Below are 143,140 nucleotides of genomic sequence, written 5' to 3' on the forward strand. Positions count from 1 at the left end.
TTCTCATCTAGAGACCCTCTGGTTTACTTTGTCCTGAGAATAAACTTTTCGTTTTACACAATGTTTAGACGGGAGAATAGGAGCAGGTATTTGGGGTGTCTAATTTCGTCTTAAATTTTCAAACGATTCTCTTGTCACCGCTCATTCTGGTGGCACCAATTCCTAAGCCTTTGGTGATCCCATGTAGGAAATCTAGTTGCCTTTCGCTTCTCCTCCTGCCGATTTTAGGGTTCAGCTGTCTAGAACCTACCAAGTTTGTTGCCGCTCTTTACTTCCCCAGCTTCCAAAGTTGAGTAGTTGTGCTGCCAGCTCCATTCCCATTCCTAATGCCTAACTCTTCCTACATATTCATGGCCCTCCTGGCGTCTCAACTGAAAGACCCCTCAGGTCTTTGCCAAGGTCTGTCGGCTGTGGCCGGGGCCAGACTCCAACCCTCCCGGCACTGGACCGCCTCAAAGCTCCACTCAGCTGTTCTCTGCTCCGGCCCCAAGTCTGGTGCTGTGGGTGGGTGGTTTACGGGTCAGCCAAGCCTCAAGGGGGATTCTGAAATAAAAGCTCTGCTGGTTTAAAATACAGTAGATTGATTTACTTACAATGACATTCACTAATTTTAAGAGGACCGCTTTTTTTAAGAGTACCAATTTGACAAATGTAAACGGGTCTGTAACCTTCATCACAACCAAAATATAGAACATTTCCATCCTCTCAGAAAACATGTGCCCTCAAGGGGGATTTTAATATAGATTTGGGGGGGCTCCTTCTCTGCATTTCCTCCCCACCCTGGGTAGCCTTGCGCCCTGATCTGCTTTCCCCACCGAGTGAAATGGCCACTGTCTCCTTGGACACTATTTCCCGCAGGTTAGGAGACCTTGTCAAGGTGAACGCTGAGGTAAAGTTTCTCCTTATGATCACAGCCCCACACTTGACGTCTCGGGTAAGCAAAGAGTTGTTTTAACGTACTTCGTCCAGCCTCTACGGCTGCTCACATCGGGGTCAGGGAAGGATAAATGTGATTCCAACTATTCCATCACACCTGGAACCAGAAGTATAAGATATCTTCCTAAACACACATTTTATACCCTGCCTTTTTCTTCCTGACTAACTCAGAGAACATGAAGAAAACATCCCTGCAAAATCTTCCTTACGGCAATCAGGCAGGGAGGGCTTGTGTCTGGAGCCTTTCTGGACCTCAAAGGGCATCCGGGGATCCTGAGAGAATGGATCCAGTCAGGGGATCCAGGGTTGTACTCTCTGCTACGTGCTCACTGGGTGGCCTCTGGCCACTTGAGGGGAGGCGGGTGTTGTTATGGGTCCATCAGCCACTCAGGAAGCCTGGTGACTTTAGAGTCAGAGGGAGCTGGGTTTGCTGGGTGGCAGTGTTCCCCAGGAGAGTGATAGAACCACCCTGGCCCTCGGTTTTCTCATTTACAGAAACAGGGAGCGTATGCCAACCTCAGAGGGTCATTTGAAGAGTTAATGACAGCATTTAATATGTTCAGGGGGTTCTTGCTACATAACCCAATAAACCAAGCCCCATAAGTAAAACTTGCTCAACGGTGGCTGTTGATTGTGATTTCATGGACACGAAGATGCTTTATACTCGTTAAGTACCTGGTGGGCCTCATCTTTTGGACACCCCAGCATCTAAATCTCTCCCTCCTCCATTGATTGAAGGCCTTTTCTTGCAGCCCATTGCCCAGGACAGGAATGACAGATCCTTACTCTCCCTGCCCTTGGTCTCTGGTGGCCCGTGTGGTCAGCCGGAAGCCCTGCAAAGAGAGAATGGAGCCTTATTTTGGGAGCAGGGGCTAAGGCAGCGCCAGGCCCGCTAGCACGGTGTCCCAGGTCACTCAGGCTCTCTGCTGCTATTTGCCCTTGGGTTTGGTCTTTCTTCTCATTGGGAGGCCCCTCACCACCTTTCCAGCCTCCGTAATGACTCTGCGAGCTGCCCGATAGGTTTCCAAAGACAAACAAAACAAAACTTGTGCGCACCCTTAGCTGGATTTGGTTTCTGTTGCTTGTCACTAGGAATTCTGGCTGAAGACTAGCGAATTATCAGAAACAGGGCAACAACGCTTGACGTGCCAGGGAGACCAGAAAGTAAAGGGGGCACGCTTGCGCTCCTGCTTGCTCTTGCAGCGTTAAGAGAAGGCCGTTGGTGAACCCGAACACCAATAGTCAACAAAAAGTCGACCCTTAGGAGAAAACAAACACAGATGAAAGAGATAGCATTTTCTCCTATCACATTAACAAATAGGACCCATGAATATGTGTGCGTGTAATTAGATTAAAATAGCTGGTATGAACACAACCCTTATGTTAACTATACTGAAATTAAAATAAAAACACAATAAACAACAGAATAGCTGGTGTGGCAGGGAGCCTCACTTTCCAGGCACATTCCAAACAGGGTGTCAGCCTCCGAGGGTCCCCAGGGGCCCAAACATGTGTCTCCACCTCACAAGTGGAGAAGCCCTTGAAAGACCACTTCCCACTGCCCTGAGCAGCTTTCCTACAGGGCAAGAGAGGCAACCGTAACGACTCCCATGTGCATGGATTTCTTGAAAGGTATGACATGGCTGTGCCTTTAAAAAAAATATTGGGGTAAAATATACATAACATAACATCGATTGTTTTAACCACATTTAAGTGGACAGTTTAGTGGCATTCAGTACAACTCCCATTGTTGTAGGACCGTCCACAGCATCCATCTCCAGAACTTTCTCATCTTGTGAAACTGCAACTCTGTCCCCATTAAACAACAACTCGCCATTCCCTGCTCCCTTCCACCCCGGGTGCCCACCGTTCTGCTTTCTGTCTCTATGGATTTGACCACTCTCGGCCACTCATGTAAGTGACATCATACAGTCTTTGTCCTTTTTTAAATATTTATTTATTCAGGAGAGAGGGAGAGGGTGGAGGGGCAGAGGGAGAAAATCTTCAAGCAGACCCCCTGCTGAGCATGGAGTCCGCTGTGGGGCTCAATCCCACGACCCTGAGATCATGATCCGAGCTGAAAACCAAGAGTTGGACGCCCAACCTACTGAGCCACTCACGTGCCCCAGTGTCTGTCTTTTCTGTGATGGGCTTATTCCACTCAGCATGATGTCCTCAAGGTTCATGCATGTTGTCACCTGTGTCAGAATTTCTCTCCTTTGTAAGGCCGAATAACATTCCATCGTGTGTATGCACCACATTGTGTTTATCCAGTCGCCCGTCAGGGGCACTGGGACTGATTCCACCTTTTAGCTGTTGTGAAGGAAGCTGCTATGAATGCAGGCATCCGGGTATCTGCTCCTCTGTAGTCCGGCTGTTAGCTCAGTTCTTTCTTTGAGACTTAAACGACATTGGCTTAAGTACACCCTCGACCTGACCACCCCCCACCCCGAGCAAAAACGATCGGGAATCTTCTTTAGAAGACACTGTCACAGTATCTAGGAATCCTGTCCCACCTTCTGGAGACCACAGTGATACGATTTCTGGGGTGCTAGGTGCTGTGCTAGGTACTCCGCAAATCCTACCTGTTTTAGTCCTGGCGGTAGGCCCATGAAGTGGCTGAGGGCCACTGCTGGCCCCCTGGGGCCTTTGTATGCATTAAAAGATACTCATTTTAAGGGGCGCCTGAGTGGCTCATTCAGGCCACTGGAAAAAAAAAGGTAACTGGAGTCTGGGCTTTTAGTTGGTTTGCGTATGAAAAGTGCACTCACAGAAGAATCCTATATTATCTCCAGTGTCTGCCTTCGGCTCAGGTCATGATCTCAGGGTCCAGGCATCGAGGCCCGCATCAGGCTTCTTGCTCAACGGGGAGCCTGCTTCTCCCTCTCCCTCTACAGCTTCCCCTGCTTGTGCTGTCAAATAAATAAATAAAATCTTTAAAAAAAAAAAAAGGTGCTCGCTTTTCCTGACACATCTATAGCTTGAAAGGCAGAGCAGGGGCTGGATGGGACTGCCCACTCGGGCCCTTGGCGCACAGCCCTCTTGTGCAAGCCACGACAGATTACAAATACAATACTTGGGGGGGGGGCTCCTGGCCGGCTCAGTCGGTGGAGCATGGCACTCTGGATCTCGGGGCTGTGGGTTCGAGCCCCACCTTGGGCGTAGAGATTACTTAAAATCTTTAAATAATAAACAAATAAGCTGATAACCCGGGTTTATGGATGAAGAAAAGGAAGCACGGAGGTGGAGGAGTCCGCCTGAGGTCCCCGGGGAGCCAAGGCAAACTTAGAGCAGAATGGAGCGAGCCTTCAACCCTTGTTTGTCCTGACGTATGGTGAGGCCAACAGATCCGGAGACTATTGTCATTGGAAAGGTAGTATGCACACAGCATGGTGACTGTCGTCCGAATTACTGTATTGCAGATTTGAAAGTCGCTAAGAGAGTAGATCTTAAAAGTTTTCATCCTAAGTAAAAAAAAAAAAAAAAATTGTAACTCTGCATGGTGACAGATGTTAGCTAGACTTCCTGTGGTGATGATTTTGCATATATACAAATACTGAAACATTATGTTGTATACTCAAACTACGATAATGGCATATGTCAATCACACCTCAATAAAAAGAAAAGAGAGCATGCTACTCACAGTTCCCAAGAGGAGGGGCCACGCTGGGAAGCACCAGAAGGCAGATGTGGATGGAGAAACACAGGCAGGAGGCTTTACTGTGGTTTCTGCAGGAAGGGTGGGTTTCTGAAGGGAGGGCTGGTGAGGTTGAATAATTTCAGTGGGCTCTGGGGTGTAGGGCTGTCCCTCATTGTCTAGTACCTGGCCCTGGGGTGAATAGGGCAGGGGAATCGTGGCCGAGTGTAAGGGCTTAATAATCAGGTGATTTGGGCACCTGGCTGGCTCAGTCAGTGGAGCCTAGGACTCTTGATCTTGGGGTCAGAAGTTCAAGCCCCACCCCGGGTGTAGAGATTACTTTAAAAAGAAAAAAAAAAGGTAACTGGAGTCTGGGCTTTTAGTTGGTTTGCGTATGAAAAGTGCACTCATAGAAGAATCCTATATTATCTCCAGGATTTGGGTAGTCCTGGGAGGGGCAGTCTCTCTGGGTCCACAGGGTCTGCGAATGTCAAAGCGTCAGGATAAAGAGACCTGCTTCCTGCAAGGCCAGTGCGTCGGTTCTCAATCACTTTGCCATCCCTTCTTAACGCTTTCTCTGGTCCGTGGCTTTCAGACTTTTACTTCTCTTTCCTTTTGACAGTGGATCCCCTTCTCCAAGTGAAATCTGGAGCCACCCCATTGGTTAAAGAATCCTTACTTCTCTTTCCTTTTGACAGTGGATCCCCCTCTCCCAAGTGAAATCTGGAGCCACCCCATTGGTTAAAGAATGCTGCTCTGAGGGCCCTGGGCAGAGGGCATGAGATGAAGCCCCCAACACTTGGCGTCCACTCATTTCGGAAGCAGCCGGAGAGGCCCTGCTGACCCCCCTTAAGAGAGTAGAAGGTGTGCGAGGAGGCTGGCCAGGAGCTGAGACCTGAGAGCAGTCACTAGTGGTTGTGAGACCTTGGGTTAGTGCTTTCCCTCTCGCCTTTGGTTTAAACAGCTTTACTGAGCTATTATCCACATAGCAGACAATGTACCCACTTAAAGTGTACAACTTTGTGGCTTTTAGAATATTCAGTCAAGCATCTGTGACCACCATGTATTGGAGAACATTTCCATCACTCCCAGAGTAACTCCACCCCCATTGGCCGTCACCACCCAATCTTCCTACCTTCTCAGATCCCCCTGTTCTGGACGTTTCAAAGGTGCAGTCATTTAATATGTGGTTCTGGGTGGTCCTGGGTGAGGGGCCTCTTTCACTTAGCATGACGTTTTCAAGGATCATCCACGCTACCGCATGTGTCAATGCCTCCTTCCTTTTCACGGCCAAATAGTACACTCCTTTATGTGGGTGTGCCACGTTTTGTTCATCCACTGAGGGACATTTGGGTTGTTTCCACTTCTTGGCTATTTCGAAAGTAGAATGCCGCTGTGAACATTCACGTCCAATTTTTTGTATTAACGGATAGTTTGAACTCTCTTGGGGATCTACTGAGGCGTAGAAGTGCTGGGCCATGTGGTAACTCTATATTTAACCTCCTGGGCAACTGCCAGGCTGTTTTCTAGAGATATGTTATGGACTGAATGTTTGTGCCCCCCCCCCACTAAATTCATAAGTTGAAGCCATAACCCCCGAGGTGATGCTATTAGCAGGTGAGGCCTTTGGGAGGTACTTCGGTGTAGATGAGGTCATGGGGTGGAGCCCCGTGATGGGATTAGCGCTACAATGAGAAGAGGGAGCACAGCCGAGCTTTTTCTCTCTAGCATGTGAGGGTATGGCAAGCAGGTGGCCGTCAGCACATGGGCCCTCATGAAGAACTGAGTATGCTGGCGCTTTGCTCTTGGACTTCCCAGTGTCCAGAACCGTGAGAAATAAACGTCTGTTGTTCAGATGCCCCCGTGAGTGGGATTTGGTCGTAGCAGCCCTGGCTAAGGCACAGCTGAAGCACTGTAGAGCTGGTGTATGGAACTTCCAATTTCCCCGCATCTTTGCAGCCACTCGTCCTTGTTTGTTTGTTGTTTGTTTCCATTTAGCCATCCTAACGGGTGTCATGGCTTTGGTCTGCATCTCCCTGGTGGCTCCCCTTCCCTCTCTTGGGCCACACCCTCCTCCTCTGCTCAGACAGAATCCAGAGCTTCTTCAAAGGTCCCTCTGGTTTGATGCTCTGAGTGAAGTGTTTCCTTTAGAGCCCTGAAGATGCGCTGCTGTGGCCAGGGATTGGGAGAGTGGATGAGGCAAAGGAAGAGGAAGAGAAGGGGTGTGATGCTAGTGCTGAGATCCCTCCGAAGAGCCCCGATCACAGAGCTAGCGGGACTTTTGCTTTCATCCAGTCCAAACCGCCAAACTGTTACAGGGGAGGAAACAGGTTCAGAGGTGTGAGAGTCACGAAACGGTGCTCAGTGTGCCAGCGGCAGATCAGAGGACTCCGACTTGTGCAGGGGGCGCTAGAGAGCCCTGGGTTTGATTCCCATTCACCCAAGGGCCACTTTCTGAATCACAGTTTTACCATCGGTGTAGTGGGTTAATATCTACCTAATGGAATCGTTTTGAGGATATAAATATTTAATGTAGTAAATGCTCTGTAAATAATTTGAATTTTGGAATACGTGATATTCGCATACCTACGATAAAAGAAGTCCGGTAGTACACAAAGGAGCATGCATGAAAAATAAGTCTCTCTCCTTCACCCCCTTCTTGGGGGCCACCACTGTTTCTAGTTTCCTGTCTTTCCCTTTGGATAGATTCTGTGCATGTGGTAGAAGTTATTTATCACACGGGACCCTAGGCTTGGCGGAGATCATTAACTTGCCTCCCTTTCCAGGCTGGTCTTTCCTACCCTGCCCTTTCACCCCCTCCCCCTGCCGGTCCACAGAACCGTGAGGCTCCCTCATTTGTCCGGCTCCCCCTTCCCAAGCCCCATCCACCTGGTAATGATTTCCTAGAGAGTCTCCCAGGGGTCTCCATGGGGACGTTTCCTGCTCCAATCTCCACGGCAACTCTTCAGGTTGCCATAGTGACACTTAAGTGATTATTTGGAGACCCTTAAATAAATCACCCATGGTGGTATATGCTGGAAGCGTTTGGCTCTGATTCTTAGGTTTGGGGCCAGAGTTGGGGCCCAGGCCTTGCAGGCAGGAATGGGAGGCGGCGGGGAGGTGCTCATCCACCCGTTGCCCCTCGTTCTAGCGCTGCGAGGGGCCCTCTCTGGGCAAAGGTGGAACTGAGCCTTTGGGGAAGTGGGGCAACGAAGAGCAGTCAGGCTTGAATAGAGATTCTGTGGCAGGGAGAGCGCCCTTAACGGGACTGCAAGGGGCGGCATTGAGGAAGCCGGAAAGTGACTGAGCAGGGACTTAAATCCAGGCTGCTGGGCTCCAAGGGCCTCACTCCTTGATGCTAACTACTAAGAAGGAATTCAAGATTGAATCCAGTTTTTCATTGACTCAACCCACTACACCCCAGGCACTGTGCTAAGCCTGGAGGATACAGCAGTGATTGAAACGAACAGAACTACCCATCCTCCTGGAGCTTACATTTTACTGGGGGAGGGGGAGAGACACAATCAGCAACATAATTAAAATGCACTGGCCAGACGGTGGTTTACGGAATGGGAAAGTCAGAGTGAGAGCTGAAGGAGTGACCGCCTGCCCGGCAAGGTTTCAGCAACTCCCTGAATGCACACGTACCCCAAGCGTGGTCTAGCAGTGAGATGAGGCTTCATCAGTGGCTTGAGCACCTGGGAGGCTGGAGTAGTCTATCCAGGGAGTCTGGTTTTTATTCCTGGTGCCAAACTTGTGTGGTTATGATACGCTCCCAACTTGTCCGTGCTGAATTGCTCAGGCCCGTTCTTGGACGCTGGAGCCGACTGAAAGGTGCAGGGGCAGGAACCTTCTCACGCCGGCTTCCCCTGGACACGAATCCCTCCTCCAGGAGAGCAGTTTGGAAGCACAGGCTCCAGGCATACAATGTACACAGAGTGTACTCTGTACCAAAAAGCTTCTGGAGCCCGTGAGACTCCATCTTTCTCCATTAGGTTCCCTTGGCCTTTCCAGAGTGTGGATCCACCACCTTCTAATAGGCCTGGGATGTGGGGCCAAGTGAAGAGGCCACAGAAAATGCCTTCTGGACAGTTCAAGCCCCAAGAGGTGTTCACCAGAAAGTTTCCTTGGACCGTGAGTGGGGGAGGCGAGTGGCCAGCCTTGGGAGGTGCAGGAGGCCAGCACACTCCCTGGGCCTGGGCCTAGCTCAGATACCAGTCTGAAGTTTCTGGAGAGGATGTGATTGGTCTCCTGCTGGTGGCCCTCAGCCCTCAAAGGGGCCAGGCGCTCCTGCCACAGGGGCTCCCTGTGCTCCAGTCCCTCTGCCCAGAGCCCCCTTACTCTTCCCATCCTTCACGTGTCCCCTCCTCTGAGGCCTGCTCCCGCCACCGACAGCAGGCCTCTACGTTCTTCACCACTGTGGCTCTTAGCATGGGGTGCAATTGCATACTGGTCACACGCTCTTTCACTAACCCATGCTTTCCAATCTCAGTAATAGCCACCAGCCACACATGACTATTGTGCACGTGCAACCTGAGACGTGCTGTGAAGTCTAAAACGTACGCTGGATTTTGAAAACTCAGTGTGAAGCACGTTAACACATCTCATTCATAATTTTTATAGTGATTACACACTGAAATGGTATTTTGGATGTGAATAAAATACATTCACATGAAGCCTACCATTTTTTTAAATGTATGGGTGCTAGAAAACTTACCATTAGACACATTTCTCGTGGACACTGCTGTGACTAGATTCAGTGCACTAGGTAAGGGGCCACGGAAATGTTGCCCACACTTTATACGCAAAACCTGGTGGTAGGGGAGCAATAATCAGGGTTATTTATTGAATGCGTGTTTGACAGTTTTATTTTCGATCAGCCCAGAAACGTTTTGAACAGCCTGCTAAGGGAATGTGTAATTTAAATGTCAGTTTATTAAAAAACAAACAAAAAACCAAGCCAAAAACACAAAAACGAGAAACCAACCACCAAGCCAAAACAAAAACCCTCCGGCATAAAATCTGCCAGAAGGGGAAAAAAGTGGGAATGAAGGGGTCAGGGTCTCAGCCTGTTTTTTCTGAGGGGTTCAGGGGGATAGTCAGACCTTCGTCAATCAAAACAACAACAAAAGAACAAAAAGAAACCTCAAAAGTCCTGATACACCAGAGGCAGAGACATGATTGCTTCCCACTTCCTGTTCGTCCTGTTTTCTTTGCTAACAGAAGCCCCTACTTTTAGCGAGGCACAGGGCTACCCAGAACCCAAGTGGCATTTGCTAGCTTCCCTTGGAGCCAGGTTTGGTTAGTTCTGGCTGAAGGGATGGAAACAGAAACGTCCCTCAACTTTTGGGAACTTTCCTTAAAGGAAAGTGCTACACCTTTCTTTGCCTTTGTCTTCTGGCTAGAATGCGGGGAAATGGAGCAGTGGCCTTGGACCATGAAGGGTGAGGACAGAGCCGGAACTAGAGCTGGTGGAGGGGGAGGCTGGCAGTCCCTGGGTCCAACAGCTTTGTGAAGGTGCCATTTCAGCCCTGTAATGCCCACTACGGTCTTCTTACATCAGAAGAGAAAATCTTGGAGATGTAAGGTCATGTCCACTAGAGATTTTGTGGTCACCTTCTCCCAGGAACAATGTCCTCCCTGCATATCTGGCGCTTCCTGGCTCTGTCTGTGTAACCGGAAGAGACCACGCCACTCCTTTCAGAATGGAGCACTTGAGCACTCTCCGGAACGAAGCCTGCTGCAAGATGACTTGGTTTCTTTACCATCAGATATTGGCAATACCTTCAGAAGGAACGAAATTAGAAAGGCACAACAGAACATAGTGTGAAAAATACCTCTGTCCTTTAGTCATTGTTTCTATTGCCAGAGGCAACCATTATTACATTTGTGGAAGACTTTTAAATGGTAACCTCTCTTTTAAAGAGAAAAATTCTCACATCCTGGGACACGCTGATATGTATGTATGTATGTGTGTGTGTATACACACACGCACACAGATCAATCAATCAATCCATATCCATCTCTATAATAGCTCTGAGCTACTGCCCACAACTCTTACAATGAGGTCACATTTACTTTATAGCCCAAGTTAAAATGTTCAAGCCCTCAGCCACCTGACTGCCAAACGTCAGTCCCCTTCCCTAGCCTTTTCTCCCTGGTATGAAATACTTCCCAGATCTAATGATTGAGCAGACTGTGGGGCAGAAGTTGTGACGCAGGAGGCTGGATCCCCAAGGCCACAAAGGACAGCTCCAACCAGGTGACTTAAAAGGGTAAGTTACAGATGCCTGCGTGGCTCAGTCCGTTAAGTGGCCGACTCTTAATTTCGGCTCAGGTCACGATCTCAGGGTCATGCTGAGTGTGGAGCCTGCTTAACACTGTCTCTCCCTCTGTCCCTCCCCTACTATGAGCACGCATGCATGTGCTCTCAAAAAAAAAAAAAAGAAAAGAAAAGAAAAGGTCGGTTTGGGTTTTAGTTCTGAATTCTCAGACCATGTTTTCCAGTAAAAATACTGGTCACCATAATTGTAAACACACTTCATGCGTGTGTCCTTTGTGCCAGACACTGTACTTGGATCTTACATGCAAAATCATATCGAATCTTCCCAATGACCCTAGCTAGGAATTAGGTACACTAAACAGCATTCCTATCTTGTAAATGAGGCAGAGAGCTTAAATTATCCCAAGGTCACCAGATAGAAAGGGAAATTGGGATTTGCATTCTCATAGTCTGCTCATAGAAACCGGGCTCTTAACCACAAGCTGACCCTGAGCAGATGGTAAGCCCCATGCACGCAGGGATTTTCTCCGAGGCCCGCATACCACCTGGCACAGAGCAGAAGCTTAGCAAGTCTTCATGGACTTAAACGTCCACTTATGAACACCGTGCAGGGAATGTGCGCTAATGTATGGGAGCATCCTTTCCCAGGGACTGGAGGCTTTTTTCTTCTGCTCAGGGTCCACCCTCTAGGACCCCAGTCCAAGGGATGGAGGCCAATCAGCAGTGTGAAGGGCGCTGCAGAGGGGCTGGAACCAGGGGACTGTGCTGGCCAAGGGACCAATCTTTATTCCAGTGAGTTGAAGGGGCCAGACCTCCCACGGGACCCTCAGTTCTGCAGCTTGACGCTAGACAGTGCTGGACACATTTCTGCAGGCTTGATCCTCCACCTCTTTGGCTCTGTCCCCTCCGCTGAAGAATTGTTTTTAGATGCACTGGTATCTGATTTATCGGGTTTTTTTTTTTTGTTTTTTTGTTTTTTTTTACTGCTGCTCTTTCAGCACCTAGAACATAGTAGGTCTTTATTAGCTGAATGAACTTCAGAACAGGCACTTGACCCCAGCTAGGTGGCACTTCCCGAAAACACTGCATCATGTCCCATTGTGGCTGAATTAGCTACATGATGGGGGGCGGGGAGGGGCACAGTGCTCAGCACTGCTCAGCTCAGCCCTCCAGCCCCCGAGGGGTGGGCTTGTGGCAGGGGACGTTAATTATTATAGGAGTTGGAGCCCATATGTATCCCAGTCACCCTGTTGGACAACCTACAGGGATGAACTGCTACCATTATTATCTAGAGTTAAGTTTTCCTCTTGTTTTCCTAAAACAGTAGAGTTCTGTCAGGAGGCGGCCACAATTCAAGAAAAATAATCATCATACGCTATCAGGTTCAATCAGACATACACATGGATAAACCTGACACAGAAACACAGCACCATGATTTGACTCCAACAGACACTGTGAGACTCCAGGATGTCTCTCCCACCCTCAAAGCGCTGAACAAGCAGGGGGCGGTAACCAAGTTAACTGCTATTTTAATCCCCTCGCACAAAAGATATAAAAAGGGCCGAGGATTGGACAGATCACTAGTCAGAAATATGAATTTGTTAATGGATGAGACCATTTAAATGTATTTTTATTTCTTCCCCAACAGGCCTAGAGTAAAATCCCAACCTTCTACGGGGCTTACTCATAAGACGACACTGCTCTCTGCATGTGGTGTCTGAGTTCTGCGCTTGCATAAAGCCCAACGCCAGGGCAGCAGGTCATCCCATCAGGGAGAATTTGCACACCCACCTATGGCACATGCAGCAGGGAGCACGGAGTAGGGCCCACCAGCCAGTGCCGCCTATGCCAGGGTTCCCAGCGGGGCTGCTAGGGCTACGAGGATGCTCACCGGTAGGACACATGGTCTCGGATTGGGTGGTGCGCTCCTTCACGTAACTCTTCCGTCCCTGCAATGCCACATGCTGATGACACCTGCCCCCTGCCTGCGTGCAGCACAGTCCACACACCTCTCACCTGGGCTCCTCAGCACCCAGAGTCCTCGCTTAAGCAGGATGAGGCTCCTGGTGGGGCCGTCTTTATCACTCACAGCAGCGCACACCAGCTCCCCTCCCCACTTCGGGTACGAGTCACACAGAGGAAAGCGGGCGCTGGTGCTCCCTCCCACTCTGCGAGTCCACCCTCCCACGGCCCTCGTGCGTCTTCTCGCAGTTTGGGATCTGAGCGGGCCCGAGGCTTACTCCCCAGGCAGGTTTTCAGGAAGGCAGCTGTGGCACCCTGTGGTTCTCTGCAGGTTGTACGAGAGAAGTGAGGCCCGTGGTGAGGTTTCAGGTGGCACCTCTGAGTAAGTCTGCTAATAGGCTTAATCCGTGTTACGAACCGGGCTAGCTCACTTCACAGATACGGGGGTGGAACATGTGAAATGACACTTTTTCACCTTAAGAGTACTTCTTAAATCAACCTCATGGGTACAGGGAGACCACAGGGCCAAACTAATTTTAACAGAATTCTAAACCAGAGAATGGCCAAAGATTCAGGTCAAGAATTCTGAATTCAGAATCCCGTCAGGATGGCAGAGAAAGCATTCACTCTAACACAGGCCCCACAGCCGATAGTAACATGAAGCATCTTAGCAGCGTTAACTCAGAACTTTGGAAATCAGCTAGAGGATGTCTGAAGAAGCAAAGTGTGATTATATGTAATACGACTTGAATTCTGAGTGCCTGCCCTACTCCCCCCCCCCCACATCCACCTCTTTAATCAGCCAAGCCATCTTCCTCAACAATTAACTCACATCTCTTCAGGTTGGGCTGCTGTTTCTTCCAGGGGCTGGAAATGATGAGAGAAATTAGTGACGTCGCTTCAGAAGGAGAGCTTCCCAGGTGCATGGAGCCAGAAGGTAGGGCCGCAGCCCCACTTCCACTACTGTCTCATTCCCAGCTAAGCAGCCTTGGTTTTCCAAGGCCCCCTGGCAAGGAAGGGTCAGAGCAGTGGGACTTGGCTCCGGATAGGGAAGGGAAGGATGTTCATGGAACAGTCTCCAGAGGGAGCAGAGAGCGGCAGCCATACCACTTCTCCGTGACCCTGGCCCAATCTTACGGAGCAAATTCGGTACACAGAATCACGGTCTCTGGCAGCAAAAGCCTTCTGCTAAGATAAGCTATGCACATTCCTTTCCTCTGTTGCACAAAACCCCATCACAAGCCTTGTGGGGTCTTCCTGGGGTACCCTGCCAGCTCTCCTCCCAGCCTGACAGGCACTTTTGATTGTTATAGATTTACTCTTTCAGTAGCCTGCTACTGCCAAATGGGGCACACCGCCAGGTCTAGCTCCCTCTCCACCCCCACGTGGGCCTCCTCCCTTCCTGTCTGGGTGGCCCTTTCACCCCTGCCTGTATCCGGAAAGGCCCTACCTGACCTCTGCCGCCAGGGTACTTTTTAGGCCATAACTCCACACCTGCCCTGCTTGTTCTGAGGACGTGGGAGGCAGGGCACCTGTACAGATACCTCTGGGGGCGGAGAGTGTGGGCACCACCCAGGCTGCCAACCTCACCCATCAGCTCCACGCACACTGACAGTCCCCACCGCAGAGGGCTCCAAACTCCAGCAAGGCTTCTATCAGCCGTGAAAAATGGGTTCTGCTCGTCACAAGGCAGGGTGCCCCCCATGGAGGTCAGAAGTAGACAAAAACAATGGGGTGGCCAGAGGTGACTGTAAAAGATGTTTCAGAGCAGCTCGGGCCTCATGACAGTTCTAGCTTGGTTACAAATCCTAGGAGGTCTATCTGCTTAACCAGTTTTTCCGGTGACACTTTAATGCTGGCTTTCTTGGTTTCTATAGACTCTTGCTTTCAAATTTCAAAAGTAAAGCCAAAATAATAAGAACAACTCCAAATTCTTCAAACCGAACAAATAAATAGTGATAATATTTACATGACTAGGCCACATTGAGGGACTTGAGTACAACCAAGGAACAGAAAAACCAGAACAGGCCCTGGTGTTGGGGCTTACAGCTGGCTCTGGGTCATGGTGTGATACTCCTGAAAGCGGATGGTTGGAAGGGTGAGGTGAGAATGAGCAAAGATGCCTGGCTGGGGCCTCCTGGTGAGGCTAGGATTTCAAACGGACAGACAAACCTCAGTTCTCCCAACCAGGCACTGTGGTGTGATCAGGGTCCCGGGCGAGCTGCTCCCAGGGACGCAGAGGACTTCTCTGCATCAGGACCTGCCCCAGGGAGCACAAGGTCTCTGGGTCGGCTGCCAGTCTCGACCTCTTTCCAGACAGGACAAGAAGCCGAGGTCAGGAACGGTCCCCTCCTCCCTTGACTATGTGACAAGGGGGATGTGGAATTCGCTTGTGTCGAAGATCAGGGGTCTCCTGGGAGGGCTTGGGTCCCTGTCGGCCTTGTGCAGCAGCTTGAAGAGCCCAGTTCCAATGTTCATGGGGATCCCCATAATGATGCATTCGGACACCCCTGAAACCAACCAGACAGGGCATTAGACGGCTTTTCAACACATGGGTGGGCTCCCAGCCCAGCAGCTCTCCTCTCGGTCCAAGCCACAGCTGCTCTGTAGGCTTGCCTTCCAGAGCACTAAACGCAGCCAGCAGGGATACTGAATGATGCTCGGGGAACCCTGACTTTGCCACTCAGTGTTTCCGCAATTTAGGGCCTAGAAGAAAAGCAAACAGGCTGATGGTAGACACCAGTCCCCTTGGAAACAGCAGTAGAAACTTGTTCCCTATGCTCAGGGGTCAAGGCTGGGTCAGGCTTAACAGCATGCCTGTGCCTTGGAAACCCACAGCCCTAATGGGAGACACTTGGAAGACAAGGCCCCTGTACAGAGACAGGAGGAAGGCCATGGAGCAGACTGTTTCTCCAAACTCCACTCCAGACTTCTGGTTCCAAAACAAGCGAGTGCTTGTCAACTATATTCCGGGGTGTGTGCTATCAGGAGACCAGAGAGACAAACCACCAAGCTACAGACCAACACGTACTGAGGGCTAACGCTGAGTTAACAGCACTGTAAAGAACGAGGAAGGAGAAGATTTCACAGTGGGGGTGGGGTGACCACGCCAGGCCCTGAGGAGGTCGGTGGTGGGCAGAGATGGCCGTGCGAGGGGCTGCAGGGCTGGCTGTGAGTCCCCCTGTCAGGCACACTCACTCTTACTTTTGCCTTGGCCTGTTCTCCTGCCCCAATCTCTGCTCCCTTTTTCTTTCCTCTAACCTTTCATTATCTTAAAAATGATACAGTAATTTCTCTTTTCCTTTTTCTGCAACCTGTGTCTCTTTTGAAAGGAGAAAGAGTTAATCTTAGGAACAAAGCAGAGGCATGTGCCCTGACCGGGGCCCCACCCCACACCACCACCTGTTTGGCAAATCCACGCTGGGAGACGAGACAGGAAATGACCACTAGGAAGTGGAGCTCTGGTGCTGGGGACGGTGGCCAGGCTGGGAATCCCTGCTTGGGCCGGAGGAGTATGTGACCTTGGCCTGGCTACTGAGCCCCCCCCGCGGACTCCTGCCTGGGGCCTGCAGGGTCTTGCATGGGAAAGGACAGAGGACCGAGGGCGGTTGGTGTGGGAGCCAGGGAAGAGGCAGCCGAGCAGCAGGCACAGTTGTGACGGCTCCGCCACAGCTCTCGTCTCCCAGGCCACCATCAGAGATGCGCCGTGTGGTGTGGGGAGGCGGCTGGTGCAGGGCCAGACCCCTCAGCCAGCAGGCTAAGTCCCCGTTCTACTTGCGTACGGGTTTAATACCTGTCCCTTGCACACATGCTGAGGTCAGTGCATGTAAGGTGCTGGGCCCGGTAGCTCTCTTCCCCGGGGGCCACGACAGCAGGGGCACTGGACGCTGCCCCCTCCTGTCAGCCCTGTCACCACACGGTGGGGGCCCGATCAGACTGGCTGACTACAACTCCAAGGGCCAGAAAAATTCCTTGGTGCCTAGGGTTAATCTTTTCTTCTTGGCCCCAAAGCTGTCTGTACCGACAGAGAAGCCTCTAACAGATGAGGCAGGGTGCGGGGGGGTGGGGGTGCAGGGAGCCACGGCCAAGCTTTGGAGATAAAAAATCAATCATTTCCAATTCCATGATCTGTGACTTTATTCTAAAAAATAAAAGCTCTGCCTACTCAGTCTCCTCACCTCCTGGGAAGTCCTAGCCACAGTCTCAGCTATAAATCACAAGGCCCTCTGGGGAAGGTTCTAGAAACACCAAACCTACCACACACGGAGTCCTTCTGCCCAAAGTAGGCAGCATCAAAGAGATGGTCAGCCGTCTTCTCAAAGGAGGCCAGCATCAGCACGCTCTCCTTCATCTTGGCCAGGCCAAACCTCGTAATGCCCAGGACTTCACCCTGCATTGGAGGGAGGGGGGAAGGAGTCAGGGTGGTACTCACACCACATATGAAAGTCCAGAACAAACCACACCGCCTGCCTCCTCTCAACAGAGTCAGCACAAATCGGCAAGTACCCGTTCGAGTCAGTCTCGGGTCCTGACAGGACCCTAACAACACTCTGTCCCGCCGGTGTCCCCCTGGGGCTACCAGTCACTGAAAACACGGATCCCTACACTCCCAACAACATGCCGTTGGAAGAAAGAATCACGAACTGAGAGCTAGAATTAAAAACCAAACTTTTAAAAAAGAGAATCCTTCTGAAGATGTTCATTATAGCTCAAAGAATTCCAAACTCAAATAATTCAAAAGCCTAACAGCAGGGAAACAGTTAAGTAAATTAAGGTGCTCTCACTCAAGCAAACACTGCACCATCATTAAAAAAGTATGTTTATAAAAACCACGTGACATGGAAAATACTCATAAAGTTAAATGAATCAGGATAAAACCTGCAAGCCCACTACTCACCGCAACTATGTAACATGATGCGTGCGGAGAGAGTAAGACCAGGGGGCAAGACTTAAAAGCGACAGCCTTTCACTACGGGGCAGAGTTTCCTCTAAACGGGTCATTTGCCCACCCAGTTCTGACCGCTCTGTCATCAGGGACAGGTTCCTATGGGGAGGCACCGTGAAAACTTTACGGCACTACTACGGGGCATGTGTACTACTACAGGGAACGGATTCGTTTTGTAGGAAGAGAAAGAAAATGACCAACTTCATTTCCCACCTAGATCACGGTAACTTATCCTTGATCTGGAAATGGCTAGAGAAATGCAAGGAATGGGTTCAGCAGGAAATAAACACCTGGTTTGCCATGGAAACCTCTGGGCTTTTGGCAATGGCCAGTTTTACTATAGAATGACATTTCTAATAAGGACAAAAATAATAATGCCCCACCTCCTGCCATGAGATTGCAAGTTTCATCCTGGAGTTTTACCAGAACACCCAGCCCAACCCCATGCTTTGGTTTTTGAGTGATGGTGACATCCTATTTTCCTTCCGTGGTGGTCACCACAGCTGTGTTCTCCAGGCAGCTGCGAGACGGCCCGGCACGCCGCACCGCACCGCACCCACGAACCTTGTAGGTCATCAGGTCCGACAGCAGCATCACGTGCCTCCTGTCGATGCTCATGCCGTGGTTGACCATCGTGTACTGGATTTCGTTGATGATCGTTGTCCGGGCAGCTTCGATGCCCAGAGTTTTCTCCACCTACGGAGAGCCAGGGTGAGTGGAAGCAGCCTCTTCCGGCACACTGGCCCAAGTCCTCCCCACGTCCTCCTCTGCCTGGCAGCTTCCCAGCACGCTCCAGGCCCTCTGCCAGAAACGGGCCGCTGGGCAATCTTTTGCGTAGACCCAGAGCAAACGGCAGCATCCAAGAAGTGTGCCGGGACAACCGTGAGGTGACCCTGGGCATGACGGTACCTCATAGGTGTTATTGGAGGTGGTGCGGGTGCCCTTCACACCGTGGGTGGCCATGACGGCCCGCAGGTTATCACCCTCTACCAGGAGCTTGTACTTCTCCTTTCCGCTCTGCTCGTCGATGTGGATGACAGCTCTGGAAACCTCCGGGATGCCCTGCACCACCACCTGGACTCAGAGACACAGAAGGCTCAAGGCCCAGCGGTGCCCATGGCCCCCCCCCCCCCCCCGATAGCCTCAGAAACCACACAGGCTGTGAGAACTGAGAACGTCATGCCTGGGTTGTCACCTTGACCAGCCCCGTTTCTCAGTGGGGTTTATCGGGAACATACCAAACCTAAAAGTGCCCATGTGTGGTTAGGGGTGAGGGAGGAAGTACAAGGTCAGGGGGCCGTGCCACAGTCTGCATCAGTTTTCCCAGAGAACAGACAGGAATCTAACAGGCAGAGTTGGTGTGGCAGGGCAAAGATGGGAAAAACCTGACTGATTCCAGAGGGGTGTGGTAAAAAAGAAGAAACGGGCCCCCCCCATAGTCTCCGTAGTGACATAGTCCTTAGGTTGCCTGACACCTGGATATTCGGGCTAGAGGTAAACGTGGTCTCTCCCTCTACGACTCTCCAGGCATTAGGCTGGCCGGGGCGCCCACGAGGGGACTTTTGTCTCACCTTGGGGAGATCCTCTTTCAGGAACTGCAGCACATAGTACATGGAGCTCTTGCTGTTCTCTCTGGGGGTGACACACACCACAGCCTCGCCATGAACGGCCACGTCGCCAGGCTTCACGCGGAGCTTGGACATGCAGATGGAGTAGCGCACCGTCTCAGCGTTCACCTGCGAGGTGGCCAGACACGGGCCACGCAGCCAGGGCATTACTGACAGGGATGGAGGCTTCCATTTCACTGTTTCTTGACCTTTTTCCATGACTGCCCCCGACAAGCCTCATTTTTCCCCAATCTCATTCCTCACTATAAAATTTACTATGAGACACACTGCATGTTTGCTTATGTACCGTATACGTACATCTACTTTACTTATAAACAGAGGAGACTTGCTTCACAACCTCCCCTCACCCCAAACCAACCTCTGCCCCCAATAAAAATGCATGCTCCATTCACAGCAACACACATAGGCTCCGAGGCAGTTCCAGGAGGTGGGGGGCTGGAGAGCAGAACAATTTGTCAGTGAAGCCTCCCCTTCACCTGACCTCACCACAACCGCTCACGGGCCACATGCCTGGATGCAACCCAGTCCTTCTGGTACAAGAGCCACAAGGCAGGCGGCCAGAGCTAGGCTAGAGAAGCCCGCAGCCTGGACACGTGGCTGCTGCTCAATTCTGGAATCATAGTCTATGGGCAACACCAACTTGGTACTTAAGACAACGGGCTGACTGGGTGCTAACTGCCTGAGAGGAAGAGAAAGGTGCCAGAAAGTTACTCAGTTTGCACCCCTGCCTCAGCTACTCTGTGAGAAAGGCTGATAATCTCTCATCTTTACCTGTCTGTGAACACCAGTAATACTAAGCCAGACTAGTCCACCAGCCAAAAACATTTGCTGAGCCAGCCAGGCGTCATGCTGGGAGCCTACAGATGAGTAAGACACAAGTGGCCCTATGCTCCTGCCAGACCCTCTAATACTATCTCATAGCAAATGGCTATCGTGGCTCACAGAATTTCAACAAACTTCCTGTCTTTAGACGGGAACGTGTGTGTCAGGGTCAGATTGAGAGAGAGAGAATGGGAAGATAGGATGGACCCTTACAGAACAGAAACCCAACAAAGCCTCGGCCATGCTTCTCATGCCTGACTTAGCTCCTGCCCCAGGCTATGAGCACCCATCTTGGGACTCACAGAGGATGACCTCCTGCCCACAATTAATGACGTGACTCACTTCTAGTCTCAGAAGTCTGATCCGTTCCAGGGAGAGCTTGACGAGGATAAAGCAGTCATCCGGAAGAAACACTTCTTCAATATACTCTGAAATCTGTCGTGTCAGAATGTTACACAGTCACTCTCCCCTTTCCAAAGAACATATGCTGCTCGTTTTGGAAGACATGGGACAGCGTGGCCATAGCGACCGGGAAGCCCACCACAACGGGTGTTTATGCGCCTGTGTCGGCCACACTGCTGCTCCAGTGCTCTTGTCACCAAGAGGGATTTCTTCTTACCTCTCCCAAGAGGGTTTTCTCAATTCTGCCCTTCACAAGGCGAGCGTAGTCCGCGTCGTCATCCTTATCCAGCTGTGCCGTGATGATTGGGGTGCTGAGAGAAGGCAGGGGCAGTGGTTACAGCTTGGGAAAGCCCTCTGGGAGGCCGCTGCTGCGTGAGGCCCAGGCACTCCTGCAATGCTAGTGCTAAAAGCAACTGTGATTTCTGGAGCACTCACTGGGGGCTTCACAGACGTTCTTATCCAGGCTTTCTATTTTTAGAACTCACACGGCAACCCACTCTATCAGTGACTAAGACGATTTTCGGAACATTCTTCCTGACCAAGTGAACCCACCTCTTCCTCTCTGGTCCTAGAGGGGGGTTATTTCAATTCTGTACTGACCCTTCACACTCGTGTATTAGAGCTTCCTCCACTCCTCCACCCGCCCGCATCACCCCTGCTCCAGGACACCTCCAACTCAGCCAATCACCTGCCACCAGCTCCTGCCCTCCCTGTCCTGGCTGGCATCCCCTAATCTCACTCCTCACCATAAAATTTTAATATGGTCAGACACACTGAAACAGTCTTTCCTGTCATTTCTTATGTTTCTCTCTTTAACGTAACTTGTGGCCACAAAGAACCACTGCCTCCTTTGTGACTGTACCCGGTTTCGACTCCTCTTTTTCTTAAGCGGGTTATTTAAAAACCCAGATCTGCTGAAGACAAGCATGCCGCCAGAGTTGACAGTACTGACCACCAGAGTACCACACATGGTAAGAGAATCACATGACAAGCAGCACGAGAACAGAAGGGAGACGGAGGCAGGCACCTGATGGCCTTGGAAGCGTTGATGATCTCTTTGATCCGGGGCACCCCCAGGGTGATGTTCATGGAGGCCACGCCCGCAAAGTGGAAAGTCTTCAGGGTCATCTGGGTGCCTGGCTCACCAATGCTCTGGGCACACAGTGCGCCCACCGCAGAACCTGGCTCCATCTGTGCCCTAGAAGGTAAGGGTATGGAAGAATAGTCCTGCAAAACTGCTGGGAAGAGGCTTCTGGTTATCTCCTTTCAACAGAAAAAAATGCAGGTGTCATCAGGGTCAGGAGGGAATATGCTATGAGCCAGGCTGTGCTTGTGATAGGAAGAACCTGGCACAGACCAGCCAGAGGTGCAGATGGGGGTGGGGTGCGTGTGCAACAGTCAGAGGGGCCCAATAATGGAAGTGAATAGCGTGGCAACTTGTGGTCTGTAGTGACTGGGCCCCAACATCGACTGCCTGGAGAAGATCCAAGAGCCCTGCTAACAAATGGTGCTGACAGCTGGCACCCGCCAAGCGTACTGGGAGTCACTCCACGGAGGGAAGACACCCCAAAATGTCTGCACGATTACTTCTACATCTTGGAGATCCAGCCTGCCTCCCCACCGGAGGCCCTAAGAGAAGAAGTGACAGAGCCCGCCTGAACACTGGCAGTGGATAAGCTGAGCGGGTGCAGGACCTCGCTCTGGTGGGGAAACAGGAAGGACAGGAGCCCCACGCGCCTGCCCAGCAGTCCAGGAAAGTCAGCATCTATACCTCATGTACTTGTCCCGACAGGTCTCCAGGAACTTTTCGATTTGGGTGGGGGTGATCCGGTCCAACTGGTACAACACACGGGGCTGGAAGGACAGAAACCAAGTGTGGGGTCAGGCTGCGGGACCTGAGCCCACGGGGGCACCCGAGCCCATCGGGGAAGCTGAGTGCTACCTCTGTTGTGCCGTTGTCGTTGATGCCATATTTATCTCTGGTCTTCTTGATCTTCTCAGAAACGCCCTTGACGAAATTTTTTATTTCCTGAAAGATTACACAGCAAACATCAGTTATATATTTCTTGGGGATCTGGATGGCAGTTTGTTTTACAAACTTCGGTAATGTGATGACCCCGCCAGTTTCGCGATGGCTAGTGATGCCCTCTCTGCTAGTTCCACGGGGCTCCCCGGAGCAGCCAGCGGGAGCGACCGTAGGAGAGCCTGATGCGGCCGCTTTCTCCTCTGCTCTCCGGGCATGCCTGTCGCCTGCATCCACCCAACTCAGAACAGCTAGAACTGTGCCATTTATAAACTCGCAGTCTCTAAATGGGCTATTTTTGAGGCTTTCATCTGAAGTTATGATCAACTGAAATACCAGTTAAAGCATAGCTTTGTACACGCTATGTACATTTCAAACACATGGTTTCAGCTTGCCTTCATTTCAGAGATGACACTCCCAAATCCCTGCTTCTCTTTCTCTCTCTGACCCTCACCTCTGCATCACCCCCACCCCCAGTCTCACTTGCCCTTCCCAACAATCAGGACTTCGTAAGGATTCCTGGAAACCAGGCTGGGAACGAAACCTCAGGGTGTCTGCGGTCCTGTCTTGCAGAGTTAAGAACCGGATGGGGACTACATGGAGCATGGAAGGTGACAAGAACATCATGTGGAGGAAGCACAGGGCAGGGCTAGAGGCCACAGACCTACGTTTTCTGGTAATCGCTCAGTGGGGGAAAACCTACCTGTTTTACAATTTGTGGTGTATCTCTGACACAAACCAGCCCTGCGATCACCCCTGGAACCAGGATTGGCCAGCACAGAAGGAGGACTTACGGAAGGGGTGATGGGCTTTAGTGAGCTACACCTTTTAGTGAGCTCGCCCTTTAGTGAGCTACCCCTTGCTCCCAGGGGCTCATACTGACTCTAAGAACACTTTCCAGGTGAGTGGATGGCACATGCCGCGCACGCAGTGACAGTAATCCTTCAGAGGCCGCTGTGACAGAGGCCTGGGGGCTGTTGATCAGCTGCTCTCGTTCGATCCAGGAGTGTTTCTGAGAATATGGGAAAGAGTGGCTAGACTGCACTTCGCCTCAGCAGCCCTCCTGGAAAGATAATTTCCCTCACTGATTTTGGACAAATAAGAGCGGCCGTGAACTTAACCGTCCCTCTTGAATGTCAGTGCAGGCACCCAGCTGCTCCGTGTGCCTGGCTGAGGGCAGATTCACACACGCGGACAGCCCAAGGGTGGAGGGCATACTGTGGTGGCTGCAAAGTTTTAGGAAGTCCTGTCTCTCAGTTCCAAAGCAGGCTGAGGGACCCCAAGGAGAAGACCAACATGCCCCCTACCCGAGTCTACTCCGTCTATATCACGTAGCTGAAAACGTCTGTTTTGTCTGAAAGAAGTATTTTAAGGCAGATGGAACCAGCAGCCTACTCTTGCAAAAACAAAATCTTACGAGCACCCACAGAGGGCTTAAAACTTACTAGAGCCCAGTTCTCCCTTAACCTTGCGACAATAAGTCTCTTTAGCCTCCCACACACCATCTAGCAATTTCCAGTTACTATGCTTTCTGAATGCAAAAAACTCTAACACTTAATGTTCTTATTTTAAATAGCTCTAGCTTATTATATCCAAATGGTCTATGGCTCAAGGGCCTTTCCCAGTCAGCTTCTGCCCGGTGGGGTGAGACCTCCCTGTGAGGTGGCATGGCATCAACCCCACCACTCTCGAGCAGAGGGCACTGAGGGGCTCAGGGAGGTCATGGGCTTGGCCAAGGGGACAGGCCTCTCTATGAAGTTGGATGCTTTCTCTGAAGACTGCTCTTGGGCAGGGGGTTTTGCAATGTCATCTCTGCCCATTGGTGATTTCTGTCTCCTTGGAGCCCAGCTAACCAAGGGGCTGCTTGAGATCCATCACACTCTGGCTAGCCCTTGTTCATGAACGTGGCTCTCTCCTGATGACTGCTCTTATGGGCCAACTCTCTTCCTTCTCCTCGAGAAAGTATGGAATACGTGAGGGGTACTGTGTCCTTCAGTCATCATCCTACACAGAAAGGATTTTTATTAATTTATAAGCTCTTAAAAGTTTTCAAGAAACTCTTCTTAAAGGGAAGCTCTCCGGGTTTACTTACTGATTGTGAGATGGAGACCACCCTTTAAGGTAGTCAGTGACTGCTAACCAGAGGTGGGACTCAGACTGCGGCGGGCAGTGGGACAATCTCTCCTGGCACGGCTCGGCTCAACAGAGGCCCTCACACCTGCTGCTGCCTCATCTCCCCTCTGTGTCATTCAGTGCAGAGAGCCTCTTTCACATGGGTGACTTCCTCCCCCAGCCTACTCGCCTCACTGTGGTTGTGTTCTTCAGGGCAAGCTACTGATTGCCAGCTGTTCAAGGCTGCCCCACTGCTGGTGCAGTGAAACTGCAGGGAGAGCCGAAGGCTGAGCAGACCCAGGGGATTTTCATCTGAGCAACTCTGCACGCACGAGTCAAAGAACACGCACCTAAAACCATTCCCCAGCTTAGGCACTGGAAATGAGGTGTTTTAGCTACCACCCAAATGGACATACTTCCAGTGGCTTTGCTGAAAGGAACGATTTTCCTTACCCAAAAGTTAGGGTGGATTTTCTGAAAGTTAGGTCAAAAAAAAAAAAAAAAAGCTCACTCTGTAGAAATGAAAACTGAGATAAGCTACTAAGAGTTCAGCTGAATCAACCCATGCATACTTAAAACGAACTCACAACATGGCAGGCAATTAATCACACGGTTAACCAGCAGTTATGTTCTTACACTCACTGCACAGCACAGCTGCAAGCACGGGCAGCGGCCTCTGGTGGGCCTCAGCTCTGGCACAGGCTGGGGCTGGAGAACCCAGGATGGGCTCAGACACATCTGTCCTGGCCAGTGGATTTTGGACCTGAGTTCATCAGATTGTGAGCCCCTGGAGGGCATGGACACAGTTAGTAATCTCTGAGGCGTGTGACACGTATTGAGGGCTAGAAGGAGTGCTCCCTGAGGAAGCACACACTGCGGGTCAGGGGGGCACCCGTTAGACCCTGTCAAAGGCAAGAAAGGAGCCAGAGTGCTGAACAGAGAAGCCACGTGTGCCAGTGGTGGGGTGGAAGCCTGCCGAGTCCACGGCTGGCCAAGAGCCGGACTGCTGCAGACTTCACCCGTTATGCTCAGCATTCCCAGCATGCTCAGTGTGGTACCTCGTTATATTTCTCATAGCCTGTCTCAGTTAAGGTCTTGGAGGATAAACAAAAAAGCAAATAAAGTGAACATAATCATGTATAAAAACCAAATCACAATTCTAATGTGTTAAAAAAAAAGGAATAAAATTTATTAAAAAAAAACAAAACAAAACACAGGCACTCAAAGCCCAGCCATACTCTGGATTTTAAACTTATTAAAATCTGGAAGAGTCTCTTTTTCCCCTTTCACACCTCAACATATGAAAAGAGTCAAGAGCTTCTAAAACATTCTTATTTAAGTTTCGCTTTACTGCTGTCATTTCTGATATACTGAAAGGGACAGATTCCTGACAATTCAGTGCTGCATTTGAGTCACTGATCGGTACACAAAGGGAACCATTTATTGGTTTCTGTATCCCTCTGCTTTTGATCATAGCCATGATTATAAACAGGAAGGAGCTGCTTGAGCAGATCAGTGAAATTAAAAAAACAAACAAACAAAAAACCCAACAAACTGAAAAACCTTAAGAGGATATCAAGGTAACAGCTCCCTGGAAGAAGGAGGCTGGCTGACTGAATGAACTTCGGACCCACTATGGTTAAGAGGAAGAGCAATTTAAAACACCACCACTAGGGGGCGCCTGGCTGACTCAGTCAGTAGAGCAGGTGACTCTTCATCTCCAGGTTATGGGTTCCAGCCAGGAATTGGTGGAGAGATTACTTACAAATAAAATCTTTAAAAAACAAAAATAAAAATAAAACACCACCATTAGGAAAAATCGCTAGGATTCACAATGATTGTGGGAAGAGCTCATCCCTCAAGATGGGGAAGTGTGTAAAGGGGTTGATAGGGAGAAGGTTAAAAAAATAATCAGTTCTCTAAAGGAAGTATTTTTCTTCTAGCAGGGAAACACTCAGGTGAGAGACATACACTAAGAAAGACATGACATAAATTCCTCATGTTGGCTGGTGAAATTCTGCCTGGGCCAGTCCTGAAATTTTTAACAAAGGAACACTCTTAACACCCCCCAAGCTGGGTACGCCCCCCCAGCAGCAGAACTCACCTGCAGGAAGCTGTCCTGGCAGCAGAGGAACTCAGTCTTCTTCATGATCGACTCAGTGGTCAGGACCAGTTCATTTTTACTTAGCGCAGGCTCACTCTGACACGGGAAGACTGCCTCGAGTATCGAAAGGAGACAGTGTGATGTGTATGGGGGTGACCAACGGTGGGGGGCAATATTAAGTGAAAGAATTTATAAGAGACAAAATTACTTTTCTCGGCACAAGCTTTTACACCAAGCTGTGATTTTTTTTTTCTTTCAAAACATATTTTACATTCCACGTTTAGTATGAAGGTGAATACAGGATAACCCCACTCCACCTCCTACAAAGACTTGTGGAATAGTGGGTATTGTTCCATTACTCCTCAACCTTCACCCCACCCCAGATTAGCATTAAAAATATATATTGTTGTTTTAAAAAAACCCAAACATTTCAGGAGTGAAAATCCCATCCCCAAGCTCATGGGATTTCCCCAAAGTTTAAAGGGCCGCATATTACCCTAATATATGGGCAAGTCACTATGTATTTGATCTATACTTTACCGATGGTTTGCCTTTGCTATAAACGATGCTGGAAAAATACTCTTGGCACATTTAGATCATTTTTGTAAGGCCAATTTCTATAAGTGGAACTACTGGGCCAAAAGACACCCACATTTAAATTCCGATCAGTACTGTCAAACTACCTTCCGAAAAGGTTGTTCTAAAATTATATACCCAGTTAAAGTATGTGCTTTAGTAAAAGTTTAAAGTAAAGCTTGCTTCTCAACACCCACGACTTTTAACACTGGCCCATAATACGCTTCACTAGACAGGGAGAAACTCAAAGCCCTCTTCTGCGGATTCAATCACTACCAATGCTAGACCCTGAAACTGAAAAAGTATTTTCCCTTAATATTTGGGAAAATTATGCAGAGTAACACAAGAAGAAAAATACTAACCCAGCAGCTGGGGAGATATAACTGAGGCATGAACTGCGTGTGAAACTCCAGAGGACACCTCCATTCTAAACATACATCCTCAGAAACACTCTAACCCCAGATATAATGCTAAATCTTACTTTGATGTTGTCCAGAACTCTTTTGAACTCTAATGGTTCATCTTTTCCCTCCATAGCTGCAGGATCCAAGCCATCTCCTCCGTAAATGAACTGGATAATATCACCCGTAGAGCTTCGGACTGTCAGATCATACTGGGAGCAAAGATCTTCAAGGGATTTGACAAGCCTTCTCTAAAGGAAAAGAAGAAGAGGAACCAAACGCTCAGCTGCTTTGAGAAGAATAGTCACGTGTGCAGAGGATGGGATCTGCAACACTAAGTTTCAAGGTTACTAGTACTTTCATCAGTTAAAACGTTTTAAAATACAAATCTTAAAAAAAAAAAAAAAGAGTCCTTGGACACTCAGAACAACAAGCTCCAAGTGGCCCGACAGCCGGTGCAGGGGTTTTAAAATATGCTCCAGGGGCGCCTGGGTGGCGCAGTCGTTAAGCGTCTGCCTTCGGCTCGGGGCGTGATCCCAGCGTTCTGGGATTGAGCCCCACATCAGGCTCCTCCGCTATGAGCCTGCTTCTTCCTCTCCCACTCCTCCTGCTTGTGTTCCCTCTCTCCCTGGCTGTCTCTCTCTGTCGAATAAATAAATAAAATCTTTAAAATAAAATAAAATAAAATAAAATAAAATAAAATAAAATATGCTCCAACCTCACGCACTCTAGTGTATTTTTGAATACATGCAGTTGTAGCCTCATCACCCCCAAAGGACTCTGCAAACACTAGCTACTTTCCTAGGCTGTTCTGCCTTCCCTCTCTTTCTCCCTAAGGTATAAATTAATGCAATAGCTTTGCATTTCTAAACACAACTTAATCCAGGACCCCCATGGACTTCAATATGAATTACAGAGGACCAGGTGCAGGCCCTCTTCTGGGACATGGGGGCAAGAAAAGAGAACAGGGGCAGCATTGTGTCTGAGCCAGCGGGCTGCAGCCATTTCTCAAATATGCTTAGGGAGAACCTTCCACCAGCAGAACACTCCAGCTAGCAATGTGATGGTGGCTCAGTGAATTAAAGAGAGCGAAATCTTCCTCCAGGCAACTTCAAAGCAAAAATGCCCTCATGCCAAAACAAATTTGTTCTAGGTTAACACACTGCTCTGGGAAAGTCATACTCCCTACTTCAAAAAGGTAAAGTCAAAAAGTAAAGTCAAAAGACATTCTGGCAAGAGTGGTGAAAAGCATTTCACAGTCCATTGGGGTTCTGACAAAAGCAGCACACTCCCAAACTGAACGGCAATGTCCCATCCAAAGATAATTAAAAGGGAAGTATCGATAAGGATACACACATACAGGAGACGTTATGGACATAGCTGTCTACTGACTTGAGTCTGTTCCCACCCGCATCAACCTTGTTTATTCCGGCTCCCTCAGCCACATCCCTGCTTTATCAGTCCTGCTCTCCCACCCTGCAAAGGGCTGTGCTTCTCAAACTGGGGTTCACAGGGGGAGACAGTGTACACAAAGCCACAGTGAGCACATGGCCCAGCAACTGGGAGATTTAACTTTATCTGGTATTAGGAGACAAAAACATTGAAAAAATGTAAAAGCAAACACAGATCATAGAGGACAGAGTAGAAAATGATAATTAGAGAATGAAAAGAAATCCTGTACTTGTGGTCTTATGGAAAAACAAAGTTGGGATGTGTTCTCGCTCCTCTGCCATCCGGGGTATTTTTACGGCAGTTGGAAGCATAGGCATTGGGAAACCCTCTAGTTTCGTTCTGGCCTTGAGCCTATTATTCTGGAACTGTGCAAACCATGGAGAAAGAGCCATCCCTCCAAGTGGCCAAGCACTCTGCCGGCACTGGAGTAAGTTCCTGGCGTCAGTTAAAATTCTCCTAATAATGGGTTACACAAATAGTTCCCACGTGAGAAGCAGAGTCCTCTCGACAATCGGGAGGTACCATCATCCCCGTTTTCATGTATCAGGACACAGAGGCCCTGTGAGGCTCAATGATGTGTCCCCGGATGCACTTCCAGTCCACGTTCTCAGCAAAGCTTTGGTGTGTGCGGCTCTGGCCTGATCTGAATGGCTGGAGGCACACGGGATGAAGCGAACACATTACCTTTTCAGGCTGTTTATTTCTAGGGCATCTGCGTTTCTCATTTTCTCCTTTTAAATACTTAGACCCGATACATTACAGCTCACGTACAAAATACGTAAACACTCAGCAGTCAAAATTCTCAGAACCCTGTCCTGCTCTGCCGTAAACGGCCTACATCTCTTCAAATTACCTGCATGTACCCCGTTTCAGCGGTCTTCACAGCTGTGTCGACGAGACCTTCCCGGCCAGCCATTGTGTGGAAGAAAAACTCCGTTGGTGTCAAACCAGAATAAAAGCTATTAGCCACAAAGCCTTTGGCAGCTGGAAGCTAAAGAGAGGCAGGGGAAAAAAGAAAAATCAGACAAAAACCCTGCAAGTTCCACAACTTCAAAACCCATTCAAATCACAAAATGCCCCACCTTCAGACTATAAATACCTGGTCAGTGCACTCTCACGAAGGGGCAGACTTTCTAAGCCCTTCTTAAAGAAGGAATAACTTGGCATAAACTATCCTTCCCAGAGACAAGCGAGGGTGAGGTCCCCGTCAGGGCTGGTGCTCGTGCCAGTGGCAGGCAAGTGGACCAAGAAGTTCTGGATGCCTCTAGCCTCTCCTTTGAACTCGTCAGGCTCCCTTAGAACTCTGAGCCTGTCATGCATGGCAGGCATCATTCCAATGACCACTTGGCTGCCTGACTTTCTAGTGAATTTTGATCTTGGACAGAGACCCTAAAATGTTCCTGGAGCTGTCTGGATATAGACAGTACTATACACTCTCAGGACAGCAATCCTGTCTCCCCAGGAGGGGCTGGACAGAAATCCCGCAGGCCCATGGGACAGGAGCAGCTGGGACATCCGTGCTTCAATGGGAGTAAGAGCTGACTCCAAATCCAGAATCTGAGTGACCAAACCTGCTCTAAGTTCCTCAACTAGATTGAATAGTTGTCTGCCCCTGAGTTCCAGAAAAAGCCCAGCACAGATTTGTCTATCCTTGTCTATCTCTGCTTTTATTAGCGCTCAAACCACCAAGGCCAATGAAATGCAGAAGTCATTTAAAAACTGAGTTCGAGGAGCACCTGGGTGGCTCAGATGTTAGGCGTCTGCCTTGGGCTTGGGTCAGGATCGGGACTGAGCCCCGCGTTGGGCTCCCTGCTCAGTGGGGAGCCTGCTTCTCCCTCTGCCTGCTGCTCCCCCTACTTGTGCTCGCTCTCTGTCAAATAAAAAAAATCTTAAAAAACCAAAACAAAACACCAAAAAACAAAACTGAGTTTGAAGGGCACCTGGGTGGCTCAGTCAGTTAAGTGTCTGCCTTTTGATTTTGGCTCAGGTCATGATCTTGGCTCAGGTCGTGATCGCAGGGCTGTGAGACCAAGCCGCGCGTCAGGCTCTGTGCTAGGTGCGCAGGCTGCTTAGGACTCTCTCTCCGTCTGCCCCTCCCCCACTCACAAGCACAAGCATGTACTCTCTACCTAAACCAACCAACCAACCAACCAACCAACCAACCAACCAACCAAAAAACTGAGTTTGAGAAGTCGAGAGGAGAATCTGGAGAATCTTGGTTGTTTTAATGTGGTTCCTATCATCACAATTTTAAAATCATCACAGTTTGAAGTCAGTATCCCCAAAATAAGCATACAGATTGATCACGCATGAGGTAACCTTACAGTCTGATTACTGAACGTAAGCTGGATAAGACCCTGAACTCCTCCTTCTTGGAGAGAAAACAAAGAAGTGGGCGTTGATCCGGTTTTATAGCTGTGGGTCTAACAAGGCTCCTACATGACTGAGTCGGGGATGAAGAGGGAAGACCTCCTCTGGGAGCAGCCTGGTTGGGGCACGTGCTCCGGTTCCTCTCCTGTGCCGTTGGCCGCCCTTCAAAGTTTTGCCTGAGCCACTACACTTACCTTCGAGTGTTTTTCAAAGTGAGGCAAGGACCTGTTTTCAAAGCCATCTGGAACTCGAGAGCCACTGATGGCCTGCTGTCCCACACAGGCAATCATCTGTGATATGTTAATGAAAGAACCTGGGGAAACAGGTCAGAAATATAACATTCGTTTACCAAAATAACATTAAATGAAGTAAGAGCAGATCGGTGGGATAAAACAGGACTACGACATAGCAGGCTCCCAGTCTAGGGACAGTAAGAGCCAGAAAGAGAATGACACAGGGTAGAGGCCTCAGACAAAGGCAGGAAGAGAGCAGGCTGCGCTCAGAAGGACCCTACTATTTGGACATGAAAAGGGACGAGGGGAGGAATTCCAAAGTTAAGTGGAAGAGTGGGAAGGAAAGACACAGGCATGGGAACATGGGGGTGTGTATATATACCAGGAGCAGGAAGGAGAAAACTGGGGGGAAAGGCAGCAAAGCCAGACTTTATTCTGCTACAAAAGTTGACAGAAATAGAAGCACGGAGGTTTTGAATCAGAGTGCAGTACCACGAAACCTAATGCTTTCAGGTTCTAAATAACTATGAAATGAAAGCATTTTGCCACATCATGAAATATATTAATTCAGAAAATTAAAAAAAAAATAAGATCAAGTTTGCCTGAAGCACCCCTGAGCTCTGAAATCCACACGTGTACAAGTTCCTCCACAGCAGGTAAATCACTACAATGCAAATAATTCAGTCTCTTTCCGTACACATGATTTAAAAAGTGATCCCCTCATAAATGAACGGTCTGAAGTTACGACGTGTACACTTCCTGGCACAACACCTAGCAGCCCATATAGAGAACATGATGACAGCGGCAGCTGGAGGCACACTCACCTTTGGAGCCGCAAAGAGCCATGGTTAGTGGGCTGTTGCTCTTATCCAGTTCCCGGAGGCAGGCGCTGCCGGCGTGGTCTCGGATCACAGACAGCTCCTTCAGGATCAGAGCCTGGCAGGGGGCGGAGAGAGGTGCATGGGGGCTCTGCCAATTACCAACGTTTGATCTGACATTTCATGAAATTCGAAAAAATTTAAGCCAGATGTCAGATTTCCAATTAAGGTTTTCGAACCTCTGAAGACCAAAATGCCTTAACTATAAAGGTCCACATGTTGGGGCACCTGGGTGGCTCAGTCAGTTAAGCGTCTGCCTTTGGCTCAGGTCATGATCACAGGGTCCTGGGACCGAGCCCCACATCAGGCTCCCTGCTCCCTCTGCTGTTTCCCCCCACTTGTACTCTCTGGCTCTCTGTCAAATAAATAAATAAAATCTTAAAAAAAAAAAAAGACCCACATCTTCCACAAGGTTCTAAAATCAGTGCTTAAGGTAAAACTGATTAGTAACAAAACCCCGAAAAATCTTTATTTATTTTAAAAATCCTTTAAGTGGCCCATAAGGTAGAACTTGAATGGCTTTGTGTACAGCAAGCACCCTATAGCACTGTATGTTTGTACGTATGCTACTGCAGACATACACGTCTGCTTAAATAAACGTAGGAAGTATAAGGCAACGTGTAGTATACAGTAAAGGAGAACTGCTGGTACTATTTATAAACTTTACCTCTTGGTTTTTACTTTCCAAGCACACATGTGAATTCCCACAAATTAAGAGTGTGGGAGGAGGTGACTCTACAAGAATATTCTAGTCTGTGAGCCCTTCCACAGGTTGTCCTTCCTCAACTCAAAATTTAGGGTGCTGAATCAGTGACAAGCAGTTTCCACGAAAACCAAAGTGCTGCCGCTGAAAGCCCCAAGTAACCTTCCAGGTAAGTCTGTTTCTCTCTTAAGACTCAGCGAGATTACGAATGAGCTAATGATGAATAGTGCCTACAACTCTGCTTTCTTCCTAGCTCACAAAAAATTCCTTCCATCAGAAAATTTCTTACTGCTTATCTATTCTTCCACGCTTAGGTGAGTTAAAGCCCTGAGCCAGGGGCTGTATACAGGGGAGACCGGAGGGAGCCAGGCAAAATCCTGGTGCAGTCAGACTGCTGACGCAGGCTGTCTGAGAGAGAACGTAGGGCTCGCAGTGGCTGGTGGCCGTTCCGATTCTGACCCTTGCTGGTCAAGTTCTCAGCTAACCTAGTTTCAAATGCGACAGGGGCAGCAGATAGATATGTGACTCTCAGACATGAATCTTCCCTCTTCTGGAGGGACGAAGACCGTCTGTTGATTTTTATTTTATTTTTAAAAGATTTTTATTTTTAAGTAATCTCTATACCTAGCGTGGGGCTCGAACCTACAACCCTGAGATTGAGAGTCACACGCTCTACCGACTGAGCCAAGCAGCGACCCCATCAAAGACCACCCATTTAAAGAGCTGTGGTTGCCAGTCTCTACCGGAGACATGCTAGAAATAGAAAGGGCAGAAGCACGAGCACCAGTTACAGCAGGGGCCTAGGCGTGATGCTGGAACAAGAGCAGCCCCGTGTGGTTGAGCAAGCAGACGGCCATGTTTTCACCACCTAGGAATGTGAGAGCTGCTAGGGATATACAGGATCTGACTGAAGGTCGCCCTCCCCTGGTTAAAGGAACGCGCGCACGCCCAAGCAGCGCCGAGCTGACGTGGGGCTGAAGCCACTGTGTTGACACCTCCCCCCTACCTCCAGAGTCTCCTCAGCGGTGCAGCCAGGCTGCTGCTGCAGCTTGCCTGTGTTCAGGGCTTCGATGTACTCGTCACACTTTTTGTAGCCAGCGTTCAGCAACTCGTACTTCGCCTTCAGCAGTCCCTGACCAGGTGTGACGTCACCAATCCCAATGGAGAATCCCCGGTTTGCTGCAGAACAGTTGGCAGGTGGAGCAGAAAGAGAGAGCTGTGAATGATGGTCAGCCTACCACACGGAAACAAGTTTACACCTTCAAAGAACACGTCACGATCCAATGAAACAAAAACGCATCTCAGCAGTCCCTAGCGAGTTATGTGACAATGACCATGACTCACTGAATTCTGTCAGAGACCTCACAACCCAGCGGGGGGCAAGTCATGTCCCCAACTAACTATAACATAAAGCAGACCAATATTAAAACACTAAAAAGCAGCCGGAGAAAGCCAGCAATGGAAAGTGAGCCACCTGACTTTTTGTTCTAAGACACCATCTTAGAGATGTCTTTCTGCCCACGCCCCCTTCCTTCTTCAGAAATCATTCCAAAACACAGCAAAACCCCACCATTGAGGGAACTACGCCCCACCAACTATCCTAACCCTAACGTATGTAGAAATGGGTGGACAAGAGGCACTTGGCCTAGTAGGGTGGGGAAGGGATGCTTAAGAGTGGCTACGGAAATGAGGACCCACAAGTCTGGAAAGGCTTAGAAACTGTACCACCAGCTTCTGCAGATGCTGGGGATAACATATGTGTTGGAAATAAGGAAACCTGGGGGAAAATCAGTATTTTCCTGAGGGAGACGGGAGTTCAGTAATGGAATTAGAAAGCTCTGGACTCTTGACAGATGAGGACGACTGGAAAGCAGGGCACAAGGGACACTATATTCCATGGCTGTGATCCCTTGGCCCCTTTTCCTGTCCAGCTCCCAGAAGCCTGGCAAGCAAGTCTCAGCCAGTGGTGGGGGGACGGGGGGACTGAGACTGGAAGATATGTCCCTGGAGAAACCAAGCCTCCCTAGAGAAAAGCATTACTGATAGGGATATTTGGCAGTTCCTCAATAAAAATGTTGGCTTGCAGCTCAATCAAGGAACAAAGAAGCCCATCAACCAACAGGCTCCATTTATTTTTTAAAGATTTTATTTATTTATTTGACAGAGAGAGAGGCAGCGAGAGAAGGAACACAAGCAGGGGGAGTGGGAGAGGGAGAAGCAGACTTCCCGCTGAGCAGGGGGCCTGATGCGGGGCTCTATCCCAGAATGCTAGGATCATGACCTGAGCCAAAGGCAGACGCTTAACAACTGAGCCACCTAGGCGCCCCCAACAGGCTCCATTTCTTTTCTTTCTTTTTTTTTTTTTTTTTAAAGATTTTATTTATTTATTTGACAGAGATAGACACAGCCAGCGAGAGAGGGAACAAAAGCAGGGGGAGTAGGAGAGGAAGAAGCAGGCTCATAGCAGAGGAGCCTGATGTGGGGCTCGATCCCATAACACCGGGATCATGCCCTGAGCCGAAGGCAGATGCTTAACTGCTGTGCCACCCAGGCGCCCCAACAGGCTCCATTTCTAATCAGTGTTTGGTGTCTCACTCCTAAAAGTAAGAATGGATAGCTATGGACTACCAGATATTTGAGGAATGTCTTTGATGTGAAAGACTAAAGACAACAAATGCACAGAAAAATGAAACTAATGAGAAAATTCAGGGAGCAAATAAAGCTATGAAAAATACTGTGTCTGACAGAGAAGATGTATCTGGAGATCAAGAACAGGGAGCCTTAAAAAAAAAACAACCTGAAAAGCAAAAAACTACACCTACAAATAAGCACAATGGAAAATAAATAAATGATAGTTAAAATTAAAAAAAAAAAAGCAGAACTAATCACTTTAAAAGATAAAAGGAGTGATGCCTGGGTGGCTCAGATGGTTAAGCGTCTGCTTTCAGCTCAGGTTATGATCCCAGGGTCCTGGGATCGAGCCTCACCTCAGGCTCCTTGCTCAGTGGGGAGTCCGCTTCTCCCTCTCCATTTGCCTCTCCCTCAGCTCACATGCACATATGCACACGCGTGCTCTCTTTCTCAAATGAATAAATAAAATCTTAAAAAAAAAAGACAAAAGGAATCCAGAAACAAGGAGATGGACACCAGGGAAAAAAGAAGATACGGCAATCAGAGAGCCAACTAGAAGCTCTACTTATGCAATGAACAGGAATTCCAAAAAGAAAGAACAGAGGTAATTAAGGTGAGAAAATTAGCAGTAACAACAACAACAACAACACAAAAACCAAACCAAACACGAGAAAATTTCCACAACTGAAGGACACATGGTGGCAGATTAAGAGAGCTCACAGAGCGCCCAGCACAATGGAGAGACCCATACCAAGGGTCTACCACTGTGAACTTCCAGAACACCAAAAACAGAGGATTCTCAAAGCTTCCGGAATGAAAAGGCAGATACAACAATGTGAAAACAGGAATAGAAATCCACTTTAACAGCAGCTCCGAGGGCCAGAGTAGAGCAGACCTTCAAAATTCCGAGGAAAGATAGAAATCAATCCACAGTTCTATACACCCAGCCGGAGAATCGATCAAGTGTAGGATGTGAATAAAAATGCTTTTGGGCATGTAAAAATCTGGACNGCTCCGAGGGCCAGAGTAGAGCAGACCTTCAAAATTCCGAGGAAAGATAGAAATCAATCCACAGTTCTATACCCAGCCGGAGAATCGATCAAGTGTAGGATGTGAATAAAAATGCTTTTGGGCATGTAAAAATCTGGATCTAGGGCCTGCTCAAAGCCCGAGGAAACAAAAGAAACAGAATAGTGCAAGGAGAGAAGGAAAAGACTGAGGCCCTAGCAGAGCCGAGTCACAAGGGCCCAGAGGGCTGTGGTCAGAGCTCAGGCACCTGGGAAGCAGCCCATGAAGGCCCTTGGTCTAACGACGCTGTCTGACAGGCAACAGAGAGCTACTACTGCACATGTGGGACAAGAACTCAAGAGCAAATTCAAATCTGAACCAAACTGGTCAGTACTGAGCTAATCTCATGAAGTGAAGGCACAAATGATTTAGCCGGGAGTAAGTCTCCTTTCCTGTGTGCAGGTACGTGTGTGCTGTGTGGGGGTGGGGGAGTTAAAGGTAAAGGAAGGAAACCGCACAGAGCCCCTAACACCTCAGCAAGTACTGCAATAGAACGAGGATGCTGAGATACTCACAGAGGTAGACAGGAGCCAGCCTGGCAAGCCGCGACATCGCATCGGCTGCTTCGCTCTGCCCCCAGTCTCGCAGCAAAATGTAGAAAATGTTGTTCTTGGATCCGGAGCCCAGCGTTCCCTTGTCCATGCTGCCGCTCATCAACTCGCTGTTCTGGATAGTCACATCTGCAAGGGGAAGGATGAACATGCGTGTAGACAAACCATTACTACTTAGCCGCCTTCCAAAACGAACAGGAGGCAGTTGAAAAAAAAGTTCCCATATTGAAAATTAAAGCAGAGAAAATAAAAATTCTCCTAAGAATGTTTGAGGAGTAAAGAGAGAAATCTAGGGACTTTTGAAAAGCCATAAAAAGCCTAGTTAGTTACCTTACAATCCTAACTCCGAAATGTACTACTTGACCCTCATTTCCAACTGTGAACTGAGAATGACAGTATTGATCCCTTGTCATCTTTATGTCACAGGGATATTTTGAGCATCTGATGAAAGAAATCATGTGCAACGAAGTACTCTATAAACGGTAAAGCACGTTGTTATTCACACAAGAGAATGAAAACTAATGGCACCTGGAAGAGCCTATACAACAGAATGAAATTCACATCTAGGAAGAAACAAAGCACAAACTAAAACAAGGAGCCAAAACACCTAAAACACCAGAGAGTGTATTTTCAAAGTAAATTTTCAAAGTAAAAAGTAAAAAAGAAAAAGTAACAGTTATAAACCTGAGAAAAATTGGAGCCCTTCAAAACATCTACTCTTCATGACCAAACAGTAGAAATCTTGACCTTCAGAGACTCCGCAGTTCAGTTCTTCAGTGCAGAGTCCTGGAGATCCATTTCTTGTCACAAGGCCTTGCTAGCAAAGCCCATTCAAAGTCAATGCCATTCAGAGTAGTCTGCTGGGGAATAGCTTTTTAGCAGTCTGTGGGGGAGGCAAAGGAGCTTGTGCCAAAAACCAAATGCTGGCCGAATGGCATTGGTCTGTGGACTGTACTTTGGGTTGAATTAGTCTGGATGACTTGGACGGTTTAACATTAAATCCTCTCATGGTTACACCTGACCTTCATGTTATAAAAAACTTACTGACCAGGAGGCAGGAAAAAAACAGTCCTATTAGTTATACTTTTAGACAATGAACACATTTTTGGATGTAAAATGATAAATTATATGCCTTAAATAATGAGACCCTTGCTGATGGCAAACAAACAAACAAAAAAACCAAAGGGTAGGGACAGAATAAAAGAAATTGCATGGATTTACAGAAACTAGTCACCTAAAACACATGTGGAGCTCTGGAGAAGAACATTCTAATCACTGGATCATGTATCAATGATTTTTTAGAGAAATGGGGAGTCAAAGCTGAGAGGAGAAACACCAACTACATTTCCCCGAAGAATAAACTTCCTGCCTAAGAGAAACCTCGGGTTTCCTTGCTCCGTGAAGGCAGTCATTGGCCACCTGCTTTCCGCCCCCTTCCACCCTGCTGCCTGCACTCACAGGAGTCATTGACACAGAGATCCTCTCCTTTGCCGCAGTACTGCTTGCCCTTGGTTCGGAGGTTGGCCCTCACTGGGTTGTCATCGCTTGGTCTGAGGATGACACTGAAGATCTGCTTTCCCGTCCACAGGGTGACAGGCTGCAGGAGGAAGGAAGCCACAGCATCAGTCGGCTGAGCCTGGTCTCGACGGCAGAGTGCTCGCGGGCTAACCTGCCACCGGCACCCCCAGCGTCCGCACAAACCTTTAGTATTGTCGGGGGTGGGAGGTGAACTTTAATTTTCTCATCCTTGCCAACCAATATTGAAGCAATGATTTGGCAAGCCTTGGCGCGGTCAAAGAAAGTGTCCTTAAGGGTAAGGAGATAGGCACCTACGAATGTTGGAAACAACACAACACAAAGAAACGGAATGAAATTGTGAGAAAAATCACAAGGTTTCAATTTTAAAATGAATTGGGGCTATTACCAAAGGAGTGAATTAAAACATACAGCTGCTTGCTGGCTCTCTCTTCCCACTGGAATCGAAGCTCCTCGAGAAGAGGGACTTTGACTCACTGCCCTATCTCCAACACTCAGAAAAATGTCTAGTGCACCTTAGATCAACAAATGCTGATTCCATGCATAACCAACCAATACAAAATCTCTCAAGTCGATTCACAATCACACTTAGTAAACAAACAACAGAACAGAACACAGGAAATTACACAGCTTTTTAAGTTGTTACGTGATTCGCTGTGAATGAAAATCCTGGTGTTCCAGTCCCCCTTCAAGCGAATTCACAAACACACCTGTTAGAAAATCCTGAATAGCAGCAATTAGTGGTTCTCCATTCCTTGGTGTTACCAGATTTGCTTTAGTCTGAAGGGAAAACAAACACTATGTTAGCCATTCCACCCATACATTCTTTGGATTGCATGACGCAGGCCACGGAACTGCACCACAAAGCCTCCGAACTGCTGTAAATAAATACAGACTAGTCGGGGAGCAGGAAAAAGAGGCTGAGACATGGAAGCCAGGGGTCCCAATCCCAGCTGTTACCAGCTCCTCTTTCCTTTACCTGCCAAGGCGAGACAAGAAATAGGCCTCAGATGTTCTTACCAACACTAAAATCAATACGGAGTGAAGTTGTTTTGGATTCCTCTAAGAACTCCACATGTGTGTAAGACTTCACAGTTATTAATCAATGCACTTCTTCAAAGAAAATTCACTTCTATGAATGATGAGCAGCACTGTTAACTCTGAGGTCTATCAATTTCATACCTCTCCATGATGACGGCACAACTGCTGAACTTCTCTTGGTTAAGACACTGGGTTCTAACAATAATTAACAACAGGATTTAATTAAAATTTAATGAGTGCCTACACTGAGCAAAAAGGGGTGCTAGTTGTTCAGGGCGTAATTAACAAGTCAAAGAATTCTCTATGCATCAGAATGCATCTGCTCAATTTTTGCTGTTGTTGAGATAGAACTCACGGATAAATTTCCTCAGATCTTGATGTGGAGATGCTCGTGTTACTTGTGGGTTGTCTGGGCAACCTCACCTGGAGTAAAAGGCCCTCCAAGGGGCCTCCTTGTGAATGCTGCACAGAACAGTGATCCTCCAACTAGGGCTGGAAGACGGTTGTTCATGCCTGCTTTCAAGAGTCTCTCTGGAGTGGGAGAGGGAGGTGGTCTGGGGCCTGAGCGCATGCAGCTGGGATCTGCATATTTTGCAATTGTCCTGGGTAACTTGGGACTACACTCAGGCTAGAGCCATACCCACTCCACTGAGTAGGAATTGCTGAGTCAATATAGTAGATAATTTTCTTACATGTAATTGAGGGGATTTGTCCCGATGGTAACTAAAGATTCTTCCATCCCAATATCCTTGGAACCTGTGTTTAACTGTTGTCATTTTTAACCAAAGAAATATGTTCTTGTAACGAAATAGATCCCCAGTAGCAAAGTCAATGCTAAAGCCCAACTGGTTGGCGGCATGCCGTTATCACTAGAAACCAGTTACACAGCTGATATCACTGGCAACATTCTACACATTACTTTTTATTACAAAAATAGTTCTTTATAGAAAAAATCTAAAATAGAAACATGTAAAAAAGGTAAAAAAAATAAAAAATCCAAAAAAACATCTCCCTATGGAACTCCCAAACCAAAGAACTGCTGTTATAAGATTTTGGTATATAACCCTTCCAACTTCTGGCTATAAACTTTTTTTTTTTTTTAAAGATTTTATTTATTTATTCGACAGAGAGAGAGAGACAGCCAGCGAGAGAGGGAACACAAGCAGGAGGAGTGGGAGAGGAAGAAGCAGGCTCCCAGCAGAGGAGCCCTGATGTGGGGCTCGATCCCAGAACGCCGGGATCACGCCCTGAGCTGAAGGCAGACGCTTAACGACTGCACCACCCAGGCGCCCTCGGCTATAAACGTTTTTATAAACATAGAAGCAGAGATTTACCAAATAAAATAGGATCATGTCATACACACAGCCTGCTTTTTTAAATAAAAAACAAATCATAAGTAGCTTTCATGCCAATAACTATATAAACTATATCATCATTTTCAAGAGCCGCACAGATTTTGTGGTATGAATGAGACATAATTTAATCTTACCAATTCTTTATTGGTAAGATTGCCTGTTTCTAATATTTTACTATCACAGTTTTGCAACTCTGATTATGTCCTCTGGAGAGCTTATTAGAAAAGAGAGTGCAAGGTCAGAAGGAATGATCAACATGCCATCTGACTGTAGGAGCGCAGAACTCATTCATGGCCGCCCACCCTCCATCATCTCTCGCTGTCCACCAACACCGAACACGGCACTCATCACAACTGCTACAAATACTGAGGCTCATGAGGAAACAGGCTAGCCTCTTGTCATGCCAGTTATGATCATACTACAGGGTCTTTGCACCAGCTGCTCCTCTGCTTGGACTGCTCTTATGCTGACAGTCACGATGCTCATTCTCCCACTTCTTTCAGAAGTTGGCTCAAGTGTCATCATTCCAATGGGCCTCCCTGACCATCCACCATGGAACAGGACCCTCTCATTTTCTTTCCTCCTTGCTGTGCTTTGTTCTTTTCTTCTCAGTACTTACCACCACCTGACCTATTTTATATTTGTTTATACTCCACTTCTCCCTATTTGAATAACGGATGAGAACAAGGACTTTGACTTTCTTATTCTGTGCTGTGTTCCTAGAAGAGTACTGGGCACAGTTGGTGCTCAACGAGCATCAACCAAGTCATTTTAAAAGACTGAGGAGTCTGAAGGAATAATTCAGAAGAAGACAGACTCCAAATGCACAAAGATGGCTACTGAGGGATTCATCCTCATAGCAGAAGAGGGAAAACACCCTAAATTCTCAAGAGAAGGTAAATGAACCTTGGTGTGTTAACCTGGGGAGATACTGTGAAGCCATTATAGTTGTAATTATGAAGACTTTACAACAAAAGGGGGCATTTATCTTTAAATTTATATTTATTAACTTTTTTAAAGGAGGGGAGGGGCTGAGGAAAAAAGGAGAGAGAGAGAGAATCTAAAGCAGGTTCCATGCCCAGTGTAGAGCCCAACGCAGGGCTCGAACTCACAATCCTGAAATCATGACCCAAGCCAAAACCAAGAGTCTGACGCTAAACCAACTGAGCCACCCAGGTGCGCAAATGGGGGCATTTATAGTACAGTAAGCAGTAAAAAGGAAAATAGAGGCTATTACAAACCATGACCAAAACAAGTATCTAAATTCACGGATAAGGAACAAACAGATAAAAAGAGGTGGAAATAAAGAACACAGAGCAGTTGTGACATGTAAAAATCTGACCTTATTTAAGTAACTCCATTATGCCGGAACGTTTGAATAAATAAGAATCATGCTTTAAAAACTGAAGACCACAGTGTATTTTAGCCACATGAATTTCTTAGTAAAGTGTATACACACTTTACCAGAAAAACTATATCAACTTCAGGCGCAAAGAACCCAGGCAGGAGCCAAGAATGCAGCCCCTCCTCCCTGTCCCCACCGAATCGTCCTGTAGTTTAATAGATACACTTGCAGAACTTAATTGTCTTTACTTTAGAATCATACTAACACCCTAAGCTAAAAGATTAAAAAAGCACTGAATCAGAAATGGTGAGAAGCGTTCTGGAGGTAGGAGCACTGACAGCCACAGACAAATCAGCCCATGACACGGAAAACCAGAGTACTGGAACACAGAAAACCTAACCCCTACAGAATGACTTTGTTCAGTGTGTGCTCTAGACAACAAGCAAGCATGTAATATACAGTTGGAAGATTTTTGTTCAGACTGTTCAGTAAAATGTATTAGTACTTAAAGAATTTTCAGCTACGAAAAAATCCACTTATGTAGAATGTCTTATGCTTTTCCCATGATACCCAACAGTCAACATATTGTTATATCCTTGTCTTTTTTACTTTTTAAACATGAACTGGTTTATTCATCCAACACTCTCCAGCAATAAAAAGCAACAAACTGCAACAAATGTACAACTATAGATGATTTTCAAAAGCATGCTGAGTGAAAGGAGAGGTACACAAAAAGACATATATGTATGATTCCACTCACGTGGAGTTTTAGAAAAGACACACCAGATACAAAGCAGGGAAAACATCAGGACGGTATTGCCGCCAGCAGGTGAGGGCATGGTTATAATGGAAAGGCACAAGAAGACACTTCGGGGGTTATAGTAAGGCTCTCTATCTTGACGATAGTCTAATTAATATACATAGCTCTATGCACTTGCCAATGCATACAACAGAATGGTACACTTCACCTTAAAAAGGAAAAATAAGGGGAAAAAACAAACCACTTAAATCTAACTACATGTAGACTGAGGTATTTAGGGAATATACTAAATGTCTGTCACTTACCATTAAATGCTTCCAGATATAAGATGGATTACGGATAGATACAAGGATAGATAGAGGGAACGATATGTGATAAAGCCTAAGAGTGAAACGTAAACTAAAAGATCCAGGGCTTCCACTTGTCTCATCTTTTCACAGCTGGTGCTCGCACAGGTACTTTCCCTTAGAGATGCACATTATAGGCCAGAAGATACTCCTCGACTCCCCACTTGTCACAGACACTCCCTTACACACTATAACGTGCTTTCAAACAGGACCCACTGCCCTTCCCCTCTTTTCAAGCTGTTATACAGAGGCAGGACTGCCACTCTACGTACCCCCATCAGAACAAGGGCCTCTGCTTTAGCTTCCTCCGTTTGAGGAAGATGAAGGTTCATTTCATCACCATCGAAATCCGCATTGTAGGGTGTACAGACACACTCGTTAAATCTGAAGGTCCGGTGCGGCTTGACTTTGGCCTGTGGAATACACACACACACAAAACAAAACAGGAGAGGGACTTAGTCATTTATCCAAAACTTCATGGTTTCAAAACATTAATAAATGGTTTCCTGGAGAACGGGATACTTTAGATTATTAAATTTCTAGTATGTCCTGTCAAGTGAAAACATGTCACTTACGGACTTATTCAAGTAGCTTTATTAGATTAAAACAATGCAATGAGTTTAACACAAGGCAAATACCAACCTAAGAGCCATAAGAAAGGGCTCCCTTGGCCAATGATATCACAGTTTGATATCAAATAGATTCATGGCAGAAGCTGATTAGAACACACTCACTAAATAAAAACCCATGAGTTTATAATGACACTGAAAAAAAGGAAAGCAAAACCACACACAAAACCCAAACCAACCTAGTTGGAAGAAACTGAACATCAAATTTCTCCTCCCCAAACTGATAGTAAAGGAAAAAGAATCAGGCATTTGTGCTGCCTTTCCTTTAGGAATTGTATTTTTGGGTAAGCAAATAGCCCTAGTTTAATAAGACAAAAGTCTTCATTATACAAATGGTAGGTATGAAATGTGAAAGTAATGATACATTAGCAAATCTTCATTTTGCATGAAATAATGTTGGCAACAATCATAAATGGAGGAAACCTTTAGAAAAAAGGTCGACAAGGAACTTTCAAGGGAAGCACCAGGCTGAAGAATCTGATGCCCTAACCTTCTAGCGTATCTAAGAGTGGAGCAGCCAGACAACACGTGTCTTCTGAAATAAGGCAAGAGGAAGTAGCCAGCACCACCTAGGAGCTACTCTTGCCGGAAGTTGAACATGAATATGATCCTGCCTTGAGAACTATTGTCCCGTTTGCTGCAATAAAAGAATGAAGAAACAATGCCATGCATATTAGAGAACACGGGACATTTCACCAGGACAAATGACCTGGCTTTTTCAGCAACAGTAAAATTAAAAGGGGGGGGGGCGCTGTTCCAGATCAAGAGAGATTGAAGACATGTTATCCACGAAATGTCATCTGCAGACTTTGCGTCCAGATTTGGACAAACAAGCTGCGAAAAGACCGTTGAGACGCCTGGGGAAATGTGAACACGCACTGGGTGCTGGACAATACCAAGGAGGGAGTGTTCATTCTGTGTGGTGTGGTAAGGCACTGTGGTTACGTGAGTCTTACAGAAGTAAACTGAACACACACGGAGAAAAGACATGGCATCTGGGGGGCGCCTGGGTGGCTCAGTTGGTTAAGTGACTGCCTTCGGCACAGGTCATGATCCTGGAGTCCCGGGATCAAGTCCCGCACTGGGCTCCCTGCTCAGCAGGGAGTCTGCTTCTCCCTCTGACCCTCCCCCATCTCATGCTCTTCCTCAAATAAATAAAGTCTTAAAAAAAAAAAAGGCCTGGCATCTGGGGCCATCAAAGGAAAAAGGGAAAGAAAACAGGTGTGGCAAAATCTTGAAAATTATTAAATAAAGAGAATGAGAATATAGGAGTTCTTCATAGGATTCTTTCTACTTTTGTATATATTTGAAATTTTTCAAACAAAAACATTTTTATTTTAAGAATGCCCCAAAGCCAAGCAAAAGTTTCTGGAAAGGGAAGGCTTTTGTTCCCCTCCCTAGATCCCCATAATTGTAATCCCAATAATCATAAATTGCTTCTTTGGTATTTCCACACTTAAGTAAAAAAACTGATGAAATGTGTTCATGAAGTGAAAAACTAAATCTAGAAAGACACTACCCGAAGAACCTGTTTAAACACTGTTTGCAAATGCTCATGGATTTAACGGCTTTGGAGATAGGAGAATTTATGAATATTTAGTGAATTAAAGTCCTTCTAATTTCCATTTTAAATCTCCAGAAAAAGGAACTGCTGCTGTTGTAAAACTAAATCACCGAAGAAAATATGCTTTAGGTCTTTGCTGGAGGGCCACTGCAACGAAAAATCTCTTAAGCAGTTTAGTTCCGTAGTTAATATGCTAAGTTAAACTCGAAACTGACTTTCTGCCATATCTATTTTACAGAAGTCAGCGCACACACATGTATGTATGTATTTTTGTTTGCAAGTGGAATCACGCCAGTCACTTTCATGCTAATTTTCAATTAGTTCCTTTCTGTTTCACTGCTGTGTGTGGATTTTATAAATAAGAAAAACACTGAAGGGAAGCTTGAAATGATAAGTTTCACTCAAACTAAAAAGTGAGAGTAGAGAAAAATCAGAAGTCCTAAAAATTTGAGATCACCGGCAATCTGAATTTTAGGGGTCTGGAATTTAGCATCGCACACCCAGCCAATTCCCACCTGACAGAAGATAGAAACAGAAGCGTCATGCTCACCAGATGCGCCATAATGCTCAGTTTGTGCAGCGAGGGCTGCCGGTTGAACAGCACCACGTCTCCGTCTATGAGGTGTCTCTCCACGATGTCCCCGTACTTGAGCTCCTGAGCCATCTTCTCCCTATTTCCGTACTTCAAAAACCTACATGTATGATAAGAAACATGATCTGTGAGAATAAAGCCTCCTCGCCAAGTTGCTCCCCCTTCACGTCAGGACTCAGTCTTGAAAACGCTCACATTTCCCTGCATCTAAGGTGCCTCCACGAGCCCTTCATTTCATAATGTTAAAATAGGAGAAGAGTTATGTCTTAGAATCACAGAAATGCAGTAATAAGTCACCTTCTCCCACAGCGCCCTGTTGATAGGTTTTTGTGTTACGTTTATCTCAAGAGATCAGAAGGCAGCAGTGATTAGTGGAAAGCCACAGCGGGCAAGGCAAGGTTGTAAGTACACTGAAGTAAACCCAGACAGCCCGTGTGATAGAGAAAATGACTGGCTTTCCTAACTCCATGTGTTCTGTCTACCTAGACCCAACAATAAATGCTAGGGAACAAACGGGCATTTGCATATATGCGATGCGCAAACATGGCACATGGTGGACCTGCGCTCACTGCAATTTAAACAGTATTTTCCACATGCTAAAATGTCACAAACGTTGTATTTTGGACTGTATTCTGTGGCTGAGTATGGCGACCTTGGGCACGAGGACGTTGCTAAATATGGCTGGATTGGGCCAGAATTACCTTTTCATCTGTGTGTGTCTCTGCTGAATGAAATTGGCTCCTGGGTGAACTTCAGGGCCATTTCGAACCAGTTTCCTCAAAAAATTGATGTTTGCTTTGTTCACCTGCACAACCACAATAAAAGACACAAGGAGACACCACTGAGTTTCTGTAAACTCGCGCATGATACTGAACTGCATCTCAATCCTTCCTTTCGTTGGGTGATTCCAGGAGAAAGGCAACCACAGGCATCCTGCTGCCTTGGGTCTTGAGTTTAACGACAACGGCGGATTGGCACATGGGAGCCCGGGTTCCAATCTGAACTCACCACTGGCAGGGTGAAACAGCCAAGTCCTTTATTGGCCTTTGGTTTTTCTCTATTAGTAAAATCAGTGGGCTGGATTGAGCTGTAGGGACCTTCCGGCACCTTCTGCGATCCTAAGAACAGTTGGTAACTTCACTAGCTATGATTTACCATGGGCTCCTGAGGTTTAAAGGCTGTGACTCCAGCACCACTAGGCCCTGCTCGGCATTGTCATGGCCTGTAACTTCTCAGACAACAGTCTGAGGAACACTACCTCAAAGAAGGAATCTCTGGATCAGATACATAAAGTATCTGAGGCTACTTTATACAAGCTTTACCAGAAGCTTCCATGATCTGGGCTAATTATGAATCTCAAAAGCAAAGCCAAAGCCCATATCCTCCTATTATCAGGACTTACAGTCAGGACTTAGTTTTCTATACCTCAATTACTATGATTCCCATTTTACACTCATGATAAGTGAGAGTTAAGAGTAAAGTGTCAAGTTTTTCTGGCTATGCATTAACAGCCTTAAAACAGTCAAAGTATTTGACTCAGTGATTATAAAATTTTAAACATAATAATCCATCCCAAGGAGATTAACTGGGTGTGGTGTTTATCATTTAGTTACTTTAAAAACATGAGGTTGGGACACCTGAGTGGCTCAGTTGGTTAAGCATCTGCCTTCAGCTCAGGTCATGATTGCGGGGTCCTGGGATGGAGCCCCATGTTGGGCTCCCTGCTCAGTGGGGAGTCTGCTTCTCCCTCTGCCTGCTACTCCCTCTGCTTGGGCTCCCTCTCCCTCTTCCTCTCAAATAAATAAAATCTTACCAAAAAAAAAATGAGGTAAGAATGAACTAAGAGGTCAGAGACCATATCACTTGGAAAAACAAGCTGTAGATTACGTGTAACGTATCTGTGAGTGTATACATAGAAACCCAGACACATCTAAGGTTGTACCGTTGTAGATATTATATGCAGTGGGAGACGTATGAAACCGGAAGATAGCACTCACACATACCAAACTGTGGGTTGTGTGCATTACCTGGGATTTTCCAACTGTCTATTGTTTGGAATCTCAAAATAAAAGACAAGATTCAAAACACAGAATTGAGTGGCTGAATGGTACTTACCTTCTCAGGAAAAGTAAGAATTTTGGCCACATGAACTGGCACAGCTACCTCATCAATCCTGAGATTGGGGTCAGGTGAGATGACTGTTCTGCCAGAAAAATCCACTCTCTTTCCTGACAGATTGCCTCTAAATCGACCTAAATCAATAAAAACAGGTCATAGGTCTCCATGGAACAACTGTGTGCTGTTTCGGAATAATATGACCACAGAGAACTAGGAAAGTCTGTGATTTCCAATTAGATAAGCAAGACATACACTCCAGAAAAAGGTAACAAAGGCAGTAGACTGTCTCCTGCACATTTTGTTGGAAACATACCCTGTTTTCCCTTTAGGCGCTGGACGAAACCTCTGGTCCACTTCTTGGGCGCCATGTTGAGGGGAATGCCCGAGAGTTCACTGTTAATATAGAGGGCACACTGCAGTTGCAGGAAATCCCAGTCTTCCATGATCATCTGGGTCTTTGCTCCTGATATCCGATGCTAAAAATGAGCAGAGAATGAAGAAAACATGATCCTGGGTCAACGTAACTTTCTTGATGAGACATGTTTCCATAGATATGCTGTTTGCATAAGTGTTTGCATAGTACTGACCTTTTTAATGACGTCGTTTAGGAAAATGATTTCTGTCAATTTCATTGTCAGATCATCTTCATTGGTGCCAGATTTCAAATCGCTCACGACGGAGGGTCTGATACACAAAGGGGGCACTAAAAGTCGTGTGAGAATCAAATCAGAGGGCTTTCCAGCTTCTGGGTTCATCAGAAGTAGAGGAACATCTTCAGCTGGGATTCGTTTAAATAAATTCAGAACTACTAAGGGATTCAAGTTTTCCTATGGAGAGGAGAAAAGGAGAATGGAGAGACATGGTAACTTTCCACAGTCTGGGCAAGGGTTTACTTCTCCATGCTCTCCACCCCACCCACCACTTAACTCAGAGTTAACTATATGCACTGACAGAAATTTCTGTTGGTAACATGCTATGGTGGCAGAGCCCACGTACGTGCTTTTTATCCAATTATTTAGGCCAGTAATTCCACTTCTAATTATTGCAAAGGTAATGACTTTAGAAATCAACATAAAGATTCAACTACAGGGATGTTCCCTAAAGTGGTTGACAGTGAAGACCTGGAAATAGCCCGACAGGTTGCTGGCTAGATAAAATCATAGTATATCCATACACGAGCAACCACGAAGCTATTAAAAAAAAAAGACACTACAGAAATGTAGCTACTGCCATGAAAGCTGTTCATAAAATATTGATAAATGGAAGAAGCATGTGTATGATATGATCTCATTTTGGGGGAAAATGTACATCTGTACAGAAAAGAGGAAATAGACGTTTAGCAAGGTGTTAACAGTACTGTCTGCAGGTGAGTGTAATTATAATCTTTTTGCTTCTTTGTTCACATTTAAATTTTCTGCAGTGGGGCGCCTGGATGGCTCAGTAGGTTAAGCGGCTGCCTTCAGCTCAGGTCATGATCCCAGGGTTCTGGGATTGAGCTCTGCATCGGGCTCCCTGCTTGGTGGGGAACCTGTTTCTCCCTCTCCCTCTGCCTGCTACTCCCTCTGCTTGTGCACACTCTGATAAATAAAATCTTAAAAAAAAAAAGTGTTAAAAAATAAATTTTCTGTAGTGGACTTATATTGCCTTCGTATTTTTCTTAAATATTGCCTCTGTATCAACTTCATTTTATAGAAATGCTATGCTATAACAACTTACTCATAATATAAGAACTATGCCCATGATCAGATACTCAAAGATGAAAGGTGAGAATGGTCAGCTTGAGTCTTGTTGCCAAAAATTACATTTTCCTGGGATCAAAGACTGTGTGACAAAGAATACATGTTACATGCAGAACTCACTATGCACAACTTAATGAGATAGGGAACAAAGTTAAGAAGAAGTGCTTGAAAAGCCACTGCCCTTAGGACAGTCGCAAGAGGAGGTTTCTGTGGGCCTCCCCTGGAGATGGCAGTGGGCTTGGGGAGAAAGAAGGAACCCTGCCTGAAGTTCTGTGGTCCGGGTCCCTGCCCACAGAATTCCCTTCCTCAGCTTCCCTGCCTCCCAGCCACGAGCACCTCATGGCCACGTGAGGCAGTCGGAGGAAATCTACACTAAGAGTTCTAGGAACAGGATGAAGGCCAGACGTCATGTACCAGGGTCAGTGCTAGACAAGAACATCACGGAACTGAAGGCTGTTGCAGGAGGGCAGGAGGACTAACAAGAGTCTGCCGACCAGTTCCTGGCCAGGCTGCTACTCAGGAGTGACATCACACCTGCCTCCCAAAGGGCACAGGAAGAGGACCCTGACTGATGGTTATGTACTAGGAAACAGAAGTTAGGGACGGCTGGAGAGACGAAAGAAGGGCTGTTTGGTCCAAGGCACAATATCCAAACAGCCAGGGCTCCCTGGTGGAGTGTGGGCTGCCCTGGATGGCAGAGAGAACCTTGGCCTGCTGCTCAGTCTGCTGAGGACGCTGCAGAAGGCATTTCTACCTGGTGGGGAGGCAAGACTGATGCTATCTATGGAAAGACTCTTTTTTTCCTTTTTTTAAAGTAGGCTCCACGCCCAGTGTTGAGCCCAGTGCAGGGCTTGAACTCACAACCTTGAGATCAAGACCTGAGATGAGATCAAGAGTCAGACACCCAACTGACTGAGCCACCCAGGTGCCCCTCTATGGAGAGACTCTTAACTGCAGGTTCACCAACTCCTGGATTTGCATTAAAACGGGGAGTAGATATACAGTAGTCTTCTGGAGATAGAATCCAGAGTTTCTGTTCAATTCCTAAAGAGATCTGTGACCCAGAAAAGGTCAAGAACCACTGTGCTAGGGTCTCCTCTGACTCAAGGATGCTGTGCTGCCCCATAAAGACACATGAAGTTCCAAGTTCCTGGAAATTAAATGGATAGGTAAACACGTCCGGATGTGGACCATCCTGAGATTAGTGAGCTTCAGGGCAATACACCCACCTGTGTGAGCGACACCCCTCTCCACAAAAGGTAAAAGTGATTCACTAATGCTTTGTTCACTTCGGTGGCTAAAGGGTCCTCTCTGAGGAAGGGCCATTCAGAATCAGGCAATGGTGAATTCCTGTTTTGCCCCCTCCCTCCTACAGCTGGTAGAAGAACCAGGATGAGCTGATGGACTCTGGTAACTTTGGAGGCCCCACCACTGCTCCAAGCACTGTAAAGGCCTCAAACGGGACTGCAGAAAAACGGATTTTTTTACAGACCACACTTAAGGAGAAACTAACAGAAATACAAGACAGAACACACGTGTTATAAGAGGCACAGACAATGGACACTGAGTCCCAGCATACATGCAGAGAGGGGAGGAAACTTGACCTGTCTTTACCATGACTGTCATTACTTATTTTATAATTTGGTTGTAAATTAAATCATACAGTTGCACTAGAGACGTTTGTTTTTATTTGTTTTTAAAGGTTATTTATTTTGAAGTAATCTCTACACCCAATGTGGGGCTCGAACTCACTACCCCAAGATCAAGAGTCCCACGCTCTTCTGACTATTATTAAGGCTTTTTTTTTTTTTTAAGATTTTATTTATTTATGTGACAGAGACAGCCAGCAAGAGAGCGAACACAAGCAGGGGGAGTGGGAGAGGAAGAAGCAGGCTCCCACAGAGGAGCCCAATGTGGGACTCGATCCCGGAATGCTGGGATCACACCCTGAGCCAAACGCAGACGCTTAATGACTGTGCTACCCAGGTGCCCCCTTTCTTTTTTTCAAGAGAGGGGGAGAGAGAATCTTAAGCAGCCTCCAAGCCTGGTGCAGAGCCTGACACGGGGCTCCGTCTCACAACCCTGACCTCATGACCTGAGCCAAAATCAAGAGTCAGACGCTTAACTGACGGAGCCACTCAGGGGCCTCATCCTGTCATTATTCTCATGATGCTGTCAGGAGTAGTGTTAGCTCCTGTGACTGGGTAATGCGCTCTAAGCACTTGCTCTGCACCAGGCACTGTGCTAAGCACTTTATCTGGAATTCATCTCTTAATCCTTACAATAGCCTGAAAGCAGATACTCTTGTAATCCCTGTTGATAGCTGAGGAAACTCCAGTCAAGGCTGGGTCACAAGTCTAAACTCACAGAATAAATAAGCAGCAGAGCTGGGCTCTCATCTCCCATCTGACCCCAAAGTCAAAGCTCTTCACTACCCTAAACCACCTCTAGGCTATCGAACTGGGTAGAGTGCGGTGGGGTCCACAGGGAGGTCGTGGCCGTGGGGGAATGACCTGAGAGCCAAGCTGGATGCTCTAGACTAGTGACTCTTAAACAGGAGGGGGTAACCTCCAGGGCTGAGTCATTCGGGAGACTGCGCCCAAACAAGGTGCCTCCCAGGCCATATGGGAGTATCGCGCTACTGTGGAGAGTGCGTGGGGCAGGGAGAGTGGCTGCTGGTCCTGGGCAGAGAGCTGGCTGGGGCACGTGGTGGTGGGGTGTCAGGGAGGCTGATCTGGGAGCAGAAGACTGTGTGCAGGGGGATGGCAAGTAAGGCTGCTCCCAAGAAAGCCCAGGCACCCCTCAGGCTCACAGACCAAGGCTGCTCCCCAGGCTTCTGACAGCTTTCTGCACTCGAGAGCCTGCAAAGTGCCTCTCTCACAGCTGTCCAAGGGCAAGACTTCTTCAGCTCACACCCTTACTTTCTCTGCAGTAGCTTCGCCCTAACTGCCTTGAAGACACTTCCGCTTGAATCAATCGCTGACACCCAGTCTCCCCATTTCCAGGAGTGCTTCCATTTTCCAGAAGTCTGTGCACATGCTCACTGACCTCTGACCACTCCCTCTCCCACCCAACTCCCTGGTGGTTGATCATCAACTCCTATCCACTCTTAACCGCGCTCAGTGACTCTGGCCTCTGACTCCTTTATGGCCACCTAGGCTCAGGGTCTGTTTTCCTTGTAAACCACCCCCCGCACCCCATTGAGGCATAATTCACATATAGTAAATTGCACAAATCCTAAAGAAATTGATGCATTTTTACACATATACACCACATATTAGTGTAAAGAACAAGATATAGAATATTTGGGGCACCTGGGTGGCACAGCGGTTAAGCGTCTGCCTTCGGCTCAGGGCGTGATCCCGGCGTTATGGGATCAAGCCCCACAATCGGGCTCCTCCGCTATGAGCCTGCTTCTTCCTCTCCCACTCCCCCTGCTTGTGTTCCCTCTCTCGCTGGCTGTCTCATCTCTGTTGAATAAATAAATAAAATCTTAAAAAAAAAAAAGAATATTTGCATCTCTCCATAAAAAGACGCTGATACCTCTCTCGAGTCAGTACCAAGCCCTCACCCCAGGGGTAACTGCTCTCCTGACATCTGTCACCACACAGCTGTCTGGCCTGTTCTTGGACTTGATCTACATGGAATCATACGCCATGTAACCTCTTGTACAGTGTTCCTTGTTCTCAGCAGGATGCTGACATTTGGCCAGGTTGTGCATGTCCAGAGCTCACTTCTTTCTCTGCAGGATAGCGTTCATCGTGCAGATCTATGACAATTTGTTTACTCTCCTGTTGACAATCATCTGGACCATTTCCAATTGTGGCTTTTACTAATAAAACTGTGACGAACATTCTTGTACAAATATTTCTGTGGACACAGGCACTCAGTTCTCTTGGGTATGTACCGAAGAGTAAAACTTCTAGGTTGTATGGTAAGCACAGATGTCACTTTACAAGAAATTGTGGAACGGTTATTCAGAGTGGTGATACCTTCCACATTGCCACTGTCGACGTATGAGTGTCAGTCACTTCACATCCTTGCCAGCACATGGTTTTCAGTTTTTTTACATTTTAATTTTTCTAAGTCTGTGTGTGTGTATAGTTTTAACTAGCATTTCCCTGATGACTAATAACATCAAGCAATTTTTCATTTATTTATGAGCCATTTACGTATATCCTTTTGTGAAGTGCTAATTCAAGTATTACTCCCACTGCTTAAAATCAGGTTGTATTTTTCTTACTGATTTTGAAGGACTGTTTCCTGTATTCTGGATATGAGAGTCCTTTGTCAGATACACGAACGCTGACTGCTTTCTCCCAGCCCATGGCCTGTCTTTTCGTTCTCGTAACGGGGTGTCTAGGAGAGCAGCCAGGCTCTTCTGCAATTCCATCATTTAGTCACTATGCACTTTCCTGCTCAACGCCTTCCCTGGCTCTGTGCTCCTTGGAGCTGGATGGGCTCTACACTGAGCTCTCTCTTGTCTGGTCTCCAACACTCCAGTTCCCTTGGCTACAGTCGTCTGGGTCATCTCGGGCAAGGCTGTCTCAAGGGCTACTGGGGATTAAACAGGAGGCAATCTGTGTGAAGAGCTCGGACAGCGCCCAACTCTAACAGCAGTTGTGGAAGGCAGGGTGCTTTTATTAGCACTGCCTGCTCTTTCAGAGCCTCCGCTTCAGAATCAGCCTAGACACTGTCACCTGGACATTCTGAGCTCACTGCCCTTGACTCGGTAAACCCGACTCAGATCACACCACGTCTTTCCTCAGGCTTCCCTAACGAAGTCCAAAGTGCCATCTTCCTCCTGATTTCCCACTGAGCCACTCGTGTGATGGTCAACGCCCTGCCCTAGGATATCAGTTATTCTTTTCACAGACTAATTGCTTGTGACACATCTCAACTGTGGGACCAGTGACAGGAGACCCACTATTTCGCAGTTCCTGATTCTCTCCATAAGTTTGATAGAACTTGGTACTCAGTAGCCACATAACTTAATCTGTTAGTCTTGTATACTACCAATTCTAATTGGTACTGTGGGAATTAAACACTAATCGAAATCAGAGCAAGGCAGTACAGGGTACCTCATAAAATTCTACTAGTTAACTCTGTGCCAAGTAAAATAATGGGAGTTTCCTACAATTTCTCAGTACCCATGTGAGAAATGGCATCGCTCAGTTTATGTTCTATACAGCCAGTATCTCTTACAAAAAAACACATGACCTATACAATTAAAACGTGTTAGTTACAAGGCCAGTGTACGTTAAACATAGTGTAACATAAGCACTTGGCATGAAGTGTCCCTAGAGATCTAACTTAATCAGATTTCTCAGTTTGAGAGAGGTGTCTATCAGAGAGCTGGAGGGGGCGAGAATGGGTGTGTGTGACGCACAGGGAGGCAGGCGGAGGGCAGGCATGGGTTTTCAGGCTCACCTGCGCCCTTCCCAGCAGTGGTTCCACTTCTTTGTTATGCTCGATGGCTGTTTCAAAAGACTGAAGGAAATTTGATACGATAGGATCCACCACTTTTTTATTGGTCTTGTACTTCTCATGAATTATCTTCAGTAATCCGCATTTCTTTACGGTACCTGTTAAGAGTGAATTTTATTTTACCAAGGTTTATTTACCAAATTTTATTTACCAAGGTTGGACTAATGAGGTACTTGGGTCAGGCTGCCCTTGAGGTTATAGTCTGGTTAATGAGATCGCTGAAAATGCATTTGCTAACAGGGCATCAGTTGCTAGACTCTAAAGCTTAGCTTGCGAGGAAAAAAACCTGACTTCCCAACACTGCATAAGACTAATAAGCTAAGTGGACCAGCGTGAGTGGAAAGGGCTTTGCTCAGCCTTTTATGTGCTCTGCTCACCATTAAAAGCGCCACAGTAATGGCAGATGTTCTTCTTTCGGCACTTATCAGAGATTTTCTTCTTCAGTCCACGTTTCTGGAGGTAGGTCAGGCCAGGCCTCTTCAGATAATCCAGAAACTGCTTCTTTTCCTCGTGGGACAGCATGATGTGGCAGCAGGTTTTACAGATCATCTTTTAAAAATTAAGACAGATAAAAGGTTGAGAGATGAAAAAGTCTTTTCTTTTAAAAATGTCACCCCTACCTCAAAAAAAAAAAAATCGTCACCCCCTACCTCTTGCCTAGGACACGGAAACTGAGCGACACGCCCAGAGATATGCACAGAGGGCTGATGTTCACCAGAACGGTAGCTGTGGTCATAGCTGGCTGGCAGGATTTCTGCTAATTGATTTTTTAACTTTGTGCTGTTCTGTACTGCTGGATTTATGGTTATTTTTCACAGCGTCTATCTACGACCTATCATCTACTCAAGAAAAAATCAAATAAAGAATCCTTACGCAATTTAATTTACTGCAAGATGCAATATTATGTGTGTCATGTAAAAATTCTCCCTAGATGTATCTTATTTCTAAGCTCACTCCAATGTCCCTGAGCAGTAATTCCTAAGTTTACGCCTTATATGAAACACATCTGCAAATACCTGTAAGATGCCAATAACTGCTCTGAAGTAGCCGACGTGAAAGCATGGCAACTCCAAGTCAATGTACCCGTAGTGGCCCAGACAGTCAGCCAAGTTCTTCCCACAGGTTTCACAAGGGCGGTCCTTCTCACTTGTACCCTTTGGATAAAAGCACGCCCAATTACTAATGAAGACCACTGAACGGGAAAGCGGGACCAGGTGACTCTGAGTCAGAATCACCTGGGAAGGCACAGCGTATTCACATCCCATTGACCAAAGGCTGGAGTCCCTGAGATGGTGCAGGAGGAAGAAGGGAGATGGAAAAAAGCTCTTGCTTCTTCTGACCTGGCAAGTCATCAGTTTTATCAGCATGTCAAAACACATGGAGTGGGAGGGGTGGGGCCTTACTTACCATCCTATGGTCAAGCACACCATACAGCAAGGGGGCATGGTTGTTGTCCTGGCTGTACAGGTTCTTACTCACAACCTGGATATGGGCCTGCTGGCGCATCTCCTCAGGGGACTTCATTCCAAAACAGATGTGGCTTCTGGAATTAAAAAAAAACCAGGGGAGTTGGGGGCGCCTGGCTGGCTCTGACAGTAGAGCATGTGACTCTTGATTTCGGGGTTGTGAGTTCAAATCCCATGTTGGGCATAGAACTTACTTAATTGAAAACAACAACAACAAACAGGGGAGCAATTACGTCAAAACGACTTACCAAAAACAGTGATTGCACAGTGACCCACCATAACAAACCTTACTCTTCCACTGTTTACAGGCTCTGCTCCATTATTAAATATATTCAGATCTCTCCCATTTTTCCTTGGTAAACACCCCTTCACTCCCCTGAAATCATTTCTATTCTTACGGTCAAATGAATGGTATTTACCAAGGTCACTGAGCCCACCTGCTTGCTAGATCCTGGTAAGAATGTTCTCATCCTCCTGCTCTGCAGTGCTGGATGTTAACTCCCCCTCCCCCCTTATCTTGAAATATTTTCTTCTTACAGCCTTGGGGATACCACATACTCACTGAGTGCCCCCGCCCCATGCCAGCTGCTCCTTCTTTTGTGGTTGCTTCTTCTATGCCATCCCTTAAATATTCTGATCTCTCCTCACCTAGGGATGCAACCCTCAACCCTTTCTTTTCATTCTAGATGTCCCTCCTGAGTGACTGTGTCACTCAGGTACATGCTAACATCCGTCGAATCTCCATCTGTAGGCCAGCTACTGCTACTAGCGGGAGACCGTACAGACACCTGTTCTGCACAGCTGCACAGGCACCTCAAACACGACACAGCTAGAACAGAACCCAACACTTTCATTTCCCAAATCTGCTCCTTCAATCACCTGACCAACAAACTGGAGATTTACCGTGTGCCAGGCACCAAACTGGGGAGCTCAGGATACAGATTAGATGAGACAGACAAGGTCCCTGCCAACATGGGACTCACAGTTCAGGATGGGCAAGACAGACAATAATATAGGGTTTTCCCTATGCGGCAAAACCCACTTGTGCCCACCAGGGGACCAGTTCTGTGTACGTAACCAGATGGCTGTTTCTTCCCAAGCCACTATCTTCCACTGACCAGACTCAACTCCCAACACCAGACCAGGGCAGAGGGTGAGCCTTGACTCCTTCCCAGGGTGACACAGGGACAGATGCTTACTACGAGAGCCGATGCTCTTCCCGCCCCCTCCCTGCCTCCTCCTTGGACCCTGCGGGCAACACATCTTCCTTTGGCCCCTGATTTTGGAAAAATTCATATTCCTGACCTATGTTTAGTTTTTTTCCTACCATTTCTATATCATACATTCTTATACATTTAACTTATAAAGTAGGTTGTGATATTATTATTACATAACGAATTAAAACATATGAATTAAAAAAAAACCCAGTCAGTATAATAGAGCGCAGAAAGCTAACGGTACAAGATGGAATCAGTGTGATGTATGGGGTTAGGTCATGCTGGGCTTGGGAACATTGGTAGAGAATTTACATGTTAGTGCAATGGAAAGCAGTGGGAAGGTTTTAAACTTAAGAGTCAGAAATCTAATTTGCATCTTAACACGGTCTCTTGGGCTGCTTTGTGAGAACAAATTACGTCTCAATATGGGTGGGGTTTGGGGTGGGAGTGAGGGGCTGGGATGAATATGGAAAGACCACTTGCAAGGATTCCTCCAACTAAGACACTTGTTCCCCATGAATGGAAACCATCTAAACAGCTGCCCAAGCAAGAGATTTTGTGTGTCAATCTCCCTTCTCTTGTTTCTACTCCTGTCAATTTTATACCCTAAACCCCTCTGAAATCCATCTCTCCACTGACTCCACCACCCTCATGCAGGACATCATCATTCCCTCCTGGACCCCTGCAGTGGCATCCAAGGTCTCCCTCTTATTCTGTCCCCCAAGAATCAAGAGATCTTCCAGAAGGAGAACTCTTTTATCAGGATATTCCCCTGCTTAAAACGCTCCACAGGTTCCTTACTGCCTGCAAGATGATTCTGGAACACAGCCTCAGATCTGCTTCCTTCTCATCACCCCCTTTCTCCCTCCAGTATGCTCCTTAAAGACTGTTTAGTCTGCATTCTTCTGCTTGAACCTCTTTCTCATTAGGTGCTCTTAGAACACCTATACCTACACTTGTCCTTGCACTTGCCGACACTGACTTGTCTACCTTCTCCAACTAGAAGGGGAAGTAAGGTCTTATTTATGTCCTGATCCTACTGCTTATGGACCTTCCTCAGTCAAGCATCTGTTCCAAGAATGATTGGTTCATTTTTCCCGTGGAAGCTCTAAGGGGAGGCCATGATCTGATAAATAAACTCTGAAGGAGAAGGCCCAGAAGAGCAGCCTAGTTTCTGAGACTGCTACACATCGCCCAGTGGTACAGCTTTCTAACTGGAAACTCTATCCTTTCGGTCAGCAAATATTGCCTGTGTTACATGCTCTGCAGCAAAACCAGAATTAGACACAGTCCCCGCCCCTGATTGCTCCCCACCCTGCAGTGGCAAAAGATTCGCTGGAAGAGGTCATCGTTTGACCTCGGGAGGACTCGTGCGTAGGCCCACGGTGCGCGCATCGCCACGGCTCACATCATATTCTCAAGCCCAGGGACCACCCCCGGCCTGCAGTCCCCCAGGTGCAGGAACGCTCTCTGCCTGGCCAATTTTCTTTGACCTACCTTGATATTCCTGAGCCTCGCCCACACCTTCCGCTGACTCCTGGCCCTCCCCTTCCAACTGAACCTAAACTCTGACTCTTTGAGACCCGGGACCCCTGACCTCGCACCCCCTGCCCTTCATTTCTCCACCCTTTCGCCATTCTTGTTCCTCCTTACATTTTCTTGGCCACATCCGTCTCTCGAAACTGTTCCTTCACCATGGTGACGGCTGCCGGGGTACCCTCCTCGATACTCGCGGAGCTACACTACATAAACGTAGCTCGCCGCACCTCCCGAGGCTGCTTCTAGCCGCGTTGCTAACTTCTCCGAGGCATCCTGTCGGCCACCGTAGAACGCCCCACGTGGTCGCTTCCTCTTCCGCTACTCGCCGGCGCGACTGTCAGTCAAGAGCGGGTTTCGGACAGGCCACTTTCTGCCTTCTCCCTACACTGCCATCTTGCGGCACCTCTTTGAAACTGCACCGGGGCCGGCTCTGTAATTTCAAAAGCCCTTTTGCGGTTCGTTGTCGCCCGTGCAGAGAAATTGCAACGCCTTGCCTCTTACTGTTTAGGCAATCAGAAAGACAAAAACTGCATGAAATGGAAAATCGTCATTATCAACATCAATACCATCTTAATTAAGATCCTCTGGTTTTTAAAGTAAAGGTGGAGGCTAAAATGAACTTGCCCAGGGAACAGAGGCACCAACTTGGAGACCACCAAAGGAAATAAGCGGGTCAGAAAACACAGCCATGTGTGCAGTTTACAAAGTTACTTTAAAAAAGAAATGAATTAAACTTATATTATTGATTACAAAAACAGAAGCTATAAATCTGCGAAAAGTAAGTCATGGTGTGCAAGGGAAACAAGATGAGGGGAGAATAGGAATCGAAGATCATTAATGTATCGAGGAAATAAACTGCTTGCCCACAGTCTGTGACAGCCTGTGGGAGGTGATCCTAGTGTGACATCTCAGCACATGAGACTACCAAGGAAACCACACCACCATGGGATGTAGTGCTACAGAACCAGAAACTTCTTTACTGTTTGTGAGAAACTCTAGACAGAACCCAATCAAGTCGTTTGACACCTTTGAGTTTTAAGAAAGGATGCTATTCAGACTCCGTGGATCCTCATGAGTAAAACACAAATGTAACAGACAAAAAACAAAGCAAATCAGACTTTACTTATTTCAGCAGTTAATCACTTAAAATCCCTTTGGAATTATGGAGACAATACCATACTGACAAGATTTGACAAGTGGTTTTTATCACAGAGAGGTTAGAAGCAAAGGTTCTGGAACTGCAGTGCCTTCCTGGGTACCACCACCTAAAGTTGTGTGACTTTGAGAAAGTTATTTAGTCTCATTGCGTCTTAGTTTCTCCATCTTATAAAGGGGTAATAGGTACCCTACTTCTTAGAGTTAGTGGAAGGTCAAATGGCAAAATGAATGTGAAAGTAATTAGAATGTAACAGGCACATAGCAGTCAATGAGTATTAACTACTGTTAATAATAATAATATAATAATAAATGTATATATATAACTGTTATTCTGAAAAATGTAGATCTATCCTCAAAGCCTGCACCTTTATCTCCTCTTCCACGCTAAACTTTGAAGGTCCTAATGTCTCTTTTTGAACATGCACGTATGTTCTTTGTTTTTTGCATGACCATGTCACTTTAAACAACTAACAAATTTATGGATCAAACATTGATAAAAGCTTTTTTTTTTTTTGTAAGGACTAAGATTTTCGGAAAAACACAAATTAAAGAAAGTATTATATTTTTAATTCAGAAAATTCCCAGAGAATCTCAAAAAAAGCAATACTTAGCAATACACTAAAACGGTCAGTTCTGCGTAGTTAAAATAACAAAGGTTTTGAGTCCGTTTCTGCAGTTTCCCTCGCTATAAAATGAAGAGGCTGGTCGACAGGATCTCCTAAGATGTTTTCCAGCTTTACGAACCTTCAACTCGCATTGAGACAATTTAAGCTATAATTCGGCTTACCGCAATTTTAAGTACGGGAAATTCAAGACATTGAATTGAACCGAAATTGAACATATGCTTGCGTAAATATAGCCCATGGAAGAGCCGTGGGGGTGGGCCTGGGCACTTTCAATCCGGCATTGGTGCGGCCGCCCTCCCGGGCCTGGCCACGCCCCCACGCCGGCGTCGCTCGGGGTCCTTCCGTGCGCATTGATATGATTGGCCGGCGAATAGTGATTCTCTTTTCCTCTCCGGCTGCGTGAAGCTCGGCTTTCATCATGGTGAGTCTCTGCAGATCCATGGAGTTATCCGGCACGTATCTGAGCCATCCTTCGTCCCCGGGTCCTGCCGTTTGTGCTACGGCCGCCCGAAGTTCCGTCGCTCTTTTTTTGGCTGTGTTTGACGGAGGCTGGTTGCCGAGAGTCCCGGAGCCGTCGGCGGGGAGGCCGGGCTGAGCCGCCGACCCGGACACGCCGGGCTTCAGAGTCCAGGGCCTGGGGACCGCGAGGCCCCTGCTGCGTTTGTCGGCTTCGTGGAGCCTGGTGGATTGGGCGGGGTGGGTTGAGACTCCTTTCACCTGCGTTCCCAGTTGGGATAGGCGGCTTGCGGGTGATGGCAGCCCAAGAGATGAAGCCTTTGCTGGCGGCACCCGGGCGAGTTGTGGCGGCGAGCGAAGCTGTTAGCATGTGTAAGCTAAAACATTGTCAGCCGGATGGAACCTCTTGTATTTTGTGGAAACCGAGGCCCTAGAAAGGGAGACAGAAAGCTTGCTTTTAAGTACATGACGAGTGAGCTCTGTCAGTTAAGATTTAGCACCCATTTCTAATCTGTAAGTTCCTTTCTTCAGTCTTTTCAAGAGTGAGGACTGTTCAAGTGAACTTACTTTGGTGTGGTTTTTCAAACTGAAATTGAAATCTAGCAACCAGTTGTTGCCACGAAAGCCTTTCCTTTAACTCCTTTTTGGGTAAAATTTCTTTTTAGGGTAAGCATGCTATATGCCAACATTCCTAGGTGGTTACTTGTGTAAAAGCTGTTGGGCCATTTAGAAGGGAGTAGGTTTTCTTGTGGGGTGTAAAGTTGGCCATGCAAGATGGGTAGTTTACATGCAGGTAGTGGCAGCCTTTGTGTTAAATTTGTGAGGCTGTTATGAATGTAGTTGAGACTATAAGGTTTTGTACAAGTCGAAGTAGTTTTACTCCACAGAAAGGGTTCTTACACAAGGGTTTTTTTTTTTTTTCCATTGCCCCTAAGGGGACAGTGCAAAATCTGGAGACATTCTTGATGAAAACTGGAGAGTTTGGGGGTGCTACTGGCCCCTAGTGGTTAGAGAGCAAGGGTGCTACTAAATATTCTAAAATGTACAGGACCGTCCCCACAGATAAGTAGTGGGACCAAAATAGTAGTGTTGAGTTTGAGAAATCCGGCTCCAGAGTAATTCCCATAACAAAGTGAAGATACCAGAGAGCTGTGGAGTGCGTTCTCTAGATACTGAGCGTATGTGTGTTAGATGTGTCTTAGGAGTTAGGCTCAGGGGAGGTTTGTGGTTTTTCCCTTTTCATTCAAACATTCCCGCCACTAGCTCGTGTGGCTCTTGAACGTTTGAAATGTGGTGCCTACCCCTGCAGAATTGCATTTTAAATGTGACTTCGTGTTTATAAATCATCCACATATGGCTCGTGGGTACCCATTGGCAGTTCTAGATCCCAGAAAATCTCAGCTGGTTTAAGAAAAGGTTGAGTGGGTTGTTAACTAGTGCATTATGTATGTTTTTAGAATGACACCGTAACTATCCGGACCAGGAAGTTCATGACCAACCGACTACTTCAGCGGAAACAGATGGTAAGGAAGGGCACATCAAAGTTTTATTTTTTTCTTTTGCTTTAAAAGACACATTTCGTAATAATAAGCACTAAAACCTGTTACTCCTTTTTAGGTCATTGATGTCCTTCACCCCGGAAAGGCAACAGTACCTAAGACAGAAATTCGGGAAAAACTAGCCAAAATGTACAAGACCACACCAGATGTCATATTTGTATTTGGATTCAGAACCCATTTTGGTGGTGGCAAGACAACTGGCTTTGGCATGATTTATGATTCCTTGGATTATGCGAAGAAAAATGAACCCAAACATAGACTCGCAAGAGTAGGTGTTCTCATTTGTTCAACAGCTGCTGAAGACTTGAGTTTTTCAACAGCACTGTGTTGGTGTTGTGGGTGCAGTGGAATGAGCAAGAGCAAGCAGTCGGGGGCGGGGTGGGGGGAGGGACAACCCTCAGACCTAAGAGAGAAGGTTCTTTAAAAATATACAGGTAGAGTACAGGGCTTTAGTAATGGGGTCTTCAGCTTTTGAGCAGGTGGCATTTGAGCTGAGTCTAGAAGGGCAAGTAATGTACTTGTGGAGATAGGAGCTGGAAATAGGGGGATGGGTCTGGAAAGGTTGGCACCAAATTGAGCTCCTTAATTCTAAAAGTCTGAGTTTGGACTTCACCCTCCTAGGTAGCCAGGAATCGTGAAAGGCTTTTGATCATTTCCTGAGTGAGAGGCACTACAGTGAACTAGAGCCAGTGAGCTGAGCAAGCTCCCTTAGATTCTAGATCGTAAACTGCAGATTGTTATTTTGAAGTACTACTTGTGTTTTTCTCTCTTTATTGCCATCAGATAAGTCTTCCAATAGAACAACTATGAGGGAAATCATGATGGTGGGGTAGATAGATGCTGCATTCTTTAGTTGGGTGGTCTGGGAGGCCTTGCTGAGGAGGTGACCTTTAAGCTGAGATCTGTGTGAAGATTTGGAAGCCACCTGGGCAGCAGGAACAGCAAGTGCAAAAATGGGCAGAGTGAAGATGAGTAGATTGGAACACTGAGAGCACATCTGATTATTGTGCCACTGATTGGAATACTGTGTCTCAATTGGATTACCTTTTCTGTTGTAGTACAAACGAGTATTGTTAAATGTACTTGAAACAGTTTTGATTTGGGAAGCTGCATTTCTTGAGCTGCCTGACTTGGTTATGGTTCTTACCAGGTTACTTAATGCTGAGTTGATGTTTGCAAGTCACTTACAAGGTACTCCTTTTTCCTTTAGCATGGCCTGTATGAGAAGAAAAAGACGTCAAGAAAACAGCGAAAGGAACGCAAGAACAGAATGAAAAAAGTCAGGGGGACTGCAAAAGCCAATGTTGGTGCTGGCAAAAAGGTATCGTTCATCAAGGAGAATACAGAAATGTCAGTTGCAGGTCTTTAGTTTCTAGAAAGGAGGGATTTGTTTCCTTAATAACCTTTTTTTAATGTTTTTTCTTTTCCCACTTCTTCTGGATTACAGAAGGTAACGTGTTTTGAGACGCTACATGATGTAGTATCTTAACACCTCACTAGAGTAGCTTTGCCCACCCTTGTCAGCTCACAGATCAGCACAACAGGGGCCACATCGGTTCAGTGATCCTAGTGGGCACCTTGCAAGCCCTGTCAGGAAAAGTTTCCATTTTACTGCTAATTGGTTTGGACTGTTAAAAGGGAAGATTAAACTTACTTGTTTAAAACGGATAACTGGTTAAGAAGCCGTTGAATCGATGTGGCCCATGATTTCCTGGCATGCTGGAGAGGCAGCTGAGCTCTCACGTGCTGTCCTCTCCAGTTACCTAGGACTTAAGTGATTTTAATGATGAGCAGCTTTTTACCAGCTTTGCTAGCTAACTGTAAATAATAGTTGAATGGAATTAAGGTATTGGGTTGTTAAATTAACAAATAATCAAGTGTTCTGTGAACTTTTTTTTTTTTTTGCCTTTTCCCTCTACTTTCTTGGATTTCTTGTTCATCAGAAATGAAGTGTCTAGCAGGTACTGAGATTGTGAGCGCGGTGTGGGGATGCATCACCTTCACAGAGTTTGCTTTGATGCTTTGCATGTTGGCTTTTGGACAACAAGAGTTTTATGTAGTATGATCTCTTATAATTTAAATGCTATGTTCTAAAATGGTGTATTATGAGGAAGGGAGAGAAACTTTTAATCGTGTTTATTTTGGAAACTCAAAAATGCATGTTATGTTGCAAAGTGACCTGGTGGAGGAAGGTGGGTACTCTACTAAGTAGGCATCTTTTAACTTGTACTTCGGAAATGCTGTGTCCCAGAGAGTTACGTACCCAGAAAATGGCTTTAGTTAACACAGGGCTTGGGAAGGGGCCTCTCATTTTGTCATCAACAGTCTTTCCCTTGGGGACCCCTGGGGACTGATCGATTTCTTTGGCAGCTCTGGTAATAAACTAGTCTAGGAAATCTGGCAAAGCCTCTGCCCAGGAAGTGTTCACTCAAAGCTGCCTTCTACCATTCTATTGCTTTTATTGATCTCTATTTTTTTTATCTGATGTCCATTTTTCTTTTAATTGAAAAAATTCCAAGGTAATTGTATATTAACACTAAAGCCTTTGATAAATACGCTTTTTCCATAAGTTTTTGGTCAGAATGGTCCACTACCCCACGTTAAATACATTTTTCCACATTTGAGCAGCCTAAATCAGCATGTAAAGCGGGCTTAGAGGGGTTGGGGGTAGTAGGGTTTTGAAACACTGGTAGTCACTGCCCCTGTGTGCCGCTTCTAACAATGACTCCATGACTCCCCGCCAGGCAGTAAATCTGGTATGCCTGCCCAGGCCTCTAATCACATTGTCTCTCCAGCCATGGAGTTCTAGTAATGGATGAACTGCCAGAGGAACTGCTTGCTGCTTAGAACTGGTCCCTGTTTGTGAGGCTTATATCTATCAACGGAAGTTGCAGAGGTTGCAGAAAGATTCAGTCAGTGGACTGATCTAGAACCAAAGGACATTTAACCCATTCTTGTCTTCATGCAGCCTTTGAGCTCCGTGTGTTAGTCCTCGTTAGTGTTTGCCGGTGATGTGTGGAGGGGGGCTTCCTGTGGGGACCTGAGCCATCACTATTCCTGCTTCAGGTTGCACTGGTGCATTTCACTAGCATAGCTCTGGAAAACTGGCTGGGAAAGGAATGCGTAAATGAGGACATGTATTCTTTGGCTCAAAATAGCCGGGCTTACTAATGTTACTTTTAATTGTTCTTGTTTGGATGTTGGAATTGGTAGTTGCTCTTACCTTTTGGGTACAATAGAGTTGTTTTAAATTAAGGAGTAAAGAGTCTCTTGTTTGAAGAGCATTTGAAGCATTTTCATTTCAGCCCAGTTCTGCCTTTTTAAAAACTAATTTGCACTACTTTTTGGTGGCTGTGAATAGTAGCTTTTAAAATATTGAGCTGAGACAGGTCTTAAAAGACTGGCTTGATCATTTAGAATGCTCTCTCTTTGAGGTTAGACTAGTGTGGGATGATTCTTGGGTCTTTTGATGGTGCTTGTGTGCCCAGCGTGATGTTGCTGAGCAGAGCAGGAGGGCTGAGGGTCAGGTATGTGTATTTCATGTATACATAGGCAGTGGCAGCCTGGATTGGCACTGCTGTTGGCATGATGATCTCTTCATTGTGAAATCATCATGCCACTTTGTTTACATAAGAACCGTAGTAATCACATGAGGTGTTCTCAAAATTGGGAAGAATAAAAACGAAGTGTGTCTTAAGGAGCGCTCTGTATACAATTAAAAATATTTTTAAGGTATCTGATTGCATGCATATAAATGCAGATTATTTTGGAGTTTGAAAAGGGACTATTAATGAAATGTTTCTTTTCCTTCTTCCCTCCTTTCTCCCTTCCCCGCCACTGATTCAGTGAGCTGGAGATTGGACAACAGGTATAATTCAAGCTTTTCATGTGGATCGTTAGGCTTTACTGATAACAGTAATTTGAAGACTAGAGCATGTGAAATTGTTTTGTTTTGTATGTGTGTGTGTGTTTTTTTTTTTTTTCTTTTGCATGTGAAATAGTTTTAGAAGTTGATTTACGAATGCTTTCAAGAATCATAGCTTTTTAAATACTGGTAGTGACATGGTTTTGTTTTTAAAACTAATATTTCTTTGTTTCATTTCTAATGTGAATGCAGGTTTTATTTTTTGATACTCTCGTGGTATGATCACAAACTAAACATTTTAGGTCACTAATACTTGTTTTGCATGAATGTCATTAATTTTGGAGTTTGCTGAAGATTTTGAACTTTAATTTTTAAGAATTTTAAAGGCGGTTAACTAACTAAATTTTTCCTTTTCTTTGTTTCACAGAAGGAGTAAAGGTGCTGCGGTTGCTTTATCTGTGGTGGTTGTGCAGATTCTTCAAGAGAGAATGAATAAACTAAGAATGTTAATGTGTCTGGTTGTTTGAAATGTATTTGAAGTTTACTGGGAGTGTTATGAAATTACTGTGCTGTTAGAGCACATTTCAATTGCTGCCGAAGTTCATATGTTCCAGTATGCTTTTAGTGAAAACTTGGTATGATTGTCGTTCTTTTCAGTAGCACAAAATGTGGGTGTAGGGTATCAGCAGCATGAAAGCATATAGGGCCAGTCTGGTGTGCTCATTGTTAATACTTGCCATCAGTTTAGTTGGTCAGTATCTGAAAGACACACTTGAAATGTGAATTCCTTTTGGTCTTCTTAGAACCTGACATCGTTCTTATTACTGTAAAATTATTTTACAGTAAATAAATGGCCTCAGTAGAAAATTACTAGTTCCACATTTTCATCATTTATCATGACGTAAATAGGATCTGCCCAGATCATCTGTGCATTGTAGGTTTGTGCTTATGGGATAAGTGAATGGTGTATTATGAGTGGGGAATTTGAAAGAGGTTAATATAATGAATATTAGAATGTAGTGTGTAGTTGCTTGGTAAATCTGTACATGCTTTTAGTGAAACATGGAGGGTTATGTAGTGTCACTTGTTGGATGCCAGTTATGAGTTTGGTTTTTTCAGGCATCAGGGTTGAGGACTTCAGCTATGGGTTATTGGTCAATTGTTCGGCTTTGAGAGTTTTTTCTTTTTTTTTTTTTTTTAAGATTTTATTTGAGAGAGAACAGCACAGGGAGCAGCAGAAGGACGGGGAGAAGCAGTCTCTCCGTGGAGCAGGGAGCCCGATACAGGGCTCCATCCCAGGACCCTGGGATCATGACCTGAGCCAAAGGCAGATGCTTAACCGATTGAGCCATCCAGGCGCCCTGGCTTTGAGAAGCAGTAGTTTTAGGGTTACTGTGAGGGTTGTGGTGCCTTTTGATGAGTGGGTAGAAAGTGTAGGAGTTGGAGAGCTTGGTATTTCGGATGGGGTGAAGAGGCATTAATGGCTTAAGAGTTTTGGATGCCATTTTTTCCTGAAGTTGGTGTAGTACTACTGGTTTGTACCTTACATGGGTCCATCTGGGAGTCAAGTTTATAAATACTATTAGGAACCAGGTAAGTGGATGAAAAGCACCAGAGAAACCTCAGGAAGTGGTAAAGGAGTGAAAGACTTGCTTGTTTGGGTAGATGGGGGATTAAGGAAGAAGCAAGAATTGTGATAGCAGAAGGCATCAAACCAAAGGGTGCTAGAAGGAATGGTTGCATGTTTTGGAGAAGGTGGTGAGAGGCCTTGACTGAAGAAGGACCTGCTGGCCGAGGCCTGCTGATGGTGGGTTGTAGCTAATCTCAGGCTGTACTTTTGGGTTTGTGGAACCCTTGGCCCTGTGGGTTCCCTTTCTAGGGCCAGGAGTGGAGGTGTGGGAGGGTTCAGGACTGCTAGTGTCAGTTTTCACCAAAATGGCTAACAGGTGATGTGGAGTGGGGGATTTTTCATCTAGCAGTGCAAGGCCATTCGTGCCTGGTGGCAAATGTTGCAGAAGGAAATGGGGTTCCTGTGGCAGCGAGGGTAAGGAAGCAGAGGACTGGTGAGCAGTGTGCTGCAGGGGTGAGGAGCTGAAGAGAAGGGAGAGCTGGGAGAAGTGACACCTGGGCTGGCCTGGGATAGGGCACCAGAATAATTGGAGCTGGGGGGAGGAGTTGGAAAGTTTAGGAGCAGAGCTAATGGAAGCAAAATTAAGGGTAGGAGGTAGGTTTGAGAGTGGGGTACTAAGGGACTCATGATAGAGGGCACAGCTCTGGTGAGCCTGAGTGGAGGTGAAGGTTGATAGCAGTCACAAGATGAAGAAGCTTTTCTGTTGGGATGTGCTCAGGGAGGGCAGAGTTGGCAGTCATTCAGCCAGTGTAGCCCCTTTGGGGATGGGAGTTACGATTAATTCTGGTTGAGCTTGGTTTTCCAGGGGAGCTGCCTAGGCTGGGCTATTAATAGAAGTTACTAACCGGTAGTCTTGTCTGCAAACTCTGCTGCACAGGCACATTTTGAAAACTGTACAGATTATACAATAAAAGATCCAGATTTCCAGCCTCTTGAAATACCAGGCACCAACAGCACCTCACCTTCCTGCATGATGGTAGTCGGCAAGGTTAGGTGCTTGGGCGCCTGCCTCGGGATAGGTGTTGTGCAGTCCACGATGGCCTCCAATATGGCCTTGGCTCCTACGGCTAGCTAGCACCCTCTATCTGCACTCTGGTTTTGTGTCCCTTCTGCAGGATTCTTCCATTTAGTCCAGCTGGGTGTCTGGGCAAGTCACTTGGTCAACTGATTGGAGTGGCTTTTTTTTAAGATTTTATTTTACAGAACAAGCAGGGGGAGCGGCAGGCAGAGGGAGAGGGACAGGCAGGCTCCCTGCCGAGCGAGAAGCTGGATGCTGGGCTCCATATATCAGGATCGTGACCTGAGCCAAAGGCAGACGCCCAACCCACTGAGCCACCCAGGTGCCTCTGGGTTAGCTTTAAGATTTATTTTAGAGAGCTTGTGAGTGCGCATGTGCAGAGGGAGGTTTTGGGGGAGGGGCAAAGGGAGGAGAGGATCGCAAGCTGACTCTCTGCTGAGTGGAGACCCCCCTCCCCGCCGCACTCCGTGTCACGACCCTGAGATCATGACTTGAGCCAAAACCAAGAGTCCACCCAACTGACTGAGCTACCCAGGTGCCCATGGGTTAACTTTTCTTTAAATTGGGGTACCCAAGGGTACCTGCTCTGCTGACCAGACTGAAGAGGCTATTTCGAGGCTTAAATGATGGAGCATCTGTGAGAACAGTTTGGAAACTGCAGTTCTAAGCAATATGTGATAGGAAGGAAGGACTCATAGGAACTCACTTGTAAATTGTGGACAGCCTGTGCTGTTGAACTTGAGGATTCTTAGAGATAAGCGTTGTTGGCCCTGACAGTAACCAGACCGTGCTCTGCTGTCAGCAGTCTTTCAAAGAGCCTTTGTAAAAATGCAAAGTTGACTTTGCTAAGCAGAGTCAACAGTTAGGGAGAGCACCTTCCTTTCCTCAATTTGGCACTGGTGGGAGGTTGTGGCTTCATGAGAGGTAGCAGGGATCTTTGAAGAGTGGTGAAAAGCAAGAGGTGACTTTGAAGGGGTTGGTTTTACAGTCTCCAGTGAATACTGGGGGTGCTTCTTGGCCTCTTGCCTTATCACTGCTCCCAAGTTGCATTTGTGGCTAGCTGCATGTGCCCAACCAGTCAGGCAGCTTTTAGCAGTGCTCTGCTCTTCNTCTTGCCTTATCACTGCTCCCAAGTTGCATTTGTGGCTAGCTGCATGTGCCCAACCAGTCAGGCAGCTTTTAACAGTGCTCTGCTNGCCCAACCAGTCAGGCAGCTTTTAGCAGTGCTCTGCTCTTCCTTTGTTCCCTGGCAACTTATTTTGGGTTCTTAAAGACAGCATCTTAATAGGTCATACTCTTGGGGCCAAGGCAAGTGCCATTCTAAATTCTGTAATCTGCGCAGTAATCCTAAGAGATCTCACTGGACTCACATAGGAGAGTTTAGAGCAGTTAAGAACTTCTGCAAGTAGTGGGGCTGGGAGTAGGGCACAGTTGTCTGACTCCAGAGTCTTTATCACTGCCTTAATTCAGTCAAATATGAATTGAGCACCTGTTGTCTGCAGGGCACGTAAAGGTTAAGGGTGAACAAGACTCATGATTCGTATACCCACTGTGTGCTCAACAGGGTGCCCATTGCTATGGGATAATTGAAGTGGTAGATGGCCAACTGAATTTCCTGTTGACCGAGGTGCTATGCACCCTGGTCCCTGTGAGGGACCTGGAGAGATGAATGAACTATCCGTTCCCTCGAAGGTCGGGGGGTTAAACAACTCACAGCAGTCTCATGGCCTGGTTTCTCACTGTGAAGCAGCAGACAGTGCATGATTGTGTAAATTACATGATAGGAATCCAGAGGCAAGAGAATCTGCAGGTTGACTGGGTCTTGGAAGGCTTACGAGGAATACCACTAACGGACAATCTGACCCAGATGCCCAGGAGCAGGGTTTTCTGATGTAGGGTGCTGAAAGCTAGAAGAGTACGCAGGGAGGTGGGAACAAGTAGCTGTGAGGTGAAGTGAGCCCAGTCATTTTCGGGGTACAGGTGGGGATGAGTTGGGGAGGGTGGGAGCAGAGTCCTTGTAGATGAGATGGAAGATCCTCTGGTAACTTCGGTGGCTTCCAGCAGGTTTGCACAATGCATCCTGGCACCAGAAACTCCATTTCAAAAGTAGACTTCAGCTTGGCTCTAAGGGCACAGGTATGATGCTTGATTGACTTGTGCTGGCTAAGTAGAGGCTTTCCTGAGTTCTGGAGCTCTGCAGTCAGTGTAGGTCCGGGGAGCGAACACCTCCACAATTTCATTTGTCCTTCCCCATCCACTACCCCTTGAACTTCGGTAGGCCAGAGATTGTGGAAGCGAGACCCCCCAGAATAACTATCCACAGTCTGGGGGTTAGGGTACAAGTAAGGTCCTGAGGGAAATGAGACTAGAGATGCCAGCAGGGAGCAAGTTATAGAGGATCTTGTACGCCAGGCTAAGGGTTTTTCTTGTTCAATATTTTGGTTGAATAAAAACTGGTTTGAGTGTCCTTGTCACATGCTGAATTCCTCTGAATGGGGGATACTTAAGCTGTTGGAATGTTCGTCGTCCATGCTGGAGCAGGGATTTGTGCCAGAGGCTAGGGGTCGAAGAGATGGCATTCATGCCATCTGGCTTGATGGAAAAGGACTAGATTAGAATCCGGAGACCTGGTTTCTGATCCTTGCTTAGCCTCTAACCACTTGGGGCTATAGATGGCAAGGGACTTTTCTGAGCCTCCATTTCCCTGTGTCTAGATGAGGTACTGAGCTGATTGCGTTAGTTCCCAAACTTGGCACCTGGGAGCTTGTTGAGAATACAAATGCCCAGACCTCCTGCCCCAATTCCCCAAGTGAGTTCTGGGTGGCACACAGACATCTGAGGTGGTGACAACTTTTAGGTGCTGTTCCTGGTGAACTACGTTAGGGGTATTTTGGACTCATGGGTTCCTGAGGTCCCTTCTACCTCTGAGAATTGTTGAGTAGGAGAAATGGTCCCTTGTCCTCAAGAAGCTGGCAGATAAACAGTACTATTGCTACTGCTAATAACAATGGCAGAAGAGCTGACATTTATTTTTTATGTGACAGGAAGCCTGTTGCAGGGGTTTTCTCAGCTATTTGAAAGTGGAGTGATCCTGTGAAACCTTTCAGAACCTGAAAAGGTGTAAAGTGAAGAACTAAATTATCATGAATTTATATGGGAAAATTTTGGAGTGTTCTCAGACCCAGAAGATAACCTCTCAGGCTTAGGATGCATCTTAGGAAACATCTTGGTAATGGATGCCCAAAGTACATCAAGATAAAGCACAGGTGCTCACAACACCATTCACAGCTATGTCTTAATGCTGAGATGCTGAGTGTATTTCGGGGCCAGGGGCTTGTGGTGCCTCTTGCTGCTCAGGGAGCACCGCAAAACAAACGAAATGCTATTTTTGCTTTTTTTTTTTTTTTCCCCTGCAAAAGTGAAAATATTTGGATTTCTTTTGGTTAGTAGAAACAGGTGTTAATGTAGGTTTTTTGAGGGGGATACCTATATCTCATTTCTCTTTATAACTACTCTGAGGGAGCTACTAATATCCACATTTTACAGATGAGACTGAGTCTCAAAGAGCTTAAGGAACTTGATCAAAGTTACATAGCTCTGACATTGTATGATAAGCCTGGGGACATTTGTGGAACACCTCAAAGACCTAGAATTTGTGCTGAGCCTAGATGGGTGCAGAGAGATTGGCAAAGCCAGTGGGTCTGAACAGGCTGTGTCAGCATCACCTGAGAGCTTGTTAGAAATGCGAAATCTTGGGCCCCACCCCAGAACTACTGAATCAGAAACTGGGTGGGCCCCCAGCAACCTGTGTTTTAACAAGTCCTCCAGGCCATTCTGATGCAGGCTGAAGTTTGAGAACCACTCACTGAATTAGGGGAAGGGGAGGACATTCCAGAAGGGATGGCTGTGGACACAAGGAAGGGTGGTGCTATGGACTGCTCCAATCACTGCCCTTTCCTTTGGTGGCATGAAGAGGTCTGATGAGTTACATAGACTCCCACGAGGGGGCACTGTGGTCACAGGCTTGGATGTTGCATGCTTTGTTATCCTGGCTGCTGTCCTTGTGGAAGCATGAATAAAGCCTGGTGCCACATCAACTGGAGAGGTCACTCTTTCTTCTCAGAGAAGGTCTAATGGGGGTGGTAATCTTGTTTATACGATTCGGCCCTCATAGGGAAGCTGAACCTGCAGGGCTTTCTGCTGTTCACATGCGCATGGCGATGTCTACCCATCCGTGCTGCAACGTCTCTGCAGATCCAGTGCAAACCACATTCCTCCTTTGTAAGCTGCCTCAGCCAAGGGGCTTGCAGTTTATTTGGGAGAAAGAACACTCGAACCCTAGTGGTCCGATTCTGGTTCAGTGTTTTCCCTATGGTGTGATGCCTCCATCCAGTTCTTGAATGGTTGGGTGGGGTGCCAGAGTGCTGGGTCATGAGACATGTCTTCAAGCCTTAGCTCTGTTTCAGCCATACTTCCTGACCTCAGGCAAGTCCCTTTTCTTCTCTGGGCCTCAGTTCCCTACTCTTTGGGATGAGGGATTGGCGCTGAGAGTGGTGGCTTTCAGCACCTTTCATAAAATTTTGCCCTGGGGAACCGAGGAGACAGACTTGAACTTGGATTGCAGGGCAGCTGTAAGCCCTGGTGTAAGACATCCATCTCCTCTATCCATTTAAGTAAGCCTTGCCAGGGACTTGGTGCAAGGCAGTAAGGTGGAACTTATCAAATTGGATTTTTAAAAAAGTACAGATCTCTAGACATTAAGGATTTGCTATAGATTTCTATTCTGCATTTCTTGGAAGAAGGAAAGATTTATACCCTGTTCTCAGCTGCAGTATGTATTCCGAATATACATTGCCTTGGAGGGAGGGACTGTGACAGTGGAGGGGGTTTTAGCATTCACCTCAATCCGGGGACTGGCATATTATAGCTCACTGTGCTGAGCCGCTGTGCCTGGGCAGTTAGTCTCTGGAATTGTGTTTTCAGAGGATTGTAGACCTTCATGTCACAGAGCCATGGGGGTGTCAAGGGAGGCTCTGGGTCTAGCCCTGTCCTGGCTTCCATCCTCTACAGTGAGACAGTTTGGTTAGAAATTGTCCAACTTCCAGGCAAACGCTATTGAACTGCATCTCTTGGTGGTGGAGGAAAGGTCTTAAACAAGATGCATCTTTCTAGCAGGCCTCCTTGGAGAAAGAAAGTTCTTTAGTTGATCTGGCACCTCCATTTTGTAGGCAGGTAGCGCTTCATTTTCTTCTGTTTGAATGAGGCCATGGAGGCACAGAGTGACTTTCCCCAAGTCTCACAGCTCATCAGTGGTGGGCAGAGGACTGAGCTTTGGGCCTTTTCACCTTGAGCTCACTTCCCTCCCAAGAGCAGAATGAGCCCTTTGCTACTCATGAGTCATTTCTTCCTCTTCCTTAAAAAAAAAAAAATCCATCCTTAGGTGGTTCCTACTTGCTCATTTTATCGAGATAATACTGACATCTAACAGGATTAGTTTAAGGTGTCCTGCACAATATTTGATATATGTACATATTGTGAAATGATCACTACGGTAAGTTGAGCTAAAATCCTTCACCTCTAGTTGTAAGTTTTCTTTCTCTTGTGAAGAGAACTTTTAAGACCCCTCTTGCAACTTTGAAATACACAATATATTATTGTTAATTACAGTCACCATGCGTCCATGACATCCCCAGGGCGTATTTGTCTTATAACTGGAAGTTTGTACCTTTTGACCACCTTCACCAGTTTTCCTCTACTCCCTACCCCCTGCCTCTGGCAACCACCAATCTGTTTTGTTTCTGTGAATTTGGGTTTTTTTTAGATTCCACATCTAAGTGAGGTCATATAGTATTTTCTTGCTCTAATGTCTCTTATCATAATGCCCTCAAGCTCCATCCCAGTTGTCACAAATGGCAAGATTTCCTCCATTTTAATGGCTGAATAATATTCCACTGTGTGTGTATTGTGTCTTCCACTTTCTTTATTCATTCATCTGTTCATGGGCACTTAGGTTGTTCCTATGTCTTAGCTACTGTAAATAATGCTTCAGCGAACATGGGAGTGGAGATACTGCTTCAGGAAAGTTATTTCATTTCCTTTGGATGCATACCCTCGAATGGGATTGCGGATCATAGGGTACTTCTGTTTTTAGTTTTTTAAGGAATCTCCATACTTTTTTGCAGAGTGGCTGTACCAGTTTGCATTCCCACCAACGGTGCAGAGAGTTACCTTTTTTCTACATCCTTGGCAACACTTACCTCTTGTCCTTTTTTTTTTTTAAGACTTTATTTATTCATTAGAGAGAGCACAAGCAGGGGGAGAGGCAGAGGGAGAGAGAGAAGCAGACTCCCCACTGAGCTGGGAGCCTGACGTGGGGCTCGATCACAGGACTTGGAGATCATGACTGGAGCCGAAGGCAGACGCTCAACCATCTGAGCCACCCACGTGCCCCAACCTCTTGTCTTTTTGATGATAGCCGATTCTGTGAGGTGATGTGTCATTGTGGTTTGGTTTTGATCTGCATTTCCTTGATGATTAGTGAGTTGAACACCTTTTCACGTACTGACCATTTGTATGTCTTCTTTTGGAAGAAAGTCTATGCAGTTCCTTTGTCCATTTTTAAATCGGATTGTTTTTTTGCTGCCGAGTTGTATGAGTTCTTTATATATTGGATATTAACCTCTTATCCAATATATGGTTTGCAAATATGTTCTCCCATTCCATAGGTTGCCTTTTCATTTTGTTGGTTTCCATTGCTGTGCAGAGCTTTTTAATTTAATGTGGTTCCACTTGTTTATTTTTGCTTTTGTTGCTTTTGCTTTTGGTGTCAAGTCCAAAAAATGATTGCCAAGACCAATATCGAGGAGCTTACCCCCTAGGTTTTCTTCTAGGAGTTTTATGGTTTCAGGTCTTACCATCAAATCTTTAATTCACTTTGAGTTGATTTTTGTCTAAGTGCAAAGTGTAAGAAAGGGGTCTAGTTTTATTCTTTTGCAAGTGGCTGTCCAGTTTTCTCAATACCATTTTCCTTCTATTTTTAAGGTTACAAAGCACTGCAGTATTGTCTGGGGCACTTTTCTATGCTGATCATCTCATTGCCCTCTGCTGTCTTGCAGAGTATCACTGGTACACAAGTGTTCCCTGAGAAGCTAAGAGTTGAGGTATCTACTATGGCTGCTTCCTGAGCTGGCTTTGTCATTGGTTTAGATGGTATATTAGGTAAGAGGCCTTCAGCTGCATAACACCGAGAGCTCCACTTAAACTGCCTTGAATGGTGAGGACATTTATTTGCTTACATAAGAAGCCATCTAGATGCAGAGAGGTGTTCAGGGTTGATTCACAGTGTTGGCTCCATTCTGTAAATGGTTGCCAATTACGGTGGGGGTATTCCAGGTCAGTCGGAAGCTCTCCTCTGCAGGTGGTGAGTCAGGAACCCGGGCTCCTCCTATTTTGTGCCTTTGTCATCTTTAGGGCCTTATGGTCACCTGCATCTGCCTGGCAGAATGGGGAAAAGGTGGAGGAGAGGCACCCATTCTCCATGAAGACCTGACCAGAAGTCACCCACATCATTCCTGTTCCTGTCGCATTGGCTGGGACTCAGTCTTCTGGCATACCTAATTGCAAGAGGGCTGGGAAATGTAGGCTAGCTCAAGCTGGGGGAAAGGTGGGGAGAATGGTTTTGGGGGACAACTACCATTCTCTGCAGTGGCAGGAAGAAGAAAATGGATGCTTCGTGGGGACTCTTTGAACAGGAGCCTCTCAAGCAAAAGGAATTTACTGGAAAGCTGAGAGGTGTTTAACAAGGTATAGGTAGTGCTGACGGGCTCCCTGTGATCGGGACTGGGAAAGTATTCCAGTACAAATCAGCCCTTCCCTCCTTCCTTCCTCTTCTTTGAGTCCACTCCCACTCTCTCTTTGCAGACAGCTTTTTAGGCTCTACTTTCTTTCTCACAGCTGGCCTTCGCATTGCCTCCCCTTCCAGGCATCCAGCACCATTAATTAGACCCTGCATCCTACTTATCACTTCCCAGGAATGTGACACTGACTGGCCCACTCAGGACAGGGGTCCCTCCCTGGTCCTGCCAGCTTATGGAGCCCAGTCTCCACTTAACTGGGGGTGAGAGGGGATGAGGAGAGAGGGCTGCTGATGTGTCTACAGCAGCTGACCCTCATGTTGCTAAGACTTCTGCCTTTTCTCTGCATCACTCCCAGACCACCCCATGTTGCTACTTAAAAAAAAAGAACAAAACAACTTTCTTTTTAAAAACTGCTTTGTTCATAATTCATATACCATAATAGCCATCCTTTTAAAGTGTATAATTCAGTGGGCTTCAGTATATTCACAGAATCTAGCATCTAACCACCACCACCTAGTTTCTGAGCGCTTTCATCATGCCGGAAAGAAACCCTGTGCTCCTTAGCAGTCACTCGCTGTTTCCTCCAGCCCCTACTCCCCAGCCCTGGGTAACTACTAGTCTATTTCCTCTCTCTCTCTTTTTAAAAGATTTTATTTATTTATTTGTCAGAGTGAGAGTGCTCACACAGGGGGAGCAGCAGAGGGAGAGGGAGAAGCAGGCTCCCTGATGAGCAAGGAGCCCAACTCGGGGCACTGGGATCATGACCTGAGCGGAAGGCAGACCCTTAACTGACTGAGCCGCCCAGGCGCCCCTACTGTCTCTCTATGGATTTGCCTCTTCTGGACGTTTTCATTTCCTGTAAATGGAATTATATAATATGTGATCTTTTGTGACTGGTTCTTTCAATTAACATGTTTCCAGGCTTCGTATGGTAGCACATGTCAATACTTCATTCCTTTTTAGAAATACAGCTTTATTAAGATAATTTACATGCCATAAAATTCACCTTATAAAGTGTATAACTCAGTTATTTTTAGTATATTCACAGAGAACATTATCATCACTCCGAAAAAGAAACCTCTTACCCATTAGCAGTCTCTCCCCATTCTCCCTCTCTCAGCCCCTGCCAACCACTCATCTGCTTTAAAGTCTCTGTGGAGGAGCGTCTTCTGGACATTTTATGTAAATGGAGTCATATCACGTGCATGATTTTGTGACTGGCTTCTCTCACTGAGTGTGATGTTCTCAAGTTCATCCATATGGTAGCGTATAGCAGTACTTCATTCCTTTTCGTTGTCAAATATGATTCCATTGTGTCGTTGTACTATACTTTGTTCTTCAGCTGAAGGACATTTGAATTGTTTCTACTTTTTGGCTGTTATGAATAATTCTGGTGCTCTGAACATTCAAGTTTTGTGTGGACACACATTTTCATTTCTCTGGATATATACCTAGGAGTGTAATTGCTGGGTCATATAGTAACTCCGTGTTTAACATTGGAGGTACTCCCCAACTATTTTCCACAGAGGCAGCACCATTTTATATTCCTGCCAGCAGTGTATCTTCTAACTTCTCTACATCCTTGGCAACACTTACTATTATCTGTACCTTTGATTTTAGCCATGCAGGGAGGTGTGAAGTGGTATCTCATAAGGTTCTGATTTGTATTTCCTAGCAACTAGTGGTGTTGAGCATCTTTTCATGTGCTTATTGGCGGTTTATATGTCTTTAGAAAGTCTTTAGCTCGTTTTAAAATTGGATTGTCTTTTTAGTGCTGTAAGTATTCTTCATGTATTCTGGTTATGAGTCTTAACCGGTATATGGTTTGCAAATATTTTTTCCCATTCTTTGGGTTGTCTTTTCACTTTCTAATGGTGTTATTATCCTTTTTTAATTTTTTAATTTTTAATTTTTTTTAAAAGATTTTTAAATTTATTTATTCGACAGAGATAGAGACAGCCAGCGAGAGAGGGAACACAAGCAGGGGGAGTGGGAGAGGAAGAAGCAGGCTCATAGCAGAGGAGCCTGATGTGGGGCTCGATCCCACAACGCCGGGATCACGCCCTGAGCCGAAGGCAGACGCTTAACCGCTGTGCCACCCAGGCGCCCCCTATTATCCTTTTTTTAAATTAAAATATTTTATTTTTAAGTAAACGCTATGCCCAGCGTGGGGCTCAAACTCACAGCCCTGAGATCAAGAGCCATGCGTTTACCAGCTGTGCCAGCCAGGTGCTCCTTGATAGTGCCCTTTAAAAGGCAAATGTTTTACATTTTGATGATTATCTATTTTTTCTTTTGTCACTTGTGTTTTGGTGTTAAATCTAATAAGCCATTGCTTTTAACCAAAAGGTCATGAAGATTTACTCCTATGGTTTCTTCTACAGGTTTAATAGTTTTAGCTTTTACATTTTGGTCTGTGATCTATTTGGAGTTAATTTTTATAGCTGGTGTGAGGAAGGGGTCTGAATTCATTCTTTTTCATGTGACTACTCATTTGTTCTAGTACCACTTGTTGAAAAGATTATTCTTTCCTCATTGAAACTCAGTGGACTATGCTGTCACTTTCTGGGTTTTCTATACTTGGAAACTTCTGTCAGGGCTCCCATGAGACTTTGAATATGACAATAATGCCTTCTATTGAGTACCTACTGCTCAGTGTGCTAGGCACGTTGTCTATATTCTCTTGTGTCCTCACCAGACTTCTGCAAGGTGAACGTTATTGTCCTCATCTTAGAGATAAACAAATTGAAACTCAGGATTTTAGTCATTTGCTGAAGGTTGTTCAGTGAGTGGCAGAGCTGGGCCTTGAATTTAGGTCAGTGTTGGGTCCAAGGGCTGTGTTCATGTCTGTGCTTTGGTTCTCTGCTCCCAGGAGGCCCACCCACCCAGCTTGGGTGTCATTTTTCGGGTCCTTTGGGGCCATAACTAGGCAGATAGATGTGTGGCAGGGATTATGGCCTGCAACTTAAATGGAGATTATATGATTTCATTGTGTGATTTGGATGCTAAAAAAAGCACAAATTGCTGCCTCCAGCTGCTCCATAGGAAGTGGGCACCTAGAGTGAAGGAACAGTGAGTCCTCTTTTGCTCGGTCATATTGGACCGCTCCTTGGGGTTATGTTATTTTTGGAATCCGTGAAGCAGAAAACAGATCAGGATGGTAGCCTGCCTTCCAATGATGGCTTATGAGGCCTGTTTGAAAGGTCTGGAGTATTCAGCTGGAAATAAGCAGAGACGGGTACCATTGGTCAAGGGCTATCATTTCGGAAAAGGGTGAGATTTGTCCCAGAGTGTGGAAAATATGGCACACTGGTGTGGCTGGACAGGAGGAAGTTTTTGAAACCCAGAGCTAATGGAAGAGGGCAGGAGCTGACTTGGGGAGTAGTGAGCTTCCTATCACTGCTGGTGTACAAGCAGAATCTAGCTGCTTACTCTGTGGGATTGCTATAGAGGCTCTTTGGGCCTTCTGCAAGGTGTAAGCTGGGATTTTTTTTTTTTTTTTTTTTAGGGTTTTCTTTGACCCCCGGAGCTTGTATATTGTGGCTTCTGATTTTATGGGGACTTCCTGTCCACACAGCTGGGACTGCTCCCAGCCCAGATCTGTCATGTCTCACTGATCCCGAGGGCTAAATTTGGAATTTAATAACAACACTTTGGATTTATGTAGCCCGTTTCCTTGGAGGCACTTCATCTGTTATCCCATTAATTCTCATAACATCCCTGGGCGGAAGGTGAGGGAGGGCGAGAGAAGAGGAGTCTCTGGCTTCTCAACATCCTGAAGGTGAGAGGAGATGGCTGCGTTAGGTGCAGGCCAGGGCCTGGGAATGTGGCCTGAATCACAGTCCCTCTGGCTTGTTCCCCACACAAAGACCAGGTTGCCCACTGGACAAAGGATGTGTTGCGCCAGCGGGAAGCTCACATCTTGTGCAGAGTATACTGGTGATCTAATTCCAAGAAAAGTTTAAGATACACCTGTGGTGTGTGTCTCCAAGTGGACTCTGTCAGGAATGGGAGTGGGTGAGTGTAGAGGTGAGAGGGAAGACCGATGGGTCTATCACTAACTGACTTGCGGAGGGGAGGGTCCAGAAGCAGCAGCAGGTTTCCTCAGGGAGGAACCTGAGCCCGAGTTGCACCAGGGGCTGTGAAGGATGAGCAGGGATGGAAGGGAGGGTGCCCCAGGTGGAGGGCCCTACTTGTACCAAGGCAGATTGACTTTGGGGTTCTTGTCTACTCCAGCCCATGCTGTTTGTCACTCCTACCTCTACTCAGGCTCTTCCACATCCTCTCCATGCTGTTTCCTTTCAAGCCTTGGTGTCTGTACTCCAGGCTGGCCCTTGGGGAATACCCCAGCCTGCACTGGGGACACTCTTGGGTGGCCTCTACTGCTGATCTTCCTGAGCCCAGGTGAGGGAGGGCACGGAAAACCCAGGGCTGCAGACTGTTGCAGCTGGAAGGTCCTTTGCAGTCATCATGTACTATACTCTCCTTCCCCCTTTTGCTGATGAGGCAACTGGGGCTTGGAGTTGTAAGCAGGTGAGGAATTTTTCAGGAAGAGAGATGAGCAGGTGCCAAGACTTAGAGGCAAGAGAAGGTGGGTGGGTTTGTAGAAGGTAGAAGAGCCAGGACTGGGGAACATATAGAAATGTGGCCAGAAGGGTGGGAGGGGTTGTGGCCCATGCAGGGGCTGTAGCAGGTGTTTCCAGGTTGGACTTTACTTAGAGGGCAGGGGGAAGCCCCTGGAAGATTTTAAGCCAAGGAATGGTGCATCAGATGTGCCTCTTAACAGAGGGTACTGGCCGGAAATTGAGCCCCTGGTATTCCTGCTTCTCCTACTCCCTGCTGGGGAGTGTCCCCATCCATGGATGGCAAAGAGCCTCCACTGTCGCTCCCATGTCCAATTCATCTACACATCTTCTGGCTTTTCCTTCAAATGATCTATCCAGAACCTGATTGTTTCTCACTACATCTGTGGCTCCTCTGGTCCAAAGCTGCACATTTCTCACCCTGTTCCTGCTGTGGCTCCTTCACTGCACTCCCGATTATACCTTCACCCCTTAGATTTATTCTGCACGCAGAGACCGGTGTAAGAACGACAGCCACATGAGGTCATTGTTCTGTTCAGAAGCCCCCCAGGCTATCCATGGCACTTAAAGAGATGCCGGAGTCTCTCCATGATCCACATGTCCTGCTACCTGGCCTCCCATCACCCCCCCAGCCGCTAGCTCTGCTCCTCCAGCCTGTCAGCCCTGCTCCAGGATTTTGCACATGTTGTCCCCTCAGCTTGGCCCTCTCTTGCCCCAGCCAAACTTGCAGGTCATGCTCTCCCTCTCATTTGGTCTTCATTCAAGTGTTACCTTCTCAGAGATGCCTTCTCCGACCACTTTATCAAAGATTATAACCTTCCTCAAGTTTTCTTCCTGGCTTTAATGTTTTCTCCTCAGCGTTCACATCTGTTGTTTTCTCGTTTCTTGACTATGTTCTGTCTAGAAAGGAAGCTTCATGAAGGCAGGGGTTTTGTATGTGTCTTCACAAAACAATTTTTTTTTCTGTATGTACATCACTGCTGTATCCCCCGTCTCTAGAACAATGCCTGGTAGCCAGCAGCAGAACTGAATATTTGCTGAATGACTGACTGACTAGCTGAATGGTGGCTGTGTGGGGAGCACATCGGCCTCGGGGGCAGGACTGGAGTGGAGTGGGGAAACCAGCCAGAAGGCTGTGGCAGAATCTCTTGACAGGAGGTGATGGGGGGGGCTCTTGGGTCTACAAAACACCAAGGTTTAAGTGCTTTTCCCCTTGTAATGCACGAACTGTCGATTGAGAAGCACTTTTAGGTTTAGTTTGTCCAGTTCCCTCTTTGACTGTGTGGGGAAACTGAGGCCCGCAAAAGGAATCCCCCAGCCTTCCTGTCTTCCAGACAGTATCTTATTGAAGAACTCTGATCTCTGGGAGAGGGGAGCCCCCTTAGGTTGTGTGGCAGTGACTGAGAGGTGCTGTTAGTGTTCTCAGTGGCAGGTTGAGGGCCTGTCATGGTGACTTGACACATATGAAGTGCTTTTGTCAGTGGTCACCTTGGGGTTGGTGAATAGGCATAAGATGGCCCCTGTCCCAGCACTGTCAGTTCGGATTGAAGCTGAGATGCCTGCTAGCAGTTCATGGAAAGACAGACGTTGGAGATCTTCCAGTTGCCTCTCCAGGCATCCATTTTATCCCCCTATCTCTCCCCACTTGTTTTTTTGGGGCGGAGCGTGGGCCTTCACTGGCCTAAGCTAATAAAAGTATGGTGTAGGCTCCTGGCGAAGTAATGGCTTGGTGATGTACAGTGACCCAGACCTAAACCGATCAGTCCATGGAGTTGCCACTGGCTAAAGCAACTGATGGAGGTTAGGCCAATTGCAATTGGTGGGAAGGCTTCCCCTTGATGGCTGGGAAGAGATGTCTCCTGCTGCAGGTGGTGTCACGTGCAGATATGAGGTTTAGAAACACTCTAACATTTTGTTACCATGAGGAAAGCCAGCCTGAGGACAAAGTTGAGATTTGGAGCAGGGCATAGCTGAAAGAAGAGCAGAGAAGCAGCCAGAACCCTGCTGAAACCTACCCGAAGCACCTGTTGTCCTGGACTCTAGTTAGGGAGGCTAACGAATGCTGTCTCTTGTTGAAGGGAGTTTGAGTTGGCTTTTCTGTCTTGGTCATTGAAGAAAGCCTGACTGATATTTGGGTGGATAGGCAGTGACAAGGAGCCATGCGTGGAGATGGTGAGCCTGGTATGGCTTTTATTGGGAGCGTGCTCCACAGCCCTGTCCGGGTCCCTGCTCCTCTGAGAAGCCTATCCCATAGTCCTGGAGGGTAAGCGCCCACAAGAGGTCAGCTTGGGCTGTCTGCATAGTTTCTAGCATGATTGGGACCATAGAGAGGTAGCTGTCTTTTTAGAGGGTTACTGGCTTTTTAGCCCCTCTTGCCTTGTGCACACATGCCACTTAGGGAGCGTCTCCCTCAGAGGGAAGTACTTGTTCCACCTCTGCCAGGGTTCTGCACACCTGTCCACGTGATGTCTTGTGAATGCTTGCTGGACCACAGGTGGCTCCGTCCATCCCCACACACAGGGTCCTTTACCTTTTTTTTGCCCCTGGGTGGGCTGCTGACCAATGGGCTCCTTTCGGGAATGTTTCTAAATGCGTGAAAATCATCAACTTATAAAGAAAACCAATTCTGTTCAAGTACACTTAGCAAATATTAAATAATTTGTAATGAAGTATCATATGCTTCTTTATTAATGCGATAATAGTGTCTTGTGGCAGGTCTAATAACTTTTAATTCAAAGTAGTGATCGAGAGCATAAAGGACATTTCGAGATCTGTAACATCTGTGGTGTTATATGAAAATATCTCTGATTTCTGTTGGTGACACAGTTATTGGAACTGATCAGGCTGCTGGGGTTTTGTTGTCTATATTCATAATGGAAAAAAGTTAGAAGTTAGTGAAATAAAGATGTCCTTTTTCCCCCCATCCAAGTTCATGTTCCCCCCTGCACTCTATCCATGGATGCCATGGGAGATGTCTGTGGGCCCCAAGTTAAGAAGCCCCGAGTGACAGTTGTTAAAAAAAAAAAAAAAAAGCAAAACCCCTTACACACACATACTCTCACTGTCACACACACACGCCTTGCAGATGTGTGCACCTGCACACCTACCGGGATTTTTATACCTGCACAGAGTTGCAGAGGACACCTCGTACCTCTCCAGATGGACCTGGTGTGCACACGCACACACATACACAGCTGCAGGCACACCCAGAGAGACACTGCATATATGTGCACACACACATATCCAGTACATGGGGCCATTTGTACACACCCCCCACAAAAGTGTACGCACAGGCTCACACATATGTTCACACATAGCTCATTGTACCCGGAGCCATCTGTATAAATGTGCACAATCCTAAATTCCAGGCCGAGTGGGCAGAGCCCTGGGGCCTGGCGTGACTGCACATGGCAGCATGCACAGGCAGAGGAGGTCAGGCGCATGCCATCTGGATGCTGCTACCTAGCCCCCCGGGCACCAAGGAGGCCCAGTCTAGAAGGGTGAGAATTCTGCCAATCCTCTTTCCCAAGGTACAAACCAAGGGGGCCAGGAGGCCTTCAGAGTCTTCTCTTTTCCTTAATGAAATCCTAATCTGCCCCCAAAGGGTGATGGGGAGTTGGTTGATGTTACTGTGCCGCCACGAGTAGTCTCGTCTGAGCCCCTTGGGGCCGTGGGGCAGTGGGCCCAGTTTAGTGCAGGGGTGTCCTCAAAGGGAAGCATTCTTCATTGGTAATGAACATTATGTCTGCAGAAACGAATGGCCCAACCTCCTATTCAGTTTATGTAAAATAAAACAGGCCATATGCTGCTGCTTTCAGAGTTTGGGTGTTTAAATTAAATGTTGTTTAATGAATATTCAAACCCATTTGCTCCAAAGTTGTGCTCAATGTGGCGGCGGCTTTCATCCCCCCTCCTTCCTTGCAGTCCCCTCCCTGCTCCAGTACCCAGGGTATTAAGCCATTAGAACGGGGTGTGAACATCCAGGCATCTGTCTTCCAACGGAAAGTTGGATATTAAAATGCCGGAGCAGATGACAGTATAAATAAAGACATACAGTGAGAAGCTCGTCTGGTTATTTTTTTGTTTGGTAATTAAGACTGAGGAGGTTTTGACTTAAGTTCTGTCTTATTGAGAAACCGAGGTGGGGGGCCGAGAGCTCCCACCTCTTCCTGCTTTCCTTTATTCATGAGTTTATGGAGGGGCTTTCACATGGGCCTCCCTGTAGCTGGTTTATTGACAAGTGTCAACTTGGTGGCATAGAGATGTGAAATGGTTTGATGTTTCTCTGGTCCTTGCTTTCTGCTGAACTCTGTCAAATTACCCTTAATGTTAGCTGGAGTGGAGTCCATAGCTTAATGGTCAGAACTACCAGTGTCTCTCCGAACTGAAACTCTCCCCTCGGCCCACTGTAGGCCAGGCCTGTTCTCAGATGATGAAAGTGGGGAGGGGGCAGTGTTTGCTCTCTCCCTCCTCTTCCTGCTCCAGAGCTTTGGGGCCCACCCCCTGGGGTCAGGTGCAGGGACAGTGGGCTGTGGAGGCAGGCTTCCTCGAAAAGTGGTTCCCGTGTTGGTGGGAAGCATCTCGTACTTTGGCTTGCTGCCATGGCTGACCTGGTGGTCTCTGTGTAGATGGCAGGCTCGTGTCATTGGGGCAGAGTCTAGCTCATGCTAGCACCGTCCATCCCTGAGGATGCCCTTAGAGGCAGCAGGTATCTTCAGCCCCATGAAGGGTGCACACTTGCCTCCTTTCTGTGGGGGGTCGAGAGGCACTGTTTCTTGGGCTGTACTGTGGCTCTGGCCCATCCTGTCTTCTCTACAGCTCCATGTGGCTGCCCAGAAATAGCTGAGGCCCTGTTGTGCCTTCAGGGGCCCCGTGGGATCAGGGGTGTGGGTACTGTCTTTCTTCCTAAGCACTCTACCTCACTGTCCTCATTATGGGCTAGAGAGATCCCCTGGGGAAAGTGGACGCCATGTTCCACACTCGTGTAAACCCCCAAACTCCAGGGGACCCATGTCAACTTCAGCTGGCATTATTACCTCCCTAGGTTTGGTTCCTCTCTACTGGCAGTACAAGGTGGGGCTACAGATAATGCAGCTCAGCAAACATCCAGCTGGGGAGGGAAATGGCAGCTTCCCCTCTTGTGGGCAACCCCCTCCTCCCATTTCTATGAGTGGTTCTTTGGAGCCCCTTTCATTGAAACGGTATATTCTCTCTGAGACCAGTTTCCCCAGTGATCTTCTTTTTTTCCTCCCCCGTCTCTTACATAGATTGTGTGTGTGTGTCTGGCTGTCATGGTTTGTACTGGGGCCTGGTGTTAGAGGGGCTGTTTCAGTTTCTTGATAAAACTGTTGGGGAGGTGTCTGTTACTCGTGGCTTTCTAGCTGTGTGATAGTGACACTTTTTTGCTTTTAGCTATGTCCCCATGACCAGTCTGGGGCAACAGTAAAAATCCCAGCTGATATCCTACACACACATTGAGAGAGGATTTGTGTATGACAGGAAAATTTTAGGAGTATCATGAGGGTTTCTATCCTCCCCTCTCAACCCAAAGAGTTCAAATTGCTCCCGTGCCTTTAATTATCATCTCTGCTTGGGAGACCCCCAAACCTGTCACCAGCCCTGAGCTCTCTGTGGCTCTGTCTGCACTTGGACATCCCACCAAATTTCAGTATGCTGCTGTCCAGCCGCTCTCTCCTTCCCCTCTCTTCTCCACTGTCCGAACCATTGTTTTCTATGTGTTAAGCACTTACTCAGCAAGGACCAATGGAGCACACACTATAGCAGCAAGCTGTGGGATAGGTGCTGGGGATCCAGTGATGACAAAGAGTAGTGCTTACCCTCAAGGAGCTCTTGGCCCAGTGGGGACCATCCACCCAAGGAGAGACTCTTGGTACAAAATGGGAAGAGCTAAGGCAAGCAGAGGGATAGAGAGCTGTCATGGGGTTAGTTCACTAACCTCTAAGCTCCTGGGCACTCAGGAAGAGCTTTCTGGAGGGGATGACCTTTGGGCCCAGTCCTGATTTTTTGTAGTAATTGGAAAGGTAAGAAATATTTGAAGGGTATCCTGTGGAAAGGGAAGAGTGGGAACAAAAGCATGGATCCATGGAATAGCATGGGGTGCGCTGAGATCTTGAAGCTCCTCCATGTTCCTGGGGTCTAATTTGCAGGGGAGGAAATAGTAAGAGATGGGCTGGTTTCCTGTCTCCGTTCCTGGGCCTGTCCTCCCAGTCCCTCATGTGCAAGGAGTTGTGGCTGACTCTTCTTTAGCAGGACGTCGGTCCTGCCATCCATCCCACCAGAGGATGAATGAGAGGTTGAGGTGGCTGATCACATGGTGTCTTCCCACTTTCCCATCTTGTTATCGGTAGGTGAGTATAATGATGTCTCTCCTAGGGGAGGTGGGCTGGGGGTAACCATATGAAGAGGGGAGGTTATTTGGGCTTCTACCCCAAGGCCAGCCCCTGTGCCCTGACCCTGACCTTCCTCTGGGCTCAGCTCTTGGTCTGAATTCTGAATCTCCTTGATCCTTGACTTCCCTTTGCTTTCTTGGTCTCTGAGTTTGTTCTAGAATCTGGCTCTCAGATTCCATCTGGTCGCTTGAATGGGCAGCCTAGTTGGATCCATCTCTGTTGGTGTTGGCATTTTGCACATGATAGGATATACCCTTAGGCAGAAGCACCCACCTGTGGACCCCAAGCTATCCCTACAGGACCCAGAGAATGCATTTTCATGATAACCATAGCTGAACCATTCCAGAGCTGGACATGTGTAAGGAACCCATTTGTTTGTTTCTTCACTCTTCCAATCTGTACTAAAGCCAGTGCTGGGAATTGGGGGATGGCGGGATGAATAGGCTACAGCTCCTCTTCTCCAGGGGTTCCTGGTCTAGTGCAGCTGGGAGTGGGTTCTGTGACGTGTGTTTGATGGCACTGGGCATCACAGCCAGCCACTGCCATAAGATGAGGAGGGCTCAGCCATCACAATACACTTATTTAGTACCTACTTGTTGCCAGTCACTTATGATGAAGGAAAGGCAGGCAGATGGGTAGACAACCTCTTCCAATATTTAAAATTAGATGCATTATCTCACTGAGTCCTTTCTAAACCATACCAGTCAGACACTATTTCCATACGAGATGAAAAATTTGAACAACAGTGAGGTTAAGTTATTGCCCTTTGTCACAGACCTGCTGAGTAGTGGAACCAGAACTTGAACCCAAGTCTTTTGACTCCAGACGGTCGCTGGGCTAATGATGTGGTGCCTTGAGGAGTTATTTTTATTTCATTTGGTGGAGGAGACTTTCAGTTCTAGGGGACCCAAACAATAATCTGTCATGTCATGGCTGCACTGAACCTTCCTCATTGAAAGGCAGTAGCTCCAGGAATATTTTACAGATGCCTTTTCTTATCTCTAGGCAGCTAAGCCATGATGCCCTGAATTCTCTGGCAGCCTAATCCACATACTGTCCAGGAACTCAGGGAAGTCCTTGCAAGACGTGGGGCTTAGGTGCCTAGGAAGGATAGAAAGAAGGACATTAGGACAAGAGGGGCCAAGAGGTGCCCCTGCCCCTTGGGAAGCACCATGCCCATTGTTGTCGTTGGGAATCATTGAGTCGCATGGACTACAATCCACGTGAGCCCACGCGTGTACTGGGCAGGACATGGGGGTTGGAACAGGACAGGGATCTGTAGATGGAAAGTGAGGCCAGCGGGCTTATGGCGGTGGGGTCAAGGAGGCCACCAGAGAGGGAGGCAGTTACCCTCTGTCTCTGTCTCTAGTCTCCCATCTCTCTTGGGCTGTGTGGCCTTTGTCCTTTGCCTGTCTCTGAGCAGCCTTTCTGCTATTTTCTTCTCTGTAGGTAGGACTCCTTTGCTTACTCGTGGCTTCTCTGCTCTGTACACCGCCCCCCCACCCCCGCCCCACCAGCTTGTTTGCAGACAGCCTGGTTTGCTATGGGGCCGACTGTGGCCGTGACTCTACACACCCCACAATGCCTAGCCTTGTCTAACTTGGTCCAAATTCTTGAGAGGAAAAAAACCTGACTGATCACTGTTTAGCCAACAGGTGTCTTAAGGACCTTGATATTTTTAGGCCGGGTATGCATCTCTGATCAAGTCAGAGGAGAACATGTGGTACAAGGAAGGCCACTTAGGGCTGCCCCTTCAGCTGGGGCTGCGGGCAGGGCAAATACACCAGTGCCTCTGCCACAGACCGCGGGGCAGTTGAAGCTCTTTGTCTTACACCAGACCATGGGCAGGAGAGTAGAACCAGCCATAGTTTCTCCGGGTCTGATTTTCTTCTGATGGGCAGCTGGCTGCCTCCTCCGGGCAGGAAGGTTGTACTGTTAGGGAGGCCTCAAAAAGCACAGTTCGCTGGTGGGTTCTTCCTGAATTCAGATCACTTTGAGCCCATAAGGGAGCGAGGGCATTGTGAGAGACATATATCCACCTGGAATCCCATTTAATTCTCATAACCCTGCCAGGAAAAATGGGCCTGCTTACTACTGTCCCACAAATGATGGCATGTTCATTTGTTTATTAGGTATTTACTGAGTGCTTACTGGGTGCCAAGGCTGGCTGGCTGTTGAAGATATGGCGGTGTGCAGTGGCTAACATTACTGCAAGTGAACTGTAGAGCAGAGACCATGGGAAGGAAGAGGGTGATAGAGGGTGATATGTATTTATCTCCTTCAGTTATCAGAACAACCCAACAAGAGAATTTCTGTTTTTAACCCACATAGATAGGGGAAATGAAGTCCAGAGAGGTTAGTTTTTTGTAGAAGGTCACACAGCTAGTAAGTGGCACAGTCTGAATATGAACCCAGGCCTGCTGGCCTCTTATCATTTAATCCAGGAATTCTGGGTAGAGAGAGATTTTGCTGGCCAAGGGGTGCTTGGGAAGTAGGGTTCTTATGGCCTTCGTCTCAGCTAGCTCCTTCCATTCCTGTAGGAGTGGTGGGTAGTAGGTGTCCTGGACATTACCCTCCCACCTTCCCCTTCATTTCCAGAGCTTCATTTCTGCTTTCTCCCTACATTCCTAATCCTCTTTGCATGGTTTTCCCCATCCCAAGGTCACAAAGACGCTCGGCCTTCTTGTAGACCACATCGTCACATCGTGTGCTGCGGTCTGAATGTCAGCAGCCCCCAGAATTCGTGTATTGAAATCACGATCTCCCAGGTGGTGGTGTAGGAGGTGGGGGCTTTGCAAGATATTTGACATGAGGGTAGAAGCCTCAAGAATGGGATTAATGTCCTCAGGAAGGAAGCTGGAGAAAGCTCCCTCATCCCTTCCACCAGGTGAGGACCCAGTGAGAAGTCTGTGACCCAGAAGAGGGTCCTCACCCGACAGGGCTGCTACCATGATCTTAGATCTCCAGCCCCCAGAAAGGCAAGAAATAAATTTCTGTTATTTACAAGCCACCTAGTCTGTGGTGTTTTGTTATAGTAACTTGAGTAGACTAGGATGCCATGTGTGTGTCTGAGAGCCCTTATGACCCAGCTGGCTGAGTGGGGCCATGTTTGTCTGTGGCTGTCCTTGCCAGCCATTTCCTCTGTGCTCCTGTGGACCACCCCTCCGCTGGGGTCATGTGTTCACTGAAGAGACAAGCTGTGTGTGTGAGGGAGGGAGGTTTAGACATCAAAGCAGGCCTTGGCATCGGGGCTTTTAGTGGGCAAAGTGACAAGATGATGGTCCTTAATTGGCCAGCACAACAGCCAGCTGGGTCCTGCTACATCCAGACAGTCCTCCTGCTTCCTTGAAGGGCAGCTGTGTTGGGGGCCATGTGGCACCCAGCTCTCAGAGCTCAGCCAGAATCAGGTGGGGCTGGAGAACAAGGGACAGGTTTCTCTCCGGCTTTGGGAACCCAGCTTTCTGGAACTGGGGTGAGGGCATTCTCGCTTCTGCCTGATGGCCTTCATCACTACTTAGAGAAGGAAATTCTGGCCAGAGTGTTTAACTCCTAGGCTGTTCTAACTCCTTATGTTCTAATGATCCCAGAAACTGCCGGGGAGAGTGTTGATGAAGCAACAGTCTTATTTGTTTAAGTTGGGAGAATGGGAGATCATGAGGTCCCTGCTGGCCCAGGACTTCAGTGTTAGCTGTGGAGAGGAGACATAGCAATGTCAGAGCCCTGACCTGGCAGAAGGACATGCTTTGATGTCATGGGAAGAGCACGAGTACAGGATCCAGGAGGCTTGGAGCCAAGCTGTAGGAAGGCAGTCGTTAATAATAACACATTCTTATTATGGGCCGGGTACCTTACATAAGCGCCTTACATATCTTAATTCATTTAGTGTTCATGACAACCTTATGAAATAGGTTCATTATTGCGTTTATTGTAGAGTTAATGAAATTGAGGCACAGAGAGGGTAAGTGACTTGCCCAAGGTCCTAATAGCCCCTTAGTGGCTGAGCAGTCAGGGGCTGTGCTAGCTGGCTATGCAACCTGGGCAGGCCTCTGGGCCTCTTCCCACGGGGTGGCTGGTCGTGTAGCAGCACCCTTCCTCTTGTCTGCTACATTTTGACAGGGCAGTCTGGTTGTGGACTCTCCCAAGGGTGTGAGATGGTGAGGGGTGGAGCTCTCTTCCCAGGGACAAAGGAGCTGCCCAGATGATGTCATCGTGAAGCCGCTAGAGCCAGCCTTTCCCAGTCGATCACACTAGTCATTAATCCCCACGTAACACACAGTCTGGGACCAGGCTGCAGGCCCTGTAGTCGCTCTCATGTTTCCGTGTGCCTGAGAACGATGCTGCTGGAAGAGGCGCGAAGGGCGTCTGTGGAAAGTGGTTCTGAGCAAGATTCTTTAAGACCTTTTTACACATTCCAATCCATTTTGAGGCTGCCCTGGGACTGGGAAATGAAAATATTCACAGTACCAGGAAGGCCTTTGGTCTAGAGTCAGGAAGCCTATACTGTCTTCTCACTGGAAATTGGAGAGGGAGAGCTTGCTTGCAGAGCTGCTGAACCCATGTTTTTCACTGCACAGGGAGGGGTTGGGGGAAAGGGGGGGTGCTTGGTCCACACAGGGGAAGGAGCGGCTTGAGGTTGACCAGTGTTAGTCCTAGCGTTGGGACCCTTAGGGCCATGCCTGGCCTTCCTCCCTGCCCAGCTAACACAGATGGAACACTGTTACTGTGCTTTGCCTGCATTGTCTCCACTTAATGTCCACACCAACCCGAGGAGCTTGAAACTATTTACAGATAAGGAAACTGAGGCCCAAGTGGCAGAACCGGAATTTGGCTCCAGATGCTCTCTTACTTATATTCCTTGTGTGTCCTTTTAATAGTAAGGCCTCTTTATGAGTATTTTCCAGAGCACTTTCTCTTCTATGCACAGGCCATCTGGTAGAAATAATTGCTGAACCAACAATCAGGATGGCCAGTTCCTCCTCTGCTAGTCCAAGTTCAAATCCCAGCTCCACCATGTACTAACTGTGGCCTTGAGCAAATCGTGTAATTGTTGAAGCCCAGGTTCCTGCTTTGTAAATTGGAGGTAATAATGTCTAAATTACAGGGAATTTTTTAGGATGAAATGAAATCCTTGGAAGGCATTTATTATGACAAGTATGCAGGTGAAAGCCACTAAATTATTATTATCGGTAAGGAGAGCCAATATTTGATATTGAGTCTTATCCTAAAAATCTGGAATTGAGTTCATTGTAGTGATATGCTAAAGCTTTTGGCTAATTTCTGAAGAGGGAAAGGCTATTATGATTTCATTTATTAAGGTCTGTGGTAGGCTGAATAGTGGGCCCCCAAAAGTCAATGTCCTAATTCCGGACCCTGTGAATATATTACCTTACATGACAAAAGGGACTTTGCAGATGTGGTCAAATGAAGGCTCTGGAGATCAGCAGATTACCTGAGATTGCCTGGGTGGGCCCATTGGGTCTTTATATGAAGGCAACAGAAAGGTCAGAGTTAGAGAAGTAGATATGATGATGGAAGCAACAAAGTTGCAAGAGAGATTTAAAGATGGTTTGCTGCTTAGCTCTGAAGTTGGAAGAAAAGGCCACAAACCAAGAAGTGTGGGCAGCTTCTCGAAGCTGGAAAAGGCCAGGAAGCAGATTCTTTTCTAGGGTTTCCATAAAGAATGCAGCCCTGCCGACCCATTCTGGATTTCTGACCTGTAGAACTGTAAGGTAATAGATTTGTGTTGTTTTAAGCCACGAAGTTTGTGTTAATTTGTTTATAGGAGCAGTAGGAAATTCATACAAGATCTGTATTTAGTATTTTCTATTCAAATTCCATAGGCATTTACAAGTACCCCCTCCAGGCCAGGCACTGTGCTAGGTACCTCACCTAAATGCGTCTCCATAAACAGCGTGATGAGTGGGTGCAGAGAGCATGAACTTCAATGCAGAAGAGGCAAGCAGGAATCCCAGTTTTACTGCTCATTCGTGGTGTGATCTTGGGCCAGTCACCTGACCTCTCTGAACCCCAGTTTTCATGTCTGTAAAGGAGAGACTTTTACACATGAAAAATACTTGACATGGCCAGGTAGGTACTCAGTAGTTTCTAACCTAATTCACATTGCTGCCTACTTCCCCCAGACTCAGATGCACCACACCTTGCTTCCCCAGGAGAGCCCTTGTCCTGTGAAAGCAGACTCGTGCGTTTGTGTTCAGTGCCTTCTGTCTCTGGGGCTCTCCTTGCCCAGCAGTGCCCAGGACAGAGTTAGGGTTGGATGTGGGGAAGAACTCACTTTCAGCCAGGACTCTCCAGAGGTGGAACCAGCAACTTGGCACCTTCATTGTTTTCAGGGGACCCAGGTGTTCCGGCTGCCCTCCCCTAGGACTTCAGATGCAGACCTTTGATGTTGGCACCCCATGCAGTCACATGTCGTCCCAGAGCTCAGTGGTGGGACTGAAAGAAAGATGGGCATCTTGCAGTCTGGAATTTGTGTCTCTGTCCTGGCCTTCCATGCCTGTAGGGCTCTGCGCTCTTCAGGAATACAGGCTTTATTTCAGGACTAGCAGAATCACATGGATTGCACTTTGTTTTGGGCTTGTGGGTTGGAACAATATTTTGGTAAATGTACACACTGAAAACTGCCCACTTTTTTTTTTTCATTCTGCTTTGGCAATTCATTTTTCACTCCACTCAGAGCTCCAAGATAGAAGTAGCCTGAGTTGGTGTTAACCTCATGAGGGCTTTGCCTCCAGCCAGTATCTATCTGTGTTTGAAGAGGCGGATTCCCCCTTTGAAGCCCTGTCCCATTCAGTATCTCCTGTAATGCTCTCAGCAGCTCTCTGAGGGCTGTATTTTCATTCTGCTGCTCTGATGTTCAAGCAGGCGAGGGTACGGGGTGTGCACACCATACCACTGTGCCCATGGTTCTGGTTGTTTGCCACCAGCATTCATTCCGATTGCTCTGGGCTTGTGCCGCAGTGATGGTTACTTATTTGAATAGTATCCCTGGTCATCCCCATTTTACAGATGAGAAAACCCATGTAGGTGAAGGACGTGTGCCAGGCCACGCAGCCGAACCCAGGGCCCTTGACTCTGAGAACCCATAAGCTTTTCCCGCCCAAGCTGCCCCTCTTTATGGGAGGTTAAATCATGCTGGCTTTAAAGACCCCATTACAATACCTTGGTTTCTTTTCTTTTTACCACCTCGAAGTGGCTGTAAAAATATTAAAACCAATTGCCATCATCTTTCAGACTGCTGCGTTTATGAGATGTAGTTTTCAAATGAATGGAAATAATCGGAAACTCCCTCCCCGTTTCATTCTATGGGGGCATTTCAGATTTATACAATACTTCTGAAAGCTCTTATAATAGGGCATATGCACTTAGGGCATTAATGAAGTCAGCTGAGTGCTGGCTGGTCTCATTTCATGGAGCTAATTGTTAAGTGTTTTGCATACTTACAATTGAACTAAATTATTCCAAGCTAGCTGGTTTCAGGAAGTGTTAATTATATTTCAGTAAAGGAAAATCAAGGCTAAAAAATCATCCACTTAGAGCTTATCTATTTATGAACATCTCATTCTGGAGATCTCAAACATATATTTTAACGCCATGTGAATATTGAGATTAATATTTCTTCACCAAAGAAACCTTTCTTCCTTCTTTGAATAGCCCCCCTCCCCCCAACCCATCCTTCCAGCTTTATTCAGCAGCCTAGTCTGGAAGTCGAAAGAAGCCTCCCTTTGTATTTCTGGCGCCTTGAATCTTTAAGTTGTATGCCAGGAACAGCATTAGCTCCATTCATCTTGAGACCAACTGGCCTTCTGTAAATGATATTAAGTAATTAATTTATGGGTCCTGCACAGGCCATTTAGGACCCAGTGCTCCCTTGCTCCTGGGTTCTTTTTTGAGGAACTTTTCACCTGGAACATGGGTTGGAGAGGGTGAGTGACCAAGCACCGCCATTCAGGTCTCGGTACAAGGCGAGGGGATGGGGGGATGGGAGAGGAGCAGGTCTGGGTGGGGGTCTACAATGTCTGTATCGTCTCTTCACACTTCTCTTCCTACTCATTGGACCAGAAGGTCTGAATGAATGCCTAACAACAAGTTATTCTAGTTTCTTTTGCATCTGTTGCTCAATTTCTTTTCTATTTGTTTTTAACTTTCTGTTCATCCACTCATGCATGCATTCATCTTCTCATTCAGTACACACATATCGAGCTATGAAGGTCTGTCACGCGAGAACACTGGACTAGGGGCTGGGCATGGAGAGCTGAGGGCGGCAGAGCACCCCCACTCAGGAGCTCTCATAATACAGAAAGAGACCAGGGCCTCAGAACCACCTGGAGAGCTTGTTAAAGCACAGGGTGCTGGGCCCCACTCCAGAGCTCCTGATTTAGCAACACTAGGGAGGGCTCATGATTTACATATTGAAAAGGCTCCCTGGACCAGGGATCACCCTCTGAGAAACACTGGGAGACTCCTGGGATTTAGAAATTATATCCCAAGACCATCTTGATTTTTCCAAAGGAGACCTACAGATGGCCAACGGACATCATCAGGGAAATGCAAATTTAAACCACAATGAGATACCACTTTACACGTGTCAGAATGGCCAAAATAAAAAACACAAGAAATAACTGTTGGCGAGGATGTAGAGAAAAAGGAACCCTCCAGCACCGTTGCTGGGAATGCAGATTAGTGCAGCCACGGTGGAAAACAGTATGGAGATTACTCCAAAAATTAAACACGGAATTGTATGATCCGTTATTTTGCTACTGGTTGTTTACCTAAAGAAAATGAAAACACTAATTTGAAAAGATAGATGCACCCCTATGTTTATTGCAGCATTGTTGACAATAGCCAAGATAGGGAAGCAGCTCAGGTGTCCATTGATAGACGAATGGATAAAGAACACACACACCCTGGAATATTACTGAGCCATAAAAAATGAAAATTTGCCATTTGCAACACCATGGATGGAGCTAGAGAGTATTTTGCTAAGTGAAATAAGTCAGCCGGAGAAAGCCAAATACCGTATGATTTCACTCATGTGAACTCTAAGAAACAAAACAAAGAAACAAATAAAAACCAGACTCTTAAATACAGAGAACAGACTTACGGCTACCAGAGGGGAGGTGGGTGGGGGGATGGGTGAAATAGATGAAGGGGATTAAGAGTGCACTTGTCTTGAGCACTGAGAAATGTATGGAATTGTTGAATCATTATATTGTACACCTGAAACTAACACTGTAGATTATTTATATTTCAGTAAAAAATAAAAAATTTGTGTCTAAATTTATATATATGCTATCACAGCTCTTTTCTCACAAAGTTTTTTCCATTAAAAAATCACTTATGTCATAAATAATGAATGGAAAATAAGCAATATGTGTCAAGAAATGGATGTCGAGTGGCTAGTCAGGCTCATGAAACAGCTGTACATCGCCCTACACACTAGCCTTCCAGAATGAGATTCAAGCCCACACTTGCACAAAATGACAAATTACTCCTTTGCAGAGGCCTCCAGGGATGCTCACGTGTATAGGGGACCCTGGGTGGAATTAATATTTAAATAGCAGTGATATGAATGTCATCTCAGTGTTAAATCTACACATGCCCCAGTCTACCCAAAGCTTATGTAGGCCTGACCTTGATATGTGGGCACAGAAGAAGGCACGTTATCTTGGGGAGAGAAGAAGATCGGGGAAGGTCAGTCCACCTGGGGCTTGAAGGATGAGTAGGAGTTTGCTAGCACTGGAGGGAAGGTGGGGTGGAGAACATTTTGGGGAGAAAGAACAGTTTGCAAGGCACAGAAGTGAGAGAAGGCAAACTTGTTCAAAGAGCATAAAGAAGGGGTGCAGATATAGCTGTATGACTGTGCAGGTGGAGAGGAGGGAGGAAGGGCGGGAGATGAAGCAGGATTACGAAAACCTTGAGTATTAGGCTGAAAAGCCAGCCTTTGTTCTGAAATAGAGGTGACAGAGTCAGGGAGAGTGACTCAGTGCTGCTGTTAGGCGGGAGTGGGGTTAGAAGTGAAGTCTGGCAGGGCTAGGAGACTTGTGGGAGGTAAAGTTAATGAAAATAAGATAAAAAATAATCAGTAAATGAATAAAACTTTAGTTCCTCAGCAGTAGTCACCATGTTTCCAGGACTCGTTTGCCACTCATAGCTAGTGGCTGCCACTGGACAGTGAATATAGACTTCATCATCACAGAATGTTCTGTTGGACAGCGCTAGTCTAGAACGGAACCATGGTGTCTGTATGGGTCCATGCACTTCTCGATGCAGGGAGAGATGGGTGTGGCAGGAGGAGACCAGAGTGGAGCCACGTTCAAGGATAGCATGTGTGTGGAGTCGAAGCAGTGCTCAGAGGCTGTTAACAGGGTCAAAATGGTGGGAGTGGCTGGAAAAGGCCTAATCAGAGGTTGAAGGAAGGATGGAACCCATGAGTCCTAGAACCAAGGAGGAAGTTTCAAAAAGTAGAAGTCAGTGGTGAGCCTAGCAAAGGGCAGGAATGGTGAAGAGAGACGCAGCCTGGGTGGTCAGCATCTTTTTCCTGGAAATTTGAATTGGGACACTGAGACTGAGGGCATTACGTGGCAGCCGAGGCTGCTGTGTTTGGGAAGCTGTGAAGTCTTTGTGCAGGAAGATGAGCAGCCTGTCTGTGGAGAGAGCGGAACACAGCAGGTGTGTGGAGAGAACGGAAGAGGCCCATGCCCCTGAAAGGGGCGGCGGAGGTACAGAGTATGGCTTGATCACCTTCCAGTTGCCTTGGGACCCTCTCCTCTCCCTGTGACACCTGGGCATCTTCACAGCGGTGCTGTCTCTACTCCTAACCAAGGATGGGGCGGGGGTGGGTTCAGTGAATTTCCCTTTGTTACAACCCAGCCATCTTTAAACACACCAGCTCCCCACTGCCCAGCCCAGGACGTGGCACTTACCGAATGCTCAATCAAAGCTTGTTGAATTGTCAAATTCATGATTTTGTCGAATTCAGATTTGGAAAGATGGTCAACATGAGACAAGCTGAGGGAAGGAAGAGGCCAAGGGCTGCCTCTTCATCCTTCTGCCCACCCCCCTTGAATGCACAAGGAAATACTGCGGGTGGGACACTGAAAGATTTCCTCCTTCCCTCACCCTTTTGGCATCTGGAACATGGCGGCCCCCTCCTTCCTCCTTCCTGAAGCTACGCGTGTGGCTGGCACTGTTTCTGATGTCTTGCCTTGCATCACTACACTCCCACATCAATTCAGGTGGCGGTTTAGAGCCAATTAAAATTTATAAGCCACAGGTAGTGAGTGAAATCCCAAGGATTAATTTGCTCAGTGGAGTATTAATCTGTGTAATGTCATAGGCGCTCCTTCAACAAGCGTGGCAAGATGGAGACGGGGAGGTACATCCCCTCCTATGTTTTACTGTAAATGCTTTAATTGGTCCCACTGGGCTGAGGGTGGGGTGTGGCTCCGCCTCCTCTGAGCACAGTGAAAGGGCAGAGTCAGCTATTTGGGTCCCCAGCTGAGCTGCCCAGAACTCAGCCCCCCTCCTCTGCTATGCAGCAGACCCCACGGCCCCCCTCCCTCAGCTGGCAGAGACATGCCTTCTCTGACCAGCACTCCCTCTGCTCTGTGCTCCCTTTCCGTACTGCCCCCAGGGCAAAGCAAGGGAAGGAGCAGTAATGGGCGGATCCGTCAGCTCCCAGGACCTGCCACCTTCCAGGGTTTTGTAATAAGAATCCTTCTCAATTAGGAGGTGGAGTGAATCAGCATCCAAATGAATAATGTGGCAATGCCCACCTGTCCAGCCAGCCACCTTGCGCAAGACCACCAAAGAGCAGGAGAGAGGATTTACTAATGCTGAGACTGCAAAATTAGGGCCCCATGGTTGGCTGGGTGTGAACTTGTCCAGTAGGCTTTGATGCTGAGGTTTGAGACACCTGGGTTCTAATTAAATTCCTTCCCCCAGCAGAGCTTGGTTGAAGAGAACCTTGTCTCAAGGGCACTTGGTTTCTTCCTGGAGAATGTAAACTTCAGGGTTGCAAGTCAGAGCAGTTACTGCAGCTGATGACCCTGGAGTTCAGAGGGGATTGAGTGGTTTGTCAGGATGGTAGGCAGAAGCAGAACAGTGGGAAGCCACTTAATATAATGACTAAGAATTCTGGCTTTGGACCCAAATTCAAGTCCAGGTTCTCTACTTAGCAACTGGATGCTTTTAGGCAAATTAACTAACTTCTCTGAGCTTGTTTCCATATTACTAGAATGCATAGCAAAACATCTACCTTGCAGGGTTGCAAGGCGTATAATGAAATGTTTAGCCCAGTGCTCGCGAATAGCCAACTCTTAACAAATAGCGGCTTTTATTGTTTTTGTTAATAGTAGTGATTAAAAAAAATACCCCGAATCCCAGTCTCTCTCTGCTTCCCTCTCACTTGGCCTCTCTCAGCCTCACCTGTGCTTGGTGATAGCAGGATCGTGGAGGGGACAGCTTTGAAAAGGACATAATTAGGACATAATTGGTGAGGAGCAAAAGGGATTATTGCCACCAGTAAGCTAAGTCAAAGGCTGCAGATTCCTGCAGGGTTGGCTGGCTTGCTCTGATGACATGGGGGAAGAAGTTCAGGTCAGAAGTTCCTCTCGGTTTCAGAGGATTCTGACATCTGTGTGAGTGTTAGTCCACATTCACTGTTGTGAGACACAGAAATGACTTCGGGCTGGTTTAAGTAGGAAAGGAATTTGTTGAAAGAGAATATGACCTATCAGAGCATCAGCAGGATAGCTTAGGGAAGCAGAATAAGGGTGGCCAGGCACCAGGACCGTAGTCTGAACTGAGCTGCCGGGAAGGCTTGGTGTGGAGCTGGGGCTCTTCTGTCCCCACTGTGATGCCCTAGGGACCTGGGAGCTGCCTCTACTTCTGGGACACATTTTCTCCTGACCATGCCTCTTCAAGTCATGGGCGTCTGGTCCACTCTTCTTTGCTGGCACATTGGGCTTCAGCTGCAAAGAGGAGAATGGAAATATGAAACAACTGTCAGGACTACAGCGTTTTCTGACTTAGGAGGAGGGCTCTGCCTCCTGAAGACTCATACAGTAGGGTGTTCCATAGTAGGAAGACTCAGCCATACACTGACCTATGTCGTGACAAATACCAGCAGTCTTCCAAATCGCCATCCAGTGGACCATGAGGACGTTGAAACCTTCCCTGGCACATTTCTGGTATATTTCTGCATTGACTGGTACTTCTGTGTCTTCTGTTGTGTTGAGAAAGGGACTTGTGCTCCTGGAAGGTGAGGCCCAGATCTTGCGATGGCGTTGACCGGCTGCTTGGGAACTCTGGGATGGGGGAGGAGAGTGAGGGAATCAGTGATGGCTGGACTTTTCCCCGTCTTCGAAGGCAGCTGGTCAAAAAGTTCAGGCCAAGGGCAGAGTCCAGCTGTCCAGAGAACCAGTGAATCAGAGCCAAGGTTGCAGGGCAGAGGGAGAGCTGGCAGTGCCCCCATGGTGGGGAGCTGCCATGCTGCCTTTCTGGGGACACACTTGGGCTGTGGTGCTCCTTCTCACCAGGTCCCACTCTGTGAGATCATGTGTCCAGTGAGGAGGGGACTGGCTGGAAAGGCCCTTTTCCTGCTCTGACAGCACAGCTCGTGTCCCAGGGTCTTCACCCCATCCCCACCCCCCATGGGGGGGGATGACCACTGTGCTCCAGGGAAATGTTAGGTAGCTTCCTATCACCAAATGATAAGGACTCGGATATATTCCAGTCGCTTCCCCAAAACAGCACTGAAGCAGTCAAACACCAGTGAAAAAAACAAAAGCTAATCTTATCCACACAGCAGAAAAAAGTAGTGCTGTTGTATTCAAATCATTGGTGGGTGGGTGGCTGGATGAGGAGTCAGAATCCACATGGCCTCCCTTTCCTCACCCGAATAGCAGGAACCCTTAGGACATTGGTCCTCAAAGTGTGGTCTCCGTATCAACAGCATCAACATCACTTAGTAACAAGTGAAAAATGCAAGTTGTCAGGCCCCATGGCAGACTCAGTGAATCAGAAACTCCGGTGGTGGGACCCAGCCCTCTGTTTTAATGAACCCTCCAAGGGATGCTGGTGCTTGAGTTTGAGAACCACTGCTTTAGGATTTTGAGGAGATGCTCTCCTCGAAGGGCCTCAAGTTTCCCCCTCTGTAAAGTGGAGAGTTTGAATGATTTTTAAAAATACAGATTCAGGAGTGCCTGGGTGGCACAGCGGTTAAGCGTCTGCCTTCGGCTCAGGGCGTGATCCCGGCGTTATGGGATCGAGCCCCACATCAGGCTCCTCCGCTAGGAGCCTGCTTCTTCCTCTCCCACTCCCCCTGCTTGTGTTCCCTCTCTCGGTGGCTGTCTCTGTCAAATAAATAAATAAAAAATCTTTAAAAAAATTACAGATTCAGATAATTCCATGGAATGGAAAAGCCCGGTTCCTCACTCTGTTCTGTTATCAATTAGCTGAGCATCCTTGGGTGAGTCACAAAACCTCTCTGGGCAGTTTCCTTTGTCATCAGAGGGAAGGTGTTCAGATGGTTTCATGGAGGAGGCCGCACCTTGGGGCATGGGCAGGATCGGGTGAGTTTGCCAGCCGCCTGAGGCCCCTGGTGTGCTATGACGTGTTTGCAAGGTGGTTTGCTGCAGCGCCAGCACCAGACTGGAAAAAGCCGCGTGTCAACAAGGAGGACACAGAATCGTGGTGCACCCGTGCTATAAAATATTCTGCGGTGTCAAAGAGAGTGAGGAGAATGTATATGTATTGACTGGGGCTCATCTCTCAGATACGGTCAGTGAAAAAAACCAAGGTGGAGAACAATATGTAGAATAGGCTAAAATTTGTGTGAAAAGATATCAATATTTGTTTGAATTTATGTAAGATATCTCCAGCAATAGCAGATCCCTCTTGGAAAGGGCCCTTTAGGGATTAGGGCTGGAGGTGATAGGAGTGAGACTCACTTGTCACTAAATTCCCTTTGGTACCATTTGAGTTTTTAAAGGATGTACAGTTGACCCTTGAACAACATGGGTTTGAACTGTATGGGTCTACTTACATGTGGATTTTTTTTTTGATACAGTACAGTGCTGTCAATGTATTTTATGATTTTCTTAGTAACATTTTCTTTTCTTGAGCTTACTTTGTTGTAAGAATACAGTATATAATACATATAACATATAAGCTATGTGTTAATGGACTGTTTATGTTATTGTAAGACAACAGCAGGCTATTAGTAGTTAAGTTTTGGGGAAGCCAAAAGTTGTACGTGTAGTTTCAACTGTGCAGGGGGTCGGTTGCCCTAACCCCCTGCGTTGTTCAAGGACCGACTGTACACGTACTAGTCAAAAAATGAAAATGCAACAAAAAGCACCCGCAATAGAGAGCCACAGTCCTGTCTGGCTCTCTGATGTTTTGATCTTGGAGCAGTGGCAGCCAAGTCTGCAAGTCAAAGAAGAACGAGGCTCATGTGGTGCCCTGAGAGGGAGGAGGAGAGGAAAGTGGGGCAGCAGGTGTCGGCAGAGTTCACTGTGACACGCGCACAAACGGCCCCCTGTCCAGGCCTGTGTCTGCACCGTGTAAAGACAGGGAGACGTGGAGGTGCAGAGGGCCTCTGCATGTAGGCTGTGGACTGGGCCACGCACTGATGCTCTGGAGGGCAGAGCTGTGCCTGCCAGGCAGTCAGGGCACTGACCTCACGGTGGACTCCAGCAGGGCACTTGCATGACGGGTCCAGGACCCCAGAGGTGCCAGAAGGCGGGGCGTGAGGCTGGGCTGGAACATGGTGGCTCACCGACAGGGCATCCCAGTCACGGTGCCCTTCTCCCTATGTGATCTCCTGTGTGCCTACGAGGGGCATTATTGTTAACCCCTTTCTGCACATGAAGAAATGGAGGCTCAATTTTTTTCCAAAGACCTGCCCAAGATTGCATTGCTGGTTAATGGCTGAGCTGGGACTGGAACTCAGGTTACTGGCTCCAAGTTCTATGCAATGAGTGGTAGAAATAGGAAAGAACCTCGGGGTCCCAGATTTGAGAAGTGGATTTGCTAGAGCTGGGAGTTCACGGGCAGCTGCTGACCTGGAGGAACTCCCTCAGGCTGGGGCCTTGGCTGCTTCCTCACGGGGAGGATGAAGATGGCCCTGGGACCCTGTGAGATGTTCTCCTGCGGCCTGGTCCCATTTCCCTCCCCTTATTGCAAGTGCCAGTCAGACCAAATAAATGAATAAGATGAATATCCTCTGCCTTTTGAAATCTTGTTATTCCTTTAAGGCCCAGCTCAAATGCCTGTCCTCCGTGAAGATTCTCTGATCAGCTCCAGTGGGCTGGATCGCTGTATTCTGACCTTGTGGGAACCCCAGGCAGAGTAGGCCAGCAGAACCCTCCCCCGAGCAGAGAGCCAGGATTGGATTCCTTGAGGTTGCCCACCTTAGGGCAAATTATAGGTGCACAGTCATGTTTTGTGAAGGCTAAAAGGTTTTCTGCCCTCCTTTCTCCACTCTCCAGACAGAAATAATTTACGATGACGAGTCTCATATGGTTAGAACAGAGGGTGTGTGGTAGGGAGTGGCCAGGGACTAGTGTTCGGAGTTGGGGTTGGTCGTGAACGCCTTTATCCTGCAGGCTGCAGGCAGACTTCATCCTGGAGGCCTTGGGAGCCAACAGAGGTGCAGTCTCTCTGGCAGTGGTAAGGTGGGAACCCTGGGTCTACAGGAAGGGCCTGGGTGTGGACAACCAGGGACTCAGCAGGCCTAGAGACGCTGCATGGATCTGAATTAGGCAGTGGGGGAGGCCTGGGGGGGCAGCCAGAACCAGGGTCAGCAGTCAGGGGAGAGGAGGAGNAGGGTGGGGGTTGGGGTGGGGGGGGGACCTCCCAGTGCCTGGTGTCTTCTAATGGGCTCCGCGCTGGGTGATACAGGATTTCAAGTAACAAGAGGGGTCAGAGCAAGTCTCAACAGCAGAGGGGCATACTCTTTTACAAAGGAAGGGTGATGGCCAACTTCACAGGCTTCAGAGGTCAGTCTGTGGAGGGCTGGGGGAGAGGTGGCTGGAGCGGCAGGTGGGAGGCCACTGGCAGTCCCGGTCCCGTGTGGTCCCGGTCCCGTGTGATCGGTTTTGGGGTGTGACAGTGGCAAAGCCAGACTGCAGTGGGAGGCCGGCAGCCGAGGCATCGCTCATGGACTAGGAGTGGGCGCTCAGCACAGGCTCACTGCTTGATTGATTCTGCTTGAACAACACAAATAGCCGGAAATGTAAACACTGCTGGATCCGGCACAGCGCCCCTTGGCATTGCTAATTAGCCCTGAGATTATTCCTTGCAAGGGAGCAACTACATCACACCTCGGTTCTGGCTGAATAAGCCAAGCGGGGAGGCAGGTCTGGTCAGCGGCTGCCCATTGACTCCCCCCCACCCCCGCCATTCTCTCTAAGAAATGCCAGAAACAGTCACCCAGCCCCTGCCTCCTGGTCCTGCCTTTCCAAGGTACCATTGCTTAGGTGTTATTAGTTAAGAGAGGGACTAATTTGTGTAATGGAAAAGTCACGGAGAGAGAATGTGGTATAAATGTTAATCGCTTTTTTAACTTCGCATTATGTGATCCGTTAACATTAATATTTAATTTAATGCAGTCAAAAGATTAATGCTTGTGTTTATTTCTAAAAAAGGCAAGGATGCTTCAGGCTGCTTTTCAGCTTGGTTGAGCTTTGGGGAAAAAAAAAAACCAACCCACCCAGAACAGAAGAAATGTATTCATGCTGTAATAAGACAAATACCCTCTCCCCCACCCGCTCTCCCTCCTCCATTCCTAAAAATAAGCCGCGGGGTTCTAATGGGGACACTGATTAAATATTCAGCTCTGTAATTTATGCCCAAGTGAATCCCAACAGGAACCAGGGGCTCTGGAAATCTGTTGTGAAATAATTATCCTGAATGACATTGTCGAGATGGTCTGCAAGGGTGCTGTCAATAATGCATTAGCCCAAATCTGTTTGAAATACAGCAAGGAAATTACACGATATTCATGGGAACCTGAAAGAATTATCAGTAAACAAATTTAATCAACTTGATGTTATGCATACCACTCAACCTCTTATTATCTGATCATCTAGGTTTAGAACACGCTGGGGAATTGAATGATGTGGGACTCAAGGCTGAGTGTGTGTGTGTGTGTGTGTGTGTGTGTGCACGCACATGTACCCTTGGTGGAACCAGCCTCAGGTCTCTGCATTTCTCCTCCTTGGTTGCGTTTCATTTGCATTTTTCTCTAGGCCTGATTGTTGGCGGCCAGCTTCCACCTCAGCCGGCTCTTGAACTCTCTTTTTTCCCCCCCGAGTTGGAGCCCTGCTTAGAAAAGTCAGCTGACTGCCTACCTTTCCTCCAGATGCCTTTTTCTCTTCTTCTGCCTTTCAAAAGAGTGGTGGTTGCCCCTGCTATGGAAGTCAGGAGTAAAGAGGTAGGGTGGAGAGGTGAGTGCCGTCACTGGGGGAGACGCTTCCTGGCGTAGAAGAAAGAGCCCTAAGTGAAGATCTGCTGCTATTTAGCGGATCTTACCCAAGCCTCTTCCCATCTCTGGGCCTTAGTTTTCCCATCTGAACAATGTCTTGAGTTGGGTGGTCTGTGTGATTTTATGAAATCTTTGTAGAAGTTCAGCAGCGTGTCATTTGCTTGGATTTTGCTCCTTGCCTTCCAGATGGGGACCCCAGAGGGAAGGGGCTTTCTCAAGACCAAATGGGAAATTGGAGGCAGAGTCAATGTAACTTTCAGACCCACTTCTCACGACCCCTCCATCCCCCAGATGAGAACGTTACTTTTTCTCTGCACTGAGAGCCATAGGGAGCATTTCAGAGTCTAGTCCAGAACTGAGCCCTAGGTTCCATCGTGGGGGACTTGGGTTGCCCTCCTGGTTTTGCAGGTCCCTTTCCATTTCCAGGCCTCAGCTTTCTTGTCTGTACAACAAAGGGGATGGATGAGATGACCTTTCAGACCCCCCTTATTTTAGCTTTGACATTCCACATCATCCACTTTCTAAGTTCCTCAGTTGGCTACGGCTGCATACTGTGAGGAAGGAGGTCTAGATTCGTCTTCAGACTGTAACCCTGTCTTCTAACTTCTTTGTGGAGTGAAAGTACACTCTTACCGAGCATCTGCTGTGGTCAGTGCCCAGGACTAGGCCCTGTTGGGTGTGTGTGTGTGTGGAATATACTTACTGAGTCCGCTTTGTGCCTGGTCCTGGGCCTTGTATTGGCATGACTTCATGGAACATGGGAAATAATACTTGGGGAATGAATAAAAACCGATTCATTCAACAGCTTCTTTTGGGGTACCTACTGTGTGTCTGTCCCTGTACCCAGCATTATGCAGGTTAATAGTAACATATGAATATGAACTATGTACTAAGCACTTCAATGTTTAAGAGCATGGTGAATGAGACCTTCCCATTGCTTGGGAATGGGCCACCATGAAGTAAAGGTAAGAATAAGAGGCAGAAAACACCTGTGTTTTAAAGAACACTGAAAGCAAAGAGGTACAGACCCTCCCCCAGAATCTACTGCATGGGCTCCTCTACCTCCATCTGTTATTGCAGCCCGGACCCTGGCCCCACTGTCCCAGCCTAGACAGATGAGTCCAGATGTGGCACTGTTCCGTGTGGTAGCCACTAGCCCAGATGGCTATTAAGCACTTGATATGTGGCTAGTCCAGACTGAGATGTGCTGTAAGTGTAAAATACACACTGGGTTGCAAAGACTTAGCACAAAAAGAGGATGTAAAGTATTTCAATAATTTTTTATATGATTACATGTTGAAATAATATTTTGGATATATTGAGTTAAATGAAATAGAATATTAAAATTAATTTCACCTGTTTCTTTTGCCCCATTTTTGAAAAGTTTTATTTATTTGAGTAATCTCTGTACCCACTGTGGGGCTCAAACTCACAACCCTGAGATCAAGAGTTGCCCACTCTTCCAACTGAGCCAGCCAGGCACCCCTCTTTTGGCTTACTTTGATGTGAATAGTAGGAAATTTAAAGTTATATATGTTTTACATTATATTTCTATTATAATACAAATATGTAAATTATCTCAAAGAATATTTAAAGATTCAAATGATTTTTCTGATGGGAGTAGGGAGTACTAGGAGGGTGGCGATGTGGCTTTCTCCCTCCATTTCTCATATGGGATGCTGGAGGGGCATTTGTCTCCACTCCATGTAAGGGATTCTAAGAGAATCATTCACAGAGATGGAGGGGTGCTGGATAAAGGAAGATTGACGTTTTAGTTCTTGGCTTAGCCTCTCCTTAGCAGGGGAATTGCTGATATGCTCCCTGTGCTTACTTGAACAGGAGGAAAAGATAATCGGAAAGTGTGGTAGGCAGAAAAATGCCCCCTACCACACCCCAAGATGTCTATGTCCTAATCCCAGCAACCTGTGAATTACCTTACATGGTGAAAGGGACTTTGCAGGTGTGATGAAGGTTAAGGACCTTGAGATAGGGAGATTATTCTAGATTATCTAGTTGGGCCTAATCTAATCACATGAGCTCTTGAAGTTGGAGAGCCTTTCCTGGCTGCCATCAGAGAGAGATGGGATGACTAGGATGATGGAAGAAGAGGCAGGAAAAATGAGAGGTGTGAAAGGGGGTTGGTTTGCCATTGCTGGCTTTGAATATGGAGGAAGGGGCCATAATCCAAGCAATGTAGGTGGCCTCTAGATGCTGGGAACAGCAAGAACACAGTTTCTCCCCTAGAGCCTCTAGAAAGGGACACAGCCCTGCTGATACTTTGATTTTAGCCCAGGAAATCTGTGCTGGGTGTCTGACCTACAGAAGTGTAAGACAATACATCTGTGTTGTGTTAAGCCACCGTTTGTGGTAACTTATTCTGGCAGCAAGAGGAAACACATACAGAGAGACACTGGGTTGGAAAGAGGGTATAGCATTTTGGCACAATAAAACTGCATGAATTGCTCGTGAGTTGAGCGGACCTTCTGGAACACAGCCAGGCTTAAGTCATTCTGCCAAGGCCCTAGTTGCAGGGGAAGGAAGCTTAGCAGCCAGAGGCTTTCAGGTAGACCACCGAGGGTGGTGGTGGAGGGGAAGCAGAGGAGGTCAGCTGGGAGCAGCTCTTGGGGATGTGTAGTGGAGAGTTCTCCTTCCTGTAGGGCCTCCTGAAGAGCTCATTTGTGTATTCCAAGATCAGTTTGCGATCTACCACATAGAGATTGAAGAATGCCATGGAAGAGCCATGAGCCACCTACATCAGTTAGGCCAGGTTATGCTAAGTAACACACAGCCTCCAAATCTTAGAGCTTTATGACAATGGAGATATATTCCGTGTTCATTCTCTTGTCTGTTTGTACTCATCCTAGTGGGATCTGTCCTCACGTGTCTTTTGCTCAAAGCAAGCCACATGGCTCCTCCTAACTTCAAGGGGACAGGAAAGGCTAACCCAACCATGTGCCAGGGTTAGAGCTGGGGATATTTATTGGTCAGCACTAATGTCTACCAGTCCCCTTTTCTTTTTTATCCTTTCCAGGCCCAAAAGCTCCCAAGGAGAAAGGGCCCCAGAAGAGGAAGGGCGAGGAGGACAGAAAAGCAGAGCATATGTGTTTCCTCATGGCGACTCTCAGGTTGATATCTGGCTGGTATGGGAAGGGCGTGAGTGCTAAATGAGATAGGCGATTTTTTTTTTTTAATTTTATTTACTTGAGAAAGAGAGAGAGAGTTTGAGTGGGGGAGGGGGCAAAGGCAGAGGGAGAAGCACACTCCCTGCTGAGCAGGGAGCCCAACATGGGGCTTATGACCTGAGCTGAAGGCAGACGCTTAACCGACTGAGCCACCCAGGCGCGCTGGCGATTGGGATTTTAAACCAGACTGGAATTTCCACTTAGATACTAAAAGTGAAAGGAGACTGAGGGGTCTTCCTGTGATGTCATTACAAAACGGGAATGTGAGGTTCATCAGGGTACGGATGAAGGCAGTACTTTGAAAGCCGTTTTTTTACGTGCGGCTAGTTTCAGACTTCTTGAGTCCCACGATGCATGCGTTTAATCCTCAAAACAATCCTTTGAGTCATCACTGTTATTACCTTCATTTTACGTCTCATAAAACTGAGGCTCAGAGAGGGTAAGTAACGTGCATAGTGGCACACAGCTTCGGCAGCTAGCCAAAACTCCAACTCAGATTTGTCTGACCCTGAGTATACTTTTAAAAGCCGTACTTGCTATATTGTGTCATACTCTGATGTAAGCGGAGTACTACTATTTCTGGAGTGGACAAAGAGACACGCTCACACTGTGAGTTATCCCTTTGTGGGTAGAGGAGGGTAAAATTAGAAAGATCCTTGGGATGTAGCCAAAGAGAACAGACCTTCCTCGGACACCTACCACGTGCCAGGCCCTGCCATGTACTTGGCACACAGTATCTCATTTAACTCCCAGGGCAACTTTATAAGGGAAGCCATTCCATTCCAGTTTTGCAGATGAGCCAAGTGGAGCCATAAAGAGATGACTTGACTTGCCCAATGTCAAACAAGCAACAGGCAAGATTTGAATCCAGTTCTGCCTGATTTTCAAAACTCTCTCCACCCAGCAGCTGTGGTGCATTCAACTTATCTAATTTCCCAGTGAATGAGTTTTGCAGAAGCCAGAGGAGAGGAGGCCACTGTCTGGTGGGACAGTCTTGAGGAAGGCCTCCAGGCCAAGAGGACATGATGGAAACAGGGAGGGTGACAAGTGAAGGTGCACAGATGAGAGCTTGGGGCCAAGAGTGGGCAGGTCTGACTGACACAGAGAGTAAGAACAGTGGAGGCAGGAGGAGAGGCAATTTGGAGCCAGGTGGGGAGTTGTTTGGAATGTCAGGTTGAGGAGTTTGGCTTTGTTCCGTCAGGCCACGGGAGACCGTTTGCAGTGAAGTCTGGTGTGCCATTGAAAGAGGAACAGGAAGCCTGGAGTGTGGGGTTTCTGGGGCTTTCTGCCATCTCCTCCCCAGCAGGTGGAAAACAGGAAAGGGCTGGTTTAGTCAGAAACGCCCCTTATGACGAAGCATGGTCATAAGGTAGGGCAGGGGGGATTTCAGATACAGCAGGACAGGGCAACAGAAGGCACTGAGGTATAGACGGTACATAAGGCAGAAGAAAGATTGTGACTTTGGCACATGACCTCTTTCAGGTCTCAGCCCTGTGAACTTGCGCACATAATTTTGCTTTGATCACACTGAAATTAAATGAAGTCTGTGTGAGAGAAGCTGCGGATTTCCTCAATTTAACATGCCTCAAATTGTAGCCCTTTAGTATCTGTGTCTGACCTTGAGGAGCCCCTTTCCTGCAGGGGAACAGGGAAACCTCACATGTCAGTTGACAGGCTCCACTGGCCTATTCAGTCACCTTTCAGTGAAAATGTTCCCACTCTGCATTTCTGTCTTCCTCTCAGAGGTGGCTTAAATAGTTCCTTTGGGATTAATGAATAACTCTTTAAGTAAATGTCTGGTCTTTCAGAGTTTTCACTTCTTTCCCTTCTTCTCTCCAAGATGGCACCTGGGTATTTGAGGGCTTTACTGCATTCTCCAGGTAATGGAGGGACAAGCCTTAGATTTGCATGGTGTCCTCCATATCCAGGAGCTAGTCTGGTCTGCTCCCTGGACTGGTGGCCACTCAGGTGTGACTGATCTCTTCCGGCCTTCTGGGTGATGTGCTGGTGCAGTCTGTGGTTTTGGCCATTTGTCCTCAGGTCACAAAGAAGTTCCTGTTCATGATGGCCTCTTTCTCTTGATCCTAGGCCTCTGCCCTCTCAGTACCTTTGTGTGCCCCTCCTTTGATCGCTTCTTTGATGGAGGGTCAGGGGTGCTGCCTCAGACTCATTCCTCTGGCCACTTCCTACAGTTGTTGCTGTGCCATCACCCTCTGCCGTGTTGGAAAGCTATTGAGTGGCTTTTCCTAGAGAAAAATTCTTGCTAGTAGACGTGGGAAGTGGGCCTTTAATTCTTTGGATGGCTTTGGCTTTCCCCTCAACTTATCTAATTTATCTCCTCAACGTGAGGCTGCAGTTAGAGGGGGAAAGTAGAACACAATGGCCTGAACTCCCCTCTCTTCAACTCTTGTTCTCACAGCTCTGTGAATGTCAAGGGATGAACATCCTGACTTTTCCTTTGGGGGAATACAGCACCACGAGTCGTGCGGTTCAAGGGTACTGACTCCATGCCTAAACTCCAAGGACAGACAGATAATTGAGGCCTGGACAACCATACCATTCCCTTCCCCTGGCCAATGACTGATTCAGGGATGGGCATGTGACCACATTTGTGCAATGAGAAATAGCTCTGGGAACTTATTAGAACTTATGACAGAGGAGTCCCTGGGTGGCTTAGAGGGTTAAGCATCCAATTCATGATTTCATCTCAGGTCATGATTTCAGGGTCCTGAGATGGAGCCCTGCGTTGGGCTCTGTGCTCAGCAGGGAGTCTGCTTGTCCCTCTCCCTCTGCCCCTCCTCCTGCTCTCTCTCAAATAAATAAATAAATAAATAAATAAATAAATCTTAAAAAAAAACTTATAACAGGGGTGCCTGAGTGGCTCAGTCGGTTAAGCGTCTGCCTTCATCTCAGGTCATGATCCCAGGGTCCTGGGATGGAGCCCCATGTTGGGCTCCCTGCTCATCAGGGAGCCTGCTTCTCCCTCTCCTCATGCTTGTGCTCTCTCTCTCTCTCAAATAAATAAATAAAATCTTAAAAAAATAAAACTTATAACAGAGAAGCTCTTTTTTAAAAATTTTAACAATGAGACATAATTTATATAGAGGGAAACACACTGATCTTTGGCATTTAGTGTGAAGAGTTTTGACAACTGTATACACATTTGTGTAACTAGAACCCAGATAAAGGTATAGATCATTCCCATCACCCTCAGACGTTCCCTCAGGCCCTTTTCCAGTCAATCCCAGAAAGTCTCTTCTTGTCCCTTTCCAGTCAATACCACTTTCTTCCCAGTACACACAGTAAAGGCAATCATTATTCTGACTTTTATAGATTATTTTTCCTGTTCTAGAACTTTTCATTTTGGATTTTTCGTTCTGTTCCCCTTATCCATTTGCCTATACCTAATCCAACATCAGAGTACGTTGATGTATTGCCTTGGAGTTAGGCAGTATAGATGTTTTAATTTTGTTCTTCAAGACTGTTTCATCAGTTAGGTCCTTTGAATTTTCATATAAATTTTAGAATTGCCCTTCCAATTGTTCAACACAACATGCTGGGATTTTGACGGGAACCTCAATGAATTTGTAGATCCAGTTTGGAGAAAGCTGACATCTTATCCATATGAATCTCCCAAATCATGAATATGGTATGTCTCTCCTTTTTTTTTTTTAAGTTCTTCTTTCATTCCTCTCCGCAATGTTTTGTTCTCAATGTAGAAGTCTTTTATTATGTTCATTACCAAATATTTATATTTCATGATGCTATTACAAAAGGTATTTTTTAAAAATTCATTTTCCAGTTGTTTGTTGCTAGCATAGAAGTTCTCTTTTTAGTGTCTGCTGAGCTGGTGGGAGGTGAGTCATGCAAGAGACACCATGGGGAGATGGTATCCCTGAGAGTGAATTCAAAACAGAGGGAGAAGAGCTGAAAGATGGGGGGAGGTGGGGGAGGAAACACACAGAGAGAGACAGAGACAGGGAGAGCGATAGAGAGAGAGGGAGAGAGAGAGAGAGCTCTGAAGAAAAGATCTGAGCTCCTATATTCCATTTTGGCTAAAGCCAGGTCTACCGTGGATGTTACTGGAGAGAATAAGTTTATTTATTTTTGCTGAAGCCATTTTGAGCTGGATTTCTGTCACTTGCAACTGAAAGAGTCCTGACTCATCCAATGTCTGACTTGGCCCAGCCCTGCAGACTAGTGTGTAGCTAGCTGGGTATGAGTTCCGTGCCAATGAAGAAAAGACATGATGCGGGTCACCAATTTATTCTTTCTTCCCATGAGTGAGAGCTGTGGGCTGTGGGTTTCCTCACAAGGTGAGGAAATATTAAGTAAGCCCACTGTTTAATTTTTTTCTCTTCTTTTCTTTCCTTCTCCCCCCCCGCTTTCTCTCTCACTTCTTTCTTTCCTTACTTCCTTCTTTCCTTCCAAAGCACAGTCTAAACCTATACAGAAGAATTTAAAAGCCAACACTGCCTCTGTTAGCTGGTCTGTGGTCCTGCCATTTGAGATACAACAGCACTCCTCAGTTTTGCTGAGGAATGTATGATTTATTTTTGTCCCTCCTGGGGCCTGTGGCATCACAGAAAGCGCTCTAGCTTTTGAGGACTGCTTTTCTGCAACCCAGCGAACGTCACTGCCTCTCATTAAATTCTTTCAGTTTAGATTCTCCCTCTGGGGGTGGGGGAAGGACTTGGGGGTAGGAGTGGAGAATGTGTGTAGGGGAAGCATCTGCTCCTTTTTCCGCGAGTTTAGCCATCCAGCCACCCAGTCATCCGTTCTCTGAGCTCTGAACGCTTATTGGAAAGACAGGAAAACATGCACTGGGTGTGTTCCAGATACATTATCTTATTGGATTTCTTTTGCAACCCTTTGAGGTGGGCATTATTATTACTCTCGTTTTTTCAGATGAGGAAGCTAAAGCTTAGAGCCTGTAAGCCACATAGTAAGTCCAGACAGTGAGAAGGTGACACAGCTGACATTCAGACCCCCAATGCCACTGCTCTTTGTATTCTGAGAAGCTGTCTTGGTTTCCTGTGTGCGAGGCCCATGCTGAGCAGTGCAGGAGGTGGGGAGAGGATGAGCAGTGACCGGGTGTGAATCTTGTCATCCAGCCCAGCAGCCCATTAGAGGGGCTGACAATGAGTAAATAACCGTGATGCGGAGGAGAAGGGAGGGGCATCTCAATGTACTGATGCGAATCTTTGGGATACAGGGACCCAAAACTGAGAATTTCAGGGACTTTGCAAAATCCTAAGTTATTCTTAAGACCTCCAACGTTCTTCATTCTCATTACTCATTTTTATGTATAACTTAACTTTTTGATAAAGAAATAAGAAATATTAAGTTAGTAGAGTAGAACTATAGCCTATGGTGTGTATTAAAACACGGGAAAATGCCAGCGAACATAATTGGGTGGTGTCTGAATAATGTCACATTGAGATCTCCTAGAAAGGTTAACAGCGCTAAGGAATTCCTTGTCTTCCAAAACTTGTTATTTCTTGGAACACCACTCATAGGATTTATGTAAAATATACTGTGCATATAAACTTATTAATATTTATTTTATTTGCAAGAATAACTCACCATTAGCAGCAAAAGGGGCATCAAACACACACTGATAACACAACAACCATAAGCAAGACTGACTCATGTCAACCGTAACCTTCAACTCTGCCTGTCAGCCTTTCCTGCTCTTGCTTTGACTTGACATTGGCAGATTCCTTCAAACCAGTAATGCCTCTAGACTGATAAGCTTTGATTCTCACAGGAGCGTATGATACTTTTTCTGGTTTTCTTGGTTGCTTTTTCTCAGGAGTTAACATTTGGAAGAATATTTAAATTTCCTGCGAAAGAACAGGAAGGAGTTTCTGAATGGAAACCCTGGTCTTGAGGGAGGTACAGATCTAAGCTAGTGGGTTTGGGGAAGGTAAATATAATGGGCAGCTGCAGGACTCACAGCAGACTTCCTATAGGAGCTGGCACAGGAGCTGGGCTGTGACGGGTGGGCAGGATTTAGAGACTGAGGTGGGCATAAGAGTAGGGAGAGCGGCATCCCAGGTGGACCGCACAGCTTGAACAAAGTAAGACTGAGAAGCTGGAAACTGGAGATACACCAGGCAATGAGACTGACCTTGAGCAGAGCGTTTGTGAAAGGGGGTGGTTAACAATACAACTGGAAGGATAGAGAGGTGCTAAATCCACAGGGACAGGGGTGGGGGTGGGGGGTTGCTCATGCATCATTTACATCTCTGCGTCCTGGAAAGTAGGCATTCCAGGGTTGTTTCTTTTATGATGAGGAGACTGAGGCTCACGACTTGCTTAAGGTCACATGGGTAATGAGTGGTAGAAGCTGGGGAAGATGAACTCTATAGAACACATAGTCCAATGTCTTGCTCGTTACCAGCACACACTGGAAGTCTCTGGAATGAGGCAGTCTTTGGGATTTCTTAAATGTCTGTTGAGTTGGGCTGATGTGTAGGAATTGAAGGCAAATTAGATTTTGGTTAAATAGGAGCAAACGCCTTCAGGAAAAACAGACTTCTGTAACAAGTTGTTTTAACCTTTTTTTTTTTTTTGAGGTCTATTTATCTTTCTGTCATTTATCTCTTATTGATGTGAATTTATAACTGATCATGGTTCCCTTTTCCTTTTGGCCACAAGGAAGTCTAATGTCAAATTTGTGGCTCTATAAAATGGGATGGTTTGCCTTTCTGCATGCTAATCCTAGCCTTTGCTTTGTTTTCTCCTGCCTTTTGTCCCTTTGCTGTTCATTTTCTCTTACAGCATTAGACCTATTCATTCAAGCTGCCTCAAATTTGGATATAATTAACTAATCTATAACTAATTGGGCACAGACTAAGAAATGCTAAGTCAGATGTGCAGAACAATGTAATATGCTGCCTTGTGAGGTCATGAGCTCATTGCCATCAGGAGTATGTAAGAAAAGACTGAAGGATTGTTTGGCTCAAAGATCCCTTCGGTTCTGAGATTTTCTGATTATAAGAGTTGAGAATAGGTCATTCTTTCACTGCATCCACAGCCATCCCCCCAAAAAGCTGCAGCCCAGTGCCCAGAGTAAAATCGTCATCCTCTTGCCGGCCTGAGGTCCTTTGGCTACACAGCCTAATGAGCCTCTGGGGGCTGGGGATGCAGGCTGCCTGGCACTGGGGCAACACTGCAAATGACAGTAATAGCATGTGACTAGCAGTGGATTGATTGAGTAAGCAGATGTTAAGGTTTTGGCTGATAATGATTCATTACTATTTGGGAAAAACCTGATAGGGATGCTCTCACTCTAAGAATTAATTAGTTTATGCTTCATCAGTCGTATTGAGCAGAGTGTAAATGGCCCTTCTGAGTACAGAGCTCTCCAGTTAGGGAAATTAGCATTCCTTCCACCCAGCAAGACATGGGAACAGTGAGCTTCCTTCCATGGAAGAACAGGCAGAAGGGGAGGCGAGGAACAAGGAGACGGAGAAGCATGCATACCTGATGTTTGCCTTTCCAGCTTTCATCCCTCTTCCTCTTCAACTTATCATTTGGAGATGCTCCCCTTTGCCACTCTCAGTCTATGCTACGGCAGGGCTCCTCTCTGCCTCAAGTTGGGAGGGAGACCATGTGACCAAGGCTGGGCCAATCAGTGTACTGCATCGCCTGGGCCAAGGTGATTGGCTCACGGATGTATCTGTGTGACCTAGTCAGATACCTGAGACTCAATGAGCTGTTTGCTGGGAACCTAGGGAAGGCCCTTCTGTCCCTTTTCCCAAAGGGGTGTGAGGTAGGAGCTGCGGCAGCCACTTTGTGATTCCGGCCCATAAGCCGTTGAATCATTCCCAGTGTTTGAGCCTCCCCAGCTGGTGCTACACGGAGCAGAGACTGCTGTCCCCACTGAAACCTATCTGCATTATAGATTCGTGAGCAAAAAGAAGACCATTGTTGTTTTAAGCTACTAAGTTAGGGGTGGTTTGTTATATACCAATTGACCAGAACAGCATATCTTCCGTATTTTGGACTGGAGACTCACCTTTCCTCATTGCAAACCTGATCATCTTACCTTTTTGCTTAAAAATCACTCAAAATCTGTTGGTTAAAGACCAAACAACTTTGTGTGGTATTCAAGGCCTTTCTGATGGTACCTCTGAGATCTCATCTCCCTGCTGTTCCTCTTAGGAATCCTGTCCTTCAGTCACACAGAACTGCTGGTGGTTCCCTAAACAAGCTCATGTCTGTGGGGCCTCTGTGTCTTGTGCATGGTATGTCCTCGGCCTGGAGTGCCTGGCCGTCCCTACCAGACGACATCTCTGGAGGAGTCCCTCCCTTCTCTTTTCCCAACTCCTATTAGTCAAACGTTGGAGCCCATAGGTTAATCACTGTATTCTCTGATTCAGCTGTTTTTGTACCTATTCTTTGATTTGTCATATGGAGAATTTCCTTGACTTTATCTTCCAAAAAGAAAAAGATACACCATGCAAACAGTAACCAAAAGACAGCTGGGTTAGCTATACTATTATCACACAAAAGAGACTTTAAGATGGAAATTACAGGGGCGCCTGGGTGGCACAGTCGTTAAGCATCTGCCTTCGGCTCAGGGCATGATCCAGGCAGTCTGGGATCGAGCCCCGCATCAGGCTTCTCCGCTAGGAGTCTGCTTCTTCCTCTCCCACTCCCCCTGCTTGTGTTCCCTCTCTCGCTGGCTGTCTCTCTCTGTCAAAATAAATAAGTAAAATCTTAAAAAAAAAGATGGAAATTACAGGGGACAAAGAAGGACATTTAATAATGATAAAAGGGTAGGAAGGCATAACAATTATAAAAATATATGCCCCTAACAATAGAACCTCAAATACATGAAGCGGAAAGGTGACTGAAATGAAGGGAGAAATAGGCAATTCAATAGTAACTTACAGTTGGAGATTCCAATACCCCACTTTCAATAACAGATAGAATGAGGCAGAGATCAATAAAGAACTATCTACAGAACTCTCCATCCAACAAAAGTAAAATAAATGTTCTTCTCAAGTGCACATGAAACATTCTCCAGTTTAGAATATTTGCTGAACAAATCTCAGTAAGCTTAATAGAGATAATAGAAAAATAGAGAAAGTCAATGAAACAAAAAGTTGGTTCTTTGAAAAGAACAACAAAATTGACAAACATTTAGCTAGACTGAGCAAAAAGGGAAAGAATCAAGTGCCTATAGTGAAAAATGAGAAAGGGATGTCGCTGCTGATCTTACAGAAATAAATAGATTTCAGGAGAATAAGATCATGGTGGATTTTTCAGAAATAAACCAGATTATAACTGTGTTATGAATAGCTGTACATAACAAATTTGATAACCTAGAGGAAATGGACAAATCCCTAGAAACACACAAACTACCAAAACTGACTCGAGAAATAGAAAATCTGAACAGATCTGTAACAAGTAAAAAGATTGAATTAGTAATTAAACTTCCCACAGAGAAAATAATAGTCCCAGATGGCATTACTAGTGAATTCTACCAAATATTTAAAGAAAAATTAATACCTATCACTTTAAAATAGCAGGAGAGGAGGAAACACTCCTGATGTTCTATAAAGCTAGATACCATATTATGTGGATACAAAAACCAGGCAAAGACATCACATCAAAATAAAGCTGCACACAAGTGTCCCTTATAAATATAGATGCAAAAGTCTTCAACAAAATTCTAGTAAATTAAATCCAGCCACACAGAAAAAGGATCATATACATGATCAAGTGGGATTTATCCCAGGAATGCAAGGTTGGTTAAATATCTGAAAATCAACCAGTGTGTTTTATTAATAGAATGAAAAGACAAAAACCACATGATCAGCTCAGAAAAAGCACTTGACAAAATCCAACACACTTTTATAAATTAAAATCACTCAATAAACTAGAAATAGAAGGTGTAGGGGGTTGAGGGGCACCTGGGTGGCACAGTTGGTTGGGTGTCCAACTCTTGGTTTTGGCTCAGGTCATGGTCTTGGGGTCCCGGGTTTGAGCCCTGCACTGGGCTCTGTGCTGGGTGTGTAGTCTGCTTGGGATTCTTTCTCCCTGTCCCTCTGCCCCTCCCACTTGTGCTCTCTCTCAAATAAATAAATAAATAAATAAATAAATAAATCTTAAAAAAAAAAAAAGATGTAGGGGGTTGAATGGTGCCCTCCCCAATATATCCATATTCTAGACCTTGTGAATGTTACCTTATATGGAAAAAGTTCTTTTGCAGATGTCATTAAGTTAAGGATCTAGAGATGAGATCATCCTGGATTACCCAAATGGACCCCAAATCCAGTGTCCTGCTAAGAGACAAAAAAGACACAGAGACACAGGGAAGAAGTCTGTGTGAAGATGAAGGCAGAAATTGGAGTGGTGTAAGCATAAGCCAATGGAGTGCCTGTGGTCATCAAAAGGATCTCTTGCCTTTAGCAAGATTTCAGGATAAAAGACCAAAATACAAAATTAAGTTGAATTTCTATACACTAGCAGTGGACAATCTGAATATGAAATTAAGAAAGAAATTCCCTTTATAATAGAATCAAAATGAACAAAATATTTAGGAATAAATTTAATCAAAGAAATGTAAGACTTGTACAACTAAAACTACAAGGTGTTGTAGGAAGAAAGTAAATAAGATACAAATAAATGGACAGACTTCCCATGTTCAAGGTTGTTAGAATTGTTAAAATGTCAGTATGTCCCAAATTGAGCCACAACTTCCACATGATCCCTGTCAAAATCCCAGCTGGCTTTCCCTCCCCACTAATTGACAAATTGATTTTAAAATTCATGTGCAAATGCCAGGAACCTAGCACAGACAAAAAAAAAAAAAGGTCTTGATAAAGAAGGACAAAGTTAGAGGACTCACAGTTCCTGGTTTTAAAATGTCCTACAGACTTACGGTAATCAAGACTGTGTGGTACTAGCATAGACATATAGATCAATGGAATAGAACTGAGAATGCAGAAATAAACTCTCACATTTACAGTCAATTGATTTTTGACAAAGGTGCCAAAATAATTTCATTGGGGGAAGAATATACAAATGGTTCTGGGAAACGCAATATCCACATGCAGAAGAGTGAAGTTAGACCCCTACCTGATAACATTTACAAAAGCTAAGAGTTAAAACTATACAACTCTTAGAAGAAAACAGAATTAAATATTTGTGACATTAGGTTAGGCAATAGTTACTTGGGTAGGGTGCTAAAACACAAGCAACAGATATATTGGCCATAATAAAAACTGAAACGATTTTGTGTTTCCAAGAGCATCAATAAGTAAATGAAAGGAACCCACAGAATGGGAGGAAATATTTACAAATCATAGATCTGATAAAGGACTTGTGTCCAGAATATAGAAAGAACTACTACAACTCAGCAATAAAAGGATAAATAACCCAGTTAAAAAATGGGCAAAAGATATGCATAGACATTCCTCCAAAGAAGATATACAAATGTCCAGTAAGCACATGACAAGATGCTCAACGTCGTTCATTCTTAAGGAAAAGCGGATTAAAACCATGAGACACCACTTCACACCCACTAGAATGACCTTAATAAAAAAGACAGACAATAACAAGTGTTTGCAAGGCTACGGAGAAATTGGAACCTTCATACGTTGCTGGTGGGATTGTAAAATGGCACAGCTACTTTGGAAAACAGATGTACACTTCCTCAAAAATGTTACACATGAAGTTACCATATGACCGAGAAATTCTACTCCTAGGCATATAACCAAGAGTACATCCTCTCGAAAGTTCACAGTGGCAGAATATTCATAATAGCATCCAAATGGTGCTAAAAGGTGGAGGCATCCCAAATGTCCATCATTGAGCAACAGTAGTATTATCCATACAATGGCATGTTATTCGGCAGTTAAAAGGAAGCATGGATACACGCTACCACATGGATGAATCTTGAAAACATGCTAAATGAAAGAAGTCCATTAATAAAGATCACAAATTGTATGGTGTCATTTATTTTAAATGTCCAGATAGACAAATCCATAGAGGCAGAAAGTATATTACTGGTAGTCAAGGGCTAGGTGGAGGGAAGAATGGGGAACGACTGATAATAGGTAAAGGGTTTCTTTTGGGGCAGTTATGAAAATGTTTTAAAATTACATGGTGGTGGGGCAGCTGGCTGGCTGAATTGGTAGAGCATGCAACTCTTCGTCTCAGGGTCATGAGTTGAAGCCTCACGTTGGGTATAGAGCTTATGTAAAAAAATAATAGTAAAATTACATTAAAAAATATAATTGGATAGTAGTGATAATTATAGAACTATGTGAGTATATAGTAAAACCCACTGATTGTGCACTTTAATAGGTTGAATGCTATGATAGGTCAATAAAGCCGTTAGGCATTTCAAATTATTTAAAACTAAATAAAATTAACAGTGTGGTTACTCAGTCACACGAACCCCATCGTAAGGGCTCATAGCTGTATGTGGCTAATGGCTCCTATACTGTACAGCACAGGGCATTGCAGAAAGTTCTGTTGGACGGCCCAGCGACTGCAGGATGACAACGGCAGAGAGCCTGGGCGGGCACTGCACACACTCCCAGACATCTTCCTGCGAGGACTGTAAGTGATGTATGAGTGCAGTGCTTACTTCTTGGGATGAAGCTGATGCCGTATGGCCACCTTACAGGGTGCAGTACTTGGCTTGGTTGAAAAGCTGCATGTGAGCAGGGTCCAGTGTGCATGTGGGAAAGAGATGAAACAAACATACCAAAACATCAGGTGTGATTATTTTGAGTAAGGGGAATATGGGCCATCATCTTGCTTCTGGCTATTTGTAGTGGAGGATGCACCTAGAGTTCTTGTCTCTCTTTCCCCCCACCCCATCCCCTTCGTGGTCCAGGTGACATGGTGTGAATTTCTAGAAACAGCCAAACAAAGCTATAGCACTTTGTTTGGATTTCCTCATCCCATGAACCTGTTAAGATGATTTGAGCTGGGTTTGTATAAGTCAATAATGGTGAGGACTGGGGGCTGGGTTCAGGGGCGTCATTATACTAGTGTCACTACTCAAAAAAAAAAAAATCCCATTGACACAGTGAATGGTGATCAGCAGTATTATGGGATGTAGAGGTTCAGAAATGTGCCAGTTAACTTGGCAATGTCCCAGGGGGGCTTTTTAGGAGAATGTTGTAGAGAAAAGCCAGAAAGCGGAGAGGAGAAGTGAGGGGGGTGTTAGGAGTGAGGAAGGTGGAGGCATCAGTACAGATGTCTTTTCTCGAAAATTTTGGGGGCTTAGGAAACAAAGAATAGTAAGTGAAAGGAGTTTTGATTAAGTAAATTGTCTATAGTCTCTTTCTCTGTATATATTTGAAATTTTTTTCACTTAGAAGTAATAAAAGTTGAAAATTGGAAAAATAAGAGTAGAAAGACAAACCATCGCCCATTGTTCTGCTGAGAAAAGACACCATTGGTGTTTTTGTGGGTTTTCTTTCAGTCTTTATTCTTTACCTGTTTGTCTCTACATATCAGAATCTATGCACAACTTTCTAGTCTGCTTTTTACACTGTGTATTATTTCCTTGTGTTGATAGCATCATATGATAATGATAGCATCATATAATTAGAGTATCTCATTGTATCTATCTCACTGTATCTCATTGTTTAGTAAGTCATTTTTCCTTTTGGGATAAACTGAGGGAGTGAAATCCCAGGGAAGGGGACAGTAGAGGGACAAGGACCCCTGTCCAGGTTGGCGCTGGAAGGGAGGAGTGAGGCCTGGTCTCGCTTGAGGAGTTGTGTTGGAGGACAAGTGAAGGATAACTGAAGACAAATTTTGAGTTTGAGAAGGTTGCTGTTGAAAAAAATCATGTCAGAGGGCCTCTGTAAAGTAAGAGAAAATTTAGAACAGCTGAGGCGGGGAATTTGGTTGGGCGTTGACAAGAAGTGGGTTGAAAGGGTTTTCTGAGGAGCAGTGAGGGAATTCAGCTGAGCCTGGGATTACTTGAGGCCAACTTTTCCTGAATTAATCAGCCACTGAACTCCCTCCTGATTAAGAATAAGATTGGGTATGGTGTTCCAGCTGAGTCTGCTACACTGGTTAGAATCCTTAATGATGGAGGTGGATGGCTTTGTGGTTAAGGCGGGCTCAGGGAAACTGCCTGGATCTGAATCCTGGGTCTGCCATTTACTGGTTGTGTGGACTTTGGCAAATTACTTAACTTCTTTGTGTCTTGATCTCTTCACCTGTAGTATACATAGTGATATTAATATCTATTTCTTAATATTTGTTAGGATTAAATGGGAAAATCTATGTTACGCATTTAAACAGTGCGTGGAACGTAATAAATATTAAATATTAGCTATTATTATGATTGAGTCGGTTGCAGGTAACAGAAACTCAATACAACTAGATTAGGGAAAAGGAAGGATTGATTAACTCTTATAAGTGAAAAGTATAAGAAACCAGGCACTGCTGGGTCCATTTTATTCTCTGGAATATCTTGGGACTTCACTTCCTTCTGTGTTGGTTTACTTCTCAGGCAAGCTGTCTGGAAGATGACCACCAGCTTCCCTGTGCTTACATCCTATTAGCTGGGCAATGCCAGCAGAAGATAGGGCACCTTTTCCTGAAAGCTCCAGCAAAGGGTTTTGGAGCTGCTTCTTACTGGCCTGACTGGTGTTCCCAGCCCATCTTTGATCTGACTCCTGTGGCCAGTGGAATTCAGTGGTGTCATTGCCCAGGCCTGAGTCACACTTAACGTTTAGAGCTGAATCACATGGTCTGAGGGTAGGATGGTACCAAAAGAAAATGAGGTGCTTTTATCAGAAGACGGATAAAGGATACTGGGCAAGCAGAAGGTCATTTCCACTATACCAGCGGAATGGACAGAGTGGAGAAGGACTGTGGAGAAGGCAGGCAGGCAGAAAGAGAATCTGTGCCGGGTGGTGAGGCTACTAGGTGAGTGTGAGAGTGTCATGGAAGGTGGTAGAACAGTTTCCCAAAGTGTGTTTCACTGATTGCCAATTCAAGCAAGTGTTGTTAACAGGGGGCTTTGTGACAAGGCTTCCATGGAGGAGGAAGTCTGGGAAATGCCAGTATCTATACTATGAGATTTTTCTCACTTTTAACATACTTTTTTATGTTGTAATTCTCGGGACAGTGGTAAGGATCTGTGATTCCCAAGCGTATTGGACTATGGCGCCCTTATTCAATGGAACATTTTGTGGGATTTGTATCTGTGGACCACATTTTGGGAAACATGGTAGAAGAGGATGGTGATGAGGTTGGGGAGTAGCAGAAGAGGCTTTCTGGAATGTTCGCAGGGGGACAGTGGCCCGCAGGTGGCTGTGGGCACTGAGAAATAGACCCCTTCTCAAGCATGGGGGCATAAGGGAAGGTGGGGAGGGTGGGGATGTTGAGGAGTGCAGGAACTGGCAAAGCGGTCTGTTGAGCAGAGTGGCAGGGCTTGTATGGGGGCCAGAATTGGGGGGAGGACAAGATCTCAGGTGGGACAAGACTGGAGTTGGATCCATCTCTTAGGATGCTTGAAGCTCTTTTATCCAGGCTGTTTAGGTCTAGCATTTTAATCAGAACATGGTCACTTGGGGCGCCTGGGTGGCACAGTGGTTAAGCGTCTGCCTTCGGCTCAGGGCGTGATCCCAGCGTTATGGGATCGAGCCCCACATGAGGCTCCTCCGCTATGAGCCTGCTTCTTCCTCTCCCACTCCCCCTGCTTGTGTTCCCTCTCTCACTGGCTGTCTCTATCTCTGTCGAATAAATAAGTAAAATCTAAAAAAACAAAACAAAACGTGGTCACTTAGCTGGATTTGGGAAAATTGGCTTCTCAAGAAAAGTGTGGGTAAGTCATTTAACCGACTGTGGGTAAAGCTGAATCTGGAGGACTTTGGGGCCAGGAGAGCCTGAGGAGTTGATGGCACAACGATTGGCTAATTAGCAACAGAGCTCAGCAGTAGAAAGGACTGAGTCCTCCCATCACACAGCAGGGATTCTGGGGGCACAGACTTTCTCCACCTCTCCCTCCTCTCCCTGTGCCTTCTGATTTTTGTTATTTTATGTTATGATTTTGGCATTCTCATGGACTATACTAGTTTAAGTTCTCTTGTAACCCCAGCTTCTCACATTTCCTAGATTTTGTTCTGTAGTTAACTGCATTCAGTTTTTTTTCTGCCAGGTCTTGTACAGCACAGCCCTTGTACTCACAAGTTCTTCTTTTTACCTCTTTTGGATTCATTTATGGGTTGGCTAGATTTTATCACTAGGAAGGGTTTGATGGGTACTACCTTTCTGAGAACTTCTGTCTTTATACACGATGATACCTCGCTGGGTTAATAAAAATTTTGGTTCCCATTCTGCGCACCCCCACCCCTTGAACTCTGTAAGAGTTATTTTTCCATCTCCTGACATTGACTGTCGCAGAGAGGAGCACAGAGGCAGCCTGTGTCCCCGTGTAGCAGACTTGATTTCTCTGCCCATTGGAATCTTGACTATTTGAGTGAATTATTCTGAGAGGGCAAATTACCCTTTGATCTGCAATTCCAGGTCTTTCTTTATTTTAGAACATTGTCTTCTCTTATATCTTTGACTTCTGTTTTCTGACTAGTTCTGTTGCTGTTGTTCTTTTTTTATTTTTAATTCCCATTTCCCTCCTCTCAGCTGCTGCTGCTTCTTTTTTTTTTTTTTTTAAAGATTTTATTTATTCATTTGACAGAGAGAGAGGCAGTGAGAGAGGGAACACAAGCAGGGGGAGTGGGAGAGGGACAAGCAGGCTTCCTGCTGAGCAGGGAGCCCGATGTGGGCTCGATCCCAGAACGCTATCCCAGAACGCTGGGATCATGACCTGAGCCGAAGGCAGATGCTTAACGACTGAGCCACCCAGGTGCCCCCTGTTGGCTGTTGTTCTTAAAGAGATGGGGTATGTTCTGGGGCTTGGTTCCTAAGGGTCTCATCGTATTCTTTGTGTAGATTTCCTCTGGGAGCCAGGAGCCATGGGCTTGAAGTTGCTTCTGCCACTCCAGCTCTTACTTGCCATAGGGGTCAGGTATAAAATGGCAGAGTGCTCTGTGCGTTCATACATGGGCTCTGAGAAAAGCTGGCCACCCCATCACCTCATTGCCATGTTTGGTGGGCTACCTAATAATTGGTACCGTTTGTTGAATACTCCTGTGTGTTCCTTTTTCAAGGATTTTTGTTGTAAAGAGAAGGAAAGAAGTGGGGTGGTCTTTGGAGGGAAAAATGGGGTTAGGGAAGGCTATGTTTTTTTCTTTAAAGAGCTTGTTCGTGTGCTGACAGGGGTGATCCCATAGAGAGGAGGAAAATGATTCTTTGGGGAGAGAGAAAAGAGAGCTGAAGCCGTGTCCTGGACTAGGCAAGAGGGGGTGGATTTAAAGCACAACTGGGAAGATAGTCTATAATTAGACGTTTAACTGAAATCTGGATATCCTGTACTTACAGGACCCTCCAGGCCCCACCCCCTAGGAAGGCAGCAGCAGGTCTGGGGAAAGAGCCTGAGGCTTTGCCAGAGAGACTAGATCCTTCGTGGCCCTGTGCTTCAGCAGAGGGGCCCAGGACAGACTGGGTCACCCCTCTGAGACTCGGTTTCCGTCTCTTGTAAAATTCCAATGACCCCGAGCTCGACTTGGCCGCACGTTTACTCAAATTGGAATGATACAGAGAAGGTTAGCATGGCCCCTGCACAAGGATGACACGCAAATTTGTGAAGTGCTCCATATTTAAAAAAATAAAATAAAATGCCAGTGATCCCAAATATTAAACAAGTAAGTATTAAACAAGACAATGCAAGCAGAACATTCTGCAAGGAAAATAAAAGTGATTTCAGTTCCATCATCGAGAGATAACCATGTTTACCATTTTGATATATTTGTGTACGAGTTTTTTTTCCACTTATGCAAATACATACTTGAAAACAGTATTCTTTATATACTGTTATGTTACATGCAATGCATTAAGGACAATGTTCTGTGTCATTAAATGTTTTTCTATAGCACCATTTGAAAAAAAAATGTATGTAGGTCATTCCAGCGGAAGGACTTATCGGACTCTGTTTTAAACAGTTCCTGATTGTAGACAGCGTGTCAGTTTCTCCTTAGTTGTGGCCTGTCCCCTTTAACAATTTAATAGCTGCCCCTGTCGAAGACACGAGGGCAAGCTTATCAAACAGGCGGAAGCTGTGAAGTTGAGGGAGAGATGTTGAATGATGGAGTCGAGATGCAGGGGAGACCCTGACTGGCAGGAAGAATGGGCTGAAACAAGCAGGAGAAACTGACGAGGGCAAACTGTACTGTCTGAACAGTGGTAACAGCTCACCAATCTAGACCGCACGTATGGGCATTAGGGGAGAGCTGATGAATATCACGTGACAAAAAGACAGTGAGGTTGATGTGGTGTGGTTGCCCCTCAAACTCATGCAAAACAACCCAGTAACCTCAGGTTGCGTCAGTTTGAGTGCAGCGTCCAGACCATGGGTCAGTGGAATGTTGATAAGCTGGAGCTCAAACAGAAGCTGTTCGGGCTGGTGCATGATCTAGACCACGGCTGTTCACTAGAAATAGAATATAAGCTCACCCACTCTACTACCGATCTATCCTCTACCAAAATTTAAAAATTTCTAGTTGCCAATAATAGATTTTAGGTAACCCAGTGTATTCAAAACATGTTCATTTTAGTATTAATCAATGCAAATAAATTGTTAATGAGATATTGCAACCTTCCCCCCACCAAGTGCCGATTCTTTGAAAGAAATCCAGTGTATATTTCACACTTCCAGCCCATCTCAATTCACATGCTAAATTTTCAATGGTTAAAATAAAAAAAGAATCCTACCAAAACAATAAATTGTGCTTAATGGGAAAATATTAATATTTTAATTAAGTTTAATTAAATTTAATTATAATGCTTTATAGTCTTTTTTTAACTTACATTTTAAATAATTACAATTAAATGAATAAAAACGGAGCTCCTTAGTTGTACTGGCAATGCCTCAAGTACTGTGTAGCCACATGTGGCCAGTGGCTACTGATATCGGACGGCGCAGGTCTGTGCCCTGAGGTTCCTGCTCCAAGTGTGGTCTATGTATTGGCAGCACCCGTACTCCCCAGGGGAACTTGTAAGAGATGCAAGTCTCAGGCCATCCAGACCTCCTGAGCTGAAGTTTACATTTCAAGTTCTCTGGATGATTTCTGTGCTCACTACAGTTTGAGAAGCAGTGGTTAGATGTTGGGCCATGATTTGGGGAACGTCTGAAGCAACTGGGTATTATTCTGCATGGAAAAGGGAAGCCCCCAGGAAGCTGTATAATGACCTTCACGTATTTAAAGGCCTGTGTGTGGAAGGTGAGGGAGATGTAGTCCCAAGTGGAAGATCGCAGGCGGAGGTGGGGCTGGGGTGGGAGAAAGGAAACCAGACTTTTTAAAGCTTCCATAGTTAAATATTTTACTGAATCCTTTTTAAAAAAAAATTATTTATTTATTTGAGAGAGAGAGAAAGAGAGAGAGCAGGGGGTGGAAGGGCAGAGGGAGACAATCTCAGGCGGACTCCATGCTGAGCATGGAGCCCCATGTGGGGCTCGATCTCATGACCCTGAGATCCTGACCTGAGCTGAAAGCAAGACTCAGTTGCTTAACCAATGGAGCCACCCAGGTGCCCCTCTCACTGAATCCCTGTAACAACAGAACTGGACCAGGAGGTAAATCAGATGATCTGAGTTGGCCAAGTCACTTCTCTCCTAATCACTGTGCATCCTGGAGGAAGAATTGTTTGGCCACTCTGAGCCTCAGCTCACTGTCTGTATGATAGGGAAGATAATCACCCCCCTCCAGGGCTCATGTGAAGACCATGGAGACAAGGGCCATATTTGCTACATTCACCACACCATCTCTGGGCTTGGCACAGACTCAGCCCACAATAACGATTTCTTTGTACACTGGGCAAAGCTCTGATTTGTGAATGATGGCCAGGACTACTACTAGCAGGCTTGTGGTTTGAGGTGACAGGTTGTGTTTTTCAGTAGACACGATGAATCCGGCCCCTGCACTCCTTCATCTCACTGAAAGCCCTTTTTTTATTTACAGTCTCAATTGATCTGGATCGATCTATCCTCAAACCTTTTCATCAGGAGAGTGAAAACAGAAAAGCAAGGCGGGGGGGGGGGTCTGGGTTCCTCCACCTTCCCTTGCTCAGTGGACAGTGATGGGCCTCTGGCCACTTTTCTGTGATTGGGGCAAAATATCTCCAGACATGGTACCGGGTCACTCCAGAGAGGGAGGGTAAACCTAGCCCATCAGAGCATTTCTCTGCAAAAGACCTCATCACAGATTCACTAAGCCACATCTGTGCTTCTGTCAAGTAAACAAAGAATATCTACTGCTCTCAGGCAGGCACTAACATTAGCCGAGTGAGGGCTCTTTGGGGACTAGGGAAAGGAGGTTCGCATTTGAAAATGAACCACTGTACGTGGATTTATAGCTCTGCTTTTCCGATGGAGAGGGGGAAATATTTTTCTCTGGGAGATTAGAATTTACTAGTGGATTCAAGTGTAACTTTGGAGAGTGGCAGAGGTATTAGACGTGGCAGTATCACAGTATTGTTTTATTGGCAATTAGATTTCAAACTGGCACAAATGTATGAAAATAAGTCTCAATTATGGGCCTGTGAAGTTTCTCCACCATCTGTCAACAGTTTGCTCCTTATGCCGCAACATGTGTACCTTTGGAGGGGAAATGATTTAATAGCCCAAGTGAAGAGGTACAAGTCACCAAATTATATTGGAGTTTATAACCAATGCCTGCATTTGTGATTTCTGATGCAGAGAAAGCAAATTTAAACTTGTATGCATGCATGCATGTGCGCGCACGCACACACAGACCTTTCAGGGTCTCACAGATTCACAACTGTCAGAGATGGCAGGTACCTTCAAAAGGAGAGAGCCCAGCTTCCCCACTTTACAGTTGTGAAAAGTCAAGATTGGCTTGTGGGCCAATCTGGCTCTGGGAGTCAAGCCCAGGACTTTGTTTGAATTGGTGGTCTTAGAGCTAGGGAGGGGTAGCCTGGATTGACTGGTGTCTGGGCATGGGGACAAACACAGAGGAAAACAGAGAGAGAGAGAAGGAGAGGATGGGCCCCAATAATATTGTTTGCCCTGGATCCATCCCTGCTTCTAGCTTAATGCCTGGACTTTCTGTTTATAGGAATCCACAGATTTCCATGTTCTTTATCAAGCACATCACTTCTGACAGAAGGAGTCTTAAATGGTGAGTTTGTTCCTGGGAGCTATACGTGAAAATCTCGAGGGCCTTTGGGACCTGCTGCTTGTGTACAGTGTGAACCCCAGGAAGCCATGTTTATCTTGGCCATCATTGCTTTCACAGAACCCAGCACTGTGCCCAGCATGGGGGACATGCTCAGTAAATATTCGTTGAATATCTTGTAGCTGGCAGGTTTTGCTGTATTACAATGCAGTAACAAACAGCCCCCAATTCAGTGGCTTGTAACAGTGGTTTATTTCTCCCTCATAATTTTTGTCACTTAGGATGGCTGCATCTCTGCTCCACGTACCTTCATCCAAGGATCCAGACTGGTGGAACAGCCTCCATCTAGGACATGATGATCTCATGGCAGAGGGGAAAAAGGACAAAGGCAGCACCTTGTGGTGGCTCCTAAAGTTTCTGCTTAGATAAGGTACCCGTCACTTCTTGTCATGCTCTGTTGGTCCGTGCAAGTCGCGTGGCAGGGGGGTGTACTCCACCCACAGCAAGACCCTGCATGCCACAGGTCGGAGTGGAGACTTATTATCAATCCTCTCACAGGTTGGGGAGTGAATAATGCGCTACAGTAATACTGGCAACCACATAAAGAGAGGCTATGGGAACACAATTAGACATTTTCTTGTGAACTTGAACATTCGAATGTCCGCTGAGCCAGCCATGCCCCTCCCCGGCGTAGAGCCCAGAAAGCCTCTTGCATATAGGCGTCACATGCATGCAGACGTGTGCAGAAAGGTTTGTAGCAGCATGTTTAGGACGGCACAGGGCCCTCGACAACTCAGACAACGGCAATGTCTGTGGCCAGGCGAAGGGACATAGATGTCAGGATACACTTTTACACAGAGGAATAACGTGCAGCAATTAAAATGGACAAACCTCAGCTATTTGGAACAACATGAATGCACCTTAGAAACGTAATAGTAAGTGATATATGCAAGTCCGTAGAAGACTATGCAGAGTATAACTCCAATTGTATAATTCGTTTATATGTGCAAACAGTGCAAAGAACCATAAAGGAATGATAAACACAGAAATTCAACATGTGGCTATTTTGTAGGGGAAGGATGGGGATGGGATAGGTGGATACAGGTTAGTGGTGATGTCCTAGCTCTTGGATGGTGAGTTGAGGGGTGGTCGTTTTAATATACCTTTTAACTTATATATGCTGTATTTATCCTTTTTATTCTCTATCGATATGCTCAAAATATAGTTAGAATGTAAAAATAACAGCTAGAAAAGGAAATAATTTAAAAATAGACAAAAGTGATTATGGAAAACAGTTGTCTTAGAAAAACATGATTCCTAGAGTCAAATTTGGCGAAATACATTTTGGGGCCAAATTCAGGGACCTGGAAGAGAAGGGACAGGCAGTGAGCAGGGGCAGCTCAGATCACCAGGTACCCCCATGCCTGGGGGAGGATCTGAGTCCTCCTTGGCCCCAATATCATGCTTATTAGGCCATTTCAGGGACTGAGATACCTGGAGGCATCATGCATATGGGCATGAACGCTCCAGGTCTACAGAGGGAAGACTACCATTGGGGATGAATGCATTGCCTGTTGGCTTTGTTCAAATGGTGTTCTGATTTAGTGGTCTGTCACTGAGAATTTGGTCCTGTGCGGGTGTACAGAGAAGGTTCCATTTTTGCCTGGTCAAGTTGAAGAGGCCATACCCAGATGGCCGGTGAAGTTGGCCTCCACTCTTGATCACCCCCAATGAAGGTGCATCCTGCTGGAAGATTCCCCTATCTGCTTTCCAATCTTAGGGCAGGAGAAAGGACCTTCAGATCAGAGATTCTGGATCTCTACCCAGGCAATCCAAGAGCACCTGCCCCCAGGTGTCTCACTAGTGGGCAGACAAGTCATGGTACTGAGGGAAACGTGCCTTGCCATGGGGATTCCAGGGGCCCAAGTGGAGTTTGGGTGTATTCCCTCAGAGGGAGGGAGAGAGAAGGGGGCTTCAGAGCAGCATTCAGAACACAGGTGAGACCCTGCTCAACCTCTGAGGGAGCGGAAGCCTGCCCACACTGGCCCGCCCTGAACGTCCCTGATCACCTAGGGGCCACGTGAAAAATCTGCTCTCTCTGCTCTTCCTGGGGCCGTGCTTGAGATCTCTACACATTCAGGCTTAGTTAGCTCATTTTTGTTTGATTTTTTCTGTTTGCAAGTAACAGAAACCCAGAAAAAAAAATGGGGATTTTTGTTCAATACATTTAAACTGGAATAAGTTCAGCTTTACATGAAACTTGGTCCTGAATTAAAAAAAAAAAAAAGTCACGGAGCCCTCTCTCTGTCTCTACTGACTTCTTGGCTTTGCTTCCCAGTGTTGGCTTTATTCTGGGGGGGTGGGCGGTGGTGCTTCCCGCACATCCCAGCATTCTCCCAGGAGCTCCTGGGGCTCTACTGAGGTCCATGGGGAAAGAAAGAGCTTCTTTGTCCCTGATCTCAGAAACTCTGAGATTGATTCTGTTGGGGCTGGCTCGGCCACATGCCTCTTCCTCAGTCAATCACAGTGGCTGGGGAATGGGATGCACTGATTGGGGTAGCCAAGTCACATGATCTCCTTGGGGTGGGGGGTGGAGTCAGCCTCCGCAGAACCTCGTGGGTCTTTCAGTGGAAAGCAAAGGCCATGAGGGAGCAGGAAGGGGCATTGAATATGAAGGGGTAATCCAATGGTAGTCATTTGGAGGAGCTCTTTACACCTTAAAGATGATAATGGTTCATAGGCTATATTGGTGGTTGTTTGCCTTTTAAATTTATGTTAATCTTTAAAACGTAACCATGGACTTCTTGTTAATTGACGTATAGCTGACACACAACATTACATTAGTTTCTGGTGTGCAACATAGTGATTTGACCATTCTGTACATCGCTATGCTCACCAAAAATATAGCTGCCACCTGTTACCATACGACACTATTACAATATCACTGACTATATTCCCTGTGCTGTACCTTTCGTCCCTGTGACTTACTCATTCCCTAACTGGAAGCCTGTACCTCCCACTCCCCTTCACCCATTTTGCCCATCCCCTTACATACCTGCCCACAGTCATCTGTTTTTTCTCTGTATTCATGGATCTGTTTCTGCTTTTTTGTGTTTGTTCATTTGTTTTGTTTTTTTTACGTTCAATATATGAGTGAAATCACATGGTATTTGCCTTTCTCGGTCTGACTTATTTTACTTTGCACAATTCCCTCTAGGTGCTTCCGTGTTGTTGCAAATGGCTACGGAATATTCCATTACAGATAAATATACAATATATATGTCCCATTGTTTATAAATACAAATATGTATATGCCATATCTTCTTTATAACCATAGATTTAAAAAAAGATTTTTATTTATTTATTTGTCAGAGAGAAAGAGAGAGAGCATGAGCAGGGGGAGTGGCAGGCAGAGGGAGAAGCAGGCTCCCCTCTGAGCAAGGAGTGGGACTCGGGGCTTGATCCCAGGACCCTGGGATCATGACCTGAGCCGAAGGCAGATGCTTAACCGACTGAGGCACCCGAGCGTACCTCCCCACCCAACTTTTTCTTTTAAAAGATTTTTATTTATTTGGACGTTTTTAAACATACACAAAAGCAGAGCAGATAATGTAATGCAACCCCCCCACCCCGGTACCCATTGCCTAGCTTCAACTGTTGTCATATATTGCTTTTTTGACTTTCAGAAGTTTCAAATTTGTACATAGTTCAATCTTGATCTTTTCCATTGTAGTTCATCCCAATGTTTATGTTTGTACTTAGAGAGATGCCAGATAGATATTCAACTACATTTTCTTCTATTGTTTTTTTTTTTCTTTTAAAGATATAATGCTGTGAGGTGAGGCTCTAACAGGATTTTCCCAGGTATCCCATTTTTTCAGCTCTGCTTATTGAATGATCCATCCTGTTCTCACTGGTTTGTGAAGCCTCCTTGATTTGATGTTAAGTTCTTGCATTTGCCAGCATGTTTCTGGCTGCATATTCTGTTGTATTGACCTGTGTGTTGTCACACCAATCCCCACGCGGAACTTTGTACGTGTACGAATAAGTTCTCGTATCTGGTACACTTAGCTGTCCCTGTGTTTCTTTTTTTCAATATTTTCTTGCCCAACTCTATTCATTCTTCCAGATGAAACTTAGAATCATTTTTACAATTTCTAAAGGAAATTCCCTTAGGATTTTGATTAGAATCAGTTAAAGTCACGCACTAAATTGGAAGGCCCTCTTCAAATGTAGAAATACCATGTGTTTGTTTGTTCAGCTCTTGGAGACCTCTCTGAAAATGCCATGTTATCTCCTGTGAGGGTTGCTCCTGGACGGTTTACGTATCCCGCTGTGTTTATGGATGGGAGTTTCAAAACTTCCCATTTGATCCTCATTAGCCATTCTCTAAGACTTCTTGTTCTCGTCAAGTTTGAGTCACTCAGGGGTTTAGACCACTCTTTTTATCAGAACCCGCCACCCAGTCTGCCAGAGGTTCTATTTGCTCTAAAAATCGAGTCCCCTGAGCTCTTGTGTTTGGTAGAAAGCGCATTAGATTTGGCATCAAGACACACCTGAGTTGCAGGCCCTGCCCTGCCCTGTATCGGCTGCGTGTCCTTGGGCTAATTATTTTGCTTCTCCAAATTTCATATTCCTTATTTGCATGGGGGCATGGATCATTTTATTCATTTTTCATCTAGTTCCTTATATTGTGTTTCTTCCTAAATTTTTCTTTCTTCTCTAGGAGCCCCTAAACTCCTTGGGAACAGGGTTGTGCCACCTCCCCGGTTCCATGTGGGGAACATAATTGGATAACAGTGGGAGTTCGGGACCAGCCACAGAGTCCAGCCAATGGACACCATGTTAGTTCACCCAAAATAGAATATATTTTGAAATAATCTGGAGTCCTCACTTGGACCATGATTCTTTAATAAAACTTTGAACTATAGATAATGGTGAATAAGATTGAAATAGCCAAGGTTTATTGAATTCTTTGGGTGTTCCAGCACCAGATGATCGTATTCAGATCATGACCTCATCAGACCCCACTGTACCCTTCAAAGAAGCTACGACAGTGAGATCACATAGCTAGGACATGGTGCAGCTGGAACACAAGCCAACTTGCTGCTCTGAACCTGCATCCTCTTCCGTCTTCAATATCAAGTTGTGTCTTCACAGGGCCTCAGGCCTAGGAGGTAGTCAGAAATAATGGTCTTGGGGCGCCTGGGTGGCGCAGTCGTTGGGCGTCTGCCTTCGGCTCAGGGCGTGATCCCGGCGTTGTGGGATCGAGCCCCACATCAGGCTCCTCTGCTATGAGCCTGCTTCTTCCTCTTCCCACTCCCCCTGCTTGTGTTCCCTCTCTCGCTGGCTGTCTCTCTCTGTCAAATAAATAAATAAATAAAATCTTAAAAAGAAATAATGGTCTTGTCCCCTTCTTCCCTCTTGTCTAGGTCCTACTTTCAGTAAAGTAGTGAAATCAGAGGTCCATTGACCCAGCATTGGTTGCCTTCTCTTCCTCCCTCCATTCTAAGCATTTCCGGAATAGGACTGTAATCAACTACTTCTCGCTATGGTGTTAAACACTTCCCCATCAAGTCTGTGATGAGAGTGGCAGGCCACCCTGGCTGTGAAGGACCTCTGGATAGAGGGGAGGGGTGTACCGAGTGGGAAGGGGGCACAGAGAATGGAAGTGGAGGATTCACAGCTTGGCAGGATGTCAGTGGAGAAAACTCTGGACGTGGAACCAGGCACATCTGCTGCTTGACCACGATGTGACTTAGGGCACGTTGCTAAGCTCTCTGTGGCTCTGCTTTCTCAGCACAAAAGTGGGGACTGGATACCTCTGACACGTCAGAGGGCTGGCAGCCCTGGATGGTGGGAGCCCACTCTAGATTGTGCAGCCTTAGGCATGTGTAGGAGGAGTCTTTGTCGTTATTGTCGTTATTGTACTAAAGAAAATAAGAGGAGAAGACAACAAGCAGGGGGAGGGTGATACTCAGTCCCTCATGCTGACTTCTGGGTGGTGGAGGCACCGATGCACTGTTGGTCCTGCAGGGGAAGGAGTCAGAAGGAGGTTGACCAGATGGACCCAGATGGTTTCTGGGTCATACAGATTTCGGGGGTTACTTTCAGTTTTTAAAAATTTTGGACTCAACATTTTTCGGGAATATACTATGGTGGTATAAAACTAGTACTAGTAACAAGAGCTAACATTTATGCACTCTTACTATGGGCTAGGGAGTGATTTGGGTGGATTATCTAATTTAATCCATAGAACAACCTATAAAATAGGCATTATTGTTTCTCCCATTTTAGAGATGGAGGAAGCAATTTCTGCTTAAGTTCTCTGAAGTTATGGAGCTGGGATGGGGATTTATGCCAGAGAGGCTGTAGACCTTAAAAATCCCAACTCAATACCCCAGTCCCACCTTAGGTCCACTGAATTAGGGTCCCAGGGTCAGTATTGATGGACAGTGCCCAAGTGATTCAGCTATGTGGCCAGGCTTGAGAACACTGGACCAGGTGGCCCCTGGGGGACAGCAGACGGTGCCGAGGTGGTAAAGGCAGAGGAGGGTAAGTGTGGGTTCACGTTGGGTTGGGGATAGTGGGGAACGGTGGCAGCTGTCCTCACTCCTTCAGACTTAGTGATGTGACCCCACTGGTGCCTCCTACATATTGGCAGTGAATGTGATTTTTCTTAATGGGAAGAAAAGATGGCCAGCAGGCTGTCTGTGTCTATGTCTGTGTATGAGAGAGAGGGAGAGAGAGAATGGGCATGTATATGTGTGTGCATGTGATTGAGTATTTGTATGCTCATGTATGCACTTACATAACTGTAGAGATGTGTGTAGGGACATACATGTGCTTGTGAGGAAGCATATATATGTATCAGTGTATTTCTGTGTGTGGGATTGTATGGTTATGTTTGCATGCGTGGACATGTCTGTGTATTTGTGAGCACGTGTACATGTATGGGTGTGTCTGAGTGTGGGTGTATGTGTGTGGGTAGGATTGTGTGAATGTGCGTGTGTTTTGACTGTATACATGAGTCTTTGTGTTGATATAAGCACGTGCAGGTGTGATTGCATACACAAGTGTGCAGGGTATGTGCGTACGTGTGACTGCATATAGGTGTGCATGTATGTTTGTGTGTGTGCGTATATGCTATGGACTGAATGTATGCCCTGGCTCCCACATTCATATATTGAAACCCTAACCCCCAGTGTGATGGTGATTGGAGGCGGGAATCTTTGCGAGGTGAATAGGGTTGGATGAGGTCATGAGAGTGGGGCGCTCATGATAGCATGAGCGCCCTTATAAAAAAAGCAAGAGATCTGGAAGTGCTCTCTGTGTGCCATGTGGGGATGTAGCTAGAAGGCGGCTGTCCACAAACCAGGAAGACAGTCCTCACCAGACACCTAGTTGGCCGGCACCTTGATCTTGGACTTCCCAGCCTCCAGAACTGTGAGAAACAAGTGTTTATTGCTGAAGCCACCCAGTCCGTGGTATTTGATGAAAGCAGCCTGAGCTCACTAGGACGGCATAGTTGTGTATTTCTGTCCATGTGTGTGCAAGACTTTGCGTACGTGTATGAACGTGTACAGGGGTGTGCATGTGGAGAGAGTGTCTGTGGATATGGGTGTATCTGTATTGTGTGGGAGTGGGAGAGCATGGGAAGGAGTATATATGTGTGTGCACGTGCATTTGTGCATGCGTATTGTGTATCTGCGGGCGCGTGTATGTGTACACACTTTTTAATGTATTTATGCATGTGTGTACAGGTGCATGTGAGAGAGAATGGATGAGTGTGGGAGTGTGTGATCATGTGCGTGTATTTACGCATGTTTGACTACGTATGGGTATTAGTTTAATATGCATGCGTATGGTTGTGTCTATCCGTGTGCATGGGTATATGCATGAGTGTGAGTATGCATGTGACTCTATAGGTGGGTATGCATATTTGTGCATATGCTTGTCTATGTGTGTGCAGGTGCCCCTTTGTATACATTTATGTGTGCACACGTTGAAGAGGATATGTGTTTGAGTGTATCTTTATGTGTGGGATTGTGTGGGTACGCATGCATGTGTGGATGTCTGTATGCGTATGCATGTGGTTGTATATATATGTGTGTGTGGGCATGTGCACGTGTGAGTGTATGTGAGTGTGTGTGCAGGAGGGTCCTGGGCTGTGGAGCCGGGTCCCTTTCCTTTGCTTCTGACAGATGGTCCAGCAAATGAAGCCCTCTCTGCCACCTGCCTACTTACCTCCCCAGGGCCTTGTTCCCCGCCCCCCCCATCCCAGTCTAGCTGCTTCCTCCCTCACCCTCTCCCTGACATTTGGACCCCCTTGGGTTGTGTGTGGGGAAGATGGGGTCAGGACAGAGGCGGCAGGCCTGGCCTGAGCACATTGTGCAGGGCCAGGAAGCAGGCAAGGCTGAGAATGTCAGTGTTAGAGCGTGTGTGTGTGTGTGTGTGTGTGTGTGTGTGTGTGTGTGTGTACCCAGCAGGGAGGCAAAGCCCAGGCAGTCCCCGCCAGCTCCTGGCCTCCATCCGCAGAGTGGGCAGGCAGCCCAGGGTAGAAAGGCCTGTGCTTTGCAGACAAAAATGCCAGATGGTGGGGATTTGGGGGGGCTCTCCATGGCCTGGCTGCCAAGGGCAAGGAGGTTTCTGGGGCTCTGGAGAATGAGCTGGGGAGTTACATGTGTGCTGCTGTGTTGTTTTTTTTTAATGGAGAGTGAGGAGGCTTGTTTTGCATATTTCATGATATATTTCCCCTTTGGATTTCTATCCATTCACTAAAAAATTTGATCATAAACTTTAGATTTTTTTTGATATAAGGAGAGTACATATTCCTGCGAGGAAGTCAAAACATTTTTTTTAAACTGAAAATATTTATTGACAAGCTACAAAAGAAACACCAAATAAAACAGATATTTAGCTTGGGTGTTTCCGTTGTGAGTGAGCTATAGGGACACAGTGAATGACTGGGTTCTATTTATTTTAGGAATGGTTTTCGCCTCCTGCTGATGGGGTTTCTAAGCTTTGTTTTTAGTACAGGGAGTTTTTCTGAGTTGACCTGCTCCCAGGGAAGTGCTTTGCCAGGTTCTGTTGGGAAATGCCAAGCTTGCCCAGGCGTGAGCTCAGACAGGTGTCCGGATTGCTCTGTCCTTCCGCTCCTGGCCAGCATAGCCTCTCCGTGGAGACCACCTCAGCGTGCCTTTGTCACACCACGATGGATGTCGTGAGTTGTACAGCTGTGGACAGAGACCAAAGGCATTTTTTTTTTCGTATTGGAAAAGGGAAACAATGAATAGAAGGATGATCTTATGTGAGTAAAGTGTTTCCTGGCCCTCACACAGCACAAATGCTGATGTCTACACTGGAGGGTGGGGTGATCACTGGGGGCCCTGGGCACAATGAGTGGAACAGGGAGCTATCTTGGGAAACAGGTGGCCGTCTTCACCTGCCGTCTTCCCGGTCTCTGCCTTCCATTCCTTTGTCTACAGGCTCAGGAACCTTTGATGGCTTCATGTTCCATGAAGCCCACAGTCCTTAGCAGAGCCCTGACAGGCCGTAGGCACAGCCCCAAAATACTTCCTTTCCTGTGGTTCATCTGTCCCTAGCACTTTTCTAACTTGCTCCAGGCTCTAAATGCCATTTTTTTTTTAAGGAGACAAATATTTATTAGCAAGTTACAAAAGCAGTACTAAATAAGACAAAGTCGGATGGGCTGTCACTCACGCCAGTGCTCTGCCCAGGATGCCCTTCTCGCTCCGCTTCCTGCCCAAATCCCATCTCTCCCGTGCTCACCTGAAATGCCACCGCCTCCTTTCCTGCTCTCCGCTCTTAGGACATGTCACAGACCAAGAACATCTCATCTGATTCCTGACTGAAATGACTGCTTTCTTTCCTTGAGGTCAGAGGGAGTGTGTTTAATCCTGGCACGGAGCACAGCTCCCGGCACGCAGCTGGGGTTGCTGAATGAATAACCGGAAACACAAGTGCTGTCTCCCTCTGGAACTTGTACCATGGGCACAATAGTGTGGTTCTTACCTTGAAAATGAGCACGGACCTACTCCTATCATCATCACTGTTTCCATTAGTATTGTCACGAAGTATGTGTGAGTGTGTGTTTGTGGGCGCATGTGTGGTGACACTGACATTGGGCATGGGGTCTGCATGTAAACAGAGCACGTGCAGGTTTCACTCAGGAAATAAGAGATAATGAGCCGCGGATGTGAGCCGTATACTCAACCTCCATAGTTTTATCTTCTGCCACTTTCTGTCTTGAACGTCACCTTCCTCAATACCATCTTGCATGTGGCCTCTCCCCCATCTTGTTTTATTATTAGCCTTTTTCGACTACTGTGGTTGAATACATTTGTATCCTACTAGGAAAGACAGGCCAGTGGTTCTGGGCTCAGTATATCCTGGGTGCTGAGGTTCAGTGATGAAAGAAGCAAGGTCCCTCTAACAAGGAACTCTACCCTTAGAGCGAGAGAAGGGTATAAATAGGTACGGACAAGGCTTTGCTAATGATTCAGTGGAAGTAGGAACAGACTTGCTATTGAAGCACAGATGAGAGAGACCTTCACATCAGAAAA

The 143,140-nt window shown here is 46.5% G+C and overlaps 2 protein-coding genes and 1 non-coding gene across 6 annotated transcripts; 2 read left to right on the forward strand and 1 right to left on the reverse strand.

Annotated features, from left to right (window-relative positions):
- Positions 1 to 14,753: 14,753 nt before the first annotated feature.
- Positions 14,754 to 60,925, reverse strand: POLR3A (RNA polymerase III subunit A). Its single transcript, XM_019798736.2, has 31 exons — positions 60,567 to 60,925; positions 57,638 to 57,773; positions 57,247 to 57,384; positions 56,608 to 56,779; positions 56,174 to 56,328; positions 49,592 to 49,831; positions 49,318 to 49,480; positions 49,002 to 49,138; positions 47,588 to 47,691; positions 46,845 to 46,986; positions 44,374 to 44,514; positions 39,964 to 40,033; positions 39,419 to 39,546; positions 39,176 to 39,314; positions 37,682 to 37,846; positions 34,474 to 34,646; positions 32,711 to 32,822; positions 31,848 to 31,966; positions 30,137 to 30,274; positions 27,912 to 28,082; positions 26,855 to 26,968; positions 22,558 to 22,644; positions 22,387 to 22,469; positions 21,643 to 21,813; positions 20,833 to 20,926; positions 20,556 to 20,648; positions 19,335 to 19,499; positions 18,673 to 18,837; positions 18,328 to 18,459; positions 17,076 to 17,208; positions 14,754 to 15,328 (listed from the first exon to the last, which is right to left on the reverse strand). The coding sequence occupies exons 1-31, from the start codon at positions 60,608 to 60,610 to the stop codon at positions 15,180 to 15,182; spliced, it is 4,173 nt and encodes a 1,390-aa protein (XP_019654295.1). The 5' UTR covers positions 60,611 to 60,925; the 3' UTR covers positions 14,754 to 15,179.
- Positions 60,926 to 62,513: 1,588 nt separating this feature from the next.
- On the forward strand, positions 62,514 to 68,630 carry RPS24 (ribosomal protein S24). 4 transcript variants are annotated; one of them, XM_011223820.3, is made up of 7 exons: positions 62,514 to 62,657; positions 64,150 to 64,215; positions 64,310 to 64,519; positions 65,462 to 65,572; positions 65,699 to 65,701; positions 68,098 to 68,119; positions 68,544 to 68,630. In XM_011223820.3, the coding sequence occupies exons 1-6, from the start codon at positions 62,655 to 62,657 to the stop codon at positions 68,098 to 68,100; spliced, it is 396 nt and encodes a 131-aa protein (XP_011222122.1). In that variant the 5' UTR covers positions 62,514 to 62,654; the 3' UTR covers positions 68,101 to 68,119; positions 68,544 to 68,630. The 4 variants fall into 4 exon arrangements, with proteins under 4 accessions (XP_011222122.1, XP_034518650.1, XP_011222123.1 ...); XM_034662759.1 differs by lacking the exon at positions 65,699 to 65,701 and adding an exon at positions 66,195 to 66,212; XM_011223821.3 differs by lacking the exon at positions 65,699 to 65,701.
- A 60,289-nt stretch (positions 68,631 to 128,919) lies between these two features.
- Positions 128,920 to 129,024, forward strand: LOC117802884. Its single transcript, XR_004626395.1, has one exon. It is a non-coding gene; the product is annotated as a U6 spliceosomal RNA (small nuclear RNA).
- Positions 129,025 to 143,140: the final 14,116 nt, after the last annotated feature.

Source organism: Ailuropoda melanoleuca, chromosome 6 (assembly GCF_002007445.2).
Source record: "Ailuropoda melanoleuca isolate Jingjing chromosome 6, ASM200744v2, whole genome shotgun sequence".
Classification (NCBI taxonomy): domain Eukaryota; kingdom Metazoa; phylum Chordata; class Mammalia; order Carnivora; family Ursidae; genus Ailuropoda; species Ailuropoda melanoleuca.

Coding starts and splice junctions, on each gene's coding strand:
- POLR3A (XM_019798736.2), bottom strand. CDS start 60,610: ATGGTGAAGGAACAGTTTCGAGAGACGGATGTGGCCAAGAAAAT. Junction 32,823..34,473: donor CCGCTGAGGAGACTCTGGAG/GTAGGGGGGAGG, acceptor GCCCCCTGCCAG/GCTCTGATCCTGAAGGAGCT. Junction 26,969..27,911: donor GAGTTCTGGACAACATCAAA/GTAAGATTTAGC, acceptor TCGATACTCGAG/GCAGTCTTCCCGTGTCAGAG.
- RPS24 (XM_011223819.3), top strand. Junction 64,216..64,309: donor TACTTCAGCGGAAACAGATG/GTAAGGAAGGGC, acceptor ACTCCTTTTTAG/GTCATTGATGTCCTTCACCC. Junction 64,520..65,461: donor CCAAACATAGACTCGCAAGA/GTAGGTGTTCTC, acceptor TTTTTCCTTTAG/CATGGCCTGTATGAGAAGAA.